General features: G+C 41.5%; 4 protein-coding genes and 1 long non-coding RNA gene across 5 annotated transcripts; 2 read left to right on the top strand and 3 right to left on the bottom strand.

Annotated features, from left to right (window-relative positions):
- Positions 1-36,250: 36,250 nt before the first annotated feature.
- On the top strand, positions 36,251-41,445 carry fgf16 (fibroblast growth factor 16). The gene is made up of 3 exons (XM_022208626.2): positions 36,251-37,393; positions 39,147-39,250; positions 41,200-41,445. The coding sequence occupies exons 1-3, from the start codon at positions 37,090-37,092 to the stop codon at positions 41,443-41,445; spliced, it is 654 nt and encodes a 217-aa protein (XP_022064318.1). The 5' UTR covers positions 36,251-37,089.
- Positions 41,446-44,273: 2,828 nt separating this feature from the next.
- atrx (ATRX chromatin remodeler) lies at positions 44,274-78,131 on the bottom strand. Its single transcript, XM_051954443.1, has 34 exons — positions 77,927-78,131; positions 76,234-76,295; positions 76,094-76,143; positions 75,860-75,981; positions 75,688-75,768; positions 75,494-75,603; positions 75,339-75,406; positions 72,766-74,990; positions 72,225-72,294; positions 71,510-71,652; positions 71,256-71,423; positions 71,033-71,147; positions 70,848-70,947; positions 70,391-70,567; positions 68,437-68,578; positions 68,210-68,319; positions 66,583-66,729; positions 66,317-66,494; positions 65,376-65,513; positions 65,044-65,219; positions 64,833-64,950; positions 63,490-63,620; positions 63,136-63,234; positions 62,876-63,011; positions 61,529-61,679; positions 61,303-61,403; positions 60,377-60,485; positions 59,598-59,775; positions 58,561-58,752; positions 50,703-50,852; positions 48,856-48,972; positions 46,893-46,988; positions 46,677-46,805; positions 44,274-45,882 (listed from the first exon to the last, which is right to left on the bottom strand). Exons 2-34 carry the CDS (start codon positions 76,288-76,290, stop codon positions 45,658-45,660), a joined length of 6,309 nt encoding a protein of 2,102 aa, XP_051810403.1. The 5' UTR covers positions 76,291-76,295; positions 77,927-78,131; the 3' UTR covers positions 44,274-45,657.
- Positions 78,132-85,239: 7,108 nt separating this feature from the next.
- LOC127535791 (uncharacterized) lies at positions 85,240-86,305 on the top strand. The gene is made up of 4 exons (XR_007944674.1): positions 85,240-85,429; positions 85,507-85,563; positions 85,721-85,849; positions 86,068-86,305. It is a non-coding gene; the product is annotated as an uncharacterized LOC127535791 (long non-coding RNA).
- A 299-nt stretch (positions 86,306-86,604) lies between these two features.
- kif3a (kinesin family member 3A) lies at positions 86,605-104,131 on the bottom strand. The gene is made up of 17 exons (XM_022216385.2): positions 103,958-104,131; positions 103,227-103,500; positions 102,863-103,007; positions 101,016-101,100; positions 100,727-100,832; positions 100,318-100,457; positions 100,013-100,210; positions 99,140-99,314; positions 98,934-99,032; positions 93,545-93,701; positions 93,266-93,446; positions 90,130-90,240; positions 89,764-89,889; positions 89,175-89,228; positions 88,990-89,058; positions 88,764-88,894; positions 86,605-87,619 (listed from the first exon to the last, which is right to left on the bottom strand). Exons 1-17 carry the CDS (start codon positions 103,961-103,963, stop codon positions 87,571-87,573), a joined length of 2,106 nt encoding a protein of 701 aa, XP_022072077.1. The 5' UTR covers positions 103,964-104,131; the 3' UTR covers positions 86,605-87,570.
- A 1,936-nt stretch (positions 104,132-106,067) lies between these two features.
- sh3rf2 (SH3 domain containing ring finger 2) lies at positions 106,068-120,791 on the bottom strand. The gene is given in 13 exon segments (XM_051954835.1): positions 106,068-106,654; positions 106,757-107,061; positions 107,191-107,498; positions 107,578-107,852; positions 108,113-108,283; positions 108,451-108,572; positions 117,318-117,588; positions 117,590-117,629; positions 117,632-117,685; positions 117,688-117,709; positions 118,738-118,833; positions 120,526-120,737; positions 120,740-120,791. Coding segments are annotated over 13 exon segments (2,094 nt in total). The 5' UTR covers positions 120,777-120,791; the 3' UTR covers positions 106,068-106,473.
- Positions 120,792-121,413: the final 622 nt, after the last annotated feature.

The raw sequence follows: 121,413 nt of genomic DNA, 5'->3' as shown, positions 1-121,413 counted from the left end.
AAGTAATTACTGTCGAAAGAGGGCAAACACAGATTCTCCTTAATGTGTGCGTGATTCATTGACGGAAACAGTAACTAAACGGATAGAAACATGTTTCCCTTGAATAGTCATGCTTGATATTATGAGCAACTGTTGTAGGTTGGCTTGGATTGTTTTCAGGCTACTAAGAATGGCACTGCTGCGGTTTTGCTTCAGTTAATCTTCTGTTGATTTTTGTCATTAGTTATTGCAGCAAAGATATGTTCCTGATGTGGAATACAAGCATATGTAGAGTCGAATGTAAACTCACGCTGCCGCTGGATGTTGCAGCCAGAGATATGCGTTGTATATACAGCAGTGTTTCCGTCTCCATGACAGCAAATTCAACTTGCCCACATGTCATCAGGTGGCTGATAATGGACACGTCTTGTAGTGATGATGTCACTGCCTCCATACAAAGGAGAGCTCCGGCATTAAATAGAGTGTGGAAGAGACGTCTCATTCGCAAAAGAGCTCTGTGTTGAGTTAGGGATTAGGGGGGAATTAGAGTGCCAGTGTCACCTCCAAACAGTTCCTCCATCTTTTAAAGTCACATAAAAGTTAAATCTATGCACTTGGGCAGCGACAAGAACTCTGTTACATTGTATTTTCCATTTGGACTCAATAGCCAAGAAAAATATGGCATAACCAGCAGTGCTACATCAAAGTCAGGGGTTGCAAAGGGAGAAGGGAAAGAGAAAGCGACTGAGAGGGAGGAGGGGTACAGTTCATGCTGCTCCTGTGTACCTCACTCCTTCTTCCCGCCCTCTGGCAAGTAACAGGCATGTACTGAATCAGTGCACCAACGCTGAAGCTATGAGCTGGGACGGCGGCCTAACTATGTCGCCTCTGCAGCCATACACCCTTCACTTGACACTTCTCCCTGCAGTCCTTCAATGCATTAGCATAACAAACTTTTTCACTTGAGATAGTTCGCTTGTAGTTCTCTTCGGTTATGTTCGGTTACTGGTGGATAGATGATGGGATAGTCCCTGTGGTCCGTGTGTGTCACAAGAGGCCAGGCACTATTTCTGGTCTCCAGGCCTATCATAAAGGCCCAACCACTTGTGAAAGCTCCTTTCATGCTACCTGGCGTAGAGCAGTGCTTAGCGGGTCTTTAATGTTTGTGACTTTTGCTTTTTTTTTTACACTCACTCTATTCCAAGACCTGATATTTATTAATTTTTAAATCTAATTACCTAATTCCAAAAACAGTACCTCGGTATTAAATCTGCTATAATTAATATTCTTACATTTACAGTGGATCACATGACCTGTTGTATGTGACTGGGGCTGCTCACAGTGATAATGCCACACCCAAACTCCTAAATTTAAGGCTCTATGGAGTTTTTTTTTTTTAAAGCATTTTAGAGTGTCATATGCAAATGCACCTAGAGATGTACAATACGGGGTTTTGCCAATATGTTCCAACTCATTTTGTCCAGCTCCTTTGACTTTCCTTCCCACTGTAGCGTTTGTGACAGAGTCTAATGAGTGTATCAAATGGGCCCTATTTAAACTGGCTCAGAAAAGTCAGCAGCTGTAGTCAAACATAATCACTCACAAGAAGGTAAGAGGTCATGCCACTAACAAATTTGATTCACACAACTTTCTGCATCCTTAAAACTGATCATTCTAGTTTCTGTATATATGTTTTTGACCCTGCAGATTTGGTCGTAATTCCAGAAGACGTAAAATAAATCTGTGAAAGAACCAAAATGCAGGATTGTTGCGTGTGTTTCAATCATTCCATCGTAGAAAGTTAAGATTTGCAGGAGTCCTTGGAACCTCAGGACTACCATGTTGTACATGATTTTTTACAAATGTATCTAAACTTCTGTTTACGGCTGTAGATCCACATGGTTTTTCTACCTAAATGCAGAGAACATTTGGTCTCTCCTGTAGTGGAATTTATATATTATCATGCTTACTGTTGATATTCCACTGGCAGGTGCAGACATAAAATACAATCCAAATGTATACATTCAGTGGACAAAGTGAGAAAACTACCTAAAAAAATTGTAAAGAATGTCATATTCAATTCTGTGTAACATTTTCAAGCAGAATTGTAAACTTTAAGTCGAACAGACATCATTGGTCATTTATTTATGTATGATATTTGATTTTAGAGCTGTTTTCCAGTGCAGACACTAAAACCAATATCATTGTGTATCTCTTGCTGAAACAGACAGTTTTATTCAATAAAAAACACACTGTTTGCTTCTTGCCCAGAAATGGAAAGCCAGACAGATAATGTTTGGAACATTCAGGAGGACATAGTTGAGCATTTCATAGATAAGACAGATATTCGCCTTTAGAAGTTAATAGAGACCAGAAAAACAGCTGGAAAGAGCATGACTTACATTCTAGAGGTAGTTAAAAGCACAACTTCAAATGAACGCCAGTGTTGCTTTGTTTGCTGCCATGTCACCATATCAAGTTAATAGGTGATAATGTGTCAGTGCGTGTTTCTGCTCAAAGTGGCCAAAAAAACTATCTGACAAAGAGTGAAAGAAAAAGACAGAAAGAAGTGCAACAGCTGTCCAGACAGCCTTGCTCAAAGGAAGGATGATTCCTCCTGTTTTGGATTTGATAGACACTCATATCATCGCAGCTCAAAGCCTTCACTTCTGCTGTGTCTAAAGCACACTGGAGGGCACATAGACCTCTTCCCGATGCATATTATACAGTGTAGACTCTGCATCTGCCTCTCACTGATGCCGTCAGCTTTGCAGTTGCACCTGCGGATGTGCCATCCACTACAACCTTGACAGATAGCGGTGAGGCTGTGTTATTTTGTTATTTTGGAAGGTGACGGGGGTTTCTGTGAACTCTGCTGCACACTCTACCTTGAACTTTACTGTTTGGTCACGCTGAGGACAGCTGGGGTCAGATAATCCCCATCCCTGACGTCTGCATTCAGCCCCTAATAGAAAACAGACACCATTAATAGCAGATTCCTGCCTGTGATTAATGATATTGATTCAGTTTTCCAAGTCTGTGTTTTTCTCCTCCTGAAATATTTCATCAGTGTTGCCATGGCCAATTAGTCTGATTGCTATGCACTGGCATCAAAGAGCAGGCCTGATGGGTCCTGGGCTGAGAGCTGGACATGCACAAGTACTGGAAAACAAGCATGATGTCTCTTATTAGAACCTTTCTCACATAATCAAACAAGACTTAGGGGAAATGTCAGCTATTTCAGCTATGCTTTTACGTCTGCTTTCATAACTGATTACGAGGACTCAAATCTACCCTAAATAGCCACCAGGGGGTTGCAAAAGGTGAGAGCTGCCTGATTTGGAGACACGGAGGTGCAGAGGGAGAGGGATGAGAGGACTGTAAATACACGTGCCATCATAAATCACATTTCATTACGCAGATTCAAATGTACTATGGTTGATTGGGAGACATTATCACATGGCTGCAGAGATTAAAGCGGAAAGTGGAAATCTTTTCATAATGAAATCACTCACAAGGAAATGTCATTCAAAAAGAAAATATCATTCAGCGGGGGATTTAAGGATGCAGCACCAAAAGGACAAGTGGAAACAATTAGAAGTGAACCGAGCAGGAAAAGACTGGTCAGCGAACCACAAACACCTACAGCATTCTTCTTCTTTCAGCCTCTACATTGTGCTGAGCAACTGAATCAGCTGCACCTCAGGACACCTGACACAGGTACACCCTCTGTTCCGTGAATCATTTTCCTATTCCATTTAATTTGAAATGCACCATGGAGACAAATGTTAGAAAAACAAGATGCCATGAGACAAAACATGATTTGACATTTGATTGTAACCCTCTTTTTGATCAGGACAAATGCTCTGATGGTCAGAAGGTTTTTGCACTTGTTTATGCAAAGTGGATCTCAAGTCACGTGCAGAGGTACAAATCTATTACTGGTGCTTTGTTTTTTGAGATTCCAGAGATTCCACATTTGACATCGGTTTGCCAGACACTGTATTGAAGCAAATGTCACAACAAAATAAAGCAAAATATAGGCAGGTAGAGGCTCATTATTTGCATTGTAGTTTGTTTGGCTTTTTCATTTAAACTTGCTGCTATTTGATTGAGTGTCACATTAATGGGGTCTGTCATGACTGTAAAAAAACATTCTGAATTTAAACGATAACCCCCTAACAATACTGAGGATCCAACACAAACCTGAACACAGGCTGCCTCTCTTGACTGTTACTGGAAACATATCATGCACTGAGTTTTTTAATTCTGTGGTATTCCTTTAAAACTGAAAAGAAAAGACAAAAAATCCTGAAAAAAAATTGATTTCATATCAATTGGATAGGTTTCATTTCAATTATTTGGTTTTTGCAACCCACATTTTTGCAGTTTTGTTCTACGCTGACCACTCTAATCAATCTCATTTCCAGTAGCAGCTGGCGGCTTTTTTATTTATTTTTTGTTAAAGAAGTTCCAATAATCATGCTGTTGGAGATCGAATCAACGGATTGACAAAGTTAGCATCTAGCTGGTAACCACAAAGCACCATGTGGCACTAAGGTTCCTAAATCTAAGTAAGTGACAAAATCAAACAAATGGGACAAAAAATATTGTTCCTACAAGGGACACAAAGCTCAGACTACAGAATGAAAGTCCTGTGACTTACACACCCTCCACGCCTCTGACCTCCTTATGGGGGTCTTTTAAAGGTGACAAACTTCTATACATTTGTCTACATCGAATAACGGTGAAGGTGGCACTGATGCAAGGGGACAACTTGTGTGTATTTCAAATAGCCCTATTCGATGGCCTGGACGTGAGAACAGGTTGGCCTGATGCATGAGTGCTGATGCTCTGAGCATCTGTTTCCTAATCGAATCCTGAATGTCAGACTGTTCACTACATGTCACTCCAATACTATCTCTTAACATACACTGCCTGGCAAAAGCAAAAATCGTCACCTGGATTTAGCTAAGTAAATAGGTGTTGACACACCTCCTATTTGTTGACACAGTACAAAAACAAGACATGTCTTGTTTGCCATTCTTTGATAAGACTTTACAGAAATTCTCATCACTGATTTGACTAATGTGCAACCAATTAAAGTGAATTACCTTAGCGCACGATCTGCAGCTCGTGGCAAATGATCTGTTTCTATTGGCTTTGTTGAATGAGAGCATGTTTGATGTGTGAACTGAAGGGAGGGACGACTTACTGTAAACATTCATGGACACTTCGAGCTTTGAGAGAAAACTACCTTTTACATCTTCATATACTGTACATGCATGTCCTGAAGATGTTGAATTAGTTTTGAAAGAAAGTGAAATCAGTTACAAATATGTAATGTGTTTTCCTTCTCGCTAATGCTGCAGACAGCCAAATGTGCTCCTTCCTCCCAGAATGATCTGTGCTTTACAGCCCAAATGGCAACAGAGAGCACTTTTAATGGTGCTGAAATTTGTGCAACATGTGGTTCACAAGTAACATACCAGAAACAGGAGCGGGGGCGAGGCGGAGGGGGGAGACGGGGCGCTTCGTAAAAGCAAAATGGTGCATCGTCATGTTACAGCGGCGGCTTCCTCTGAACACGTCTGACCAAGGGCTGAGTGTTTGTTGCACACCGTGAGCCTAAACATGCTAACGAGGCTTTATCGATTCAGTAATGACATTCTCGTCCACTCTATCTCCACAGGGTGCCCCACCCTAACTCGATCCAGATGAGCTCCATCATGTCATACTTGGAGGGGAACCAATCTTACATGACAGAAGTGGGTGGGTATTTCTGTACTTCTGATAAAAATGGGGAGAGTAGGAAAAACATTTCTAAAGGGACACTCTATTAAAGAAAAAAGCATGAGGCCTTTTCCACAGCTGTTTTGCACATTGGCCTGAGCGGAGCAGCGCGGCTGGTAATGGAGTGATAGGCAGTGTGAAGGCTCGCTCCACTGAGGGCCATTTTACGGTTTTCAGGGTGTTGAAGAAGTACGCAAGCAGGACCGCACACACTCGCAGCTTTTTCAGTTTGTTTCTCACACAGATGGAACACCAAGGTGCCTGGGATTAAAACAAACAAACAAACAAACAAAAAAACTGAAATTATTTTTAACTGCAAACCCCTTTTATTTATTTCCAGTAGATATTTTTACTCTTTCAATCACTGCAACTTAATTTGAAGTGTACCAGTTTGTGCAGTGAGGTCAAAGGTCAAAACATTTTGTGGAATGACAAACGAGATTGAGCTTCTTACAGCTAAGCGACTGGATTTAAAATTAGACGATGTGTCAACACTTCCTGCAATTGTGCAAAGGTAAAGTCACAATATTCAGGAGCTGCACAAGCTTGCTCAGCTCGACTGCCAAGAGCCAAGTGATCCCAGTAGCCACAGTGGAAAGGAGAACCAGCCACAACCAGCTGGTAACTAGCAGCTGGAGCCAACTTTAACATCACAGAAACAATATCTTAACTTGATGCAGGACGGAAGCAGAGCATCAATTTTCTGATTTCAAGATCATCCTCATACATATATATACATACACACGTGGACAAAATTGTTGGTACCCCTCAGTTAAAGAAGGAAAAACCCACAATTCTCACTGAAATCACTTGAAACTCACAAAAGTAACAATAAATAAAAATTTATTGAAAATTAAATACTCAAAAACAGCCATTATTTTTGAATTGTTGATTAACATAATTATTTTAAAAAACAAACTAATGAAACAGGCCTGGACAAAAATGATGGTACCTCTATAAAAGATTGAAAACTATTTGACCAGAGTGACATGATTAACTCAGGTGTGTCATTTAATTGACATCACAGGTGTTTCCAAACTCATAATCAGTCAGTCTGCCTATTTAAAGGGAGACAAGTAGTCACCCTGCTGTTTGGTGAAAAGGTGTGTACCACACTGAACATGGACAACAGAAAGCGAAGGAGAGAATTGTCCCAGGACATCCGAAAAAAATTATAGACAAACATCTTAAAGGTAAAGGCTATAAGACCATCTCTAAACAGCTTGAAGTTCCTGTGACAACAGTGGCTCATATTATTCAGAAGTTCAAGACCCACGGGACAGTAGCCAACCTCCCTGGACGTGGCCGCAAGAGGAAAATTGATGACAAATCGAAGAGACGGATCGTTCGAATTGTATCCAAAGAGCCCAGAGCAACCTCCAAAGAAATTAAAGGTGAACTCCAAGGCCAAGGTACATCAGTGTCAGATCGCACCATTCGTCGTTGTTTGAGCCAAAGTGGACTTCATGGGAGACGACCAAGGAGGACACCACTGCTGAAAAAAACTCATAAAAAAGCCAGACTGGAATTTGCAAAAATGCATGTTGACAAGCCACAAAGCTTCTGGGAGAATGTCCTTCGGACAGATGAGACCAAACTGGAGCTTTTTGGTAAGGCACATCAACTCTATGTTCGTAGACTCAAAAACCAAGCATACGAAGAAAAGAACACTGTCCCTACGGTGAAACATGGAGGAGGCTCAGTAATGTTTTGGGGCTGCTTTGCTGCATCTGGCACAGGGTGTCTTGAAAGTGTGCAAGGTACGATGAAATCTGAAGACTATCGAGGCATTCTGGAGAGAAATGTGCTGCCTAGTGTCAGAAAGCTTGGTCTCAGTCGCAGGTCATGGGTCTTCCAACAGGACAACGATCCAAAACACACAGCCAAAAACACCCAAGAATGGCTGAGAGAAAAGCGTTGGACTATTCTAAAGTGGCCTTCTATGAGCCCAGATCTGAATCCCATTGAACATATGTGGAAGGAGCTGAAACATGCCATTTGGAGAAGACACCCATCAAACCTGAGACAACTGGAGCTGTTTGCTCATGAGGAGTGGGCCAAAATACCTGTTGACAGCTGCAGAACGCTCATTGACAAATACAGAAATCGTTTAATTGCAGTGATTGTCTCAAAAGGTTGTGCAACAAAATATTAAGTTATGGGTACCATCATTTTTGTCCAGCCCTATTTCATTAGTTTGTTTTTTTAAATAATTATGTTAATCAACAATTCAAAAGTGATGGCTGATTTTGATTATTTAATTTTCAATAAATTTTTATTTATTGTTACTTTTGTGAGTTTCAAGTGATTTCAGTGAGAATTGTGGGTTTTTCCTTCTTTTACTGAGGGGTACCAACAATTTTGTCCACGTGTGTATACAATGGGTACGGAAAGTATTCAGACCCCTTGAAATTTTTCACTCTCCGTGTCATTGCAGCCATTTGCCAAAATTAAAGTTCATTTTATTTCTCATTAATGTACACTCAGCACCCCATCTTGACAGAAAAAAACAGAAATGCAGAATTTTTTTTGCAAATTTATTAAAAAAGAAAAACTGAAATATCACATGGTCATAAGTATTCAGATCCTGTGCTCAGTATTGAGTAGAAGCACCCTTTTCAGCTAGTACAGCCATGAGTCTTCTAGGGAATGACACAACAAGTTTTTCACTCCTGGATTTGGGGATCCTCTGCTATTCTTCCTTGCAGATCCTCTCCAGTTGTGTCAGGTAGGATGGTGAACGTTGGTGGACAGCCATTTTGAGGTCTCTCCAGAGATGCTCAATTGGGTTTAGGTCAGGGCTCTGGCTGGGCCAGTCAAGAACGGTCACAGAGTTGTTCTGAAACCACTCCTTTGTTATTTTAGCTGTGGGCTTAGGGTCATTGTCCTGTTGAAAGGTGAACCTTCGGCCCAGTCTGAGGTCCTGAGCACTCTGGAAGAGGTTTTCCTCCAGGATATCTCTGTACTTGGCCGCATTCATCCTTCCTTCAATTGCAACCAGTCGTCCTGTCCCTGCAGCTGAAAAACACCCCCACAACATGATGCCCCCACCACCATGTTTCACTGTAGGGATTGTATTGGGCAGGTGATGAGCAGTGCCTGCTTTTCTCCACACATACCGCTTAGAATTAACACCAAAAAGTTCAATCTTGGTCTCATCAGACCAGAGAATATTATTTCTCATAGTGTGGGAGTCCTTCATGTGTTTTTTGGCAAACTCTATGTGGGCTTTCATGTGTCTTGCACTGAAAAGAGGCTTCCGTCGGGCCACTCTACCATAAAGCCCCGACTGGTGGAGGGCTGCAGTGATAGTTGACTTTGTGGAACTTTCTCTTATCTCCCGACTGCATCTCTGGAGCTCAGCCACAGTGATCTTTGGGTTCTTCTTTACCTCTCTCACCAAGGCTCTTCTCCCACCATTGCTCAGTTTGGCTGGACGGCCAGGTCTAGGAAGAGTTGTGGTTGTCCCAAACTTCTTCCATTTGAGGATAATGGAGGCCACTGTGCTCTTAGGAACCTTGAGTGCTGCAGAAATTCTTTTGTAACCTTGACCAGATCTGTGCCTTGCCACAATTCTGTCTCTGAGCTCCTTGGTCAGTTCCTTCCACCTCATGATTCTCATTTGCTCTGACATGCACTTTGAGCTGTAAGGTCTTATATAGACAGGTGTGTGCCTTTCCTAATCAGGTCCAATCAGTTTAATTAAACACAGCTGGACTCCAATAAAGAAGCAGAACCATATCGAGGAGGATCAGAAGAAATGGACAGCAGTTAAATATGAATGTCGCTGCAAAGGGTCTGAATACTTATGACCATGTGATATTTCAGGTTTTCTATTTTAATAAATTTGCAAACATTTCTACATTTCTGTTTTTTTCTGTCAAGATGGGGTGCTGAGTGTACATTAATGAGAAATAAAATGAACGTTTTTGATTTTGGCAAATGGCTGCAATGACACAGAGAGTGAAAAATTTCAAGGGGTCTGAATACTTTCCGTGCCCACTATATATATATATATATATAACTAATAATAAGAATATTGGTCAGAATTATTGGTTTTACTGCAGAGCTGATTGTGACGTGAAACTTAGAAGTACCATTTAAGGTAAACGTGGCTGCAGAAAACCTAAAAATAGCTTCATTTTCTGATTCTGACAAACTCACAGTCTGTGTAAAGGAAATTCAGAGATTTGTTTCTCCGTGAGTAAATAATAGCTGAGAACATGTGACAAGACTGTGAACTTTGACGTTCTGAATTATAGCATTAGACCATTATCATTTTTGTGTTTGGGATGTTTTGACAGGCCAGAAATAATGGCTCAATGACTCATTGGAGATCAACTTAGTGTGACCTTTCCATTAACAGTATAATGCTAAAAACAAGACACTGGGGATGGGTCACAGGATGATTGCCATAAATCAAGAACAGTTTTAAAACTGTTGGAAAAAGCATATTTTAACTGTAATTTTTGTACAAAAGATATAAAATATCTGTGCGCCTGCTGCTCCTGCGTTCTATATGTTCACTCAGGACAGCAGTTTATACATGGAGAATATTTTTACCTGATCCTACTATTACGCTGCAGTGCTCTTTTGTGTTGTCCTTATGAACCAGTTTAGAAAACCTTTAGCGATTTGTCTATCCATCCATCTGCCCATCCATCCATCCATCCATCCATCTCACCAGTAGCACTAAAGTTTCAGACCTGGTGATTCCAGTTTTTTATCGATGTTTGTAAACTTTTGTTTTTAAATTATCTGATTTTTTTTTTTTTTTTTAGAATTCATGACATTACAGCTTTTTTATTTTGCATGAAAGACATTTGAGTTCTGTCTACATCTAGTCATGGTTTTCCTGTTACAACAGAGGTGCAGAACTTTATGTTGCAGTAAAATATGAGCCCACAGTGATTAACAATGCAACAGGAGCAACAATCGCCCAGACACGTCTCGAAGTTCACAGGGTTTATGTTACTTGCTAAATAAAATTATTGTAATTTGGAAGTGACATTTTGAGAAAAAAAAACAGTCACAAGAAGAAAAAAGTCAAAGCAGCAACAAATCACTCAAAAGGATCTGCAATGAACTCCATTAGTAGGAAAATAAGCAAAAATAAGAATATTTCATGATAATGAGCCACATTTTAAAAAGTTTAATTATTTCATATTAGATCATATGTTTGTATTCTTTTATAATGTCACATATTTCATTTATTTTGAGTACTTCAAAACTCAGTGCTCAGTTTTTATTTAGACTTTCAGCATTCGTTTGTAGACGTGCCAATGATAAAAGTCCAATATTCACACATCTTGTAGCTCCACTTTGTTCTGAACCATTTGCTAAATTCTGCATCCAATTAGTAACTGGCATGTTCACCAGATAGTTGCTCATTTTGTTTGTTTGACATTTAATACTATGCAGGCAGTCAACAACCTGAAAGAAGCTATAAAGCTCAGTCAGGTGAATATTCTTTAAGTTCTTTTCTCATCACACATTGTCAGAGGATCTATTCTATGTCCAGCCTTAAAAACACTTTTTGGTCTAAAGTCAGAGAGTTAATCTTAAGCGCGTCAAGAATGACACAGTTACAGCAAAGCACCTCACATTTACGGCTGACAGTAAAGAACAAGGCTGTTCAGGGAGCCGGCCGTTTGGACTGTCATCGCTGTTCAGAGGTCTGAGCAGCAGCAGGCCTCGTACAAACCGGCCTCCAAAAAGCTCAGACAGCCCATCGCGTAGACTCGCTCCGTCCACTAGTTCCCACAATTTAACAGCCTGGCATGCAAGAAAACTCGTTACACAACTGTGCACATCAAAGTTCATTTGAATTCGCGAGGTTCAAGCGCACTGATTGCCTCACTTGTACATTAGAGTCAAGAGCAATACTAAAACAGGCTGTAAAATTACAATGTGACCATAATGTTTAATGCAGTTTCTGATGTTTGCTGTGCAGCACAAGACTTAATGTTTCCTTTCCCCACAGCCAAGCCTTATTTCAGTGTGCGCTCCAATAATCACTTTGCATTTACACTCAGTGGTGCTTTGGTCCAAATACAGACACACACTGAGAGTCATCTGTGTCACATTTGATTATGTGAGCCAATGGAGACAAATAACCAAAAGGTAAAAGAGAGAAGAAAGCAGGGAAATTGTGAAATCCATCAACAACAACACTAAAGGGGCTCAGGTTAAAGCAGCAGAGAGATGCTGACTGGTCCCAAGGGTTCCTGTAAACCTCTGCTGGTAACTAATTTAGCAGCTGACTGAATTAAAAGCTCTGTGTGTCTCTTTCTTTTGCTCATAACGCACTCCCGCCTTCTTTGCTCTTGTGATCGTATTTTTTGGTCATTTTTAACTATAACTGTATCATGTTATGAGGACTACAAGCTCAAAATACATTCGATAAATTGGAAAATTGTTAACAATTCTTCCTACATTAAACTACTGATGTTTTGCCCATTTAGGGACCAAACAGTTTAGTGCTAAGTAGAATACTAGAACCTCAAAGCATAGCATAGCATAGCATAACATAACACAACATAACATAACATAGCAAAGCATAACACAGCACAACACAACATAGCATAGCATAAGACATCATAACATAACATAGCGTAGCGTAGCATAGTGTAGCATAGCATAGCATAGCACAACACAACAAACATAGCGTAGCGTAGCATAGCACAGCACAGCACAGCACAACACAGCACAACACAGCATAACATAGCATAGCATAGCATAGCATAGCAAAGCATAAAGGCACGAACTAACCGTGACATCACCCGTTGGTTTCAACGCTGAGAAAATGAAGCCCGGATTTTGCTACTTCCTGGTTGACATTTTGGATTTTTTTGGAGCCAGTGACGTAAAAAGCGTCAAACAGACTGGACTGGAGAGCAACTCGGGGCAGGACCAGTCAATGGGACTGTTAATCAAGTATAGCCATGCCCCCTGGCTCCGCCAACTTTAACGATTTATTTAAAATTCAGTATTGATTTATTTTAAGATCGGCCACCTGATCTTTCATTTTGACCATGAAAACTAACGGGGAAAAAATCCTGAGCTGTAGAAAATCAGTCTATCAAATTTTATTTTTTCCAAAAATGGATTGGGGTCTATGGAGCAAAAGCTTTTTGGAGCCAACCCGAGCAGACGGCGTGATATTGCAAGTTTTTGACACTTCCGGGTGGGCTTCAATTTTGGAGCCAGATGCTACGTCCATCTTTATATACAGTCTCTGAAAACACAACACAACACAACACAACACAACACAACATAACATAACATAACATAACATAACATAACATAACATAACATAACATAACATAACATAACATAACATAACATAACATAGCATAACATAGCATAAAATCACATAACGTAGCATAACATCATATAAAATAACATAAAATAGCATAGCATAGCATAACATAACATAACATAGCATAGCATAGAATAGCATATGGTAGCATAACATCACATACCACAGCATAACATAGCATAGAACTTTATTAATCCCAAAGAAATGTCTTGTGCCAAAAAGCAAAAGAATATAAGAAATGCAGTATCTAATCGATGTTAACTTCTAAGAACATACAAAAACAATATACAACTTTTAAAAGAGATGCCTTTTATAAAGGCTTTATAAGGCGCACATAGTGGCTTTTCTTAATAAATGAAAAGCGTATTAATCATCTTTAATGGATCAGTTTTACACTGATCATCCACAACATTCAAACCACTGGCAGGTGAAGTGAAGAACATTGACCATTTTGCCACAAGACAACGTTCTGTTGGGAAACTTTGGGCCCCAGCATTCATTTGGATTTAAAGTATCAACTCCATAAACATTGTTTCACACGCAGTAACACTCCTTGACAGGAGGCCCCCAGAGGACCCAAAGGACCCAACATCCTGGTACCAGACACCAGAGGACACCCTGTTTCCATACCGCAATGAGTCAGAGCTGTTTGAGGGGGACTTGCACAACATTAGTCAGGTGGTTTTAAGGTTTAAATGGGCTCTTCAATGAACTTGTTACATGAATGATTTAAGGCACTTTGGTGGCCAAACAGGCAGTTTGAAAGGGCTCTCTGGTGGATTTAAAAGTTAACTGAAGGGACAATCCAAGGGTCATGTAGAAGGAGGATGTTACTCAACCTGGCGGCCCTGTGTTTGTTTTTGAACATTGCTTATTATGGATCTTTGAAGAGTCAATGAAGGATTTTAACCATTATTAAAGTTATTTATTACAGCTTTAGAAAGGGCCCCTCATTAGAAAGTTGTACAGAAAGAAAATAAAAACAGTGTTCAGAGTATCCAAAGCATTTTAAATGGTTACAAACTGCTTTTGGCACATAGAGAACAATTGAAACCAAAGTTACGAAAATAACACCAACTGGACATATGAGAATAACACTAACTGTTTCTCTTAGCATCTCTCTTTCTATTTTCTGCTTCCTTGACACACATGAGCTCACACAACCCCAAAAAGAAAACAGCATATATCTGAGGTTTCCTTATTATCTGTGTATTTACCTTCTAGGGAAGATTTATACAACTGTGGCTATTTAATTTGACTTTATGGTGCCTGTGGGAGCACTTAAAGTCAATTAATAGACTGAACAATAAACAGCTTCACACATATATTTAAAAAGAAGACTCCGCCAATGCTTTAGTCAGTCCAGCACATAAAATACCTAAACAGTAGGTTGCTTGAACTAGAGTGACTTCTCCTGAGTAGGAACAAAATAACAGACAGTTATCTACTGAGGTTAGCTAAGGTCCAAGGATTCACTTCCAGGTCTCCCTGCTGCCAAACACTAAGACTCCATTAGTTCACACCTTGTAGTGCAATGAAACATGCTTGTGCTAGTTTTATGGGATTTGGCCAGTGGGGCTCTGTATCCACACTGACCAGTAAAAAGCTCAGAGAGCACAGTGGAAAGTCAAGGTAGTTGGCCCATGTGTGCAATCAGACAAAGACAGTCAGGATGGGAGAGATACAGGCCCTCGTGGCTCACACAATAATGTCACAGAGTGGAGAAATGAATCCATGGAAAAGACACATAATCCTCATTACAAAGGGTTTGGCGTCTCTTTTTATGACACATGTGACTGGCGAACAATTATGTATTCTCTAATCCCATCAACCAGTCTGCAGTCAGCCTTCTGGAGGTTTAACCTTTGCAGTTATATTGGAATCTCCCGATCAAAACAGGAACATGACAGGTTCCTCTCTCTCTCTCTCTCTCTCTCTCTCTCCCACTCAAACTCTCACACTCACTGTTCTCATTGTGTTACATGAAGCACCAGCCCGACAAATTAGCGCATGCATGGACCAGTACGAGGGGAACAACCCGTGTATCTGTGTGAATGCACTTGAACAGGATAATAGCTGGGGTTGTCTTGCAGCTGCTTTTATTATTTTCGCGGTTTCCATGGCCGCAGATTATTTGAGACGTTTCTGGTCAGAGTAATACGACCATCTTGCTTTGTTTCTTAAGGTGGAGGAGTGAACAAGACAGAGAGAAAAGCGTAGTGGAAAGTAAACAATAACACACTGATGAGCTTCCCTACTCTGCACATGATGTGGTACGAGAGCACCGTCCCACCGTGGGCTTCTCACATAGCCACCACCAGGATGCATGAGTGTGTGCACGTGCAAGAGGTGCATTGTCTTCCAGAGTCGTAGGGGGATGGGGTTCGCTCGGTGACCCCTGCGCAGGGCTCCTCCAGCAGCCTGTCAGGGCTGGCGGCTCCCTCCCTGGGACCACTGGCTCTCTTATCCAAATTGCAGTCAAGCTTCAAAAATAAAGAGCCCCTGAGACCCATTCGCCTGAGCAGGCAAACCCTGCACCGACAATGCGTCACAAACTCCACACTGACACTTTCATGGCCGATTCTTTTCCCTCTTTGTTCACATTTCTCTCTTTTCTCCCTCTCTCTCACAGACACACACATATATATAAACCAGTGCTTTGACCTTTGAAGATTTTTCACAATTGTTTCCTGTCTCACTCCCTGTTTTCTTCTTCGACATCCCCCCTCCATTATAGTCTTCATCCCCTCCTCCCTGTCTGTTGTGTTGTTTTTCTGTTTCCCCCTCTTGATTTCTATGGTGACAGTGCACTTCCCTGGAATAATGGAGGCTGGGGGATTAAGAGGCGTGAAGGCGGATGGATGGCTTTCTCATAAATAGGTAGGAAACTCCAGGAGCTGAGTGGATGGGATCAGCAGATGTGTGACATGAGCTCAGGCTCTAATTGGAGACGATTCTATCACTCAGGGGGAACCAGGAAACATTTGTACAGAAAAAAGACAGACACCCACTCGTGCAGACCTTCATATCATCTCATCTAAGCCGAGGGGCCACAGGAGGATCGCGCACAGACACACACACATTTGCACTAAAAAATACATCCTCTGTGCTCCTACTGGTGATGACATCATCAGATGCCACTTGCAGCCTTCATCACAGCGAGGCTCCATGCTGACAGGATCCCATCCAGCGCAGCTCCAAATGGTATGGGAACCACACACACCGCAAAAGCCTCAAGTCAAAACACATCAAAACAGTCACACACAAGAGCAGCGGAACGGGAGGTCGAACAGAAACAAGCTCACTGTGTTTACAGTCTGATTTGACTTGTTTGGAAGACGGGCTTGGGCCACCATGGGGGGGGGGTATGTTTCACTGCAGCGTGCTGTAATTCCAACACAGTGTAATGAGGGAGTTCAATTTCGGCAAGCGGTTATGTCAAAGGAAATGCCAGCCTCTGCGGTGCAGCATAACTGGCCTCCAGAAAGTGAGAGTGAGTGTAGTTGCTGTGCATGTGTGTGTGTTTCTTTACAGAGTGTGCTGGAGAGCCTGAAACATCCAGTGGCTGCTGCACTCCATATTTGCCTGACCGCGGTAACCACAGGCGAGCCACAGCTAAGCCTCCAAAGCCAATTAAAATGTTATGAAGTGGAGTTCGCTTTAGATATTTATTTATTTATTCCTGCTGGCGGGGAATAGTCAGACAGTTACTGTAGCTACGCAAAACTGGCTGCAGGCGTCAGGGCTCCTCCTCCTGCTGCTGCTGCCGCTGCTGCTTGTGGGAAACCTGTGAGTGGAGGTCCCTCTGAGGCCTGGCGGGACAGACCAAAAGCTCCACATTTTTGAGCAAGCCTTCTGACAGGCTGACAGCAGAGAGAGGAAAAGGCGTGCGAGCCAGGTTGCGTGAAGCAGACATCAGACAGAGGCTACAGGAAAGGCCTCGTCACTGCACCGAGAACAGCCTACTCTCTGCATACCGAACTTATTGCGCAGTGACGCGTGGTGCCCTGACCACATAACCCTTCACAGTCAGAGCTAAAGCCTGTAAGCACCTGTGTCCCTGTGAGTGTGTGTGTGTGTGTGTGTGAGTGGACTGTGCAGGAGGGGCTCACCTCCCTTATAAAAACATCCTGCAGGTCCAGCTGAACACACACCAGAGTCCCCTGCAGCCCTCAGCTCCACACGTTCTGCTGCATGGCAAACACCCCAGGAACACACACTTCTTCAGAGGGCCTCACCATACATCCACCCCCTTTGTCCCCAGCTTCTCCCAGGGGAACCACAACCCTTCTTTTCCCAGGCTGCTCTCATGCTGTGTGTGGCAGGTGTTTGAGCACAGGAACAGCGGCGCGCTTCGGAAATACTCGGCAGGCGTGAGAGAACATGCTTGATATTACCTTGGCAACGTTATTTCTTCGCTCTTTTGCCTTCACCCCGACAAAATGCCTCTCCCCTGGAGTGCAAGTCCATGTGCAATGCCAACACCCTGCAGATGACAAGGCATCACCTGGAGTAATACCCAACTCCTGATGTAATCCACCTGGCCTCGCTCTGCAGCACAAGTGAGCCTCTGCTGCTGCTTGTGTGTGTGGAGGAAGAGCTCTTTATTATTTCTTAGCCTCACTCTGTGTGTGTGTGTGATAGGCACTGCAATAGGAGGGATTACGGCTGATTGTGTCCACTGTCTTGTCTGGGAAAAACTGCTGTGGAATGACTCCTTTGTCCTCCCGTCCTGCCCGTCTCGCACACACACATATGGGTAATCCTTCAGGGCACCTCCACCTCCTGATTGAGGAATGTTTTTCTCACTCAGCCATCAACATCGGAGGAAACTGTTTGTGCATGGGCGCTCAGGCTGAAGGGAGACAGCTCGTAGAATACCTGTGAGTGGTAAGACAATATCTCATGTCTTAGCAGGTTGAGGAGACAAAGTAAACAGCGAGCAAGCACAGCACGAACATGACAATCTGTTCCTAGATCAGGCGGAAAGTTCCACTACGCACGCATTGTTTTTCATCAGTTAATCTTGATTTCGCTATCAGGACAGATCAAATTTTTCGTCGTTGCCGTTCCCCTTGATAAGGAAGATGCATAGTGTGGAAAAAGCAGCTGCAAACCAAGTTACAGCATGATGGAGAAACTATTTTTTTCCATGTAATTGCTGAAAATACATGTTTAATCTTTTCAATAACAAATCAAATTGTGTTTTCTGGTAACCGCGGTTTGCTGTGAAGAGCAATTTGTCAAAATAAATACCAAACTCCAATGAATGAGGTTATGAGAAGGATGCTCTGACAGGAATGAAGGAATTCAGATTGCATGTTCTGCAAGGGAGAGAAATCCAGCTTGAGCAAGATGCTCTGTCGGCTGGATGAAGAATGACGATGTTAATGGTGCTCTTGTGGGATGATGAATGTGTGAAGACTTGTGTTTCTCCTGGGCCCAAGAGGTGTGCTTCCTCACTCTGCAGATCCTCCCCGGCCCTTTGATATCTCCACTTCCCTGCAGCATGTTCGACCCTGGCAAGCACACCAACACTTATCCTCCCCTCTGGAAGGAGTGGGAATATTTGTATTTGTCAAAATGGCAGAAAAAAATGTGGACCAAAGAGAGACTTTTTTCACACACAGATGAAGAAGAAACAATAAAAAAAAATACAGCAGTGGAACAAAGAACATTATAGGCATATTTATCTTTGAGTGCCAGTAAAGATGCCGCAAATGAAACTCGGTTTGTGCCTGAGGAAAAGTCAGAACAAATCCCGCCATAAAAATGTCTGGGAAAGGAGGGAGTCCTTCAAGCTTTGGGAGAAATTATAAGAGACTCATGTCCTCCAAAAACAGCTAACAGTACGATCCAGGAAATACCGCAAAGACATTAAGTTGTGCGAGGAGTTGCGAGGCTTCATGTATAATTTGCTCTGCCTGTCAGTGTTCCACTTTTTATTTAAAGTTCTTGGACATGCCCCGAATTTCAAACATCTTTTTTTTTTACACGAATAAAGAGCTAAAGCTTTCATCTGAACTTTGGCTCAATTTGCATAAATGAAGACGGATTACAGAGAAAAACAGATATAACGGTTCATATTTTTTCACGATTACCAGAGGAGGTTGCAGACTGCACGGGGGTGTAATTCACTTTGAGGCGACGCATGCATACCATCTCATATCACATAACCTCTTTGATCTCTCCTGGTAAAAGAGGAGAGCTTTTCCTTTGCCTGAGAAAACAAATAGTGGCATTCTTTCCAATCGAGTCTACTGTATGTGCAGGCGCGTGTTTGTTTTCCCTTTCCCCCCCAATTCCAATCAATTCCTGATGGAATTACGGCATTATTCCATGGAAAGTGCCGAACACGAGCAGGTGTTTTAGACTCTCCAGCTGATTGCCAGACAGAGCAGGCCGGGTGCAGCTGACTGTTAGAGCTAATGTGAAGTGACAGGGCCTCCGAAGCCGGGAAAGAAAAGAGGATCATTCTGCTTTCCAGAGCCGTCGTGAGAGTTATCAGGTTAAACGCAGGTTAAACACAAATCAGAGAAAACACTAACATCCAGCATTAATTGTTTTTCCTACTTGACAAGTTCAACGGCAATCGCTTAAACAGCACATTGCTAAACACACTTTAACAGATTAAACATTTGGTGCTAAATCATGAGGAGATAAAAGTACAGCATTGTTGGATAAGACTACCATAATAAAGCAATCTAGCATATTAGTGAGCATCATTCATCTCTGAGGGTATTAAAGTGAATGATTCATCAAGATAATGTATTTATACATCATAAATTAATGATGGAGGCTCCTGCTTTGATTATAATATAGCACTTATGGCACACATTTATCTGTTTTATGAACTTTAAAATAACTATCCAGGAAATATGTTAACCAAAAGATATTTTTGACTTTCATACTTTACTTATTTCTCTCTGTCTTTTGTGTGGCAATGTGAGAAACATGAGAGTATCAGCTTTGGTTTGACTTCCACCCCAGCGCAGCAGGTGTTTTGAAAGCAGAGACGCACTCCATAAATTCAATGAAGAACATGTTCACAGGCAAACAAAATGTCATCAATCCGACCAACTACCAGGTTTTCGATCGAAAACAGAAACCAGCAGGAATCTTGCTCACATCTGTTTCTTGTGACGCCAACCGACCAAAGTCATGAAATCACTCTTTAGAGAGGCGGGGATGGATGGAGGCAGAGAGAGAGAAAAACAAGAGTCAAGGTGGTTCCAATAAGTGAGCTATAGATAACCCTTCATTTATCTGCAGCTTGGCCTTGAAGAACAAACATTAAATTCACACCATTGGTGAATTGGGTCTTCTTTAATGAAAGCAGACACCTCTATCAGTCCTGGACATCATCAGCTGCTGGCTGTTTTTAGCCAGCATCCAGCCATGCTGACAGCCTGAAGGGTAAACACTGAGGAGGGCGCACGCAAGGCCCAAACCTGTACTCCCTGTGCTGAACCTCTGACGGAGAATAACTGAACAACTGCCATGGCAGCCTGGACGAGGAACAGAGGGAAGACCACATCTGTTAGGCTCATGACTGGGCCGATCCACACCGAGTCTGTGCCCCTGTGCTGGAGCAAAGACTAAAAGCACAAGTCACTGCCACCTTCTTCCACACCTCGCCCCCATATCCCATCACATCCAGTTCAAATAAACCTGCATTCATTCCCCAAAACATGATATCCCCAATAAAGAACATGCTGTTTTTGCATCTCTCTGTCCACACAATAGCACTTAATACTGCACCACGGAGCGGTCTGCTAAAAGATGACAGCACCACTCAGTTTAACTTCTTGTCAGCGTTTTTAATATTGCAAGGCGGAGGACATATGAGTGAAACCTTATGGGCCAGGTGCATCCGCAGAACAGCGTCAGACTCCGATTGAGGCACAGAGAGAGGAGGCAGACAAAAGACGGGCTTTGTGAGGACAATGAAAAAGCCATGTGTCTGTGGGCAGTTCCAGATCCCAGGGTCAGAGATGTAAAGTTTCATAATGCAGTGATCACTCGGAAAAACCTAAACAAGCCTGTGATTTTAACATTGCTGCTCTCCACCTACTCTGGAAAATGGCTCATGTCTGGACTTCTGGAATGTGTTTATGGACGGCTGTCCACCTGACAAAACCATCGCCAGATATATGAACTACTGTCACAACTCACTTCAAAGGTTATGCTCATATCTTCCGAAGAAGCTGCCGCTGTGTGTGTTCTGTCTCCATCATCCTGATATTAAATCCAACAGAAGGAAATGTACTTATTGCCACAAATAGAAACCACAAGGCCTCTGTTTCCCACAACATGGTACAGTCACCCACTATCGGGACCTTTTGAAAACTGACTTTTGTTGAACCCCTCCCGAAGCAGCCGCTGCCACTTGGCACAGCAGCCTGTCAAGATCTGGATTTCTCCACATGTTGAACTGTTGTTCACAGCTCTGTAACCAGACACTCCAGAAGTAGGAAAACCTCCATCACAATGCCCTTTACATTTACAAAAAACACTATTAACTAAAAATCCATGCTTGGAACGAAGCATTCTTCAGCATTGTGCCATGTGTCTCGTTTCATTTGACCTGGGACTGTTTGTGATCCACATGGAGCTTGGTACGTGCAAAATGTGAGGAGTAGCTGTCTTAAGGGAGAACACTGTGTAACAATGTGCTATCAACAGGAAGAGCTGTGTCACACACATTTATGTCATCACTGGAGGATGCACTTTTATGAAATCTCCATCACTGAGAGGTGGGACAGAAGAAACAGCAGCTCCCACAATGGAAACCTCGAGTTTTGAAAACCAAACAAGGTGCATCATGTTGGAAGCCGGAGCGTGACAAATTTACACAACAGGACTTCCAGCAAAGATTGCAGATGCGCTTGGAGCGATACGTCACTGCAGAGCGAGACTGCTGTGATGCTGATGGTGGCTAAATTTCAATCCCATGATTTTTATAAACAGTTTCGTTTTAGTCACACCTCATCATTTTTTGAAGAACAGGACATATCAGTATTTCTGTTTTTATTTATGTTCAATCAAAAAATAGTACTAATGCAATATAGACTGACACAAAAACAACCAAAAAGAATCATACTACACAGAAACCAAACTGTTTTGTTAAGACCACTGGTAATGGCTATAATGGAAAAGTGTGATTAGAAGAAAAATATTGTGCTTATTGGATGTAGTGTTACATCTATCACATTTATCCTTTTGCTTTAGTGCTTTTAAGCTGCAGATCAAATACATTAAAACTTAAATGAACAAAACAAGTTCCAGTGACCCAATCCACATTGGAGGGTTTTTTGTGCCCAGAACGTTCATCCACCCATTATCTATGCACCACTTAATCCTCATTAGGCTCAGATGGGGGACACCCTAGATAGGTCAGCAGTCTATCACATATAGAGACAAACAATCACGCTCACATTCACATTTACAGACAATTTAGAATCACCATTTAACCTCAGCATGTTTTTGGACTGTGGGAGGAAGCTGGAGTACCCAGACTGCACTGGGAGAACATCCAAACTCCACACAGAAAGATCCCAGGCCGGGACGCGAACCGGAGATCTTCCAGCTGCGAGGCTACAGTGCTAGCCACCAAGCCGCTGTGCAGCCTGTACCCAGAAAGTAATCAATGAAATCAGAAAAGCTGCAGTTTGTTAAAGAAAGTGTCATAGTCGATGACAATTTCTCTAAAAATATGGAAAGCTACCCACAAGAGCAAGCCAAAGGAGCAGAGGCCTCCAGAATGATGTTCAGAGGATGGAGTCTGTTTGTTAGCATTGCCAAAACACATAAATGTAGAATTGCTTAAACATTATGCTTGTGTCTTCAACATATGCTGCAATTGTTAGCATATCCAGGTAGCTAGTAATGTCGCAGAGTTTTACTGCCAAGATTCAACAGCACATCATCACTTTATTTTGTGGATTATAGCTCACGTGAAAAAGTAAAAGTACGCATGACCAGCACATGCAGAGTGGAAAATGTCACTGCTGTGTGGAAGCTGCTCCCGGATGTTATTAGAATAGCAGCTCCGTGGTGATCTTTACTGAATTTGGGAACAGTTTACATTCCAGCAGCCCCAGCAAACATTAAGCGAGATAGTGTTATATTTGCCAAACAAAGTGGTTCTTTGAAAATAGGAACAAGTATGCAAGCTATGTCAAACAGGTTTGTAAACAAAACAAAACAAAAAAAAAGACTCTGCTAATCTGACTCTGGCTATTAACTTTTTCCTGATTACATTTTCAGTGCCAGGACTGACTGCCTCTACACCTGAGTACAAGGACTTACAAGGTTCGATTTAATTTGTCAAAAAAAACAAACTGATATGTCGGAATACAAAGTATGTAAATGCAGTTTACCAGAAGTTACCAGAATGTCCCGCTACATCTGGCTGGATTTTGCATTGTGCAACTCAGCCATGGATCTACTAAAGCTACCAAATTAAAAGCTAGAAGTCAACATTTGGGATTCAAACCCTGCTCTTCATTCTGACAGACTAACTAAGAAGAAGAAGGTCTTTATTGTCATTGTACAGAGTAAAACAAAATTGCTATCATAAAAATTGATGGGGGAAGCTGCCATGCAAGGCGCTAACCACGGCTCATCAGGAGCAGTTACAGGTTCGGTGTCTTGCTCAGGGACACCTCGACACGAGCTCTCCAGGCCAGGGATCAAACCGGCGACCCTCCGGTTGCAAGGCGTGTGAGGGTGCTCTGTTACCAGGCTGCGACTTTCACCAGCCCGCTCTGACTGCTACATCCGCTGTTAGCCTGAAGCTAACCGGCTAGCTACCAAATCTGACAGACTGCTTCTCGACACAAACTCTCGGGATTGAACCAGCGACCCTCCGGTTGCGAGACGGCCACTCTACCCGTTGAGCCAATACCAAAGACAAAACTTTTTAAGGGCTGCTATTGCAACAAGTGACTAGTGGAAAAAATGGCATTATCAAGCTCTCTGTGCTTTCAGCATGGCATTGTGTTTGTAGCTATTGAGCGCTGATCACATCACCTGGAAATATTTAAAGTCAACTGGTTACAAGCTCATTAGCTTAATTAGCTAGCTCACAAAATCTGATTAAATCCTTCAGTGAAATTTGTTATTTCAGTTCCAATTATTAGCAAGAATTTGAAGCTGTTCATGTGGCACCATCATCACTGTAACCCACATATTTGTGCGCTGAGATCTGTTATGGAAAATCTTAGAGATAAGAAACTCTTCAGTCACTTCAGCTCTCTGATGAAATGGCAGTTTGTGTGTAACACATCATGCTGAGGCACAAAGGTCTATTTCTGTCCCTCACTTTATATACAAAGCTGCCTGCAAGTCCTCTATGAAATGCAGCTGTTGCCTTTACTAGAGCTGAGAGACCATGATAATTAATAACCTTGCTTGTGCCTCACACGCAAAAGCTAATACGAGCAAGTCTGAAGTCAAAATACACACAATGCCATGACAAATAGCTCCATAGTTCATCCATGAAGTTGCCTTTTCAGTCTGCGATGGAGTCTCACATCCAGTCCAGTGCAGTTGGCAGCGAGCTGATGTTGTGTACTCTGTATTGATTTGCTCTAAGTTGTTGGAAACATAAAATGAAGTCGATGATATCAGAGGATGATTTAAGAGGGATGTTGTCAGACTTTCAGCGAAAGTGAAAAAGGGGAAAAAAGGGCGGAGAGAGAGCAAACCACTTGCGGACTTCAGTGTCCTTTTCAAGCTTGGAAAAAACAGACATGCACGCAAGCACACAAAAAGCAGAAAACACACTCATGTACCTCATCTCGATGCCTTAAATTAGAGTGTGACTGGCTGGCTGCTGCGTTTTCCCACTGACAGATTTGAACCCATGGCCCCTGAAACCACAGAGGGCAGCCGGAGTGAAGGTTTGATTCCAGCTCTGGACTGTAAAATAGAATAAGATGTGAACAGGACTCCTTTAACTACATGGAGGAGGTCAAGAGGGCAGCGCTGTTTAAAACAGGCAGTCAGTGCTCAGCAGTGTAAAATATTTGCCCAGAATCACGCGTCTAACAGGTCACAGCTTAATAGTTGGACAATCTGGGAAATACACTTACCAAAAGAGTCAAATTAGAAGATAATAGTCATCCTTGTGGAAATACACAATGAATGTTACAGTTGTTTAGCATAGCTTAGACAGGAGATAAATCAACCTCTGAAGCTCACTAATAAAAGCAATTTGTTTTGTTTGTTTAGAGAAATAATGAAACATTTTGGGAAATATGTTTGGTAGCTTTTTGCAAAGAAACGAGAAGACGGATACATTTTCACATCTGTATGGTAAATATGAACACAAAAACTCACCAATAAACAGACAAACCTGATTGTTTAAAATCGTAAAATGCGACACTTCATGCACAAAAGCCGGTTGGTAAACTCTTCTGGCTGTTTATATTTAACAGAAAAGTACTCAAGTCATACTGATCTTTCTCATCTCACACTTGCAGCCTATTTAGTTTTCCAAAATGACAAGCTATTCCTATAACGGCGTGAATGCACAAAAACAAGCTAAATGGTTAGCTCTGCTAATTGCTAAATGTACTTCTTTTCACTAATTACAAAACGTATGCAGAAACACTTACAAAATCTCATGTGATCAATGTGAGTCATCACTGAAACAGCAAGGACATAAGAAATATGAAATTTACTCTTGCAGTCATGTGATCAAAAACACTCTGCAGATCTCTTCACTAAAACTTGCTTAATTTCTCTAATACGCTTATTAGATCTTTGTTTATTATGCTCATAATCATCATTGAATGCACAAACTTCATGAAACCATTTAATGCATCACGTCCTTATTTGTTTTGTTAAATGTGCAAATAAACTGACTAAATTTTCCTTTCAGCTGGAAAAAAATGCGTCAAAAAGCTTTTTCACATTTCATATCTTGACCCTAAATTCTGTAAACCCTCTTGAACTGTGAACCAAACTGGATTTTCGCCATAGAGACGGTGTTCAGAGTGAAATGGAAAATCAGAACAAACCAAAGAGCCTTTGTTCCGCCACCGTGTGTCTGATAACTACTTTTATCTTTGCCCACATTTTTCCTTCTTCTAATCCCCTGCACGTCGACTCAAACAAGGAAATGAAAACTTCTATTTGATTCCATAAATCCATTTGGCACGTAAACAAAGCCTCCTCTCAGTGTGTGATCCCAAAGACAGGCAGCGCCTCATCAAATTACCACAGCTATTCATATCTGCCTCCACTCTACTGGAAAGATTTAGGTGGAAACCAATCCCATCTTTCCTCAACAACCTTCAGTCTCTCTTAATTGTCCGCTGTTTAATGACTGGATTAAAAAGCATCAGATACATTCGGCCAGCAGGAGCAACATGACTGTAAACTAACTAATAGAAATGATATTTTAAATGTTCTTTTTCCCTTTTTTCTCGCTGAACTTTTGTCTTTGTTTCTCTACGTTGCCACCTAATTCTCATTGCTGTTGTTTTTCATTTGTGCTGTATTAAATTTGTTTAGTCACAAGGCGGGAAAACATATTGTGATCTCATTGCACAAAGGTTAAATGTGGATTAGAGCTAAATGTCTCAAATGGAACCAGAAGAAATGATTCAAACTTATAACATTTTTCCAAATGCAATTTTCCAACAGCTTGAACAGAGTTAAACAAATTTAGACAAGATCCCTCAAGCTCCCAGTGACATTTACAGTACATATGTATTCAAACACTAAATCTAAAGGTGGAGTCCGTGACTCTGCAGAGAGATTGTTGATACTTAGATAGCTACCATATAAAAGATTTAGTGTTCCTTTTGTTCCACCACTTGTATGCATATTGGTGTGAAGTTTGGTCCAAGCCACTTTGTTTCTAATTTACAGAACCAGACATCTACAAGGATGCATTCAAGAATTGCATAGTCTACTTTTAAACACAAACATTGTCAAATTTTGGCTCAGTTTTGTTCAACTTAAACTATATTTAATTCATAAGCTGACAAAGTTTTCTTGCTGCTCACAGAGAAGAAGCACAATGCACCACTGCTGTCCAAAGATAATTAGTGACGTTAATAAGCAACAATTTTCATAGCTGTTACAAGAAAACACCATCTCAGAAATACACTTCTGACTTAGTTAAGGCACCGTTTTCAAAAAATCAGGAGGATTCTGTGGGAAAAATAATATGCAATACTTGCAGATTTAGTGGTTACTACTTTTAATTCTGAAACTTCCTCAGGTTATTTATTGTAAACTTAGCAGGTTAAAGGTTTGGAAAGTGTTGTTGAAGTTGCACAAAGTCATCTCAGTGTCCTGCAGGGCTGACGTTTGTTCTTTATTTATTACCTAACTGGAGGCAACCTGCTGCTCAGCACTGAGTTACTGTCTCATTTGTGTTGCAAACTGACAGCACATGGAAACTCATATCTGTTTCAAATAGCTTCACAAGACCACGAGGCCCGATGTTAAAAACTGTGTGTAATCAGTGCTTTGGCAAACAGTCGCCTCAGCCGGCCAAGTGCAAAACATGTACAGTTTTTTTTTAAATCACATTAAGTTTAACAAACTGAATACAAGATGGCATTTTTGTTTGTTTGGCTACAAACACCTAGATTGATTAAACCTTTGTATGAGAGGCGAACAACAGGTGTCTTTGTGCGTATGAGGCTGCAGCGAGCACAGAGCGGCCGGCGCGTAGGGTTTCATTCTTTGAAAGTGATATGGGTGAGCTGCTTTTCTCAGGCCTAACCCCAGATCTGCCGTTGATGGACAGACCACCCAACTCTCAGCTCTTATAGGCACACAGTGGGGCCGCTCGCAGCAAAGGTAGTCCCCTGTCATTGTCCTTTGGGAAGGAAATGGATCAGCCGACTGTTTGTCAAGCACACTGTCAGGGTCTCCTTCAGAATCAAGCGGCTGGAATACATTCAGCGCTTTACAAGCCCCTCACATTAGTCTCTGAAAATGGTTCAAAATGTGACAGCAGCAGCACCAACACAAAATGGCGAATTCCTGCTCTTTGTAAAAGTACAGAAAGATGTGTTGTTGGGAAAATAGGACGGTGTGATCAAATAGAATCCCCGAAGATAAATGACATTTTTATGGTGATCAGTCCACGGTTTCTCCGTTTCACTTTATTGTGAGACTTTATGGGAGCTTTCTGCCCCGTATTCTGATCAGAATAAAGATTCCCCCAGGACGTCACTGTGCCAGAGCAGAGGATGCCAGAGCCATTGGTCAGAGGCGGAGGACCGGGCCTCAGCCTCCCCAGGCTGCTCAACTGACAGCGAGTTGTGGCCAAGAGTGGACTCAGACTGAGACAAAAGATTCACACCCATCCTTCCCTCTCCAGCAAGAGTTCTTCCCCAGAGCCTTCCTGATCAGTCACAGTGCGAACAAAGCCACCACATGCTTCACTTTCTGTCTCTTAAAACTAGTCTCATATCAATACATTTTGTAGCAGCCTATACTTGATATACTGCAGCAGTGAAATATTAGGACGGAGATGGGAATTTAGTTCTGATTCCCCCAATAACAATGCGAAAGGCCTGAGAGCAGCCAAATGTTGTGTCAAAGCTCGAGCCAAAGCGAGCTGCTCTACCTCTCGTCCTGGCACATCTTGAACACAACCCCGCCATCTATCTTTCTCCCAGATCTTTTTTTTCTGTCACAGGACATGTTGATAAATATGTACTCACACTAAGCGCACAGTTAGCGAAAGGATACAAGTTGTGTTTGGCTGGTGTACGGGGCAACCCTGTAAGTCCAAATCCTAAACATATGTTCCCCCCTCCCTGGATGAGATCTGAGATACTGATAATTACTTTCATGGCTTTTCTAGGGTGAGCTCTTATGAGGGAACCCCTCCCCAATTAAACTGGGGCCCCATGTGTCTCTCCAATGAATAAAACACGAACTGGATTGAACAGTTCGGCCAACAAACAACACTATGTAAGCCACACAAATTAAAACCTACCCTCACAAGGAGAAAAAAAAACATACTTGGCCTCTGTTTAATGCGGTTTATGTCAACAGAAGTATATAATCCATATGCTTATTAAAGTGTGAAATGTTACAAATATTTTGAGAGCTGGAGTCGAGCTCAGAGCTGGTAACTTTTCTCGAGTACAATCCAGCATCCTGCCCTGAAATAAATCAATCTATTGCCACATAAATCATAACAGCGTATTAAACAATGGGACTGAGAAGAAATTAAGCCCATGATTAATTTTTCTCTGGACATTTTTGTCAAAACGCTTACTTCATCCTATACTTTATTCATTACTCAGACACATCTGGCTGACAGGTGCCCCATCTGTTAAATGTTGAGTAATTTCATTCCAGCAAAGAGGAGCAAATGCAGAGCAGTGGAGGATAAGGTACTCTATCTTCTATCTGTGATGACATCAGGGCTCTGAGAGCTTGTTAGAGATGGAGAGTTACAGCGGCGTTGCTCGGTTTCTACAGACAGTAATCCAGCCCACCGCTGTCAGTGCCCTTTCAAAGCACTGATTACTCCATTTCCAAGGGCCTAATCTCTGTAAACAATCTCTGTTTTCATTATCTTTTAAACTGATTAGCCCGATGAATATAACTTTCCAGCGCTGGGCTGAGACAGAAGAGAAAAAAAAAGCCTTGCCATATTGATGCCAGCTGTAGCTGCATGACCTTACAAGAGAAATAAAGCTGTGATACAAACACAGATAGAGGAGTGGACTGCAGAGGAACATATGTGACTAAGACATGCTTGAAAAGTATGACAGACATTGGATAAAAAAGATTTCCTGGGGGAAAATCCTTAACCTGCTTGTGGTTTTGCACAATTTGCAGCTGGATATTATAGTCAAAACCTGGGAATAAACAAAGTCTCAACCGCTTTCTCTCAGACCAGATTGACAGTTAAAATGCAAAGATATTTTTGTGCTTACTTTTACCATACATTATCTTCAGCTGGGCATGCAAACAGTAAAATTACATTTTGATTGATTTCTCTCTTATCTCCGTGTTTCTTTCTATCTCCACGTCCCTTCGTGCCATTGGAAATTAAACGCTGCTTTTCCACCCCATCCCTTTTTCTCTCCCCTCTCTCTGGACAAAGTGAGGTAACGTTTGCCAGCACATGTCTCCATCTGTTAACAAACACTTCCAATATGTTGAGAACAACATCTTGGCCCTCAGTCTCCTCCATCAGGATGTGATGAACGTAGTGCACCTGTCTCAGCCTCCAGCCTTGTTTCTGGCAGCGGAGAGATTGTCTCAACCCAACAACTATTCGCCCCCTAAACATCAAAGAGGGAGAAGTTGAAGACTTCGGAAGAAAGCAGTGAGTTTCTGTGCTTTCTTTTCCATTTAAACCTCCCAATTCAAATCATCAACAATGAACCCACTGCCCCCATTAGTTCCTTTAGTGTTTCCTCATTTGCCAAAAATCACTTGTAGTCAATTAAAACGTCTCTGGTGGAGAAACTGCTTCATGTCAATGAGCACGCAAAAGACATGCCTTCTGTTAATAGTATTTGGTAAACAAACTGTGCATTCTCAGGCACAGGCCCACACAATCACCCTGAACTGTAAATCACTCCAGACAGTAAATTACCTCCAATAATATACCAGATCTCAATGTTCACTTAAGTCAACAACCAGCCCAGCAGAAGGAGGTGAATATCAGCAAAACTACGTCAGAAGCCGAAGCGGCCTTGATTGCTGAGAAACTGAGAAAGAAACTGAACCAATCAAGCCAGGAGAGTCAGAGTTGGACTCAGATCTGCTTTTGCATCGTGACATGAAAGAATGTTTAAGAATGAAAGCAATAAGAAAAAAAAAATGACGACCTGCATCACCCCGGCCTGAACTCCCCACTTTAACTAATGTATCTCCATTTGTCATAGCGTGACATTGCATGATTCTGAGGCAATCTGAGATGTTGGCCGGGCTCTGAAAGGGGAAAACATCAGCACCCTCTACTGACGAGCCGGCCAGCTTCAGGGCCCCAGTGGACTTTGATTTCATTTCCTTTCATTTACATGAAGGTTGCTTGTCTAATTATCATCTTATGATAATGCTGCCACTGAGCTGCCTGCTAATGAGGTCCAGATCCCAGCGCGAGAGCTGGAAAACGCTGCTCTGCTTTGCATCATTTAAGTCGCTGTGACTGTTATTAAATCTTAAGGATTATGAAAATGACAATAATACAGTTAGATGTCAGAACCACACGAGGGAAACACACTTATGAGTCGGTCCTATCCACACTTATTTCGTTGTTTCTAGCAACCACGGTCTAATTTACTGGATAACAGGGGAGGGTCTTTTAACTTTTTCTCAGCACAGATTTATATTTTGCTTTATTCCTCCCTTGTGAGATTTCTTGAGGGATGAAAAAAAAGTCACATAAAATAGCTCGTTTTGAGCCACAGGCCTCAAAGGTGCATTTGGCAGTCCGACAACAGTCCTGTCAAAATGTTAGAATTACTGTTGCATTGACATATGAAAGGCTTCACCGGGTTTCACCATCCTAAATTCCTGATGTTATTAATGGTGAAAATATCTGCAGCATTTTGGTTGTTGTAGATATTGAGCTTCTTGCAATTTTTCTCTCACAAGGTGAAAGGTACAAAGAAAAACTGCCTTTTATATAAAGAGAAACACAAGTTTGAGCCCTCGACAGCTCCGAACTTTACAGATGAGTTTGTCAAAATTGAATAACTCACTTTACAAATAACTTTACTCTTGCTATGCACACTGCGGCGGCCCTGCTGGCTTAAACAGAAGTGGAAGGTATTTTACAGCACCTCACAAGATTAGTGAGAAGGCAAATATAAACTCTGATTTCAGGAATGATTATTATCCTCTCCCACATCTGCTCGAACCAGAGGGGACAATAAGTCAACGTCGCAGGTCGAAATTTTTGGGGATATATTTGGCTTTTCTGTGGAAGGGACTGACTAAATATAAAGTGTGGGGAAAAAAGGTTTGCGTCACCACCGAGATATTCTGAGATACGGGGGACGCCTGGCCTTCTTCATCCCTGTGTAACCCAACCTGCATCAGTATGTCACTGTCTCCTCAGCTAAACAAATTAGTGCGTTTGATTGATCAAAGTTTATACGAGAGCAGGTATTTGATTTCAAACAGCGAGGGGGGAGAAAAAAGGGGGAGGCAGGGCAAGAGAGGGAATGTAAATGTATGGACAGAGAGGGGGGAAGCAAAGAAGGGGTGGAAGAAAGAGAGAGGAGGGAAAAAAGCGAGACTGAGCAGCTGGATTGCCATGTAAATAGCTGTGCAGATAGGTAGGGTTGGGCTCCGTGCCAAAGGCTCTACAAAGGGCTCCTAACATCTGTTTGAGGGTAGATTCCTGCTCTGTGTTGTAGTAAGAATAATAGTCTCGCTCTGAGGGCCTGTTCCCTCATCAGACAGGATCATGATCACGCATATACACTCTGTAACGTCAGACCGCAGCTCTGCAGGGCCGAGAAACAGTCGAGCTGTTATTGCTGTTGCTACACCGCACCTCAGTCGCCAGCATGCACGGACAGGTGGAGCATCACTGGGATAGCGAGAGCATAAAGCAACATGAGGCTGTAATTAGTGAGAGTAATCATAATCCGGTGAATGCGTATTCATTTGCTCATTTTGTGGATTTCAGAGTGACCAGAGGGATTGAGTCGAAGAAACGCAAAGAAAAAAAGCTTAAAAACTCCTCTTATATCATGGATAAGTAGGAAGTTTTTATGGTGAAATGCAGCTTTCAGTGTGAAGTCAGCAGCCTCGTGAAAACAGCAAAACCACAAGAGTATGGATAATTAACTGCGAAACCAAAATGTTGGCGACAAACTTAAGATATTCTTACCAAGGTTTTCCCTTTGAAAAAAACATAGTGGGACATCTCTGTTGGTGTCATGACAAGGATCTTTTTTTTTTCCACTCACGAGAACATATGCAAGCAATTTGTACGACAAATGTTGGTTTTAGACTGTGTTCCTTGCATACTGGTGGCTTCTCTAAACCTAGAGGGCTCCATTCGTTAGTGCTTGAAAGCAAAGCAAACAAATTAATTAACACTATCTTTACGTGGGGTGGCCAAGGAAAGCAGGCGCTGAAATGTTACACCATTACCTAAATTCGCATGCATCTGTCTGTGTCCTCCCCCCCCCGGACCCTCCCACCCTGCCCCAGCGCACACGGCGCCCTTGAACAAGGCCGAAGGACCACCTGTGTGAAAGAGGAGACCCTCTCTGTTATGTCTCTGCTAGGGAATGAAATAACATGGAATCCAGCTCTGCAAATAACTCACAGTGAAGATCATTTTCCACATGCTGCTTGACAAAAGGTAAAATAAGAACAGATGATATCCTCTCTCTCTGGGAGTTTGTAGCTCTGCTCTGCAGCTAAACTCAACAGTCCTGAGAGGCATAGGGCTGCTAGCAGGCAGACATCGGGGGGTTTGACCCCTTTAGCGGCCTCGTTAACCGAGTGGTACGAGATACGAGCCCTCGTTCGTAGTAGCCGCTAACACTGAGTCAGCCTTTTTTTGTGCCCTCAATAGACGAGGTTAAGAAGGGCTTCAAGGAACCTGATCCCAGATCTGATGACTACGTGTGAGCCAGCAGGAGCAGCAGGAGGTCTTCTTCTAAACTGGGAGGCTGCAACACCCCACTATAACCAGTATAAGACTGGAGAGGAGGAGGGGGCACAGAGGCCTCCAGGAGGCTACTGGGCTCTGGCCAAGAAACAGTTCAGTATCCTCTGAAAACCTTGTGTTGGTTTTAAAGACGGTTTTTATAGAGATTAAACAAACAAAGCATGTTAATGATTGAGGCATTTGTTGGTAGACAGAGCCAGGCAAGATGTGTCTCCATGTTCCCGGTCTCTACACTAAGCTACAAAAGCTCTATCTTCATATTTACTGTGCGGCAGACATGAGAACTGTATCCCATCTAACTCTTGGCAAGAGGGTGTATTTCCCAAAATGTTAAGCTATTTCTTCAACAATGACTCTGTGAAACACAGACAGGCACCTCCAGCGGGCTTTATAATCAAATCAAACACATCTCGCTCTGTACAACATACCGGCTTTATTTGTCCAAGAGGACCTCTGCTCACCCCTGAGAGGAGGACACATATGAAGTTTGTCTAATCCAAATAAACAGGTGAGGCACTTATTAGCCCCCAGTTCCCATTGCAAGTGTAACTTCATTTTCAATTTCTACTCTCTCGCTGTGACTCATGGGAGAGCGACTTCAAAGCAGCAGCCATGCACTTGAGGTCATTATCTTCATTTCTATATCCTCTGCAGGTTCTCAGCATATGGGAACATTTTAACTCTGGATTTCTGTTCTTTTTTTTTGCATCTGCAGCCATAAATCTGCCTTGTCAACTATAAAATATGGCTGACCAGCAACAGATGTAGCTCTAATAGCTACCAAAAAAAAAAAAATGAAATCAAAATTTACCACCACGAGATTTTTATTCTAACATAAGATTGATTTCAGTTCTGTGTGGAGGCGATCGAGAGCGAGCAAGAAGTCACAACACGCTCACGAGGAAGGAGGGAAGAAAAGAGGATTGGGTGTTTCCTTTTCATTTTCTGTTCCTCTTTTTCACTCGCTCAGTCGCTTTCTTTCCCCTCTTCTCTCTTTTCTTTAATCCCTCTCCTTCCACCCTTTAGCTGAGACGAATCCTCCTTTCATCCTCCTCTGCAGCGAGGGCCCTGGTGTCTGTTCGCACAAAGCCTGACCATCAGTGACTCCTCGTCAACCCCTTTGCCCAATTCATCAAGCGGAGGCCCATGGGCATTCATCACCCCCACCACCTTTCATATCCCGCACCAGCTGAAAGCCACTGTCCCTCCTCTGACTTCAATGCAGCCGTGACACACCCGTAAGATTTATAGTGGCATAATTAGTAGCAGTGAAAAAAGGCCCTGCGTGCTTTGGGAGGTCAATCATACTGTATCCCACTCAGAGGAGCTCTCAAAGCCAGTAACATCTGCTTCAAAATAGATTGCACCACCACCGCAAGAGTTGATAAATTGGCCAAAAACAAGAAGCCGAGAAATCCATCTCGAGCCTGACAGTGACATCAAAACAATCATACACACTTTGGGTCATTTTTACACACTATTTGTCACCACTCATTGGAAGCGAGACACTGTCATAAATCCCATTTCTCTACAGGGAAGCTGCTGCTGCTGCGCGTGATGAGCAGCTCTGAGGTGAGAACTCCCCCTCAGGACGGGGGTTTCTGCAAGCAGCTTGAAGGAGGTCTAAAATAACATGCCTAATAGTTAAATGGTGTTATTGATGTAATCATGCCCTCCCCTCCCACCATCCCCGCTGTCACTGATATCTCAAGAACAGTGAACTAATTAAAACACTCCTGGAGTTTGTTTTCATTTCCATCTTCACACAGAAATAAAGTCGTCGCTAAACAGCTGTGTTTTTCCTTTTTTCCTCCTGCACAGCCACAAGTTGGGACCTGTGGTCCCATTGTGCTCAGAGGAGATGCAAAATCCCCCATTCAGTCATAAATTACACTTATTATTCATTAGTCCTGTTGTGGCTTTCTCTGTGTTCTCTTTCATGTGCAGGATGGCACACATCAAACATTGTACTTTTACTCCACCAGATGTGTTTGACAGCTGTAGTTACTAGCGTTCATTCACTTTTCATTTTGCATTTATACTGTGAAGGTGATTTTAAAAACGACATGCATTTATGGCATTTACAGGAATTTAGCACATTTACTTTAGTAACTTTGAATGCAAACATTTCCCTTTTCACAAGTTTTGCTTGAATAAAGAATCTTTTTCCACCACTGCTGCTAATTAAAAGAGAACATTTGCTGTGAAATATGAAGGTAAAGTAGTTAAATACATACATGTATTTCTTTAATTCTCAAGTTGTGGTGCACATTAATTCCCTGATAAAATGCACCACAAACAAGCAGCAGCTAATTTGAAACTTTGCATAAATACCAGTGGAAGAGGTTCAAAATCATCCAAGTGCCTCCAATGACTCCAAAAGTTCATATATCTCTGCACCAGTCACATTTAATACTACACGTCATCAGCTTTTGGATTTTCCTTTTTTTTTTCTTTCCCTGCCAGTAGTACAAGTGGTTAAGCTGGAGCACATTGCAAACGTTGTTGCAGAAGGGGCGAGGAAGCACCTGCTTCCAACAAGGAGGTGGAGAAAATGCTCTCATGAAAAGGTCCAACTGCAGTGGTTGGCACTGAAACTTTGTGCAGGAGGTTGGATTACTCTAAGATTACACACAGGTTATTTCAATAATCTTGTTGCTTTGCGGTTTTCCTCCTTTTTTTGTTTTGTTTCCAGGAATCTGTGGTGTGACCAAAACCATTCAGTGTACAATATGGATTGCCTTTGTGGTGAAGTGGTTGTTACAGTTTAGGATAAATGTAGTTTTTCGGCTTTATGTCAGCTTCCATTCGTGTTTTAACGATGATGGTCTTTGCTTCTGCATCTGTGCCGCATTTTAATGCACCACAAACTGTTGCCAGAGTTGGCTGCCTTGGGATAGGCGATGCGGTTTTATCAGACAGCCACGGACCGCAAACAGGAGCACAGGAGATACGTGGAGACACTTCTGGACTTGGATTTATTTGATCGGAAAGTAGAGGCAGCTTTCTGAGAGAGCAGTGGACACAAATGCATAGACAGCGGCACCGTCAGTTGTAAAAGTTGGACTGAAAGTGCACATTAAGTAAAGCAAACTGATGCGCTTAAGAAGGGATGCCAGCCAGGCGTGGCTTGTGTCTGAATATCCAATGTGAGAATGCGTGGGGAGTATGTATATAATAGAGTCTTTCCATTTGATAAACAGAGATATCAAACTCATGATTATAGCAAAGGACTATCAATAAACTGAGAGGACTCCGCTGATTTGGAGGAGCACGGCGCGCTGGGTACGCTTTTTTGGCGTGCATGGACCGGACTTGTGTAAACTTTTCTCCCTCCTAAACCCACCGTACATCCTAAATGCCTTCGCTAAATTTGACAGCTGTGCACACAATGGGAGAGGTCGGGAGTTTTCTGGGGACACTCGACTTGGATTTACAAAGCTTTCCTGCTCTGGGGAATATGCCCTTACCAGAGTCTCCAGTAGGCTTGAATGAGCGGCTGGGGCAGATTGAAGGCAGGCTGCAGCGGGGGTCGCCGACAGATTTCGGGCACCTCAAAGGGATCCTGAGGCGGCGGCAGCTCTACTGCAGGACCGGCTTTCAGCTGGAGATATTCCCCAATGGCACGGTGCATGGGACAAGACAGGACCACAGCAGATTTGGTGAGCCTATTTCCTAAGTATTTCACTTTTTTGTGGTGAGAAATCTCAAACATTACGATGTTGATTATTTGTATCAGCTGACAAAATATGCCAATAGTTTAATTTAGTTGCACTCACCTTTTTACGCACAACAAGCCTTTTTACGCACAATTAACTACAGGGAGAACTTTGATTAAATGAGAGAGGGGAACTATGACTAATCCTGAAACAAGAGCAGTAATCAGTGACCAAATGTTATTAGATGTAGTGATGTGCTTTTAGGATTGCATATTCTTCACTTTAAATTTCGATAATCTCTCTAAAACTGGGAAGTAAGTATAACTCGGACGTTTTTTCCTGCTTCATGTCCCCAGAGGACACTCGTTAGTGCGTCACTGTCACCTGGCGCGCACAGAAGCGAAGCCACACACCTTTTTTTCCCCCGGCAATCCCCGCTGCGCGTGGGGCGCAGGTGTCTCTCCTCAGTCGCAAACAAGCGTGCGGGTGCGCAGCAACAGCAAGCTCACACATGTGCGCGCGTCCGCCTCTAGATGTGGTGCTGTTAATATAGACTTATGACAGCAGATGCTTTTCTTTGCAGGAAAAGCACAAGGTGTTATAGTTATTATCTAAAATCAGTGCAGTTAGTTTATTGGCGCCACAGTGCCAGGATTTTGATTTTACGCACGACTCTCCTGTGCTTTTCCTGCAATTCAGAGCCTAACTGTCCCCTGTGAAAAAGCTCTGTGGAGCCCTACACGGAGCGATGCGCGGCTCGTGGGAGAACGACAGGCTAAACAAACGAGGTCAGAGGGCAGATACGCACATGTCTCTCGCCTCATATCCATGCAGTCATGTCACAGGTGCAGGCCGGCTCGCTCGCTGTGGAAAAAGCAGAATAACTCTAAATTAAAGCGTGACCACTGCGGAATTCAGAGAAGGTTTAATGTTCAGACTTGAGCCAAAACAAGCCGATTTACAGGGATGGGTGGTCCGCGTGTTTGTTTCTGGCTTCACTTAGCTTTAAAATGCGAGGCCTTTGTCAGAGCTGCGATGGCTTTGATTATAGGGATATGAAACACACTCTTCACCCCACAAAAAATTAGAGGGATCTTCTCTGTCATTCTCTGGCAGCACATGAGGTCTTGGAGATGGGGACCAGGTGGCTGTAAGCTGGCCTTTGCCAGTCAGCACAGCCAGCTGGATCCTCTCTGACTAACCTCTGCATCACAACAGCCAATGGCTTTTAATTTTACCACTTGTTCCCCTGCCTTTGAAGTTCCATGTTCACTTTGCTGTAACTTCCTGTAAGTCAGCAGATCACTGAACAAGTTACCCACATCTCAGCTTTAGTAGCCAGTGGGAAACTCCCAAAGACAGGATGAACACATTTATAGACGACCACAAGCCATTATGATAGACTAGAAAATGAGACCTAATTCAGTCTGCACACTTCTTGTGTTTTTCCTTTTGTAATTTATGACAAAGTAAGTTATTTAGTGGCCTCAAAGCGGCAGATTCTCAATGGAAATATGGCAAAGCAAGAGGATGCTGGGTTTTCTTTGCATATTTCTTTAATGTAAGATGACAATACACAGAGCAGAAACCATAAAGAGAAAAAAATCACTCCCCAAAACTGATAACTTGTGAACAGTGTGACTGGTCTGCAGTCTAATAAATGGAGGACACTTGTAGCTGCACTCAACTGTCTTCTCAGCGGTGTTTACTCTGTTATTTGTGAGCTTCTCTGACCAGCTTGTATGTTTGACCTCAGGTATCCTGGAGTTCATCAGTCTGGCAGTGGGTCTGGTCAGCATCAGAGGGGTGGACGCTGGTCTCTACCTCGGCATGAATGAGAAAGGAGAGCTCTATGGGTCGGTGAGTCAAAAACCCCTCCTTTCTTTTACAGCCCCGAGCAGCTCAGAGTCTCATTCACAATGAGTCTGGTGCTCAGTAATACACAGCTCCTTTTACAAGTATATGCTATCTTCTATAGCCATTCCCAGAAAATGAAAACTTCCTATCATACGTCAGTCCTGAGCTATCAAAGAGCTTGTTATCAAGGTTCCCATACAAGGCAGATGGGAAAACCACGGTGAGACAAAACAAGAATGTGTTTCTTATTCTTCATACTTGTTTTTCATGTGAAGGGGTTCAAGGAAAAGCAGCTTTGAGAGAGAGAAAACCAACCTCTTCGTTTAGTTTTGAGATATGCAGAAATATTTACATATTTCCCCAAAGTGGAGACAGGAAGGTTTTAGTCACTTTGGATGTGAGCTGTGGGTGAACCTATTTGAGATTACCTCTCTGTGCACTCAGCTTGAACTGCACTGTTTTGTATGTATAGAGAGAGTAGAAATGTGGCGTGCTTTTCCTCAGCAAATCTAGTTTTGGGGTTTTTTTTATTTATACTTCCTGGCTGGATTTTCTCTTACATGTGGTGGAGACAGACAGACAGAGAGAGGGAGAGGAAGGGGAAGAGATAAAGACAATGAAGGGGAAGTATGTGAGGGCTACCTGTATCAGGTGTCCCAGGGCATTACCTGAGGGCCTCTCAGGGCTCAGACTCCCCTCCGGCTCTGATCATTTCGAACAGAGGCTACTTTTAAGCACGGCCATTATGTTGAAAGTGCAGATATTGTTACTGCGCGCTATCAGAGTCTGGCATCCTGGAGCTTTGACCCCGGAGGAGGGGGAGGTGGTGATTTGGGGGTGTGGGGGGTAATTGCACACCTGACTGAGTCACCTGGCTGACAGAGGGAGCGATGTAGACATGTCTGTCTGAATCCGAGAGGCCAGGAGGTGCAGTGGAGGGGAAGGATAGCAGGTAGAAGGGCGCTTCCGTCCCACAGCCGCCAGACCTTGACGAGCTTTTGATCCGATGAGGGGTGTGGGTGTGTGTGTGTGCGGTTGTGTGTGTGGTTGTGTGTAGGATGGAGCTGGCCCAGTCATGTGCCCTCTGGGCTGTGTTTACAGACAACAGCTTCACCACACAGCCGCAGCCAAGCGCAGCCTGACAGCCAATCAACAAAATTGCTCCTGGAGTAAAACACAATACAGTCGCACAAACACTTGTGAGAACTGTGAAGCGCGTTAAAAGCAGAGATGGGACGCACCGAAAAGTTTATCGTGTTGTGAAGATACCAAAAAGAAAAAAAACAGAGAAAGAGAGTCCAGGAGGGGGATAGATGACAGGAGTCTGATCAGAGACTATCTGGGACAAAATGAAAAGTGTTTTTTGGCTCTTGGTCCTTGGTGATGGCGTTTTGTTTCCAGCAGCAGAGACTGACTGGTCTTGGCAGCAAAGTAGCTCCAACCCTGATGTCTCTTATTGTTCTCGCACGCTCACTCAGCCAGCACACTCTCACCTGTTGAACCCACAGCCATCGCTCATGCTGTTCTGTCAGTGAAGGCTGAGGCTTTGAGAGCTGCTCCATGCTTGTGTGTGTGTGAGAGAATAGGAAGACTGTACGCCTGCTTACTGTTCTCGTTGCATCACAGGGAGGGAAATAGTTCCCCATGCACAACGAGAGGTTAACAGGTCTGAGGAGGGAGTGTGGAGCGTAAAGTGAAAAGCCGCTCATAATGACTTCCCCTCTTTTGTCATAATGAGCACCTGCCTAAATGAGTTTCTACTGGTTCAGTTCAACGTTTAAGTGCATCTCAAAATGACAGATATCAGCTTCAGCAGAGGTGGAATCTGCATGCAGAGCAACATCATCCAGCTGCAGTTTAATGTCTCCTAACTCTTGTTGTTGCTGGTGCAGATTCTCTGCATTTGTTTTTTCATTTGGTCTCGGACTAATGTGTTGTTTTCTGTCCTGCAGAAGAAGCTGACAGCAGAATGCGTGTTCAGGGAGCAGTTTGAGGAGAACTGGTACAACACTTACGCTTCAACTCTGTACAAGCACACGGACACAGGACGCTTCTATTACGTGGCTTTAAACAAGGACGGCTCGCCAAGGGAGGGTGGCAGGACTAAGAAGCACCAGAAACTCACCCACTTCCTACCCAGACCGGTGGAGATTGAGAAGATCCCTCAGGCCTACAGGGACTTATTCCAGTACAGGTGACCAGTGCTTACACTGGGAGAACTGGTTACAGTTGGGGGCACAGAAATAAACAAAGAGGAGGAGGAGGAGGAGAAGGGGGTGGGTGTTGTGGAAATTTTAGACCTGATACAGAACTGTTTACCCTCAGCTCCCCCTGAGGTCACTGTGTTTGCACCTCGTCCCGCTGCCAAGCACACACGGCAGTGACATAAACATTGTGCTCGTCCCTGGATGTTGCTTCTTTGCAGTAGACTCTTGACCTCATAAAGAGGGGGAAGGCTTTCTAATAAAAACCACTGTGGACATGGACGAAGGAGGCCCCTCATGACTGCCCAGCTGTGGGTCGATCAGGAAAATGGAATCAGGTGCCATGGCTTCTCAAGGACCACTTTTTAGCGTGTAGATACTGAAGTGATGACGAACGGAGATTTTGAGCAGCACTAAGCTGGATTGAAGAGACTTTTAGGAGCTCTGAATGACAGAAAGCACTGCAGGTGTCACACTGTGCATTTGTCATGCACTAAACACACAGTTACGGTACGATATATAAGACAGAGCACATTCCACATATGCTAAGATAGACAAGGGTTTAGGCTCGTCAGGCACCAGAGTCTGTAAAAGGACAATCTGTGAGGCCACTGTTAGAAGGCAAACTGGAGTTTTACTGAGTTTTCTTCCAAATCAAAGGTAAAAGAGGGGAACAACGTCTCTACGATGGCTGTGGGATCCATGAAACAGCACTTACTGCACATCCCGAGTCCCAGCTGAGTCTAAACGTCACATTCATCCCATTTAAATAAAAACATACAAATAACATGCAAGAAACACGTGATTGTGCTCGGTACGAAAGCACTTCTCTGACTCTGGTTGTAAAGACTGAGATGGGTTTTCTTTAAAGGATGGTGACTTGTAATGTTCAGAGTGTCAGGAACATTATTAAAAATGCGAGCAGCTGAGGTGTACATATGGGTGATCCTATTTATGAGATGTACAATATATTTATTTTCTACATATAAAGTATAAATGTAAATCTATATATTTATTTATTGCAAAGACTTTATTTTGTAATGAACTTGAAGTTATCTGGACTGCAGATTCTACTGAAATGACACCAAAAAAAGCAAACAAAAAAAAGAACTGCAATGAACATGACAATAAAATTGTCCTGCTATCGAGAACTCATTGTGAGAGACTATTTTTGCTTGGATTAAAGTCTGATGTATCAATTAAAACCAGATATATAATATATGTGAATGTTGGATGTCTTTCCTTTTATTTTCAGTCAATGCTAGCAGGGTGTGGCTACAAGTGGTGGTCTCATGATTAGCGGATTATATTTTGTATGGTTGCTCTAATGACTGGTGATCCATTTTTGTTTAAACACGATTCTTTGCAACGTAAAAAGTGCTTTTCTTTTGGACCAAAGGGATTTAGCTTTTGATGACGAACGATAGCACTACTGTTTATGCTGCTCTGTCATTAACATTAAACCTCAAATCTCTGAAAGCACTGCCCACATGGCATTTGGTCATGCTGTCTAAAAGTGAAGGAAAATCAGGTAAAGACACAGCAGATTCTTTCCCAGAGGACACACCCACGCAACTCCATTCCAGTTTGCCCTCATAAACCCCTTACCAAGTCAGGCTTACATTATCAACCAATGTGCACAGGCTCCCTCTGTCTCCATAAGATCTGAGTCAGCCTACATCCACCGTACAAAATCAGATTCCTTATGCAACTGGATCCCGACTCCTAATTGGCTTTACACATCAGCGTGGCTTAAGAGCAGTGATTGGCTGCTCATTGCAGGGGCCTCACAGGCTCTGTAGCATAGTCAGTCTGCAGTGGGTCTTTTCTATGGACAGAAACAGCTGCCTGCTGCACAGAGAACCAGCGGGGATGTGCCGCAAACCTGGAGTGGTGGTAATCTGGGGCTAAGAGGCGATGGGATCAACATTTCAACATCTGCAATAGTTGTAGTGTTTCTCCACTGGCAGATATCTGTAAGCTGTGAGAGCAAGCTCCCCTGGGGGGAGGGAATGGAAAAGTCAAAGACATGCAGGGGAAAACCCTGGCAGACTGAGAAATGAAAACAATACCGGGAGAGGGAAAAATAGATGAAAGATTGAAGGGAGAAGAGAGTGGGACAAAAGGCACTTAGTGCTGTGGGTGTGAAACACAGGGACGCTGTATCAGGAGGCATCAGCTATCCGTTCTCCAACTGTTAAAGGAACCGTTTAAATTTTTTGATTTTCGGTTAAGAAATTGTAAGACGATAGACACCAATGTCATATCATACGGATGGATAACTTGGCATGAAGGAGTGAACCAGCTGGATGAAGGTAAAATAAATCTGCTTCCTGAGAAGCTCACCAACAAACACTCCATTTAACCTTTTACAGAGACCAAAATATAAAAATAAAACACCATGGTTTTCCTGGAGGTGGTGTAGCTCATAGGCACAGTGACTCCACTGGTTGCCTGGCAAACAAGACTATTTATACCATACAAGCAGCTTCCCTGTTTCTAGTCCTGTGCTAAGCTAAGCTAAGCTAACCAGCTGTTGGCTGCAGCTTCAAATCTGCTGTAAACTTGAACAGCGTTAAACTGAACTCTTGGCAAGAAAGTGCATAAGCGTGATGAACAAAATACAGCTATTTCTACAGTTGTACACAGTCACAATTTGTTATTTATCGATTATTGGGTGTTTGTTATATTTTCATCATTCCCCATCCACTCTACTCATGTTCTGTTACCAGAAATAAATATTCCCCTTTATAAACACAGTCACTGGAAAACCACTAGTACTTCAGTTGTTAAATACAAATAGCTCAAACACGAGTTCCTCATCCTTTTGGTCACTTTATTAAATGTTATATTAAATACTTATCAAGATAATAGCAGATCAGATTCATGGCAAATCATGTTGGTGCATTTGCTAACATAAGAACATTCTTAGAGGAGGGCAAAAAAACCTGTCTACATTTATGAAATACACCTTGTGCAAACACAGGAGTCAACCAGAGACAACAGGTGTCTCTTCATGAGAAATGATCATATTCCTCATGTTTTAACAACTACACCAGTTTAAGCATTTAGAAGCAAGAATGTGCCAAAGTAGAATACAAGTAGTCTGGGGGCCGCCTGGTGAGAATACAGCGTCCAGGAGAGCATTTCTCACAAAGCAGAGGACTCAAATCAGCCAGATATAAGAAGATTTCCAGTCTTTACTCTTTCTGTCAACTCCATCTCGAAACAGATACTTCAAACTTTGAAAGACAAGTAACGTGTAAAGTTTTGGGCCCTGTGACACCGGGCTGAAGTGGCTGTGCTTTGTGAGACCCAGTAACTCACCCGGGCTCGGGATCAACACAAGTGGAACATAAACATATGAACAGGACGCACAGTGCTATGCTAGACAACACGTGACAATGAGAATGATGTTACAAAAAGGTCATAGGAACTGGCAGGCAGTTTTGAACAACACAAGCATTCCATTATGTTCAGCGACAACTAATGTAAACACGTAAAAGCATAATAGAAAAGATTCTGAACAAATTTTTACAGAGATTCTTTTAGGAAACGAATATAAGGCCTTACTTTTTTGTTTGTTTTTTTGTTGATTTATCAGTTCCTTCCATCCCCAAAAAGAGCAGGACTTGGCAGTACCACCTGCTGTCTGCTTTGCTAGCTAGTGATGGAGGAATCTACGGAGGCTAATAAGCATGTAAGAGCTTTACATCATAGAGTCCTGTCACCCACGACTCTGGTCCCACTCAGGTGTAGTTAGGCTTTTAAAACTGTATAAAAAACTGACTTTAAATAAGGAAACCCTTCTTAAGGTGGAAACAATACAATGCTGAACAGCATTGGGGGTAGAACCTGTCTTTAAATACATGAAAAATGAAGATATAGAACTTGAATAACATTAAGGCGGTATATACATGTTTTTTTCTGTTGAAATCCCTAACAGACCTTTCACACAGATTTTTATACATTATATTTCACCTTCTCTCAGTGAATTACAGAATAAAAGACTGAGCGTCTATCCCACTTGAGGCCCCAGTGGACAGCAGTCTAGTCAAAGAACTACTCCACCCTCGGTTTGGTGCGCCAGTTTATTTTGAGCTCTGAGGGGTCTCACAGTGTGTTACAGACAACTGGGCTTCGCTTGGACTGGGCCACTGGGAGCCAGCTAGACGAGTGGGGGGGGCGAGAAAGAGTCCTTCTGACCTACAAGCCCTTGGAGGGCCCAGGATTCTTGCCCATGCCTTGATGGGCGCTCATGCCGTGAAGCTGCTGGTAAATCCCAAGCAGGTCCATCTGGCTGAGCCCACTGCCTCCCATCATGCCGTTCTGCAGAGCCAGCTGGTTCAGGTAGCTGGCCTGGTTAGCCATGGCCAGCTGCTGCTCCTGCACCTTCCTGTTGGTAATCAGCTTCTGCACGAACATCATCAGCTGGACAAACACAGACAGAGGATTTTAAGCAACCACAAATACCTACACAGTTAAAGCACGACTAAGTAAAAAGAGTTCACAGATCAAAGCCACATGTGACGATAACAGACAAGACAAACAAAAGGTCAACTAGGGAAGAATTCATGAAAATAAACAACTGGAAGAAATCAGACAACATGGGAAATTAAAGAAAACACATGAATAGCCTGGATATTGAAAAACCTGTCATTATTCATGAACCATTTGTAACTAGTCGCTTACAATACTTGTAAAATAAGCCACGCCTTTCATTTCCTCAGATCTGGACTGACAGGACGACTCCGTGAGTTTCTGTTGTGAATCTATTATCCTGGATACATGTACCTGCATCCTCATCACTGCGTTCCCTGTCCTGTTTAGAAATCCAACACTACTGCTCACATCAGAGGTGCAGTCAAGGTTAAAGACTTCAAATGAAGCCTCATAGTTTTGTAGCTACAGACAGGCGAGACAGAATCAGCTCCATCAAAATAAAGGGTTAAATAATAGGAATAGAATTGTTGTCCTTTCTTGGTCTGACATCACTGAACTTGAATTCTACAACTTCCTGACTGTTATGAAGAGGGACTCAACAAATGCTTCCTCCTGCCTTCCATTGCTAACGGTGATTTATTTTCCAATATGTACACCATGTCCTTTAAGCACTTGGTGTGGCCCAGTTCTGCTATAATTTATATGTTAGAATTAAAAAGCCTTGCTGACTGCACAAACTGCCTTCATCAGTCACAGTGTCTTGCACACCATGCAGTTCTTACCGTCTGCTGCCTGGCGAGAACGTCCCTGTAAACGGCTTCCCTGCGCTTCAGCTCCAGCTCCACGGTGGCCTGTCGCCCCAGAGCCATCGCTTGGACCTGGCTCTCTGTGAGCGCCGGGTTCTCCTTCCACTGATGGGACAGGTGACGGTTCACACAGTCAATGAGTTTATGTTCAACGACAGAACACTGACTTACACGCTGATGTTTCACACTCACCACTGTGGCGATTGTATCTTCCAGTGATTCCCGTGCTAAAGTTTTCAGAGCATTTGTGGCTTCAATGACTTTCTGTCTTCCCTGGTTTATGAGGTCCTGAACCAAAAAAAGGGAAGAAAACAGAAAATATGAAAGAAGAGACAGGTGAGCGTCGCTTATTTACCTACTCTGACACCCCAGATGTAGACTGCAGGTATAAGCCTAACGTTTCCTCTGCATGTTTCATGAGGCATTCTCCAAAAGCTATCTGCAAACTGCCGTTTTCAAAATCCCTTTGGTGCAGAAAACTACAACATTCAAACTAGCAACCGAGATAGATGGCAAGCTTTGAATAGTGTAAAAAAAGTTTCTCCTTGTTTTTTTAGGGAATTACGGCCATTTGAATCCTCAGAACTTCAACTATCACCAATGAGTCTGAGAGGCATGTTATAAAAAAAAAAAAAAAAAAAAGATTACACCAGCCATCATTACTAAAATAAAAGTTATGAAATAAGATAAACAAACTTACAAACATTGCTGGATTTTCAACTTTCTGACAGTTGAACTAATCATGCATGACTAAGTTTCATTAGAAATAACAATAACCGAAGCTAAAAAGTAAAAGTAAATGGTCTGTATTTATATAGCGCTTTACATTATAGGTCACATTCACCCATTCACACACTGATGGCAGAAGCTGCCATGCAAGGCGCTAACCACAACCCACCAGGAGCAATTAGGGGTTTGGTGTCTTGTTCAGGGACACCTCGAGCACGACGGGGCGAGGATCGAACCGGCAACCCTTCGGTTGCAAGACAGCCACTCTACCCACTGAGCCATGCCGCCCCATGTAAGAGGTATATTGCCTCAAAATCACTTTATGTTAGAAGTTTTAGATAAAAATTTACCTAAAACTGTCTACTCCCAGCACAAACAAGAAGTCATGACTGATTCGGCGGCTTTAATGTTTGTTTTTTCTTATTTTTTTCTTAACGATCCATTGCATAATTTTGCTATGCTGGTGAAACACATTTTTCAGTTCTCTAGACTTCTAGTTATGGTCTGTTCTGTTTCCACAGAGGAAGACTTTACATTGCCCTGAAACTTTAGTCCACTGTCAGTAAAATTGCGACAGAAGAGTAAAAACAAAAAACCCAAAAACTACTTTGCTACACTACTGCCGTCATGTAACACATAGATTATCTTCAACCTGTATTCATCAATATTTATAAGATTAGCACTAAATAAAATGAGTGATGTCGAAAGGCCTCACTCATAGTGAAACCCGCACTGAATTATATCCACCTGTGCAGCTTCACAGAAATTCTTTTAAGCTCATTATTTTGTTTTTACAGCCTGCATATTTACTGTATTGTTCAGTCTCACCACTTCCAGCAACTACTAACAAAAAAAGCTGTAACTGATTAACTCTTCCCAGCACCGAATAGCAGACAGATAAAGTTAGCGGCTAGCTGATGAACGCCAAACAAATGCTAGACTTACATTCATCAAGTGACCAGAAACAGGATTCAAAATAAACACTAAATCCTAGCTCTGTTTGTGCTGAATGTGAAGGAAACAAAAAAAAAAACTACTTTGATTTTGACCTCTAAAATCTGTCGTCTGCCAGGTTCTGCAGAGTGTTTGCGTACAAGGACACTGCTGGAACAACTTCACATGCGATACTTACAAGAATTTATGAAAGCGTGCAACATTTTTACACTCATTAGACTTTCTCACTGAAAAACTGCCTCTTGGATCTTTTGCCCTCTCCCTCAGCCGCTGTGTAATAATAGCCGCTGCCCCAGACGTGGCGCATTATGAACTGCTAGATGGAGGGGCAGGCCAGAGCGGGGCTTGTCCACTACTAGACTGTTGTCACAATTAGCAGTGGGGTCTGAGGAATGTGGGGCGCTGTGCCGTGGGGGGAAGGAGGTGGGAGGAGTGTGAGGCTGCAGAGGGGCATGTGGAGCTCATTACGTACCTCCAGCTGCTGGTTGCTCATGGAGGCCAAAGCCGCCATGTTGTAGGAGAAGTAGCTGGAGGTGCCCATGTCCGCATGAGCGTACGCTGACTGGTAGTTGGACCTCATGGACAAACCCTGAGAGATAAAAGGCAGAGAAAGAGACAGAGGAGGAAGAGGCCAATTAGACTGGTGTTAAGAGCCACCAGGGGCATGATGGGAGCGTCTGTAAACAATCAGAGGCTGGACCGGCTCTTTGCTTCATGTTCAGTCGTCTTGACACCGAGCTTTTTATGTCTTCACATATTTAACTTGTTTCATGAGCAAAAAGTTGTCCTTTTTCAGCGAGCTCCTGTTGTACTAACTGCACGTCTAAGAGTAGTGACCTGAGGTAAACAGTCTTGTCCCAGTAAAGGCCAGCAGGATGCCGATGTTTGTATGTAATTGAGTCTCTGCTGCAGATGGTTTTCCCGTGCCCTGTAATCTGGCCATCCGGTATGTAGGAGTGGGTGGGTGGGTGTGTGTGTGTGTGTGTGTGTGTGTGTGTGTGTGTGTGTGTGTGTGTGTGTGTGTGTGTGTGTGTGTGTGTGTGTGTGTGTGTGTGTGTGTGTGTGTGTGTGTTGAGGGCCAGTGGGGGTCTTTGGACGTGGTCACAGACAGGTGTGCAAACCTAAACAGTACAAAACCTCACAACAACCACAAAACCACAACACACATGAACCTACACAAACACGCGCTTCACTTTTGCTGTTACACAAGCAGCCACGTTTGAACTTCAGCTGCATCCTGAGTCGCCCTGCAGCTTTCACACACCTTTCAGACAGACAGAGACACAAAATCTAGACTTGACTTCATTTCCAAAATTCTGCGCCTGAAATCTGAATTTATGACATGAGGCTCTCTGCACAAAGCTGAAGTCATCCCAGTGAGACCAAAAGGCTCTTGAGTTCAACTTCATTTTGGGCACCTGATCACGTTCTCGGTTTTTCCCATTTCCTGACTTGCAAATCTGATATTCATGCACATAGCTTTTCCTGGCCACCACCGGCCAACTCTTAAGTTGTGAAGACATTAGCAGAGGTTCGGTTACGTTCCAGTTGTTTCTCCAACAAAGCACAGAGTACACAACATGACACTGAACAGCCTCTTGGGGATGAAAGCGGCTATTTCTGCATCTTTACTGAAAGGCTGATTGCTGTGATGTGAATGCAATTGAAATCCTCACACTTGACCTCAGCGCCACTGTTTTTCCTGCGACGGGGAACCCTCTGTTCTCTAGAAAAGCAGAAGAGCTCTGAGGGGAAAAGCCGCTTAAGACACAGAGGGCAGAGGAGGGAGAGTGTGTTGGAAAAATAATCATTAGAGTGAATTAGAATCTAGGATTACACGGAGGGGGAGAAGAGACCTGCTCCTGCTCTCTTACAACATCACCCCCCCCCCCATACACTTCTCCAAATAAACCCTGCTAATTGCCCCACAAGTAAGGAGTGGGAAGAGCAGACAACTGTGTATGTGCGTGCAGAGGAGGAGTCCCTAATGCTCTGTGGACCCACATACTTGCAGCAAGTAGCAATGACACTGCTTAGACAGCCTCAGTGATTTGTAAAGCAGATCGCTAGCCTGATGGTGGGCCAAAATGACCATCACCGGAGGAAGGGGAGGCCCTGTCATCTGCTTAGTCTAGGTGATGAAAGGATTATACAGATCCAACACCAACTCACACATCTTGACAAACCAAAGTGGGGCCTCGCTTAGCTCACCTTGCACTTTGATGTCAGTGCTTAGGAGAATGATGGACACGAGGGCCGAGTACTGCATGTGTGCGCTTTTGACTTTGGATCTGGATGCGTGCGTTGCTCGTTGCCTACCTTTTTCTCTGCTTCGTATTCGGCCCATGCAGCCTTGCGATCCTCCTCACTCAGGGCTTCTTCCTCCTTGTGGTCCAGCAGGGAGTCGTGTTCATGGTAACACACGATATGGTCCTTACTGTTCTGCAGAATCTCAGCCAGGATTAGATCCTGCAGAAGAAAACCAAAATAGATTGGGTAACAGTGATCATTAGAGGGGAGAAGAGCTGACTCTGGAGGTTCTGGAGGAGAACCCACTGGCCTCCTGAGTATTAAAGGTGGCTCCATATTCAGACCGAGAGCACAGTTTTGTTCTTTACCATATCTAGACTGGAATCTGATTGCACTTATTACAAAAGATTTAACCTAATGAACACATGTAGATATTTGCAGATAAAACAGATGCATCTCAAACATTCTGTGAGCTGTATGTCTTTTTTTTTTAAAATAAGATCTCTTACTCTAACTGCTATTTCAATTTATCCAACCCCCCCCCCAAGACTGTCACGAATTTATTACATTGAAAACTAATTTTGCCAAATACCTGGGTGGACAGAAATCCTTTCATAAAATCATCTTTTTTATAGCTTTTTGGGCTCTTTTGTCTTTACTCAGCAGGCACCAGCAGAGAGATGACAGAACCACTAAGCCACCAAGATGCCCCTAAGTTATCTCTTATGTCCCTGACAACACAGTTTATTTACTTGCATTAAAGCGACAAGATCGTTCTTTGGTCTGTTGCTTGCCATTTGGAAAATATATTGGGAAACCACAGAGCCGCTTAGCATGTGTTTCAAACATGAAACAATACAAATAGGTCAGCAAGGTCTGCACACACACAATCCCAGCCACATCTCTCACAAAAACAATGTAGACAGTCAGTTCCAACAACAAAATAAATACATAAATAATTTGAGCCTTTTTTTTGGGACTTTCATTTCCATGGCTACATTGTTATTGAAAACACTACCTGAGAAAAATTAGGAGAGTTGGACGAGGCTGCGCTCACACAAACATGGTTTGAATTACTCTCTGCAGCACGTTTGCTTTTCTTTGTCTCGACTTAGCTTTACATTAAACTGGAACTTTGCAATCTGGGAACAACGTCATACAGAAGTTGCATCATTAACCTCCACGTGGGCCAATTCACAGAGGGGCTCTGCTCTCCTCTGCAATTCTCTGTCTCCCTTTGAACACTGACAACGGGTGTGAAGGTGCAAACAAAATTAATCATAGATGTCGCTGGCATTAGGGAGCGGGAAGAAAAAGCAAAACTGGAACATCAAACTATGAAATTAAGCAGTGATTGCAAACCTGTACTGGATAAACTGAAAATAAACATCAGACCAGACTGAGTGAAACTAGATCCATCAAAGGGGGAGAAATGACCTGCAAAAAAAACTATACTAGACGTCTGTTTTAGGCCTCCACAACTGCAGAGAGTGACAGAAAAGGTGGCGGAAAAGACGTACAATCGGACTGCGAGCTTCTCACCCGCACACAACACAGCCTCCAACACTTAGACACTGGACCCAATTGTGCTCTTCATTGACATGTGTTTATGTTTCCCAGCCATCACACTCAATCAGGACAAACCAGGCCACCCCTGAACTACCAGACATTTCGGAGCAGCGGCACAGCCAGCGATTCAACCGCTGCTTTACTCTCTAATTAGGACAGGAAAGAACACAAGAGCCTGTGGGCCTGACGTGGATAAAAGAAACCCATCGTGGTTCGTTCTGCTCAAATAGGTGAGCACAGGGTCAAACAAAGGTCACAGTCAAAGCCACCACAGACACTCACATTGGTGTTAATGTAGATGCAACATGTGTGTGTTAAGGCTGCGACATTTGACGGGTTTGGAAACAAAATGTGACTCGGCGGTAACAGTAAAGCTGGTTCCAGTGGACACTCAGGGGTTATTCTGGGCCTGTTGTCACAGTCCTCATAAAAAAAAATCTCTAAGTTTAAACAGATCGAACAGGATTGTTGTCAAGACACTGACAACTAGAGGCAACAAGCACAAAGCCCACAACAGCAGCAGGTACAAACAGACACTGTCCCACACTGAAATCACTTTGCTAAAGAAAGATAAGAATTATTTTCTTTATTCTGCTACTAAAGTTTAAACCATTTCGGGAACACCGCTGCAATCTGTTGAGCATGTAGACAGCGAGTGGTGTTTTTATTCAAATGCATGAAAGAGGAGCATTTCTGACTGTCGACCGGGTAACGGGTCAGTGGAGCTGCAGGTCAAATGACAGCACAGACATTCCCAATGGAACACAGTGCATTCTGGGATACCCAAGTAATCCCCACCAGCAATGGCTCAGGGGTGGTCCGGTCCATCTCCCGTTCCTGGTGCGCTCTGTGTGTCCTGAGGCAGCACTAATGATTGTAGGTAACCTGACCTACGCTATTGTCATCCTTATGGAGCTGCATGGGGAAGCCTATCACTTTACTGCAGGCGGAAAGAGAAAACGAAAAAAAAAAAATGCTGGGTGGGCAGGTGCTCAGATCGGATAAATCATTAAACAAAACCTGGATGTTTGTTCCCTATGAGGAAAAATACGTGGAGCACAGTGAACATTTGTAAAAAGTGACATTTGGCATCAGTGTGTGTTCAGATGCAATAATGGAGGCAGTAAGCCTTAAATCCAGACAATCTCAGGATTTTTTTTTTTCAGTTTAGACAGAACAATTTTGGTCGTTTTGGTTCTAAACAACACTTTTGTGCAGAAAATGCCTTTTCTTAACATGGGGTCTTTAAATGCGACATCAATATAAAGCAAGTTCTGAACTGGAAGTGTTTACTTCAGCTGACTGTTAAAGAAAGCAAAGAAAGTCTGCAAGTTTGTGTGTAGGAATTGATATGCTTATCAAGCAGGGCATCCAGCATCCATTGCATTTACCACTGTATGAAAACCTTCCCGTTCTTTCCACTGAGAGAACGATTTATGCCCCCTTTAAGCAAAGTTCTAGTACATGTGTATATTATGGAAACTGCTATCTTACCAGCAGTCCACCAATGATGTAAAGCAGTTTTCAAACACGGCAGCTCTCACATCACAGAGATGAAAACTTGGGAGTCCACATAAGTGGGCCTCATGGAGGTTTTACTACTTGGCACAAGCGCCTATATGTACTTTACCAATAGATTTTAGGTGGCGCTTAACTGTAAAAGGTATGATGCAGTTAAACTCTCGCCGGCATTAATACGCAGGATTTTTGCTCACGTTATCAGATACTTTCACAAACCGAGAACATTCTCAACCATGTTAACCCAATTTCCTGCAGCCTAAACGGCCAATAATGTGTTGACAATGTGTTAACCATGCTTCTACAGTCTCAGCAATATTTTATTTCTGTCAGTAAACCTCCACTTAACTGAGAAAAACATCACGCAAGAGGCATGAACTGTGCAGGAGAGATGACAGTTGGGGAGAAGGACAGGAAAGGAAAACAGACAGTTGATTTTAGTCCAGCGCACACACAAAAAAAGAGAACGGAATGAACTAAAACAAAAAGAGAGAGAAAGTTAAGAGTAAAGCAATCACTGAAAATGGCTGAAATGGTAAAGTGACAGAAATTCTTTTGAGCATTTGAATGTCTTCAAATGGCTGTGTCTGCCAGAAACTGCTTTTGACGCACAGGTGCATTAACCATAGCAACCAAGGGGGCCAAGACAGGATCCCGACAGCAGGAATGCAAGCGTCTGAGATATTTGTAATACCTAAACATAGCCAGTCAAAACTCTCTCTGGCCCCGCTGCACACCAATGATACACATAACTCTACCGGCCTGCTCTAAACAGTTTCTCTGCAGAAATGCACTTAACTATGGGCGCTGTGCCTGCCGACATCAGGAGGCCACCCCTGCCCTCAGAACCACGTTGTCTTTACACCCTCCGGGGCCAGCATACAAGTCAAAGGGTTTATCTAGCTGTCAGTCAATTAACAAAGAAACAAAATCATGCATGTCACAAAGGGCTAAAAAAAGACAATAAACATACCGCATTCCTATAAAAACAAGCCTCAGCTAGCAGCAGTAGGGGGGTCTATTTCTACAAGAGTGAGCCGGAGATGGGGGAGGTCAGGAGGGATCCAAAAGGAGTCAATGAGAGAGTGATGGCACAAGTGTACTGGGAGGAAAAAACAAAGTCACACAATTTGAGCTCCCTTGCCAATATTGGCTTATCACAGACACGTCGATCAGTACGGGGGTGCATACTGTCATGGGTATGTATTTTTGTACGGTTTGTCTGCAGCAACATGTAGCAGAGCGCACATCACAGCTGAGCCGACATTCGTGCAGAGTCAAGCAGTGTCGTCATGGTAAATTACAACTAGTTTGTGAAATTTATTGCTGGAAAATTAAACAACCTAATTATCCAACTATCTAGTTAGAATATTATTATAAAAATCCAGAAAAAGATGGGAATCAGATTCTTGAACCAGAGGCGACAGGCAGACTTTGCACCATGTTTGTTTAGGCTGCAAAGTGCACAAGTGAAGACAGTGTTGCTCATTTAAAATTCATTAATTAGCTTAACTGTCCAGCTGTTTTGCTACATCAGTGGAATAGTCAGACTAGAGTTGAAGAGTTGAGAATGGAGGGTGTCCATGTGAGACTCTCCTGCAGGTTTTGAACTTGTCTCTTTTTACACATCTATCTGTGAGTTTATCTGTACAACCAAGTGTAATGCTATGAAGGACTATGAGACCAGGCTGACTAAAAATGTGCACCTTTGTCATCACATTTCCTACTACTAACTATCAACAATTCTTCCTTCCATTGTGGTCAAATAAAAGGGGAAAACCAGCTCTTTTCAAGCGCACTGAGAATACACACATGTCCATTTTGCGATGCGGCCCTGGATGTTCGAAGCCAATGTAACATCAAACGAAAAACATGCCTGTCACTAAGCAACAAACAGTAAAGGCCTCTCTCTAAAATCATCAACTACAGAGAAAGATTCATCAGACAAGAGGCAGATACATGTGCATTCATAGATAGCCTCAAACCAGAACCTGCCACCAGTGAGGGTCAAGGATGCCTCTTTGCTTTTTCCTCACTTGGAATAACTCGTTTCTTGGCGTTACTATCATTAGTGCTCCCTTCACCTGCAAAACAACAAGCTCAGGCATGTTTTCTGAAAGCTGGCAAAAAGCATTTTGGGAACCATAAGAAACCATTTATCTCAGTAGAAACAGACAGAATTATCTGAAGGTGGTTTCACACACATGAAAATATATTTAAAACACTTCCAGCATAAAATAACTCCTGTATTCCACTGAGTATTTTCAAGTAAGGATTTTCCTTTAAGGTCAGAGTGACTTCCTACACATAATGAGACAAGCATGGCGTGGTTTATTGCTCCAGTCTGCTTCTATCTATACAGCAGTTGAAGCGCCGTCAGCCTAACGACCACTGCAGCCATCACCTGCTGAGAGCCGGTACATTGAGGCACGCCTCCAGCATGCCAGCTTGACCGACGGTACCCAGTGCCGCTACATTTGCAGACAACGCTGTAGAGTTGTATAAAAATTGTCCAAAGACTACCACAGTAACTTCTAACTCCACAAGTTGTAGCATGTTGGATGGGAGAGTGTGATGAACAGGAAGCTGGTAAGAGCGTCTCAGGGTGGGTGGGTGCGGAGTCAAACGCTCCTGTCTGGGCTGCAAGGGCCTTCTTTGTCATTAGCGGGAAGTGCGCCTGCTTCCTTTGTCTCCAATTAGTTTTTCTGAAGAGCAGAGAGACATCCTTAAGAGAGGGGTTTAAATAATGACCCTTCATCATGCAGGGGAGGCCAGAGGGAAAAAAGAAAAACAACTTTACTGAGTTCGCTTTGAACATTTGGAGGCAGAGTGGCGAGTCATGGCAACAGATGGTCGCGTTGATCATGGGGCAAAGACGACGTGGTGTAACGTCGGATGGGGGAGAGAGTGGGAACATGAGTAAAGATAAGGAGGAGATGAGGGCAGTACTGAAATAACCATTGTGTGATATAAACAGGGAGAGAACATAAAGGGGGGCTAAAAAGGAGTTAGGTCAGCATGACAGCAAAGAAAGGGAAAATCTGTTGTTCCCTATAATAAGGCTTTCCACAAGCTACAGATGAGACAAAAATCAGGCTTCTTGAGCACAATTTTCAGTCTGAGTTTTAAAGTAATGTGCCCTCTCTGGCTACGATAACAGCTCTGCCCAGAAGGAAGAAAGCACTGATGCACATTAGTATTGTAATATCAGGTTTTGTGATAGTGTATGATTTTCCACAACATTACTGATTGCAGAAAATTGCGCAACAAACAAAAGTAGTTCTATGCTGGAGGCTACTGGAACTGTGATAAATGTAAATGCAGATCCCACTGTTCATATTTCCATGCATCCAATCGGTTTACTTCGATTTAATGTAAATGGTTCTGTTTCATTCATGCTGCCAATCGTCCTAAAAAATATTGCTGTGCTTACTGTATCGCAATACAACAATTGCAGCACACAGCTCTGCTTTCGTGTATAAAGACTTGAAAAGAAAAGTACAAAAGTCTGTCTTTTGTGGCTCGAACCTTCTACCTTCTGTGCAAAGCGTTGGCTGAAAGTGACGGAGGGTGTCTGACTCATCTTCACATCATTCCAGACGGCAAATTCCTTCCATAATACTGCAGTCCTGCTGCCACATCATAGTTAACCCCCTGGCCAAAACAGGTCGGCTTGTTAAAGAGCTTGTCAGCCTCTCCGTCTTTAATACTGTGTCACATAAATGTCACTGCGCTCATTAAAGATCATACACATCCAACACGCCGCAGCTCAATGAACACATCTTTCCCCTTCAAATCTCCAACTGTGCTCCACTATGGTCCAAGTAGGCTACTCCTGATTTAGAGGAATATGGAAGGTGAGAGCAATGATAGCAGCTGTCCACTGACACTCACACGGTGCTCTACCTGTTGATGCTCATTAAGACAATACCAATAACTGTTTTGAGATTGCTTTAATTAAAAAAAAGGCAACTTATTTTCCATAAAGGTGCACTGACAGGGCTCTTGACTGTCCAATGAAAGAGTAAGTGGGCTGGATATACAGTGTTTCTTTTACCCATTCTGTTTACGGATCTCTGCAGAGTAACCCAGGTCAACCAAAACAAAGAGGTAAAACCACTTGAGAAAAGGACCTGAATAAACCCAGAAACTGCAAAAAGCAACGGAGTGGGGGAGGAAGGGAGTAATTCAAAGATCAACAGAGAAGTAAAAGAAATCAAGGGATGAATGAAAAAAGAAAAGTGGAGCGCAGGTTTATAGGAGGGCAGCAGCAGTGTTGCAATGAGAAGACTATTTAGTAAATAGCAGTAAACAGACAGATCTGTGCAGCTGTGCTGGGTTGGATGGCCTATGTAAGGGCTGTGTGTTCTTATTAAACCCCAGGGTTCCCAAATAGTGACACAGCACCTGCATTAAAAAGAGAAGAGGGCGAGTGCAGGATTATGAAAGGAAACAAGAAGAAATAGAAAGATCCCACAAAGGGCAAACACGATACAAGCTGGCACTGTGTCTAAATAACAGTTTATCACTGAAGTGCTAAACTTCAAAACGAAAAACATACTACTGGCTACAAGTTTGGAAAAACAAGCTTGGCATTTAAAATGGCACTCTGTGCCATGTTTGTTGAAAGAAAAAAAGACCATTTTACTACTGTTAATAGGTTTCAGCCTGCTTTTCTGCATTTCCTTCAGGGATCAGTCTAAAGAAAACCATGAAAGCTCAGTCAAAGCCCAATTACATGTCTGATTTATCCAAAATATAATTTCTAAAAAGATGCGTGGCTCAGCATGGAAGCATACTTTGCATTCTGAATAGATACAGACAGTATAAACATGTTTACCTTTGGGAGCATGGGTGTGGCTTTCTTGCTCTTCTTCCCTGAAGGATCATCCAGCAAGTCCGGCTCAAATGTGTAGAGTTCAGCCAGCTCATTCATAGTAAAATGCCTCTCAATCTGCTGCTGGTCCACGACTCGGAATGAAAGAGATTGTTTGGTAACCTGCCGCTCATAAATCTTCTCCTCCATTGTACCCTGAAAGAGGAGTATGAAATAAGATGACAGAAAGAACATGCAGAGGTTTACTTAAACATCATGTGTCCCAGGAGTGAACAGTGCCGGTCATGCATTAGTAATGCAGGAAACGCTCACTGAGGCAGATCAGATTCAGGGCAGATGTGACAGTAGACGATTCAGCTCGAGTACAACATAGAAATTTTGCTACATTTGACAAAAAAGAAACACAAAATGATCCCACTAAAACACTGCTGTTTGTCAAACCATCCATTGAGTTGTACGGAAATACTGACAAGGTACCAATTTTTAAAACTCTGTCTGTCAAAACACTTACTCACTTTAGTGAGGGTTTTCAGTAGGTATGCCACGATTTATGTCACCTGTTTTGCCCTGCACTGCTTTTAGATTGCAATGGTTCGAATTTTACATCTTTAGAACATACAGCGCCCTCCATAAATATTGGCAGCCTGGTTAAGATGTGTTGAAAGCCCTAAAATAATTTCAATTTTTATTGCAGAAGCATGCTCTCACACTGAAAATTGTTGAAAAATGTATTATAGCAGAAGATTAGGTGCTGTTTTGTTGGCGAAAGGGGGTTGTACAAAGTTAGTCAGTGGTGCTAATTGTGGCACACATGAGTTGATGTAAAAGAATTATTTCTTAATGTGTGATTTTTTTCCCCACTGAATAAATGCACTTGAATTAAAGGTTAGATTTTCCTCTTTTTTCCTCCCTTTGTGGTCGTATATTATTTAGAAACAAAAACTGAATTTATTAGAAGCTAAAGAACACATCTTAACCAGGGGTGCCAATAATTATGGAGGGCACTTTATATGTGAATATTTAAAAAAAAAGAAGCTCACCTGGGCAAGGAACCTGTAGACATAGACGGTCTTAACCTGGCCAAAGCGATAGACCCTGAAGATACTCTGGATGTCGTAGGAGGGGTTCCAGGAGGCATCGAAGATGATGACCCTGTTGGCTGCCACCAAGTTGATGCCAAGTGAACCAGCTCGTGTCGAAATCAGAAACAAACGACCTCTGTGTAAGAAAATGACATCATTAAGTACTATGCATTTCAGATTATTTATGTCCAGCAATACTTTTGTTGTGTTTGGTGTAGTATTAGAGGAATTAGATTTCAAGATATTTAGAAAATTTGATCTCGGCTTGTTTTCCACTACAGGAACTCCCAGGATGTTTTAGGTCAGCTTGCATGTTTGTGTTCTGTAGAATTTCTTCTAGGATGATTTTGAGGTGATAAAATAGTACCCGTTCCTGGCTACTGTGGAATGGGGCTCAATATTGATTGGTTATACGTGGAACAAGCACTAGTATACAAAAAAAAACTTGTTAGTGGACACAAGTTGAATTCTATAGGTACAATGTGTAGGCCTCGAACAAGCTCCACTACTGAGTTCAATCCACTGTCATTGCTGTTTTGGTGAGCTGTGAATTGACATCATGGTCAAAACTGTAAAAAAATAAAATAAAATAAAAATAAATCACCTTCCTGGAATCAGACAGGCCAAGTAGGGGGTGGTTTTGGTAAATGTTTGCCCCACCTTGCACATGCCCGGAGCTCCTGCAGTGGAAAAGCACCTGCAGTTTTGTACTTCTTGAGACAGCGTAGGTACATCACCTTGTGTTACTGGTATCATTAAACTCCTCAGCCCACTTCTTCCTGGTGGTGGCATTGGTGGAGCCGTCCAGGCGATAGTAGTCAATGTTCCTGAACCACTTGCCCTCACCTTCACAAACACATCACAGTTTAAATATCTGCTTCGCTATTCTTTTTCAACATCTACACTCCACAAAGATCTTCAAAAGCACACATGTCACCATCAACTAGGCTTTTTCCTTGTCAGGAGGACTTAGTTTGGGTATTAGCAGACAGCAGATAGATGGCTGTGTTGGTTAGGGGCCAGCCGTGTTTAGCCTTCAAGATGGCCAGCCCCCCCTCACCAGCCTTCATAACCAACATTTCAGTATGTTTCCAATTACGGCACTGTGATCTTTTCATTACAAATTACAAACCCTTGAGCAAACATTTTTTGCGGAATAAAAAGTCAAGGTCTAATCATTTTCAAAATGAAAGCAAAAACAGCTGCTGAAGTTTAATTAGGAACATGACCTTACACCAGCGGCAATGTGCATGTGTGTCTGTGTGTGTTTAAGGGTAATAGGCACACCAGCTTGTACAAAAATACATGTTGCATGTGGGCCGAGACTAACCTCTGCATCTGCATGAAAACACTCCAAACATTTCCAAAGTCAACTTTTTTTTTTAAACATCTCACACCAAGTTTGGTCAGGTTGAAAAGTACATAGCAAAAACAACAAAAATGAACCTTTTTATGTACAACAATGAGATTCCTCAATCTCTGTAGCTGGCCTATATTAATAAACATCCCTTGGTAACTCCAGCACACCATGAAATAAAGGCAAGAGTTTGAAATCATAACATTAAGAAGGAAGCTGGTTATGACCAAGCATAGGGTCAGTAACTGAAGGTTAACTGGCACATAAGTGCAGCGTAGTGAGCATGTCTGTGTACCAAAAAGATACCTTTGTATGGAGACACTTTGTCTTCATCTTTGGCTCTGCAGGAAAGCTCGAGGAAATCCTCAATCAGGTCCAGGGAGATGAGAGACTGACTGAACACCAACCTGAGGACAAAGCAAACAATACACTAATCTCACATCTGAGATTAACCAAAACAATTCCCAACAACACTCCAAATCAACAGATAACCATCAATGGTTTTACTTGCACATATTGCAGATGTACTTACACTTTGTCATCCACTTCCTCTGCCATACGCAGGATCTCAAAGAGAAGTGAAATTTTCCCAGAGTGCTCCACAATCTCAGCATCGGCTTCAGTAACAAACTCCTTGTGCCAGTCTGGAGTGGGACTCCCTGGTGCAGAGCCAGAGGGTCGAGCTGCTGTTGATGCACAAAGTTACAGATTAGTCTCCATGAAGTCAAAACAGTCTCACAACAACAAGTCTGTAACAAACACACTGAGCCTCCAAAGCTGAGCTTCACCATTACGTCTGTCTGCTATGACAGCTACAGTGTGTGAGAGAATGATCCAAGATGTTTCTGTTTTATTTTGTTTCTCATCTGCTCAATATTGGAAGCTCATAATGCTTCCTAACCTTTATACATTTTGTTATTCAAACAGCTTTTTTTTTTTACTGAACATTACAGACGTTAAGATACAACATCTATAAAACAGAGCATAAAGGAAGGCAAAGGCAGCTCAACTTTTCACTCCGCCAAGGAAGGCGGTGGAGTTATGTGGCAATCTGTGTACGTTTGTCCTTCTGTGAATCTGTCTGTACAACATCACTCAGAAACAAATTCGGATGAAATTTTCAGGGAAGGTCAGAAATGACAAGGACCACCTCACTAGATTTTGGCAGTGATGCGATGAAGGAATTGTGGAAGATTTATGTATCATTGAGAGATAGCGGCATGATGTCACTGTAACTGTGACAACAAGTGAACGCTACATCAGCTGCCTGCTGATGATCACATGATTGCGATTCTACTACAAATCAGTCGAGACTTATCCGTCGGAAATGATACAAATAACAATTGATTAAACTGTGGAGGTGTTTCCGAGTCCCATCAACTCCCACCGCCTGCTACATATTTAGGTCACACAATACAGTATCTGTACATAGCGTACACATGCACAACACATGCCTGTGCTAAGGGCAAAATAAGTTTTTATCAAAGACTTCAACTGTTGAAAATGATACAAACACTGAGCAGTTTTTGCATAGTACTGCACTCTCTAAGGGCTTTTCTTGTTTTCGTTTTTTTATTTGGCCAGCAAAAGGGATTTGCTTGTGTCAGGGGTGTGGTGAATGCATCCAGCTGAAAACCAGCTTTACCACTGATGAAATTATCTTCAACCAATCGGAATGACAAAAACTAAACACAAAGTCAGTCCAAAATTTCAACAATTCTGCATGGCTTCTTACTATTACCATCTAAAACTAATCCTTTAATGTGCAACTTTTGCCCAACTTCTGCCACAGTCAGTTTTGTGATCCAGTAACAAAAACTTGAATGAAAGTTTCTAAAAGAGCACACATTCAGAATCAATGCACGCATAACAAACTTACGTTCTTCAACAACAACCTCTGGTCTGTTTCGACCCTCTCCATTCCTGCCGCGAGAGCTGCTGTTCCACTCTTTGATGACTTCCAAATCATCACTGTCAGAGTCATCAGATCCCTTCTTTTTTCCTTTTCCTTGTTTCTTTTTCCTATTGGAGGGAAGAACGGCAGAATAGACGGGGTCAGCGAGTGTAACAGATGAAAGAGAGGACAGTTAAATGAGGTCATATCTATATAAACGTGGACATAAAAGAGGTGAATCTGACTTTACTTTTTGCCTTCTCGTCCTCAGAGGTCAAACTCATGGAAGATTCGTCCGTTTCTGAAGCGATGAATTCGTCCATACTGTCCTCGTCGAAGAAACCCTGCAACAGTGCGCTTGTGTGAGGATCAGTGATATAGGCCAACCAAACACAGAGCTGGATCACAGGCAGCAGAAATGATGCATAAGGGGAAAAATTCTGCTGCAGTGGCAATATGTGTGTTGTTCTCCCCCGGTGCATGACCTGTTAGCAGCAGGTTTCTTTTGTTTTCCCACAGTGAGTGTGATTTGTGCTAATGTATTCCCAGTTTTTGAGGTAGTGTTTAGTGTGGTTTAGTCTCGTCTTCCCCAGCCCTACCCTGTTTTCTTTACTGATGTAGTCCAGCTGAAGGCACCAGGGATGGGTCCAGATTCTGCTGAGCATCTGGAAATCCTGGAAGAGTTTGGTCCCCGCTCTGCCCCGGCCCCCCTCCAAAGCATTCCCCACACCTGCACGCAAGGGAAAGAGTATGAGGTGGAAGATGGATGTGTGTTTGCTTTGCGTACCTGACAGCATGCTCTCAATCTCTTCGTACATACAGATGATTAGACACACAGTAACAAAACTTTGCCCTTGATGTCTGCCTACAGGCACCTGACAATGGTCAATTTAAAATAAAGACATGTTATTTACACAAAACAATTTAACCAAGAAGCAACTCCCAGACATTCTTCTGAAAGCAATGTGGAAACAAAGAAATGCTACCATGCCTTCTAATTAAAGCCTGATCTTGGCATCCTAATCTGTTCAATCAGCTGCTTCCCAAAGTGAGCCGCAGTCGCTAAAATGCCAATGCACTCATTCTGCATGTTAGCCTGCACTGACCCCAGGAGGTCACAAGTTTTACATGAGCAGCAGCAAACAGAGTGAACCTGCATGGCCGTTCCCACCCTGCAGACACCGCTGTGGAGGTCCAGAGCCACAGTCACAACATCAGCACTGTGGACAACCCAGGCTAATGAGCCACAGCACATACCACCAATCCCCCCCCACCACTGCTGTTCTTACATACCAGCTCTCCTGTTCTTTGTTTTTGGTTTTGGTGTAAAACCTCTGGCCCCTACTCCCTCTAAATTTCTTTCCCTTTCCTTTATGCCCCCACATACTCCTCCCCCCTTTTACCCCACACCCTCTGTTCCCTCTCTCCCAGAGCTCTTCATTAGGGAGACGTGGGAAACTGGGCTTAAACCCTGCCTGCGGCACAGTGCCAGCTGCCACTCTCACATACACACACACGTCCTAGGCCACATTCTGAGAGGAAAGTCCACTAAACGACTTAACAATGCACCACCAAAAAGTAAGAGACCAGAGACGCCTTGCATTTATCTAAAAACCTTGTCTGAGAAAATGACATCCAGTAAAGAGAGCACTTTTAAGAGAAACAGGACTCCTGCAGTAGGATTTAGCCTAGTTCTAGACTACACATGTCTTCCAGTGGAATTCTCAATTAAATTTTGTTTTAGTCTAAACCCTAGGCTAAATCTGTGTCTGAGCAACCAGACTTGACACTAGAAATGCCCTGCTAGCAGCCTCTACATGCCCTGCTGCTCCCAACACCCAAAAGATCAGAATAGTTTCAACCAAGCAAGCAAACAGCCGTGCTGTTCTCATGACCCTGCACTCCAATGCAATTAAAAGCTTCATCAGGCCACAGCTCTCACCTGTGAAGTGCTCCAGGTAGTATCTATAAAGTTTACACTGGAGTGGAGTCACTCTGACTGACAAAACATACTCGTGTTTGGGAGGCAGGAACTTGGTGAGTGCTGTGTAGTCTTTTCTCTGTGGGAAGCAGAAATAAAGAATTATTTAAAGAGGGCAAAACGTAGTTCAAAGACAAGCTGTGCAATGGTTTTAGACATATACTGTATTTACCTGCACACAGCCAGCCAGCATCTCATAGAGAATGTGAGCCCTCTTCTTCATGATCCGGACATCGTGCAGTGTGGAGTCGGCACACTGACCGTTCTGGATGGGATTGATAAAGCGGTTCCTGAACTCCTTAACTGACCCAAGCAGGTTTTCCTTGATGAAGTTCACCATGCAGTGGTCTGGTAAGAAGGAAGCAAGGAGCAGTAGTTTTAATTTTGAGCGCCACATGAACTCTTAATCCTACATCATCTATGTGACACCTGGCTATCTTTAACAGAAGACAATTAGCGATCCTTTTCACATCAAGACTACACAGAGGAACTAGGAAGTCTTACATTCAATAAGGTTATTTTGCAGCGGTGTTCCAGTCAGCACAACTCTCCTCCTAGTCCTGATAGAATTCATTGCTTTGGACACAGCCGAAGCCTCATTCTTCAGGATATGACCTTCATCACAGATCACCAAATCTGGACCTAGTGGAAATGAACACGAGGAAAATTTCAGTTTGGCCAAATTTCAGTTCGGAAACGGAATGCACACTAAAGATGGTAATGACAGCAAGCCTGAGCAGATGTGAGTCTTTTTTAAAAAAAACTAACTGTCAAGAGTAAATCTATGTTAAACTAGACGTGTACTATCATGAATCCTCAAGATGGATCATTTAGACCGTGATTTTATATCTGTAATGAAAACAGATCAAGTCTGAATGGTCATAAAAGTCTGCAGGTTAAGAGACTCTGTTCACATTCAGGGGTTTTGTAGTCTGGCTGGGATTTTCTGGCCTCGTGAGGTGACATAACAATATGTGATTCACTAATTAATGAATACATGTACTGCAATTTATGCAAACTCTTAGTATGTAGATTCTTTGCAATTAGAATTGTCTAACTATACCAAACATGTAACTTTACACAAGGGAGAAATCACGTTTAATTTAATTTCCTACATTTTGTCATTTTTTCTAATCAAAACAAACCAACACCACTGATACTGCCTGGAGTGCACAGTAAACAATTAAAATATCTCAAATGTAGCATGAATCACGAATTTGCAATATTAAAAAAAAATATACACTTGCCATATTGCACCCTTTGATTTCGTACATAATTATTTAAAATTTAGCACTTCTATCTCAATCATCCTTTCTCCAGGCACAATCAGTGCTTTATTTGCTTGACCAGGAAAAAGAAAACTGTATAAATCTGAACTTGGAGAGTCTAAAGGCAACATTCAACAAAGATATGACTGTCCAGGCCAAAGCCACTAAACATTGTACCTGGATCTACCAGGGTCTTCTGAAAGGTCTCTTTGAGCTTCTTGCTCTTGATGTTCCTGCCCTGCGTCAAGTTTCGGTACATCTCGTAGCCGATGATCATAACGCCACCCATCTCCTGCCATCGCTGGAGGGCATACGCTCGCTCTTGGGGCCTCTTTACTGTGGCAAGCTCAACGACCTAATAAGCACATGAATGGTCAATATACTGAGCACCACACTGCTGTCAAACAGCAACAGCTTGATAAGTTACAAGAGCAACTAATTACCTCCAAACTCTCATCATCCTTCATTCCTTCTTGCCACTTCTCAAACTCGTTGAGCCAGTTAAGGACAGTGTTCAGAGGACAAACAACCAGCGCTGTGGTGAAGTCGAGTTTCTCACAGAGCAGCAATGTATGAAGGAATGTCACCACCTACAGGGAAATGTGAAAACTACAGTTAAACACTGACACCGCACAGCTTTGCAGACACTGATCCACTCATACAAACTGATAACGTCCACCTGGAAGGACATCACAGTTCTACATGAGGGCCTAACTAAAGATTTAGGAAAAATTCTACATCAGCATTTCTGCAGAAATCAGCCAGTCAAATTTGATGCTATTTAATGCTATACTGTAAAACTTTTTATGCCATGACCGTGAACTCAACAAATTACATGTTGGTTTGTATTTTTTGTAAAACATGATTTTTATATGAAAACTGTCCCTACATTTCACTATTTCAGAAACCGGTATCTACCCCTGACCACCCAAGGGCTGTAGTCATTCTCTGAATTCCACGTTTTGTAGCCATTTTTGCTGGAATGAGTGTTTCCCCATTTCCCAGCTCTCCTCCACCTGGTCCAGCCTGCCATACACTTTCCAAATATGCAGTTTTTGGCAATTGTATCAGACCGGTCGGAACAATTATCACAATGCCTCGGCATGTTTACGCAGATGCAAATATCTGACGAAGTGCAGTCTATAATTATTTATTATTATTGTCAAATATTTTTCTAGAAAACTGCAGAAAGAATTTTCAATGCCACTGAGAATCAAATTTAATGATCTTAACCCTTTAAGCTGCAGTCAATTCCAGCCATTTTCAGTACAAAAAAAAATCGCTAATATTCTATTTTTAAATAAAAAAATTACGAAAAATACGGGGAATATTGGACGCACATCGCGAGGTGCATTTCCTTGAAAACGACCGATTCGTGGATTTTATACCGACTTCAGGACATGTTTTGGACAAAATAGTTTACTGGCTTGTGTCGTCTGGATGTCCAAGGTTGGATTATGGCCGTTTTTTGTGGAATCTTTTTTTCTGTGTGTAATAATGAACCCGGAAATGTGAGTCGCGCTGTGTGCGTTGAAGCCGTGTATAGAGAACGGATGGATGAATATTCGTTTTTGTCGAACAAATGTGTCTTTCTCACCCGCTGTGTGGGATTCATGAGAATCTAAGCTTTCCATCGGCGTATAGTGTTTGTATAATCGCGTTTGCAGCCGTCGGACATTCTTGAAATTCCTTTGCAAATTAGTAAGTGTACCGCCGGCGGTACACCTACTACGCACTGAAGCGCAAAGGGTTAAGGCCTTAATTTTTCCAAAATCAACTTACTGCTTTCTAATGTCCTGCAGAAACCCTGTACATTAGCTAACTAGCGCAGTTTGCACAACACTGACAGAAAGTGAAAGCGGTCCATGTGTGGGTAGTAACTCTAATGTAAACAGTTCAGCAACACTTCTAGTACTGGCCTCTTAAAAACAGTAGCTGTTTTTCATTAATGTCAAAATAAAATTAGAACCAAATTGTTTTTGAACATAAATAGCTTAGGTTTTTTTCTCTTCATATTACACAGCTTCAGTGTAATTTCAACCCAACAACATGTTGCTCTGTCTTCCTTACCTGCAGAGTTTTTCCGAGGCCCATACAGTGGGCGAGGATGCAGCCTGAGCCAGCAGACTTCTCGATCTTTTTCACAGATTCACAGCAGCAGTCCCATATAAACTGCACCCCTGAAGAAAAACACCAAGACAAAGGATGATGTTGCAGTCCAGAGAATCTCGGGCTAATTTGGCTAATATTACTGTCAGGGCCACATGTTTACCAAACTAAATTCACTTGGTCCTTACCATCGACTTGGTGAGGTTTGAGCTTTGTGACGAGGTTCCTGTGCACCTGCACAATCGGCTCCTTGGTCTCTTCGTCTTCATCCAGCACCAGCTTGGTGGTGATGGGACACGTCACCTGGGAGGACTCCTTCACCTCAATCACCTGAAGACAGAACAGAGACAAGGAAAGGGGAGTCGCACAACAAGATGAAAGAAAAATATAAATTCATACATTGGGGAAACAATTTTTTTTTCATATCACTAATCCTACAAATGTCATAATGGCTGGATTTTATCTTTCTAACACACAACTAAATATCTGCCCTCTTATCTCTGACCAGGTAGATTTACATTTGTACACCTATAAACATAATTAAAGCTTTACTAGACTAATAGCTGGTCTGCTATTTTATAAGAAAAATTAAAATCCTTTACGCACTCTATCGTCCCTCTCTAGCCTACACATGACGGCGCATTGTGAAGTTAGTAATGACATGCTCTAACTCTGTATATAAAAAACTGAAACATTTCAGTAAAATCTAGCTGCTAATTATGTTGTCATTTTACATTCTTACCGAGCTTAGCCAGAGCTGTCATGTACAGCAGTGTTTCTCCTGTATGCATTCAGCAGTGGTGCACTGCTGGCCATGAATTCTAAACACACTGCTGAATTTTCCCATAGAGCATTAATATTCACTACGAAATGTATCAACAGAAACTTGCACTTTTTACACTGCACACAGCTTATAGGGGCTGGTATGAAGCCAAACTGACAGCAACACACACATGCACAAACAAACAGACAATGGTGGCGTGACAATCAGGTAACACAAACTGAGCTGGTGACTCAACGAAAAAAATGAAAACATCAAAGAGGGGAACCGAATAAGGGTGGGAGTGAGACAGAGATAGCTGGGTAGTAATCATCCCTGTCAAGCAGTTGTGCAGCCCACTGTGGTGCTGGGTAGTCAACTTCTCTCATGTCTGTTTCCCTGCAGCTAACAATGTTCAGTTTGTTCCTGTAACTCCGCCCACCCTCATACTGTTTCTGTGCTGGGATCGTTGTCATGGTCTAATACAAAAAGGCAACCACCAGTGGAGTGGCGTTTGAGTGCACTTAAAGCTCAAACGATTTTAAAATCATTTAAAAAAAAATTTTTTTTTTAAATCTGTGCAACTGTGCAGAGAAGACGGTGGATGACAGCTTCCATTAAGTCCAGTTCAGACACCATTAATGTCTTACAGCACAAATAAAACAAGTCAGCTACTCTGTTTATTGCTGCACTGCCAAATAAGAAACAGCAATATAGTTCAACATGAACAATGCTCAGTTTTGGTTGAAAGCTGTTAATATCTCAAATCAGATATACAGTCATTTTTGAGACTATAGCTACTTTGCCGTTACAGTCGTATTAACAAAAAAAAGTGTTTCTGATCATTTTTCTTCCCAAACAAAAACATAGTCATCATATGTAAAATCTGTAAATTAATTTAGTAAATGACAATTAGACTATAACATGAAACCATATGATTACAATTCATGGGCCCCTGTTTCACGTACTGTTTAGAAACACTATAAAAATTTCTCACAGAGTGACACTGACCATATGTGATGAATGGTGTGTTGGATGATCAGATAGCTTCAGAAATCTCCTGCTAAATCCAACCAACAGCAGGCTGAAGAGTTAGCAGTCTAACTCTCAGTGGTTACGCCTCATATACTTAGGTACTCCATTTGTTTAAGTATATTGTGAAAAAGACACAAAGCTACACAACTACTCATTAGATTCTCTACCAGCTAATTTCTTGGAAAAAAAAATACTACAGTTATGGCAGTATTGAATGATGTGCTGAACATTCTACGTGACATGCAGTAGTATTATTGGACACTCAACCCCGGTGCCAACAATGAACAGCTCAAGGATTTGACCGTTCACTTTGCAATTCCAATAACAAGAAGACATTTCATTTTTACCTCTCGAAGTTTCTCCCTGAGTGCCTCTCTCTCAGCTATACGTTTCCTCCTGTCCTCCTCTTCTTTCAAAGCATCTCTCGTCTCTGTCCGGAGCTTGTCATCCTTCAGAATTTTGCGGATCTTTTTTCGGCCTTTTTTGCCTTCTCCATCTTGGTCCTCACCATCTTCCTCCCCACTCTGTGGAAATGAACATTAAGTTCAGCCCTCTGATCTTCAGCCCTTAGGAAAAAAATTCACTGCCTATGATCAGTAGCTGGGCAACCCTATGATTCGTTTGTGCCCTCAATAACCCTCACAACACACTCCAGGGCTAAGTTCAAATAACATTTTATGCGTCATGCATGACTTGACTAGTAAACTTGATGTGGGTCCATCTTCTCTACCAGGTACCGCCATGGGTAGAAAGAAACTTTGGGACAGTTCTAGACGAACACCAAGTGCACTGCATTTAAAACACCTTCTCATTGCTAGAAGAGGATTCCTGAACTTTGATCCGACGTCGCTTCTTTTTCTGATTGTAACTTCTCTGTTTCTCGTCATCTTTCTTCTTTGAGGATCTAAAGATACAAGCAGAATATATCAAAGCAAGAGCACCACAGGATTATTATATCCATTGACAGTGAAATAAATCTCGCTTCCTACCTGGTCTTTCGACGCTTCCCATCATTTTCTGATTCACTAACCTCCTCACTCATCTCTGACTCTGCACTGGACTCTGACTTTTCGAAATCTGAGTCTGCAGAGTCATCACTGTCCACTGATGCAAATAAAGAAAGAAAAAAAGTCATTTAACAGCTTCAGAATTGAGACTATTTTAGACTGCTTGACATGACACACAGATCAAATAAATAATTCTAAAACTTACTTTTCCGTCCTGACTTCTTGCCCCCTTTCTTATTCTTGTCTTTACCGGCAGGTTTCTCCTCTCCTGATTCACCCTCACTCAGTGAGAGTTTGTGACGAAGCAACGCGTGGCGTCTGCCACTCTTCTTTACTTCAACATCAGAAGCAGAGTCATCTGTATCCTCATCATCTTTAGGAGAACAAACAAACAGCTTTAGACAATGCTGAGTCTTACTTGAAAACTATTGCTTATGTTTTTTTAAAAAAAAATATTACCTTGCTGTTCCTCTTCTTCATTTTCTTTTTTAACTGTCTTTGAAGACTTCTCTTCCTTATCTGCTCCATCATTGTCAGAGGAGCTCTCTGCCCCCGAAGAATAGTTGGATTTTATTTGGGCTAGAAGCATTTTCTTAGCAATCCTTCAGGAAAAACAAAAAACGAACAGACACAGACAAAATGGAAAAGTTTCACGTTAGTATCAAACTGAAAAAGCAATCTTAAAAAATTATTCTTTAAATCACTTCAAATGTGATTTTGAACAAATGATCAAAAATATATTGATAAATCTTGAATTCACATACAAACATAAATTAAAAAAAAAAAAAAGAAGGATCTTTTCTGTCCGTTTCTGCAGCTAATTCTCTACATCGACATTTAGCACTCGAATATTACAAAAATGCAGCAGTGGTTGCTCTTTTCAGTCTGTGAATGAACAACTCGTATAATCCAAGGCAGATTACTGAAATATAATTTGACATTACGATGAGTGTTACGGGGGAAAAAAATCCTGCTTTACGGAATAAACCAGTGAATGAAGCATCTGAACTGAAGACATAACAGTCTTCAGTAAGAACAAGACTGCAAGCGGCCGACTGTGCTTGATTCAAGCATGGTAACAGATTATAATGCTGACTTTGGAGGATGTAGATAAAACTACAGAATCTTTATCTCCATTCAGGAGTATCATTACAATTTGTCATTTTCTAAATACCTGTTTTCAGGATCATCATCGTCATCATCACAAACCCCACTGGCTTCCATTTTAGTGTCCACTTCATCTCCTGTGCAACAATGGCAACACACGCCAGTCATTTAAAAATAACAACACCTGCCTACCAACATCTGTAAACACATTGCATCTCATTGGTTTCATAAATACAAATGCAACTATTCTTGTTTTTTAAAGAAATAAACAAACATGTAAATAATTGAAGAACAAATATAACACTGCATTATTTTCTTTTTATGAAATTTCCTATTTTTATTCTTTACCTTTAAAAAAATGAGGCCTTTTTCTTTAAGAGTACAAAAAGTAGAATAAAGTTTTGAGCACTCTACCACTGCCAACACCAACATTGTATTATCCTGTATTTATGTTCACATCAATAACTAAACGATCAGCTGGCTTAGATACTTTTAATCATTTAATTTAAGGACTTAATTAAGTCATTCAATGTCTGTCAAGTAGTTGTAGTTTACAAAAAGTACAGGTGTTTCTTTAGTGCCTGGATTTACAAGTTAGAGCACATTACCTGAGGACTGATGGAAACGTCCACTGCCTCCCACCATGTTATCCTCCACAAGAGGTTTGATCTTTTGCTCGTCGCTGTCCTCCCCAGAGTCACCCTCAGCCTGCTGCTCCTCCTCTTCATCCTCACTGGAGGACGACTGCAGCTTGGAGGCTGCTTTGGCGCTCCGTCCCTTGCGCTTCTTTTCATAGGACCTCCTCCGATCGGCTGCCTTTCTCTCCGGTGATTTTTTGTCTTCCTCCTTTGCATCATCTTGTTTCTTCACACGACTAGACCTCCTCTTCGCTGTGATCACTTTACTCTTTGTCTCCTTCTCGTTGTCAGAATCCGAGTCTGAGGAGTCTGAGCCGTTTTGTTTCTTCTTCTTTTTCTTGGACGTCTTCTTGCTTTTTTTCTCTGGGTCTGAGTCTGAGCTTTCAGATTTCCTTTTGCGTTTGGACGGTTTCTCTGCATCCTGTGTAGACGTTTCCTGTTTTAATGAACGCTTTTTAGCAGACGTGCTCTCCTGTTCCTCATCTGTGCTCTGGCCTGCTGCAGCTTTCTCTAGCAGTATGTGAGGAACTTCATCCGAGTCAGAGTCTGCTGTCTGTTTCTCTGAGGCCTTGGCCTTTTTCCTGCCCTCTTGTTTGCCGCTACTGGATTTCTTAGAGGATTTGGCCTTGGTCTTGTCCTCTTCCTCTGACTCCGACTCAGAGGACTCATTCTTGCCCTTATTCTCAGCCTGTTTCCTCAAAGGAGTGGTTTTCACTCTACTAGAGCGACGGCTGGGGGGTGGGCTTTCTGTCCCATCTACTGCATCAGAAGCAGAATTGTCCTCTTGGTTGCATTCTTCTTTAACCTTTATTGGCGTCTCTCCAGCTTTTTCTTTGTTTTTAGACCTGGATGACCTTGACCCACAAGTTGTCACAACTGGCACAGGAGTCAGTTTGACTATGAGATTCTTAACCTTGGGTTGGGGGCGTTGAGAGTCTGTTGGGTTTCCATTTGACTTGGTGTCACTGTCTGTGACCAAACTGGTTTCAGTCTGTGAAAGCATAGTGGAGTCTGCAAGACTCTCCACCATCTGAAAAAGCTCTTCAGGAACCGAAGGAGGCACAGACATAATGTCATGGTCTAAAGACATTTCACCTGCTGACAAGAGAGCATCATCACAGACTTCAGTTTTAATTATCTTTTTGGTTACATCAGTTTCTGTCTGGTGGTCTTTCATTTCTATCTCAGTTTCAGTTTGGAGGTCCTTTACTTCTGTCTCAGTGTCTGTTGAGTGGTCTTTTTTTTCTGTCTCAGTGTCTGTCTGTTCGTTTTTCATTTCTGTTGGGTGGTCTGTAATGTCGGTCTCAATTTCTGTCGGGTTGTCTTTAACATCAGTTTCTGTTGGGTGGTCTTTAACATCAGTCTCAGTTTCTGTTGGGTGGTCTTTAATGTCAGTCTCACTTTCTGTTTTGTAATCTTTCAATTCATCCTCATTTGACACTTGATCATTATCCATGTCCTCGTCACTATGCTGCTCGTTCTCCACCTCTTGACTTGCATCAGCCTCATCAATGTAATCTGTCACATTATCCATGTGATCGTTTTCTTCAGGTGCCACAACATTAGTACTCTTTTTTACAGCATGTTGCCCTTCGTTACCATTCTGCAAGTCCATGGTTCTGAACTCTGGCTCCAAAGCTGCCTCCAAAGCATTGTGGGCTTTCTTCAAATCAGAAAGCACAGCCTTGAAGGCTTTCAAATGCCGATACCTGATAGATTTATCTCCCTGGTCCTCGGCTGCTTGTTGTATGAACTGGATAAACGTATTGTTTAAACCGGTTGTAGTTTCAACGAGCTTTTTTGCTTTCTTAATAAGTTCTTTGGGTACCTGCAGTTTTTTGTAGGAGAAAGTCATGGTCCCAGAGCCTTCAGTGTGTTCTTTTCCATTGACTACGGCTTTGTGCTCTTTGGCTGCTTTGTTCTTGTGCTTCTTGCTATCACGTTCCTCTGTTTTATCTGTTTTATCTGTTTTCCGTTGCTTCAGTTGCTCACGTTCTTGTTTCTCCATGATGCGGTTGCATTTGGAGACCAGATCCTGGAGGGGTTCTGATCTGCAGACATAGCAGTGCCACTTCGAGTTTTCATCGGTAATGACTGACAGTTCCTTCCTGCCGAGGTTGCGCAGAATGCACTTCTTGCAGAAGGCATTGTTGCAGTAGTCACAGCAGATGAGCTTTCCACCTTCAGCGCACCACCTGGGGAGAAGAAGTTCAACAGTATTTCAGAAATAGTCTTTTAATCTTGGACTAAGTTTCCCAAAAGTATTGGCACAAAAACAAAAAATCCACAAACGTTTTGTTTGAAGAACAATGAATTAAAGGGTCAAACATACATCCAATACTACATTAAATGGGGCATTCAATTACTTAAAACCATATTCTACATTTTCATGTAAATTTCATATTATACAAAGTGACAAATATTATTTGTAAGATGCCCAGTGAGACCTACAATGCCAGTACCCATATTCTGTTGTGTATCTGTTTCAATTCAGTTTAACAAATAAATCACAGTGTTTTGTGGGTCTGGTGCAAAATGTTTACCTGCACTGCTCATCCATCCCATCAGAGTCTCTGCTGATATCATCACTTGTGTAGTACTTGTAGCATGACTAGAGGAAGAGAAAATAATGTCATCTCTAATACCATCAAGGTTGCAAATAAACACCTTCACCTCCATAAAATCTGGCCTTTCCTACCTTGCAAATAAGCACTTTGAGCGCAGGATGTTCGTACACAGAATTGCGCTGAAACTGGTTTACTTGTTTTCCACAAGCAGTGCAGTTCACCTTCTTCTGCAGGGTATCATCTGCAACAAAAGAAGTAAATAGTTCACCTTACACATTCTGTGCATTCTCACTTGTGAATATTAACACATGAGAAATACAATCACCTGGCTTTTTCTGTTTGAAATCCACTCTGAGCTTCATAGCACCTTTATTTTCATTCCCAGCTGGCCTCATCACTAAAGTGCCTGAAGAACATAACAGCAATGTTTCCAAATTGAGCATCTACAATGTCAAGGTCTTGATAATAACCAACATGTACCTTCATATAGTTCATACCTTTTGAGGCGCTCCCTGTGTTACAGTCAGAAGGATTGTCAGAAGTGGCTCCTTCATTTTCACTTTCTGCGGAGGCATCAGATTCATTCTGTCCAGTGTGCTTAGCCACAGCAGCAGGCTTCCTAAAATGAGTCAGTAAATAACTTTTAACATTTTAAACTGTGTCTGTGTGATCTCCTTTGAAAACAGCAACAGAAACAATAACTGACACATTTAGGAAAATCTGCTCCTCACCTCCTGCTGCGAGAAGAGGAGGGCTTCATAGTTTCTGCTGAGCTACCAGGCTGGCGAGGACACAACATTTGTAAGCTTGACAATTAAAAACAAGTTTTAAAAATTACAAGTCAAAACACACTGACTGGTGGTGAACTTACCTCCTCTTCTTTATCTGCCATTTGATTGAGGTGTGATTCAGAAGAAGCCAGATTCATTTTACCTGGAAAGACAGTTAAAAAAAAATTCAGGATGCACATACTGGTAAAGTAAACTATCGTTTTAAACCAAAGGAACTCTTTGCACATCCAGCTTCAGACCCCTGCACACCATCTAACTTGTAAAGACACATTTACTGATGCACCTTTTGGAAAACAAACGTATGTTTGCAAATCAGACAGCGTGCAAGAGTCTGTCTGAAAGTACAGTCTTGTCCTGTGTTACTTTTTAGGGTGATGCTTTCATAAAGTTTGTGTTTGGGAAAACATTGCAAAAACATGTGTATATTCTTACCTTAAAGGGGAAAAAACATGCTGAGTTTTCAGCAGAACAGTGGATTATATTACAGTTCCACTATTAATTTTGTCATTTGTGCCTAAGTCCCCGTGGTATGTGTATATAAATGATTTAGAAACAGTTCAGAACGTCTACAACATTTTTATACAAGACGGCACAGCACTAATATACATATACCAGGAAATAAACAGCTATAATTGAGAAATTTGCAATCAAAAAGCACAAATTTCAACGGTTCTTCAACGGATGTTTTTAAACTTTCTCTCTGGAGGCCAACCTCCTAAAACATAGCTATGTAAACATCGGTTATATATGCAAGAATTCAAGGGTGATAATTAGTGACTACAGCCATGCAAGTTTATGCTCCTGTAGTTAAGTGACCATGCTGTTTTCGGTGAGCGGCTGGGAATATCAGATGTCACAGACAGCCTTTATGTTTTGGTTACTAACGGTTAAAACTTTCTGAGATGTTGCAAACAAACCATTAATAAAGAGCACCGTTACAGTGACAGCACGACAGCAGCATTGATGAGAGCAAAATCCATCAAATCTGAGTTACTTACAAGCTTCCGCACGCATTTCTGTGCAGCACATCGCTCCTGATACGGAGGCACCGCTGTTTATTTTGCCGTTTTGCGTCATCATAATGTGCTGATTAGATGGCTGTGAGCGGCGTTCAACCACCGCTCGGTCCTAGCAGCAGCGACTAGCCGTAAAATTGACACAAGATCCCGTGTCAGTCCAACAGGAAGAGCCCACTCTTCTGCTTTAGCTGCTCTGTGTCGCTTCTTTATCCGTGACGGAGCCTTTTCCGTGTTTTGCCAACACGAGAAATCCCGACCCGCCAAGTTCAGACGTGCTAACGTTAGCGGCTTTAATGGTCACCGTTAATAAGAGACTACTTCTTTTCAATGCCCTGTGTTGCCCTGGAAACATCGCAACCTCGGCAGTGCATAAAAGCTCCAATGCATGGGCATGCACCGATGCATGCACAGGCCTTTCCTGTGACGATGCCAAGGCACCGAGCAGCCCCGCAGCCTGGCACTGCCTCCTAGCATCCGAAGTAGCGCGGCAACATTCAGCTAGCTACAGGACAAACCAAATAAATGCTTTTTCACAATCGATGCCATGTTGTGAAGTGCGATTACTCCGACAAACACCCCGGAATAAGCATTTGTGCATGTGAATCTGCGTGTGTGTGAACTTGAACATTGCCGGCTGCGCAGCTAGTAGCTCGGCTAGCTATGTAGCATGGCCCGGCTCGCCGCTAGCAAAGGTAGCACGGCAATCAATGCAAAACTGACTTGTCTAAACAAACAGACCAAACAGTGTTCTTACCTGCTTTCCGCCGTCGTCATTTCTTGACTGACAGAGATGCGTTTTGTTCAGGGTGCGAGTATCTCGGTTCGATCCAAAGAGCGGGTTTTCGAGGGTTTGAAAGCAAGAATAAGCGCTGAATACCGAAACAACTCCGGTCAGGGGAGACAAAGCAAAGGGACCATCTTGCCGGATGGCTGTGGACGCAGTAAAATGGCGCATGTAGCCTGAATCCTATGAGCGACCCTATTGGCTGAGCGGCTCCGAGGCTCTGACTGGTCCATTATCAAAGCACTCGGTTCCGACATGGCTGAGGAACCGCGGGCCAGCTGCAGAGGAGACAGGCTCAACATCATGCAACTTTCACTTCAATAAGTGCAAGTAGTATGTGCTTAAACTATAAAAAGATAAACTGGCATGAAGTGACCATCAGCCAAAAAGTGATTTCTGTCCAATTTTACTCCTAGATCATTCCATCTCAATACACCAATTAAAAAAAAGTTCACTCATGACTATCTCACATTGATTTTTTTCTTCTGTGCAAAGACATGTTACTAAGTAAATCATGTAAAATCAGGGGTCATAGATAACATTTGCATTAAATATTCTTAAACAGCAGTGGGATCGATTTTATGGTTTATTTACATTTGCCACTGAATCACTTTTATTTTATTTTTTATTTATCAGACATGGCAATTGTATGCCACTTTGTATTGGTCTTTCACATAAAATTCCAATAAATATATTTGTTTGTAGTCATAACATGACAAAATGTGGAAAAGTTCAAGGAGTATGAATACTTTTGCAAGCCACTGTAACCAGTATAGTTGTTTTTACCAGTTGAAATAGGATCAATTCAAGTTATATAATTTTCTATTTGCCAGATGAGATTGCAGCCTCCGGACTCTGAAATATTATTCGTGCATCAGAATGATTTGATTTCATTTATGAGGGTTATATTTTAAATATTATATTCCACAAAATATTTGCATATATATATATATATATATATATATATATAAAATATAAAACCCATTTGTAAATCATGTTAGTCACAGTATCCAAATATAAACAAGGACATTAGACACTACAGCACTCCCTTAAATCAAATGTCATGTCTAATTGCACTATTAGGTCCAATCATTTGATCACAATTATTTGGTTACTAGAATGGCGTACCTTTGCTATCACCACAGACATAAAGTAATGTGTATTTGAATGTCATTACTCAGATGAAAGCAGCTGCAGACAGATATAGTAAAAAAGAATCAGCTTTTAGCACATGATCACTGCGACCACCTTTTCCTTCCTAAACATTAGATATAGTGTCTTGCCATAGATCAAATTGTTCGATGCGTCAAAAGTTCATAAAATGGTAGTGGAAAGCTGTAAATAGGACACATCAATGTGCACTTTTTAAATGTTCAAGGGCAGATAATTAAAACGATTGAGAAACTGATCCCAGGCAAGGTGTGTTTTTATGAAGATGAAAATCTAAAAATTCCCAGGACTGAAAACATATGAAAGAATAAAATTCCACCTATGGGTGTGAATTAGATGACATGTTGTAGCAACATATATCCTGAATTTTGCCTGAACTGATACAGACAGACCCACAAACACAACAATTAGGTCCCTCAAAAAGTCCATTCTGCTGGTTCAGAGACTTAGTGATCAGATTAGTGATCAGCCTCAGACCAGCACTACTCTCCAACCACTAATCAGTCAACCAAATTATTACATTAACATAAAATTGGTAAAATCTCAAACTGTAAAAGAATCAAACCAAATAAAGGTCACTGTTATCTGACTGCGAAACCACATGTAAATTGTCAGAATGTCTCTTTGTTGACTTGATGACCACAGTCCAGCCACACAGCTGAAGGATAACACAAGAAATTGTGGCCGCCAACAAAAGCGAGAGTCTGTGGTTTCTGCATCACAGGCGAGGTAAACGGAGATGAACATCTCATTTAAAATGAAATAATACAGAAATACTCTAAACAGTTTAACCTGTTAATCCCAAACCCAACAGAACTGGTCGACAATGAAGAGCTACAGATTCTGTTAGTAAAGGGACACACAGCAGAAGAGGGACAGATAATTAAAGAATTGCTCTATATGACAGTTATCTTGACACAGAATATTTTATATATGGCACACACACAGGAAATGTATCTACCGCTTTACTTTTATTTTGGCATCGCCTCTTTTTTAATCAACCTAATCAGATTCTTTATACCTTTTTATCTTTTTTGGAATAACACCTGTGACACTTTATATCATGTAAAGCGCTTTGGATAAAAGCGCTATATAAATACAACCATTTTACCATTTACCATTTTGTCAGTACTGGTAATCTGACATTGGTGTCAGTAAAGCATACTGAATTGAAATGTATTTGCATTGATCTGACTTGAACTGAATTTTTGAATTGAAGTTTAAGTGGAGGTAGATTTAAAACAAAAAAAACCAACAGTAAGGAACCACCACTTAATTTTTAGCGATGGCAGTACCAAATTTTATTTTATATTTATGAAAAAAGTCATGTATTTTATTTGAATTTTAAAATTTCATCAGGGTCTCTTATTCATTTCAGTAAACTACACCGGTGTTGAATATTACAAATATTACCTGAAGATGGGGCTAATATTCAAAGGTTGTCAGTCGGTGGTGCAGTAGCGCATATACTCTATAGTATTACAGCATACACATGTGGACAAAATTGTTGGTACCCCTCAGTTAAAGAAGGAAAAACCCACAATTCTCACTGAAATCACTTGAAACTCACAAAAGTAACAATAAATAAAAATTTATTGAAAATTAAATAATCAAAATCAGCCATCACTTTTGAATTGTTGATTAACATAATTATTTAAAAAAACAAACTAATGAAATAGGGCTGGACAAAAATGATGGTACCCATAACTTAATATTTTGTTGCACAACCTTTTGAGGCAATCACTGCAATTAAACGATTTCTGTATTTGTCAATGAGCGTTCTGCAGCTGTCAACAGGTATTTTGGCCCACTCCTCATGAGCAAACAGCTCCAGTTGTCTCAGGTTTGATGGGTGTCTTCTCCAAATGGCATGTTTCAGCTCCTTCCACATATGTTCAATGGGATTCAGATCTGGGCTCATAGAAGGCCACTTTAGAATAGTCCAACGCTTTTCTCTCAGCCATTCTTGGGTGTTTTTGGCTGTGTGTTTTGGATCGTTGTCCTGTTGGAAGACCCATGACCTGCGACTGAGACCAAGCTTTCTGGCACTAGGCAGCACATTTCTCTCCAGAATGCCTTGATAGTCTTCAGATTTCATCGTACCTTGCACACTTTCAAGACACCCTGTGCCAGATGCAGCAAAGCAGCCCCAAAACATTACTGAGCCTCCTCCATGTTTCACTGTAGGGACAGTGTTCTTTTCTTCGTATGCTTGGTTTTTGAGTCTATGAACATAGAGTTGATGTGCCTTACCAAAAAGCTCCAGTTTGGTCTCATCTGTCCAAAGGACATTCTCCCAGAAGCTTTGTGGCTTGTCAACATGCATTTTTGCAAATTCCAGTCTGGCTTTTTTATGAGTTTTTTTCAGCAGTGGTGTCCTCCTTGGTCGTCTCCCATGAAGTCCACTTTGGCTCAAACAACGACGAATGGTGCGATCTGACACTGATGTACCTTGGCCTTGGAGTTCACCTTTAATTTCTTTGGAGGTTGCTCTGGGCTCTTTGGATACAATTCGAACGATCCGTCTCTTCAATTTGTCATCAATTTTCCTCTTGCGGCCACGTCCAGGGAGGTTGGCTACTGTCCCGTGGGTCTTGAACTTCTGAATAATATGAGCCACTGTTGTCACAGGAACTTCAAGCTGTTTAGAGATGGTCTTATAGCCTTTACCTTTAAGATGTTTGTCTATAATTTTTTTCGGATGTCCTGGGACAATTCTCTCCTTCGCTTTCTGTTGTCCATGTTCAGTGTGGTACACACCTTTTCACCAAACAGCAGGGTGACTACTTGTCTCCCTTTAAATAGGCAGACTGACTGATTATGAGTTTGGAAACACCTGTGATGTCAATTAAATGACACACTTGAGTTAATCATGTCACTCTGGTCAAATAGTTTTCAATCTTTTATAGAGGTACCATCATTTTTGTCCAGGCCTGTTTCATTAGTTTGTTTTTTTAAATAATTATGTTAATCAACAATTCAAAAGTAATGGCTGTTTTTGATTATTTAATTTTCAATCATTTTTTATTTATTGTTACTTTTGTGAGTTTCAAGTGATTTCAGTGAGAATTGTGGGTTTTTCCTTCTTGAACTGAGGGGTACCAACAATTTTGTCCACGTGTGTAAGTGACAAAAGCAAAATGTGTCAGATGATGCAAGGATTCATCATATAATAGAAATTTTATATGATGCAAGGATTCATCATATCATCATATAATGGAAACTTTATATGATGAAAGAAGGCAGTAAAGTCATTAATTTCTCCAGTAAACATTATGTCAGGTAATAAAACAAAATGTTCTGTTACTTCTCAGTATTTGCAGTTCCAACAAGTATAATTGATTGTGGTTTTCACTAACTATCTTTTTTATTTTTAAACTTCTGCTTCGGGAACAACAGGGACCGTTCAAACTTAATATTTCATTTCTTTAATTTGAATAATAATTCTTTTGCATTCTCCTGGAATGACAAGTGGGCAAGCAAACCATCAGTTTCGGGTCATTAATACCCAAAATAAATTTGAAACTCAAGCTGGCGGGACTTTTCTTTTTTTTTTATTGCCAGTCACAATTTCCTCTTTCTAATGTGTAGGATCAAAGGTTGACTCAAAATATTTCCCATGAGCCTACACAACTCGACCAGTTTGACATGTCACTGGAAAGTCAAGGTGATTCAACCAAAAATATAGCATACATACAGAGGACATTTTTAACGCCGCTTGCTGACACACGTAAACAAGTCAACAGCATTGTGAGAGTGTCTTTACCCGTAAACTAACCGTGACGTCACCCGTTGGTTTCAACGCCGAGAAAATGAAGCCCGGATTTTGCTACTTCCTGGTAGCCGTTTTGGATTTTTTTGGAGCCAGTGACGTAAAAAGCGTCATCAAACAGACTGGACCGGAGAGCAACTCGGGGCAGGATTGGCTGAGGACTCTCTTATCCCGCCCACGTTTTGCCGCAGAGGCTTCTGTTGCTGTCTATCAAGTATAGCCACGCCCCCTGGCTCCGCCAACTTTAACCATTTATTTAAAATTCAGTATTGATTTATTTTAAGATCGGCCACCTGATCTCTCACTTTGACCATGAAAACTAACGGGAAAAAAATCCTGAGCTGTAGAAAATCAGTCTATCAAATTTTATTTTCTCCAAAAATGAATTGGGGTCTATGGAGAAAAAGCTTTTTGGAGCCAACCCTTGTGGACGGCGTGATATTGCAAGTTTTTGACACTTCCGGGTGGGCTTCAATTCTGGAGCCAGATGCTACGTCCACTATATATACAGTCTATGGTCTTTAGTGCAGAAACATTGCAAAACTGAAACCAATGTATCCCACAGGAACCTGGAAACAGCTATCCATGCTTTTGGACTACTTTAGGCTCAATACAATACATGTCTATGGGATATATCTTGTATAGATTTTTATTAAAAGTAAAAAAAATTACTATTTTTTGTTTTAAGTTCACGTCTTTACAAATTCCATAATTATTTATTATGGAAACAATCACTTATTAATAAAAAATGACTGGATATCACTAAAATGTCAACTAAATAACCGTCCAAATTTAATAACAACCACTTTCTAATTAGCTAAACAATAATAAAATGAGTTTATTCAAAAACTGTTTCTTTTTATTAAGTTGAGATAATCATGACGAATATTTCTTTTCTGGCAATATGTCAAATTTCATATGGAAAGAAACAAATGATATCTGTGTCCAGCAAATCACTTTCAACTAAGTTACAAAAATGACCTGCTCCACATGATTTCATTTCCTCCTGAAGAAAACACTGGCGAGACTCCAAGGCTTTCTGAGTTATTTCATATAAAGTAGTGTGTGAGTCAAGTGTGGATTTATGGCATGTCAACAGATTTACTACATTACCTTTTATATATACAATTTCACTCAATTGTGTATGTATATAATATTTTAGAAGAATCTTTCTCTAAAAATGCCATGTGTGTTTGGTCATAGACGGCCATGTTGATTTTAGGCCTGAAAACAGCAGAAATGTCAGCTATGTTACAGAAAGTCCTGCAATTGTATATTGACTGTATAACTCTCTGTAGATGGGGTTAATCTAGCTCTCACTCATCACACTGTCTTCCAGTGAAATATGAGTTTAAAATATACATTTTGTTTTCAAAACCTTTAATAGATAAGCTCCACATTACAGTCTGGATCCATTTTGTGACCTGAGGCAGCTTGGGTCGTCATGGCAATTACTCCTCTTAGTCCGCCATTTAAATCAAAATTAGAGTCTCATATTCTTCCCTTCTGCTTTCAATATCTTCCTTCCTAAGGCTTTACTAGTCATTTGTCTTTTCTTCTGTTGTGAATGATCTGTTTCCTGGTTCCACTCATGCTTCTATTTATGATCATATACCTTTGTTTCGACTTTGATTTCATAGTTTTGCTCTTTAATATGTTGCCCATATTCTCTACCACACGTGTATTTGCTGTTGCCAACGTCATGAACCGGCTCAGTGTTTATGGTTCTTTTGTGACCGTTTGTCCACTACGCTCTCACCCCAACCAGTCGAGGCAGACAACCACCCTACCTGAGCCTGGTTCGGCCAGAGGTCTCCTCCTATGAAAAGAGGGTTCTTCCTCTTCATTGTCACCAACTATTTACTCATAGGGAATTGTTGGATTTGTTAAGTTTCTCTGTTACTGCGTAGTTAACATTGTGTATTCCCTATATATGCTATGCAAATAATGTGACAAATAAGGTGGCATGGTACACTTTAATTTCCCCAGTTCTACTTGTGCTTTTCGTCTGTAATAAATCAAAAAGATTAGCGTGAAAAAAGTCCCCAAGTAGTCCTAAGACCCAATTATTTTTAGAATACACTTAAGGTATTAATACAAAGTGATGACTAGCAGTTCTTGGTGAGGACTTTTCTGATAAGGAATCATCAGGCAATTCTTAGTAACAGATAAATATGCCCCTAGTGGAAAATTAGATAGTAAAGCAGATACACATCATTGTCTTGTCCCTATTTGGTGTCTTTCCTCTCTGACGTGCAATATTGTGGTCACGGTGTCAGCGTGTAGGCAATAAAAGTAGACGAGAGTGTGAAGTGAATTCAAACTTTTTTGCTCAACCTGACAGTGCAGGCTAAAGGTCTCTTTTCACAGACATGAAGAACTTCAACATTCAAAGTATTGGACTGGTGATGATGATGATGCTGATTGCAATGATCAGCACAAAACCAACACCAACACTAGCACGGCTTGACAAAACAGTCATGCTGAGGGAGATTCAAAGACTGGCCAGTAACGCTGCAGCTGCACATAAGGTGAGAAAACTACAACTTCACTACTGTTTCTTTGTTGGTGTGATAATATACTGACTTTCGTATTTTGTTCATTTCAGGATTTGGATGTATGGGTGACAAAGGCATCAGGACCCGAGGGAAAACAGAAATGTGTGGTATGTTGGAAGCTTGAATTATTTTTTTTTTGAGTTTACTGTGTACAGTCTTTTAATATTTGTCAACCGTAACGGATATTATTCCCAGTAAAGTTTCTCTAGAATATGTCAGTCATGATGTTGAGTATCATAACTAATTGTGAGTTTCACTTAACAGAAAGAAAACAACCATACAGTGTTCTTCTGCTTGGCTGAGAAGTCTCTGAACCAAACAGCACATAAAAACACCCAAGTTAACGAGACAACACACGCACTCAGGCGCCAATTACATGTGTACAACAAGCTGGTAAGGAGGAATTAATATGCTTTTGCAGTGATTCTTGGTAGTCCTAACCCAAACCAATCTGCATTTACAAAATTTCAAATAACTTGCACTGGCGCTAAAAGACATTTGTTAATAGCTAATAAGATCTTCAAGGTTACGTATGAATGTTGTTATGTGTTCACCTGGACTTGTTTTTCATTTTGCACTTGCATAAACTGACAATTTTTTTTTTTGGACAGACTGGGATTGTCCATTGTCAACTGAAGGAGGGAGAACAAAAGCTGTATAATTTTCTGCAAGATATTGTGGACTGTGTCACCTACGAACCGAAGAACGAGACAAGCACATGAACTGACACCTACTACTTATTACATGTAATATACAGAAGCTATTTATTGTAATATTTATTTTCTTGCACATTATTTTTGTATTATTTATTCAGCAATAAATGTGAAAATAATGACAACGGTTTGTAAATGAAGTCTCTTTAGTTTCATTACGGCATGCCTGCTCTTAACCTATTGACTGTCAACAACGCACCCTGATCATCAAATGTTCATTAAACCAGTGACAGCTGCTGAACACTTTTGAATACAAGTTTTCTTTTGTGAGACATCAATTAATCCCTGCGTTTAAAAGTGAAGTCAAAGTCTGCGGAAAAAGAAGCTGCTTTGGCTGCCATATGCCATCACAATCAACTATACTGGTTTCCAACAGCTATCAACAACCAGGAATATCACTGATTCAGGAGTGAAACAGGAAGAGTGACAATGAGATAAAACATGAAATAATTTATTAAATAAAATCCAGGAGTTTGATGGACGTAAACATTTGACATACATTATAATACATGATGAAAGTTAGTTTGCCTCCACTACAAAACATCGTAAAATTAAATTATCTCCACAAACATAATGGTGTATCTCAATACAACAGAAAGTGTCCCGACATTTAAAAATAAAAAGATGATTTTTTTTTTGTAGCAAATGGCACTAACATAAGAGCCGGTCAGCATGCATGCCCTTACGCTTCTCACCTAAAGGAAAGAGTATAAAGCACACTTGTCATTTACATATTTTAATTTTTTTTCTTGTATTCACTTGAAGGAAACTCCAAGGCTTTTGCTTGTGTTGCGAGTTGAATAATCTGGTTTAAGTGAAAATACACCTTCAGCGGCAATTTAATCACAATGTATTTATATGATTATAGGCCAATACACATACAATTTGGTCTGTCAAATCACGAGAGGTCAAGGCTTAATCCGTGTGGTGTTCACCACAAAGCACTTGTATTACTTCCACGCAGCAAAGTTTAGAAGATATGAAAGTCTTCTAGTTTGTAGGTCATGACCACAACTCGATTTTCCACATCCTGATGAGTCTTTTTTCTCATTGCTTGTCATTGCCAAAATGTTGCAATGCTGTGCATGAAGTGAACCGTTTTCATGGTAGATATTCTCTTTTGTACCAGTGGTGCTTTATGCAAACTGGAAAGCGTTCCAAAGCAACAGTAAAACATCAGATAACCTCAGAGAAGTTTTACATTACAATACATTTAATAGGTCCTCTTGGCAAAGAGGGCTTAATGCTATCACAGGTGCAGCTCCTTCGGTTTTAAAACCTTACCAGCTATACAGTGTATGACGATATCTTTTAAATAGTGTTTAACCATAAACTGGACTGACGACTTCTTTTAGGTAACATGAAAGTTGCAGTGAAATGTAGCTCTCCTTCACGCTGTCATCACTGCAGAAGGGATTCGATGGCAGCCTCTGGTTTTGCAGATCTTTTCCTGTGTGAGGATGGGTAGATAATAAGTGTTATCAAATTCGAAGAGCTTTCGGTCTTCTCATTTCTCAGAATAACAGCATATCATGATAACAGCAAATGCAGTTATGCTAATGACTCAAATCAACAAGAGGCAAACTGTGTTAGAGTCTAAAATCATACCATTTTATGCAGCTTAACAGAAGTACAGTTTAAAAAAAAACATTTAAATCATAAGTGTAAAAGGGTGATGGGCTCAAAGTTTACTATCACGTTGCAGATAACCAGTTAAGAGATCAATTGGTTACCTCAGAATCACGGTTTCCCTTCTCAGAAATATATTTACACTTCATGGCAGTTAGTGTCTCAGGCTGCAATAATCAGATAATGACTGAACATAAAAAAGCTAGAGGCATTAGAAATAGATTGGAATCTCAATGCTTAAATCCAGACAGATGCTGAAAAGGTGCCAATGCATTTGTTTTTTCAGACCCAAACTGAATCATTACTCTCTTCAAGTGCCAGTAAACCAGTAAATGATATGTGGAAGTGGGCAATTACGAGATCTTTTCCAGCGATCATGGCAGTGGAAATGTCACAGGAGTCAGCCATCTTTCTGACTGTCACGAGATTAGCAACAGCAAGGTAATCGTTTCCAATTTCAACGTGTGCAGTCGACTAGAAAATGGTAACATATTGTGTACCGCTGTATTATTGATCTAATTTCTGATCAGCATTACCAGTGAAAGACTGTATGGACAATGGTTGGCATTATGAGACCCTGTGAAGAGATGCAAGCTGTTCATGTTTTTGCTTTAGTTGATGGGTGGTTTTAGCTTGTCTGCTAAACTGTTACTTTGCAAGTCATTTGTCATCCATCCTGTGGGCAAGAGGACGGCTGACCGTTATTTGGATGTAGCTAATGGAAACCAAAATGGGCTCAAAAAGATTCAAATACTGAGCAGTGGAGATGCATATATGAGTTCAGAGACACGTATTTGGAAAATAAAGTAAATGAAAATGTGCTGCGTCACATCTAGATATGAAATTCTTCCGATTGTAAAAATGTAAATGGAAAGAAAAAATGACTCAAATTTCATAGAAGCCACATGGTGGGCTGTAATACAGAAATCAACTGAAATACTTGACAGGATGCGGAAGTACTTTACCTTCGCCCAGTCTTGGGTCGACCGCTCTTGCTATTTTTCGAGGTTCTGGGCCTCTCTAGTTTCATCAGTGACTGCCTCATGCTCTCCTCAGTGTAGGCTAAATACACATGGGACAGGTCCACCTCGAATGGCTTCATGTTAAGAGACAAAAGAAGAGAGAGGTTAGCATTACATTGACAATGAAGGGGAATCTTTCACGACGCAAAAACAGTCTTTTACTCCTCACATCTTTTTCTTTTTTGTCAGGGGCAGGGGTCTGTTTCCTCATGTTGTTGCCAGTGTAAGCTACACATTTCTGAAAGACATGAGGATAAAGAAAAATGACACCAATGACCAAAAACAAGTCCTTCATTCTGAGTCTGCATCTTCAAACAGGATGCAGTGAAGACCAGCAATGCCCAGTGAACTCACCAGCTGCCATTCTCCAATGTCTTCATTCCAGTGCACATAGTTTTCTATCATCTCCTGCAAGTAAAGCACAAGACAATACAAAAACTAGAAACAAGGACAGACATTCTCACTGATAAAAATCCCCACCAAACCATCAAATATCCTGCAACTGCAGAGCTGCCACGCCAACAGGTTATTCGACTGGAATTGATTTATGTTGCCTCAGTGCCATCTATTGTTGTACTATTACTAATGTTATCATTGTTCGGACTTAGTGAGCTGTACATCTGATCTGATTTGAAAATGTTATTTATTATATTCCACAGAAGAGCTACAGACAGAGAGTAGATATGTTTCACATGCTGTCACTTCACAACACTGTTTCAGCTCTTCATTTTAATACTTTATGTAACATGTTGTCCTTATCATCTGGACTGGAAAACAAGGGGTGCAACATTCTGAAGGTTACAGCTGGTTGAACATCCTGTATGAGTAAATATGATTATCTGATCCAACTTTGAGTCAAAGGTGTTTGACATTCAAGGAATCAGATTGTGAAAAATAACCAAAAAATTGAATCAGTAAGTTTCTAAAGCAAACACACGCAGACCTGGTATTCCTGGGGAATAAAGTTGTCTATGATGAGCATCTGGAGCCGGAGCTCTCGGCTCAGCTGGCGGATGTTCTCCAGGAGGCCCTCAAGCTCTCTGTGGTGCTCTTGCTGTAGATCTGCCATCTAACAGACAAAACAAAACAACCACAGAGCATCAATTTATGTCTTTCCCAGATTACTAAAAAAAACAACAACAAATGTGGCTCATTAGAGAGAACCATCAGGTCAAATTCTGATAAAAGAAATATTACATTAAAGTCTTCATCGTACATGTTCATAGTATCTATACTTACATTATATATACTGAGCAGAATTACTCGATTAAATGCATCATCTCTCCTAATTTAACTCTTTCATACTTACTTCAGATTTGGCAGCCATCAGCATAGTCCATACTTTCTTCAGCTTCTTGGTCTTTCCCTGAGCCTCCTCCTGCAGGCTGGTGTATTTCTCTTCTATGTCCAGACGCTCTTGCTGTTGTAAGAGGGAGAAGGGTCAATGATTATGAAGAAGCAAGATTTTTTAGGAAACAAGCAACTAGGGTCCCACATAGATAAAAGGCAGATGTCAAAATGCCTTGTAACTGTGTTTATTTCAGAAATTGTTTTCAAAACTCATTAAATTATAAGTCGCTTTGAACTGAAAGGTCAAAGGCTTACTTGGATTTAATTTGAACCCAGTTCATTCTTAAACTGGTGTCCGCCATCCTATAAACTGGACTACCTGCAGATCCCAGAGGCATACTTTATGACCTTTCACACTCGTGCTTTCTTCTGTTATTCCCATTTTTAATGATTCAGTTCATCATTTTGTTCTTAATGACATTACATTATTGCTTTCTACACACGTGGACAAAATTGTTGGTACCCCTCAGTTAAAGAAGGAAAAACCCACAATTCTCACTGAAATCACTTGAAACTCACAAAAGTAACAATAAATAAAAATTTATTGAAAATTAAATAATCAAAATCAGCCATCACTTTTGAATTGTTGATTAACATAATTATTTAAAAAAACAAACTAATGAAATAGGGCTGGACAAAAATGATGGTACCCATAACTTAATATTTTGTTGCACAACCTTTTGAGGCAATCACTGCAATTAAACGATTTCTGTATTTGTCAATGAGCGTTCTGCAGCTGTCAACAGGTATTTGGCCCACTCCTCATGAGCAAACAGCTCCAGTTGTCTCAGGTTTGATGGGTGTCTTCTCCAAATGGCATGTTTCTGCTCCTTCCACATATGTTCAATGGGATTCAGATCTGGGCTCATAGAAGGCCACTTTAGAATAGTCCAACGCTTTTCTCTCAGCCATTCTTGGGTGTTTTTGGCTGTGTGTTTTGGATCGTTGTCCTGTTGGAAGACCCATGACCTGCGACTGAGACCAAGCTTTCTGACACTAGGCAGCACATTTCTCTCCAGAATGCCTTGATAGTCTTCAGATTTCATCGTACCTTGCACACTTTCAAGACACCCTGTGCCAGATGCAGCAAAGCAGCCCCAAAACATTACTGAGCCTCCTCCATGTTTCACCGTAGGGACAGTGTTCTTTTCTTCGTATGCTTGGTTTTTGAGTCTATGAACATAGAGTTGATGTGCCTTACCAAAAAGCTCCAGTTTGGTCTCATCTGTCCAAAGGACATTCTCCCAGAAGCTTTGTGGCTTGTCAACATGCATTTTTGCAAATTCCAGTCTGGCTTTTTTATCAGTTTTTTTCAGCAGTGGTGTCCTCCTTGGTCGTCTCCCATGAAGTCCACTTTGGCTCAAACAACGACGAATGGTGCGATCTGACACTGATGTACCTTGGCCTTGGAGTTCACCTTTAATTTCTTTGGAGGTTGCTCTGGGCTCTTTGGATACAATTCGAACGATCCATCTCTTCAATTTGTCATCAATTTTCCTCTTGCGGCCACGTCCAGGGAGGTTGGCTACTGTCCCGTGGGTCTTGAACTTCTGAATAATATGAGCCACTGTTGTCACAGGAACTTCAAGCTGTTTAGAGATGGTCTTATAGCCTTTACCTTTAAGATGTTTGTCTATCATTTTTTTTCGGATGTTCTGGGACAATTCTCTCCTTCGCTTTCTGTTGTCCATGTTCAGTGTGGTACACACCTTTTCACCAAACAGCAGGGTGACTACTTGTCTCCCTTTAAATAGGCAGACTGACTGATTATGAGTTTGGAAACACCTGTGATGTCAATTAAATGACACACCTGAGTTAATCATGTCACTCTGGTCAAACAGTTTTCAATCTTTTATAGAGGTACCATCATTTTTGTCCAGGCCTGTTTCATTAGTTTGTTTTTTTAAATAATTATGTTAATCAACAATTCAAAAGTAATGGCTGTTTTTGATTATTTAATTTTCAATAAATTTTTATTTATTGTTACTTTTGTGAGTTTCAAGTGATTTCAGTGAGAATTGTGGGTTTTTCCTTCTTTAACTGAGGGGTACCAACAATTTTGTCCACGTGTGTATTTCAACTTGAGATTTTTAAAAATATCAATGCATTGGTCCGCTAAGGGATCAAAAGTACCTCATTTTGCAAATGCAGTGTTAATAGATGAAACTAGAGGTTTGCTCTGTTTGGCTGTGATCAATTTGGAATCTATCAGGAAAGCATAGTGATGGTGTCGGTTTTAAAGGTAATAATGCCAAGCAAATCAAGACCAGCCAGATTTGGCATTGCTAAAAGATTGAGACATACAAATATAACACAAATAAAGTTCACGTGAAACTGAAGTGATAGCTGTATCAAAAGATGGTAAATGAGGTTTTAAGTAGGTTTATGGATTGTACCTCTTATAAAAGCTGCAATTTGTATAAAAGAAAATAATCCATTTTTGTTCTTTAAATTAACTAACTTTCTTCAACTGATGACATGAAGATATTAATTACATAACTAATAGTACAGAAGCTATTACTTAAGAGAAAACTCCTTATTATTTTGCTATGATGTTGGTTTATTGTTGTAGTTCATTCTTGAGGACCCCAGAGTTAGGAGTCTGTAGTCTGCTTGTTAAATATGCTAGTAGAGCAGGGGTTAAACTGTACACAGAAATTGAGATAGGGAAAATCAGCTTCTAACCATATTTCCAACCACAATGATGCAGCTGTTTCAGATGAAATCAAGCACTCTGGTTTCTGATATCATATCCTGCCATCTTGTTTCAAATGGCATGGTGGTAAACAGTTGGTGTGTGGCTAAAGACAGTAGTGTTTTCACTTTGGCTGTGAAATGTCTATAAAAACATTTGATCCTTTTTATTATGTTTACTTGTTCATTTAATTGTTTACCACAGACTTACTACAGCTTGATAATAGCTGGAATCTTTCAGCATGGTGTCACAGATCCATTAATATGAATATTTCATGCCATACTGTACTGACAACAGCATGAATGACTAATATAGAACTAACCAGCTTAGTGAAGCACTAGGTCACTGTGCCGCTGGTACTGTGTGGATTCAATCACTGTATGCTGTTTTGTATCTTTACCTCCTTCTCCTCCAGCTCCTTGCGCAGCTGCTCTGCTCTCCTGCGACGTTCTTCAAGTTCATTGTTGGACTCCTGCAAGAGTTTCTCCTGCTCCTCGGCCTTGGCCAAGAGGTCCACTCCACCCACAATCACTTTCTTCTCTAAAGCTGACAATTTCTCCAGCAGGAGGTGATGTTCCTGCCTGAGGAGTCAGAGGCACATCAGTTACCAAATACGTTGTTCACGTATTTAACTTGAATTATTAGGGATACCACATACTGTGGTCTTAAGTGTACTCACTGGGCTTTGAGAAGATCCTTCTCCCTCTTCTCCAGCTCTGCTCTTGCCTTGTTCCTCTCCTCCTCCTCCATGTCCAGTTTGGCCTCCAAAGCCTTCCTTTCCTCTTCAATCTTTGCCTGCATCTCCACCATCTTGTCTGGGGAGACCTTCTTCCTTGCTGAACAGAGACACGCAGGATACCAATGTTTCACAGGTTTGCTCAAGCTATATCCTCTCATACTGAGTACTTGACTCTGTATAGGTAATAATGACTGAAATGAAGATTAATCAATTATTAACCAATAGTTTTAATTAGCATTAGTTTTATTTAATCTGTGCAGTTTTAGTTCACACATTTGCAGAACAGCAAAATGGTTTGAGGGTATTTTAAATAAACCACAGTCAAGGGAGTAAGTGCCAGTGAGACCCAGCTGCACAAAATTCTGAATTGCTAATGCACAGTATTAAATAATCACTGTTAGTGGAAGCAAAATATGAAAATAAGGGAACCCTATACTAAATGCTAGATAGCAACATAACGGATGATAACACTGTGATTATGAGGATGTAGAACATGAAAACCATGGGTGGCAGTCAGACATGGACAGTCAGAAAAATGCAAACAGAGATTATACAATCATCTGTTATCCAATTAGTCAGTTAGTCAAATAGCTACTGAAGCACACGGTGGTCTTTTTGATCATTTTTGTGAGTAGAAGCGCCGCCGCTACAGGACGGTAAGGACCATGTAGATTCTTACACCAACCTCTTTCTTCTTGAATTAAGAGGTGTATAGCAAGTCAGACAGGCGTCATTTGCACCAGGAGGAGGAGAGAGAGAGAAAGAGCAACACATTACAGAGTGATCTTGAAAGTCTTATGACTCTACAGAGTGGAACACCGATTATGGGACAAGGAGTGGGAGACAGACAGAACAGCCAAGAGACAGACTTCAAATAAAAAAAAAAACTATTGCCAGTCAACAGAAGATGAAAAGAATCACTTCACATAATGAAACATGATGTGGGTGAACTGCATCTTCAAGGAACAGAGCTCACAAGTCACACAAGGAAGTCTGTTAGTGGTACAAGCTGAAACAGAGGATATCAAAATTGTCATGCAGAAACAGTTTACAAGGTCAAAACTGTAATCATTTAGGCAACGCATGAAAAAAAACTGTAGAAAATATACTTCAAGTACTTGAAACCATGTTGTGAAATCTTGCACAGCAGGAACCTTGCAATCATTTTCATGTAAGTCCTAACAACATTTGCACATGAAAATACAGGAGTGTGATCGGTAGCTGTGGGGGAAGGGGGTGGGGGTCTGAGCTGTGAGCCTACAGGAGTGGAAGAGACACAAGGAAAGTATGAAGCCCCTTTCACACATGTACTGAGATCCATAAATGTGCTGGGAAAATTCACTTTGTCAAAACTGTTCACAATTTATTATTCAGGAAACCGCACGTCTCCTTTAATTCCTACTGCACAACGCTATGAAGTTGCTAATCCTACCGCTTTCATTATTCGAACAAGAAAAAGAAAAGTATCAACTTTGAGAATAGGATTCATCTAATAACAAACAAACAAAATATGCTGATGGAATCCATTAAAGGCAGATCTGGGGCTGAGTGGTTCAGTGGCTGGTTAAGCTATGACCCACTAGATTTCTGTTTCACATCCAGCCAGAGACCTGTGCTGCATGCCATTCCTCCTCTCTCTCATTACGTTATTTCATGATTTTTGCCATTTGATTAAGGCATAAAATTCCCACAGATCTGAGCCAGCACCGTCTCCCTTGGCCAACATATCCAAAACAATTTTTCGCCAAATATAACTGAAATTAGGCTTTTTGATACCGTCATGCACAATGCACATGTTGTCCACCCTTCTCCAGTAAATCTCATAAGCTACAACCAACGGTTAGACTGTGAGAAGGTGACTTTGGAAAGGAAATACTATGAATGACTCGTATTGCAGACGAGACATCAAGGCAGCAGGAAATCCCCAAAGAAAAGCACCTACATGCACAGTACTTAAAAGTAGACTGCTGCCCTCACCAACATGTCATCAGTAAAGACACAACTGTCAGGGTTCATTCATGCCGACCGTTTACATCATACAAACACAAAAACTACAAACACGAAAGCAAATGGGTCATTTCATGTGGTTTCAATAATGGGTGTTGCTGCACCATTGAGAAATTGGCTACATTTTCTTATGATGGAAGATAGACACAAAACAACTTTCCATGCAAAAAAATTAGAGCTCAAGCTCTATTAGTTCCACACTTATGGGATCTTGAATTTTTTAGAATTTGGGCTTAAACCCACCCCCTAAATCCTCGCCTAGGATTTTGCACTATTTAACTGCTTATTTCTCAGCTTGTAGACATAATTGATGGCTGAAATTTGGCAGACAAGCTCACAGAAACCATCCGACATCACAGGTAGCCTCACAGCCTCCTCGCTACTCTCTACAGACCACAGGAGCCTTCTAAAAATGCTAATAATTAAGAAAAACACACTCGCGAGTAGGTTTTAGGGGTCTAAAATTACTAGAAATGTTATAAATGTTGACCCAAGGACCACTCTGTCCTATTCTAAACAAAATTGTATGATACCTTGCAAAGTTGGAGACTCCTGAGGGTATCATATAGAAAGATATGAGCTGCTAAAGTATGGATCCCACAAAAAGTGACCAATTTTGGTGAGGCCAAAAGGCAATGTGGCACAGGTGGTAGAGATCTATAAATTTGTATAAAATATCTTCCATTATGGTACTACAAGCCTACAAAATCCCGGTTTGGCTTATTTCCTCCTTCATGGTCAACCATACACTTGAAGTGAACCCCTGTAACCTGCTTGCGAACCTATGTTTTCCCTTATATGAACTGAATGATGCAGGCATGTCATTGGGAAATTACCAAATAAGTGAATCCTTGGAAGTGAGGGAACGGAGCGACCGAGCCGGGGGGAGGGTTTGTGAGGGGGGCCGGGCCTCCCTCTCATGCAAGAAACTTTTGAAATTTAAAGGCTGAAATGGTGCATTCTGGTGAACTCTGACACCTAGAATTCTTTAAACATGAAGGCTTAAAAAATGTCTGTATGGGACCTTCTAGGCACCCCCCAAAAACAGTACAAAGTCATGTTAATGTGATGAAACCAAATATTTATACTGGATTCAAATTTGAATGAGCCACATGAAGTCATCACTATGTGTGCTTTCCGATCGACCATGGGAGTGAGCCTCTTCTGTTGAGGAACTTGTGGGGCAATGCCACTGGGTTGTTGCAAGTACACACTACTGATCCCGTATGTTTGGTCCTGTTGTCGCGTCTCTTGCCTCCGCCGGGTGAAAAAATTGCTGGGCATTTGGTGGTTAGAGCGCTTTTCGTACAATTTCCTGGCATGATTTTTCGTTTTCATGTGGTCTATCAGCGTTTGGCATCCTCTGTCGCTGTATTTTGTCTCATTGTCGCACACCATGCACCTCGCTTTCCCAGCTACATCTAACTTTCGATAATGCTCTGCAATCGTTTCCAACTCGTACTTTTGCCAGCGTACTGTTGACAACTACGTGCGATCCAACCCAGATTTTTTTTCTCATCGAATTTGGGCGATTCACGTTGGGTCTCAAAATTGATACCTCGATACGCGAATTTTCGCGTATCCACGACCAAATAACATGCCTCATGATGGTGGAATGGTGTGGCACAGGTGGTAGAGATCTGTAACCCTGAATAAATTATCTTCTATCATGCTGCTAGAAGCCCGCAAAATTCCAGTTTGGTTTCTCTCCTCCTTCATGGTTAACCATACAATTAAGTGGACCCATATAAACAGCTTGCGAATCTATGTTTTGCATTATATGAATTGAATTTTGTTGACATGTCCTTTTTTCTTTTGCAGAAAACTGAGCTGAAGATAGAGTAAAAGTCCTGTCTATATGATGGTGTTGGTGCCTGACATGTTTTAGTATAACTGTAGTGTACTGCTACACTACAGATAAGACCTTATCTTATCTCACCATGTCCCAAACCCCACTCGCAAGTAGGTTTTTCTTAATTTTTAGCATTTTTAGCAAGCCCCCATGGCCTGCAGAGTGTAGGGAAACACCTGGGGATGTTTGTGGGGCACTAGCTACATGCAGAGGCCTTGTTCACCAACTCACAGCTCTCTGGTATGTCTAGAGGCTGAGAATTAACCACTTAAAGATGCAAAAAACCATGGCAAGGCTTTTCTTGGCTATTTATAGCCCAAATTCTAAAAATTTCAGACCCCCACAACTCAGAAACTATTTGAGCTACAGGCCTACAATTTTGCATAGAAAGTACTTTTGTAACTATCTAGTGACATACAAATTTAGGACTAATTTGAAAATGGTGTGGCAACCACCATCTGGTGAAACCACACGGAATGACCCTGCTATTTGATCTGAGAAAAGCTTGGAAAAGAAATGGTTTTTATCTAGCTTTAAAAACAGCAAATTTATGGATTCCATGTGTGAAAAGGGCATATATTTGTGGGCAGGTGGGTTGGTGAGCAGAGTGCTGCTCCAACTCACTATTCTGTGGTTTCTCCTCAGTGGGCGGTGGCACTGAGGAGGTACAGGCAAATTCTGAACTATTACTGCTGCTGTCACTGCTACTATCTGGAAAAGAAGCAGAGGAATCACCATACCTAACAAAGCCCACATGAGAAATTAGACATGAAAAGTGGGCGATGGCTCTGTAAGCCTTTGATTTGCAGTTTTATGCAAAATGTACGTGCTTCATGTGGGCAGCTGAGAGTTCTGCCATCAGTGTGTGAATGTGGGAATGTGATGTATAATGTAAAGCGCTTTGGGTACCTTTCAGGTATAGTAAAGCACTATATAAATACAGACCATTTACCATTTAGACAAATTGCAGATCACTATACTCACAGAAGCTGGGTGATTTAGTCCTGAATTCAGAGCAGCTACTGTATAAACAATAATAAAAACTACACCATTTTAAAACCTCCTGGAATATGCTCTCTTGGGAATTTTACAGGTCAGTCGTGCAACAAAATGTGATGATTGAATCAGGCTGTCCATCTGTATTTAACACTTTCCAGTTAACAGGTGAGAATACCTGGGAAATTCCTAAATGAACAGTGTTATGTCAACTGAAGGCTGGTAAACGAGGGAAAAAGGAAGCCAATAACCACAAAGTAGGTTCAGCTTGCCAAACATCTGAAGAGCTGAATGCTGACTCATAATACAATTCACACACTGATAAGAGCATACACTTGATGGATCCATGTGACACAGATACAGATCAGGCATTTCCAAAGCTGAATATTAAACTGCATCGACACTTTGAAATAGAGTTGCGGCTACAATGCAAACTTCACACAATCTGTAGGTTTGTTTGTCACAACGTCTTACCTCTTCTTCTCCTGCGGCCTTCTCCTGCCTCCCCTCTGTCATCATCCCCTTCGTCCATTTCATCTGATCCACTGCCCTCTGAGCCAGAGATCTCTTCACCTACAGTTGCACAAAAAGAACAATTTTACAAAGACAAATGGCAGTCTTCTACAAAAATAGATGCAATCCAAGAAGCGTGATTATTACTTTAATGTTTGGCTTCCTACCTTCTTCCAGTTTCTTCTTCAGCTCCTCGATCTCTTTCTGAAACTGTCGCAGTAGAGCATCCTTAGGATCCTCATTGATCCTGGCTTTGTTTTTGATGTTTTTAGCCCTGTTTGCGTAGCGCAGGGTACTGATGGTCTCATCATAGTTGTAGTCTGCAGGGCCTATATTTGCACACTGGTGGAGAAAAGTATGTCAGAAACCGTAATGTTACCACAGAGTACGTGGAAAAGCTTAGAAAACAACAATTTAGGTTGTTTGGTTCACTTAAAAAAAAAATCTAGTTCATTTTCCCATTTAGTGGGATTCATCTGGTAAACATTTGAGCCGTAGCATTTTGTGATAGCAGATCTTTGATTTCAGTAGGTATTCAAGAACTAAAAGTCGGAGTCCGTTGGCATGCTTTCTATATGTACAAGTACTCAAGGGTCTGTGCGAGGCAAATTTTGTCACCTGTGGAACCCTGGATCTCTGTGCTGAAGTCTAAGTGCAGCCAAATATTTGTGGCCACTACACTATAAGTGGAGCAGTGTGCATGTATGTGAATGCATCCTCTAAACAGACTAGAGAGAAGTATAAAACAGCTACACGTCCCTGGTAACTGTTTTTTTTTTTAAATCAACAAAGTATTTGTGATTTTTGCCGTGTTCAGGCAGCAAAAATCAGTCTGTATGAGCAATGATGATATAAATTAGTTTTAACTATGCTAGCACGTTTCTCTAGATTAAGTGAACCAAACTACAGGTGAAAAATGCCTTTAAACATGTATTATATTTCAACTTTTCTGCTTAGAAAAACACTTGAGTAAACAGAGACATCTGTTGTGCAGCATTACTACATAGGGCTTTAATACTGCTCTCAAACTTTAGCTGTACCATCATGGTCTTGGAGTTTCCTCCGAGCGAATCCTGCAGCAACCGGGTAAGTTTTGAGTTCCTGTAGGGAACATGTGTGCTCTTGCCGTCCACCAGAGCAGAGATGACATTGCCCAGTGTGGAGAGAGAGAGATTGATCTTTGTTGCTTCCTTTAAACGCTGACCTGTGGCTCCTGTCTTGCCCTGTCGTTCTGAACCCTGTGGGGTGTGAGAACGGTAGGATGATTAAGGGTGAAAAGATATTTTACTACCTATATCAGTATCAGCTCATTTTCAAGTCAGTAGTTTTTTACTCAGATATGTACCGCTAGATCAACCAGATGCAGTTTCCCCATGCGCACATGCTGGTTTCCATCCACACCCTTCTCACTGCACTCGATAGTGATGGTGAAGATAGCGTGAGAACGGGAGCTGTGTTCGTTCATGTTTGTAGCGCCGACGGAGCCTAACAAAACAAAATAACGTGTAAAGGCCACCAAACTGTGACAATGTCCTTTAAAATGTGAGCTAAAATTAGACTTTCAAATTCTGATCTTTGGATTAAAAATGTAAATTATTTGAGGCTTTTAAATGCTCATCCATATTTCTATTTCTTGCAATTGGGCAGACTTTATTGGCTTAACACACGCGACACAGACAACTACCATATAAATATCAGTGTCCGGTATAGTGGATATGCATTTCCAGCTCAGTACCATCAGTTGCGCAACTTACGGTTTTTGTGGCCAAGTGTCATAATCCGGTCCATATCGTCAGCATTGTTCACAACATAACCAGAGAGGTCTTTGATGTAGACACCTACATCAGGTCTTTCTTTCACCTGTCACAGGAAACAAGTCTTTATCATGGAAAGCTGTTGTCAGCGACAATCAGTGATCACAAGCAAATCAATTTTGCCATCTTCTGGACCATTTCCGACTTGAAATAATGACGGCAGTGCCCTTTATGCCAACTCCTACAAGATGATTTGGTTATTAGTCGCTGTATGTAAACGTCCCGTTACCTCTAGCCTTTGCATCTGGTCCTTGCCCAACAAGTCCCGCACTTCTTCGTTGTAAATCTCCAAGTATGAAACACGAACTAAAAATCTGTGGAAGGTAAATGTGTACACAAAGTCGGATAAAATGTAAATTCTTCATTTTTATCACGTTTCCTTTGCATTAGCTCTGTTTAAAAAGAGACACATATTCTGCTAATAAGATGTTCATCAGCAAGAAATAAAACTGCCTGACATAAGTAATCTTATCAGTCATTATCTGTAACGAAAGAAAATTAATTTCCAACATTTTTATAATCCATTTGGCTGATGAAAAATTGTTCTACAAGTGCCTTTTCCAATTTTTTGGAATTTCCAAGATCACAACAAGCAATAAAAACTGAATTGTGCAATCTCTCAATGATGACCAAATCTCTAAGCTCAAAGACTTTGAGGCACGCTCCCAATAAGTAGGTGAAGGTTTAGGCCTGTCCAGCTGAAAAAAAATCATAAAGTGCATGTCGGTTTCGATGCAGACTTTCACCATTACAATGCGTTCTTTCTGTGAGTCCACATATCTGAAGACTTCCATTAGGGACTTGCTCATATTTAACAACAAAATTTGTTACGTATAGTTGAGGATGTCACGCCCCTATATGAATGGTGCAGGGTAACAAATCTGTTAGGAAGTCTAACTCTGCAGATGTATTTTAAGTCAAACATCTGCACAGGATTGGCTGATGTTCATGGATTTCCTGACTTTTGAGAGTTTGCTAAAATGAACAAACCATGAATTGTCACAAGCTACTGACCCACTGAGCAGCTAGTCAAAGCACTAGTCAACAACAAGGCATAATTTACTTTTTTTAATGTTATAATACGTCACATTCCTCCTTTTTTTAAACTATTTTGCATGCGCCACGTGTGACGTCAGTTAAGTCTGTGAGGTTTTAGTGTTTAGGGCTGACGGTGGAAACCGAGACAATGACGTAATTTACAACTGTTTCATGATTAGTGTGTGTTTCTGATGAAACCATTACCAAAAAGGTGTTTTTTGCCAAGCGATAAATAGAACGTGCACCTCTAGCGCATCACTGATAAAACCACAGCAGTACACCAACAGCTGTGCTCATGCCAGTGCTTTAGTTCTCTGCAGGCGTCATTTTCTGACCAAAGTTATTCTAGGGAAGTCTTTTCATTTCATCTAGTTCATATTTTCTATCTTGCCTTTAATGTTTGATTTCAATTCAGTTTAGTTGCAGTTATTGTTCAGAGTTTACTTGTAATTAGTTTCATTGGGTTTTTTTTATCATAAAATAGAGCTGGGGAGTCCTTGTCAGGGGTAAGATTTAAGATGTACAGATAGATATTACAGTGCAAACACAGAACTTTATGAAGCCAGTTGGCATCCTCGTCTCAATAAATATTATGCACCTATAACTCATCTGGCTTGTTGTGTTGACAAATTTGACCACATTGACAAAGACTAATACTCAAGTTAATTCCTTTAAACCATTTTTTTAGAAGAGTTAACATTACTGCTGCACTTTTCTCCTTCACATATGCATACCAAATATGTGCAATAACTGTTTCAATCTCATGTAAGTAGTCTTCTTAAAGACATCTGTGTACATAATGTTCTCTACATTTTTGCACTGTGTGTTTCTAATTTATTCTGTACTGCCTTTATATTTTTTTCTCCTTGGAGCTGCTGTAACAGTGAACTTTCCCCACTGTGGGATCAATAAAGTTTATCTTATTGTTTCAAACAGTTTTCTGTTTTGTCTCAAATCTAGTACGTACTTTTTATTTAGATAATGAAAGTGCTGTTTCCATATCTAGATTAAGTTCAGTTTTAGTGATTGCTCCCTTACCTGGTGTCACCCTCTGCCTTGGCAATGTGACCAAAAATATGAGCAAAGGAATTTGGGATTATCCCTCTGAGTTCTGGCACTGCTCTCATACCTTCCATGGTGAATGTTTTCCCTGTGCCAGTTTGCCCATATGCAAAAATTGTGCCTGAAATGAACAGCAGAGAATAAAATCAAATCACCACTGCAAATATGGAACATAAATACAAAGACGTCCAGCTAGGACATAAAAGATGATAAATACAAAAAACCTACAAAGTTAAGTGTTTTAAAACAAGCAGTGAAGCAAATGTTTAAATGCATTAAAATAGTATCCAGCTGTTGATACAGTCATTATACATGATTGGTGTAGTTGCATTGAATGTACCATTGTATCCCTCTAATACTGAGTCAATGATGGGGCGAGCTGTGAGGTTGTAGACATCCAGCTGTTTGCTGTCTGGTCCAAACACGGTGTCAAAGGTGAAGGTCTTAGGAGGCTCATGGGGAGTCTCCAGCTTGTTAACTGTTATGGTCCCACGGATCTCATCCACCATGACGGCCTGCTTGTGGCCCATCATCTTCTCTTTCTGGTTCAGGGGGCGGCATCTCACCACAACCTTAACATTATCGCTGACCTCCTGTTTCTCAGCCTTATTGCTCTGAAACAATGGACCACAATGAGAGATAGTTACGTCGTGTAGCTAAAATGGACATACGTGAGCAGCTGGCAAACTGTTAACAATTAGCTAGCAGTGCAGCTAGCTTGTTGAGTTAAGCTAAGTGTATGTGTTTAACGGTATTCAAAAGCTAGCTAACGTTCCGGTTAGCGGCGGTGGCTTGAACGGTATCTTTGCCTTTTGCTGGGTTGCTGGGCAGGCAAACATTGAGACTGCTAACACTGTCGACAACGTTAACGGACAGATACAATATACCGATATCTTATCTATGCTGACAAGCCAAAGTAAATGCTTTGTGAACGGTAACGTTTCCCTTGCATCCTGCACAAATAACAAATGGTAAGCTAACGATGCTAACCGGTTAGCATCACATCAGTAGAGGAAGGGAGGAACCCAACTGGCAAACAAAACACAAACGCAATCAGGTGTGGCGACTTACCGGCATGGTGAGAACGCAGAAAGGTATTTATAGTGTATGTGTAATGGCAAGGGACTGTTTTTGAGGCTTTGTTCATTTGAATATAGTTTATCTGTGGAATTAGAATACGAGCGCTGTGCCCTAATAATCAAAGGCTCACATCCGATAGCGAGTTGCCAGGTTTGTGTCGCTATGCGCATGCGCCGCAAGGGAGCAGTATCTGCTTCAATGTATTTAAAGGCCTTATTTTGTTCAGGTATTTAATGTGATGGGGCAGGAGTGGACAGTGTCAGCATATATTTTCTGCAGGTTGTAGTGCAATGGAATCAGACTATAGAATGTCCTAGTATGCATTAAATGTACAGTACACAACAGAAGGCAGTACACTATTGTACAGACCCCTAAGCAGAAACTCTGATAAGCTGACAAAGATGTTAGAAAATGTATCATCACTGAAATAACACTGACTGCCCTTGTGATTTCCAATTGTATTAACAATGTAAAAAATGAGCTGTGGACACCAAAACTTACTCGGTTTTGAACCTGTGGTGTGTGTCTATCTGCAAATCTGCAACTGCATACAAAAACAACTTCCGGAAGAACTGCAAAATCAGATTGTGAGACTTCACAAAGACAGAAATGAATATAGGAAGATTAGTGACCAACTAAAAACACAAACACAGTTGTGGCAGTAAACAGGGTGTATGAATGAGCCATTATACCTCAAGTCAGAGCTGCAGCAGCTGTCCTTCTAACCCAAAGCAACATAAGGTTTACTGTGTACACGCTAGCTCTGAAAAACAAATGAGCATCTGAGTTTCTGTGGGAGCCCTGTCAGTGTGAAGTACACTGCATGAGATTCGTATCTATGAATGTTCTTTAGCACAAAACTGCAAGAATAAGCTTTGCAAAAGAAAATGAACAGAGGTCTGATGAATACTGTGTGTATATTAGTTTTTCAGATGACACCAACACAACTTTGTTCTGGTCAGATGGGGTTCAGCATGTTTGTTGGGAACCTGGCAAGGACTCCTACAGTGAATGCATCATCTTGAGAATGAAGCACAGAAGAGGGAGCTAACAGAGTTTTACATTGCTGCATGAATGCAAAAGGTGATGTGCAGATAACATTTATAGATGGCACCGTGGATACCTGTGGATATACCAAAATGCTGGAAATAAGAGGATATTCCAGCATGATAACAATCCAAAGCTGCTGCCAAAATTAAAAATGTTTAAAAAAGAAGAGAAAGGCGACATTTCTAAGTAGGTCACCTGGACCAGAACATCTTCGGGATATTTTAAAGAGGAAAGAAGAGCAACATAATCCCTAATACAAAAAAAGGCAGAAAAAAATGATAGGTATGGACTGACTGTTCCTATACTGAGCTTGTATTTTTAACATATTTAACTATGGTTGCACAGTGACTTGGTGGTTAGCACTGTTGTCTTGCAGCTAGAAGATCCCCAGTTTGTGTTCCAGCTTTCCTGGGATCTTTCTGCTTTGAGCTTGCATGTTCTCCCTGTGCATGAGTGGGTTTTCTCTGGGTACTCCGGCTTCCTCCCACAGTCCAGAAACATGCTGAGGTTAATTGGTGACTCTAAATTGTTCGTAGGTGTGAATGCGAGTGTGATTGTTTGTCTCTTTATGTAGTATTGTGATAGACTGGTGACTTGTCCAGTCGCTCTAAGTCAGCTGAGATAGACTCCAGCCCTCCGCAACCCTAATGAGGATTAATCGGGGTATAGATAATGGATGGATGAATGGATGGATGTAACTCGAGTTTTCAGTCCAATCTGATGTACGCTGATCTGATTGTGCACACTTATACACATAAATGTGACTCATAAACTCTGTGTGCAAAACTTAAATACAAAACTAGACTTTAAAAATTATACTAGGATGATAAATAAGCTGATGTTCATATATGCAAAGCCAAAATCAGTTGGGACAGTGAATTAATGGCACCCAAGATGTTTGTACATAAAATCCAGGCAGCCTTGCTGTCAGTTGTAGCCACAGGTTACAGAGCAAAGTTTACATGTAAAACATTGGGTCACTCACTTCCAAAGTATTTTAACATGCAGAAAAATAAGCCTTTGTTGTTAGAAAGACACCAAACCACTAAAGTTCTGGAAGTATACTTTTTATATCACATAAGCAGTACAGATATTTCACCTTATAATTTCTCTAAATATACTCAAATATAGTTTGTTTCCTTCGTGGGTTTTGACAAAGGCACTCACCAATGCGTGTAACATAGGTATGAAACAAGGAACAGTCATTAAGTGGGTTTTTGTGCAAAATCTTATAGTAGTACATGTGTCACAACCATGAACAGGACGCAAAATATATCTCCAGAGATTTTAACCACACTGTCATATGCACTCAGGACAAAAATAAACACCTTTCATTAGATTGTCATTTGGCAGTATTGACCTTTGGACTTCAACACGCATTTTGTTCAGCAGGTTGATCGAGTCAGCTTGAACACATGGAATATAGAAATTTACACAACTACAGCAGAAGTACACAGTCAGCTGAGCCTCTCAAGGGCTTGAAGAACATTGCTGTGGAATAAACCTGTCTTCCCACTGCTCTCCTGAGTAACCAGAACCCGTCCATCAGGCCGAGGTCTGTGGACCAGGACGAGCTCTCCTTGAAGCAGACTAAGCTCCGAGTCTGTCTGGGCTAAGTGCGTTGTGGAAACTCTGTGTCTGGAGAAAAGAGAAGCAAACCATGAGATCTTTGTCCAGTCTGTCAAATCACTCAGTCACTGCTCTTTATTTTTAAGGAAAAAACACACAAATCCAACATACCTGCTGGGGCTGAACTGAGCTGACACGGCTGATAGTGACGGCTGCAAGGACATTAGTTTCTGTGGGTTAGAATTTATATCTGAGATGGCTGTTTCGAGGCCTTTCCTGAGGACAGGACCTTTTCCTTCTTTGAGAATGATCCCTGGTCCGTCTCTTCCCAGGGTGAGTGAAGGGGCCCACACTTCTAAAGGCGGAGGGCCAAGGTGGGAGTTGGAGGGAACTTGATTTCCTGATGACCAAGAGGAGGTGCGATGTCTTGGAGGAGGGGAGTCTTCATCTGTGAGGAACCGCACTGACTTTGCAGGCTATGGAAGTAAAACATTGATTGTGAATCTCATGCAGAAAAAAGACCACAGGACATTCAAAGAACACTGCCCAGTTTACACAAGCGCAGACATGCAATTTCTCACAGGAAACCAGATGTATGACATCACCTTGTCTGTGGTGCTCTTGTGAGCATCTGGTCTGACGAGAATTGACTGGGGCCCACTGGTGATTTGTCTGTCCTGCTGAAATGTAGCTTCATGTAAAGCAGTGAAGCCCTTGTCCTTCTTGACTGCAGCAGCAGAGGGTGCTGCTGGCTCAGTCATCCAGCTCAGCAGTCTGGGAGCAGAGCTGGACAAGATGCTGCTGTTCTTCTTCCTCTGCATGGCAGGGGAGTAGCCGGATGCCTGAACTTGTGCGAAGTGTTGCGAGTTGGACGGGACATTGAAATTAGTCATATGAGAGAAACGGTTTGATCCTGAAGAGAGAAAGGGTAAACATTAGATGAAGATGTTCTTTAAGCACCTGAAGAAGTCGCTAATGTAATCAACACTCACCTCTGTGTGGGTTAAAAATACGCCTCACAGTGTCCCAACCTTGTGAACCTGCATAGAAGGATTGTTTTCCAGCGCCAGTGGATGACATTGCGTGCTGTGCTCCATTTGGCACAGAAGGGACTTGTCCTGCTGAGTGTATCGTTCCATCAGCGTTCACCCTGTCAAGAGCAAGGACTACAGCAGGATTCTTGGCAGCTGTGGGTTTCTTTCCAGCTACCGTGTTGTACTGCGAGGACGCACTAGCTGTTTTGGTCTCCAGAAGTCTGGCTGAGGTTCTGTATTTGGACAATGACACACATCAGCATGAAGTCTATCTACAGCACATGTAAAGAAGACACTGTAAACTTTCTTTACAGACACTGTAAAGAAAGTTTGAGCCGATCACCAACCCCTGCTATGCAGAGTGATATTTCTGATTAATGAATCCCTGCATTGTGTCCATGACAGCATGTCTTCCCACCCACATGAAATTACTTTCTGCATCCAAATGTCACTTAACTCCCACTTTCTGCAGTCAGAGATCACAGCCTCTCACCTGAGCACAGGCGTGATGTAGTTGCTGGGCAGAATGCCTACTTTGCCGGTTCGAAGCGATAACCCACGCAGCCAGCCTTCTTTGAACTTTCCATACACTCCCACCATCTCTCCTTTCCTCAGCTCCAGCTCCTCCGGTCTCCGTGGCTTGTAGGAGTACAGGACAGCACACCTGAGGAGCCACATGTAGGGTTTAGCCATGTTAGTATCACAGTTTGTCACTATGTATATCCAGATTATGCTGCCATTTTAATTAAATGTTTCTTTTCCTATTCGTATTTTGCACGTGTGATGCTACATTATCATACCATTAATATAATGTTTAAAACTGTGACTCACACACTGATAGAGAGCTGCTGTGTGGAGGAGTTTTTGCCGTCTGCAGAGGCAGAGGGCATCTGGGGGTTCACCAGAGCCATAGAGATGGTGGGTGGAGTCTCACTGGTCATCTTCTTCTCGCTCTGAAGTGGATTAGATTCACAATTATCATAAATAATACAAAGTGTGATGCATGGAACATTATTTAAACACAATATGAAAAAAGAGTCTACAGCTGGGACTGCAGTTCAGTGGGAAAGCCATTTGTTTTTTTAGGTCATAAACCAACATGAGATTCTGATCTGATGGGGGTTTGATATAAAACGTCATTCATTACCATTTATCCTTTGGGCACATTTATACAAAACTTAAACTCCATTAAGCTCAGTGTGGAGCAAATTAGTGGGCTGACCAGAGAATTCTACATTGAAAAGACTAAAGTTAGCTGAAATTCACTTGATTTGTCTTACTGTAATTTAAGATAAACTTCCAAATATATTTTTTCATGGCACACAGACTGTGGATTTTAAGAAGTTTTTTACCTTGTTAGCATGTGCATGCTATTTTTTTTAGATGTATGAAGGCATATTATGTGCAAAATAGGCAGTTAATACAATGGCTAAGGATTTACACTTTGAATAATTAGATTTGTGGTGTTTTGTGCATAACAAACTAAAGCTGCCAATCTTGTCAACTTGCAGAGTGGAGCTTTCTGTATCTTTATTCTCCTTCAGACTCAGTTTTGAGTATCAGTAGCTGAATTACTGAAATACTACAACTTGAAATTATGTAGCACAGAGTAGTTTTGCAGAGTTTAAGCAGATCTGTAAGTTAGCTGGTGTGCTCATGCTGCAGTGAGCGGTGAGGGGACAAAAAGGTGGCAGCTTCATAGAGCTGCACAATCTAGAAGAAGCAATGACACAGAGTTTCATCTAAGCTTTTTCTTTTAAAACAAACTTGTAAATAAGTAACTTTGACAAACATAGATGAGTTTTGAGGAGTTAATCAACAACCAGAGAGGGACTTTACGATAGTCATGAGAATGCAGATTTCAGTCTGTAACAAGTCTCATAATCATGTCGTGATCTGTGGTTGTAAATTTCATCACATATATGAATGCATCATATTCCTCACTGTCATAACGCCACTCATTAAACCCTTCTATGTGGCCTTGTATGAAACAGGCACTACATTTAATCACTGGAGGGCTGGAGTTTATCCCAGCTGACTTAGGGTGAAGGCAGGGGACACCCTGGACAGGTCACCAGTCTGTAGCAGGGCTACATGTAGAGACAAATAATCACTCTCACATTCACACCTACAGACAATTTAAAATCACCAATTAATCTGAACAGATTTTTGGACCGTCGGAAAAAACCGGAGTACCCAGAGAAAACCCATGCATGCACAGGGAGAACATGCAAACTCCAAGCATAAAGATCGTGGGAAGGCCAGAACACAAACTGGGGATCTTCTAGCTGCAAAGCCACAGTGCTAACCACTGCTCCACTATGCAGCCCTGATTCAGTCAGTTTTTTTCTTTAATTTGTCACCTGTCTGTATAGTAGATCTTTAAAAAATGCTTTCAATTTGCAGCTACATGAAATACAGCAATAACAAAAATACAAAGAAATGAAAAATAAACTTCTTTTGTAAATTCAGAAACTTGTCGGTCTTCATGTCTGCAGGTTGTGAGTCATTTGGTGAGTAATAGGGAGTGGCACTGAGGTGTGTGTCTCAGCCGTTAAAGTTTGCCTAATTATGTAATTACACCACCAAAGAGGGATTTACTTTGTATCCCCCCCCCCCCCCACACACACACACACACACACAGAATCTTTTCTGAATGTCACCATCACAGAGTGGTGAATATGCCCTTCCTGGTGCCTGTTATTCCCATGACGTTTATACACGTTTGCTGCTATTTACAGCACCACCACTCAGCTATTGCTTCTACGCATTGACGCTAGCCTGTGGGCTCGGGGTTCCCTCTGTACAGTATGTGCCGGGATCCTGCAGCTTTCCCGCTGTTACACTGCGCTGCATTCACACTCCAACTCAAAAGCACAAAGGCAGTCATAATTAAGATGCATCCACTGCTGTAACCACAGTGTCACTTGTCAAAGGCAGTGCTGTGAGGCACAGATAAAGAAAACTGAAGTTAGGATGCATGTAGTATGTCCTGCAGACATATCAGCCTTCCATCATATAGGAGAGTGGATGGAAGAGCATCACTGCCATGTTTCCTTTTTTGTTCACATGTCCTCTATGGCATTCATGTGACATTCATACAAAAAGCAGCCACAACCAGAACTCCTTCATAATGTCACGATGTCACTTTTACTGAGGGAAAGGAAGCAAGTAGGAAATGTCTTTTGGCATCCAATCAATCGCGATCTTTCAACAGCAAATCGCTGCCATCGTTGTAAAAAAATGTTGCATAATGCATCAAGAAAATAACTACTTCTTTTCATGTATTAAATAATTTAGTTTTTTCATTACTCTGTGTCCTTTTTCTATTCTTGGTTTGTGTTTTTTTTTAGATTCAAAGAGCCTGCTTCAGTTGTGCTGCAGTCACGCAATGGCCAGGTGCACTGACCCAGTAGTGACAGCAGCTATATTTACTTAAAGAAAGGAACTTTGCTATTAGTCAGGCAGCAAGTAAAGTATTATTTACTGTAAAAGACTGGCAGTCAGAATCCCTGCTGGTAGAAGTAAACCGGTTATTAACAGTTAACCAGCATCTATTTGCCTCACAAAAAAACCAAGTAAGACTGTTTTGTTTGGGGCTCTTCAAAGTTTATTTAGAAACATAATCAGTATGAAAACTGAATATATATGAAAACATAAAACTAAATATATACTAAATAAATTCTAATCATAAAAATGTGAAATACTGAGTTTTGAGAATGGCTCATTGTAGCATTTTGTTTTTATTTTTGTTCCACTTCACCTGTTTTTGCTTGAAAATATCCCTTCCCAAAGCCCTTTTGACTTCACATCAGCTTTATATTCAGTTATTTCATTTTATAACTGCAGTATTCTGTCAGTAAGGAAAAACAGCCAGTTATGTATGCTGGCCTCTAATTCCCAATAAGAAAACGACTACAATTAGAAAATCTATGACTACTATTGCAAGTCATTTTATATAGAATAGAATAGAATAGAATAGAATAGAATAGAATAGAATAGAATAGAATAGAATAGAATAGAATAGAAATACTTTATTAATCCCGAGGTGAAATTTGTTTTGTTTTGTCACAAAGCCAGCAAAATCTCTCATTGGCTTACAGTGTGTGTCTGTAAAACTGTGACACATTAAGTTAAAAAACGTGGCAGAATGAATCACTGATGAAAAGGCTCCGCACACCCTCAGTTTAATTATACTTACTTAATCTTAATCAGAGTGGTTAATCCTGGGTGGTGCTATAATGGAAAGCACACATAATAATTCACATCTCTATTAATAAAGTAAAATTTTCTTTATTTACTGTAGCACCTTTTGAAACAAGCCATGTGTTATGCAGGAAACGGATACAGAAAGATAAACAGCTCGCATATCCAGCAAATGACAGCTCTGTTTCAGGGAAAGTAAGACAGCAAAAATGGATTTTGAGAAGGTTTCACTCAGCTGCATTAACAGAGAGATGAGGGAAACTGCTCCAATGGGAACTATTAACTATTAACAAACATTAGGCTTGTTTGAGAGGAGACAGCCCTGCACAGAATTAGTGCATGACAGACTTGTGTCCAGCTTGATCTCCACTCAGTGTGGCATCACGCTGACATCATCAGCAATAATCTCACAGGATCACAGCGGCTGCAGTTGTTTTACACTGACTGCAAGACCTCAGGGTACGTTGGGAAAAGCCTGGAAGTCCCCTAAGCTAAGTGCTCCAGTGGGTCCGCAGGCATTACGTTGTGTAGAAGGTCTTCATTTTCGGTTTTACTGTATTTCGATTTTATTGGTTGCATTTGTACTGTAAACGTTAAATATTGTGAGAAAATAAATGCTAATTTATTATGCTTGAGAGCATGGTAAATCAGAAGGTTTTAAGAATCAGAAGGTTTTACTGTCAAGTAGGTTTTCACAAACAAAGTATCTGACTTGTTGTTTTAGTGCAGTGAAACAGTGACATATAGTTTATAGGTAAAGTTAAATTAAATAAGTCTTAAATGATAAATAAGAAGCAGCGACAAAAAGTAACAGAATTATTTCTAAGTCTCTGGCCTTGTTGAGGATGACAATGTTTGGTAAAGATGATAATATTGTATGTTCAAATGCAACAAAAAGAAGCTTTGTGACTGTAACGGTCTGACGTTTCAATTCTTGCTATGATCCTGCTTTTCATCTGTCTGTGCATGTATGTAAAGATATTTGACCTAAAATAGAGTTCTGAATGTGTGCTTGACATACAAAGAGTCGTAGACACTGGCAGGTTGAAGGAAGTTGCCACCTTGGTTGCAGCTTTCTTGCACTTCCTGCCTGCTCTCCTCTGCGTTTTAGGTGAGGTAAAAATTCCTCCCAGATGATTTTAAATAAAGCTGCAATTTGTTCACCTTCACAGGTCCAGCAAAGCAAACAGGAGTCTGCACACACCCACACAGGCTTAAAGACGCCTAATCCATGGATGCAGTTGAGGAAAACTCTAATCAAACACACACAAGAAAACTCCTGTGTGGACAGACACTGGGGCTGAAGTTTAAACAGCTTGTAATAAAGTAAAGATTATTTTATTATTGATCAATGTGCCATTTATAACAAAAACAATCATTTGGTCAGTAACATATCTGAATGAATAATGCCTTGACATGTTCTCAAAGCCTGAGTCAAAATCTTCACTTTGCTTGTTTTGTGTGACTAACAGTCTACAACACAAAGGTTTTAATGTTTGTAGTCATTAAAGGGTGAAAGAAAAGCTGCAAATCAGCATAGTTAAGTTCCTCACTGGTCTCTCATTAAATCCCTAAAAACTAACCTCAGTGTATCAAAGTTACATCTTTAGAAGGCTTTTCCAAAGTCACTGAATTTCCAAAATAATCCCTTCCTGGCTATAAAACGGCTTTGATGTAACTCTACATTGCTTTAGATTTACGAAGTCCCTGCCTGTTTCTTCTTCAATCCCTCCACAGTCACTGCAGCTTGAGCACACCAGCCCACCTACTGTTCTGCTCAAACACTGTTCAAGTATTCAAGTTTGAATATTGGAGTCATTCAGTCAAACATTTTTAACCATAAACTGATTCTGAAGAAGAACAAACCACACCCTGTATGTTGATGGATTGATTCATTTGCTTTGCTACATATAAACCTCAGAAGTCAAACAGATCGCTGCAGTTTAAAGGTGGAAGCGCTAGGCCATGGTGCTGACGGCTTAATTTGCATGTAAAACCACTATGTAGACATGACACTAAGGTAAACAACATTATTTTAATGGACTGGATCTTCAAAAAGCTGAAACAAGAGATACTTTAATTGAACAATGTCTAAAATTGACAACTTTGTGTTTTTAATTGATTCCATCACGTCTTCTGTGCCTCAGCTAAACAGCCCTGGACCTCCTACATACGATCTGAAATGCTGCTGCACAGCTTTTGACCTAAATGCCTCTAAGGCTGTCTCCCCATTAAAGTCTGAAGTCAGCTCATAGCTCTTCACAAACTGAACTACATTACGCTGCAGTATTATGTCGACATTTGGCCTCTAAGGTTTCCTGATTAACGAAGGAAACTTTTGCTTTGAAGGTTTTCATTGCTAAAATAAGCAGGATTGACTTTCTCTGTGTAGTTTTAATGTATTAATATTTGTGTTGTTTTTATTCATCTTAAAGCTGCTGTCTGGAGTTTCCGTTTGTTTTCAATTTATGTATCATTTTTTAACAAAGCTTAAACGTGTTAGTCTAGTTCGATACTATAATATAATGTTAGTATGACGCGATATGAAAATTTATTCCTGAGCTCCGCCTTCCTCTCATAGACCCCCATGTTATTCCAAAAAGCGCCGGTCGCTGCCGGCCAATCAAGTTCGAGCTTCAGCTTTGTCATGCTGTCAATCAACGGTTACATGCAGAGGTGGGCGAGCTACGCACTACGCAACCGCGCGCACATTTGTTTTGTTTGTGGAGGAGAGAGCATCAGGGATCAGCAACTTCCAGAAAAGTTACCAATCCCACGGCTTGTCAGGCCAAGAGACTGCAGGACGTTTTTTGGCTCGGGGTGCTCGCGTCGCTCCCGACCACGGCCTCCATAAGCCCGCCTGACGGCTTCGTTTAGATGCCCGACCTCTGGAGGAAGATGTTGGGGCGTCTGGGACATACTCTTCGTCAGAGGAGTCATGCAATTCTGAACTCTAGACAGAAATAAATAAACAATGTAACACATATACACGCATAAATGCACTAAGTTTGATAAACAACGTCATCGAGAGGGATACACGAGTGTAATCACATATTGAAACTTTACTCGTTCGTCCTAGCAGATTCATGTTATTTTGGTATTAGGACAAGTTAGACTCAATACAGCATTCTAACGTAATTCTTTATCATTTACTAAATGTACTAAATGTAGAAGAGTGAAAACAGCAAAACAGGCAAGATGCTGCAGCACTCCGGGCACTCCTCTCATGTACTGGGCGTGCAAAAAATAACGGGCGAAATCACAGGGAGGGAGGTGGGACCACCAGTGTTTTGGGAGACGCTGCGATTCAAACTCCGGACAGCAGCTTTAAGTCCTATTTATGTCAGCAAGGCACTTTGTGAAATTCTGCACTTGAAAGGTGCTATATAAATAAACTCCATCTAATGGTTTTGGCTCCTTTGTGCAGTCAGTTCACAGGCTTCAAAACGTCTCTGATAACAATGATGTCAGATATTCTGGTGTAACAGTGGAGCATGATATGGGACTGAACTTGTTTTTGCTTTGGCTCATTTCTATAATAAATTCTTTTGCTCTTACATAACCATGCCGATATTCACACTAATACGCATTATTTCATCCACAGTGGGAGGGAAGCTGCAGCTCGCTGTCAAACAGCGGAGCCAGAGGTGAGAGCCGATGGGAGGCAGCACTAAGAATAGCCCACATGCCGGCTTGGTCACCGGGGAGCTCGGCCTTCGGGACGCAGCCTCAGAAAAAGGGGTTCTGTGGTCTGTCTGCCATCACTGGCCCACTGATGTGAGAGTGAGTGTTACCTGCTTAGTGAGAGGAAGGAGTCTGAAGGCAGGGAGAGAGGGGTCTGTTATGTAACCAAACTTCACCAGTGACTCATCATCATCAGCATGAGGGAGATAAAGCAGACACAGAGGGACTCTCCAAGCCTCCCACTCCCTACATCTATCTCTCATTTTTCCTCCTCCTTTTTCCTGCTTCATGTGTTTTGCCTTTTTGCAGCTCGCACATTTTCTCAACTTCATGCCATCTTTTGTTTCAGGGTTTCTTCTCACCTGTTCCTCTTCGTGCTCCTGTTTCTCGCTTGTTTTTAATGTTGCTCTCAAGTCTCACGTCTCCAGTGCCTCCCCTCTCTCTTGTAATTCTCTCGGCTTGTGTGGAGGTTATAGCATTTCTACACTCTGACACGTATAATTGCGGGGTAGAGCTGTGAACTTTGAGCTGAATCAATGAAAGGGTTAGAGTTGGGGAGGCAGGAACTTTTGCAGCTGATTGTATTATTAAACCTTTTATGTTGGCGCTGCACTCAAACACTAGTCGGCAATAACTTAGTGCCACTAATAGTATTTAGTCACATTGTTTAAATAATAAATGAATAATATGTCCAGCTACTTAAATAAAACTATTCAGAAGATATGCATCCATCAAATTGTTTAAGGTAAATTCGTAAGACTGAAAAAAAGAGATTTAGTTTTGTCTTTGGCATTTTCAAAGCATATTCTATCAATCATGTGTTTGTCACGTTCACCTGTCATTGGAAGTTGTGCTTAAGCTTTTATTTTGAACTGCCACATCAAATTCTTAGGAGTGAAGTTTACATGCCATATGCTTTAAGAAAATAAAAAAGCCCTCCAAAGTGTCAGATATTCCAGCCACACATTCTATTGGTCACATTAAAGGAATGATTATCAATTCACCAGATAGCTTGACACACTGAAGTTCCCCACATTGTTTTCTTTTCTAATTCAGAGAAACTGCATATGACTTGAAAACAATCTCGAGAAAAGAGCAAAAGTAGTCATTTTGAGAATGTTTATCTTATCATTAATTAAGATGGCAAGCAGCAGCAACGGTGAGCCCAGTTTTTCCATGGCAATGTGCCGTCTACGCGATAGTAAAAGTACATTAAGGGTCTGACACTTTAACAGCTCTTTTAAATGTGTGCATTAAAGGAGAGTTCCTCTTTCTGCTCAGCTACACTGCTTTCTGTTTCAAGAAAAAGACACACAGCCTCATGAACTATATCTGCCTGAGCTGAATAAAGAAATGGACTCGCACCCTGTTGGACTGTAATTCATGTCTGACCTGGCTTCTGTCCCAGGACTCATGATTAAAGACCTTTCAAAGTCACGCTTCGCTCACTCCAGTCCGCACTCGCTTGTATCTCAATCTTTCCACATCTGTGTTCTTAATGAGAGCCACTTAATCATGCAGCAGAGTCAACATGAGGGCGATCTCTTTCGTTCATTCCTCAGCTTAGTGTCATGGTTCCCCTCCCGCACCCTGAGGCAAACTTGATCCCTCAGTGACTCACCAAACACCTCTATTATCTCGCAGAAAACATTGTGCCTTTTTCCCACACATGTTTTCTGTTAAAATAAATCACTGCAAACGAAACTGAGCAGTCTAATTTCACATTAAAGAAATCTGCCAGAGGGAAAACAAAACAAAACAAAAACAAAATAAAATAGCATGCAAAAAGAGAGAGGCATGTGACTCACCTGTAACAGGTGTCTGTGTGAGTCAGAGTGGCGTCTAATTCGGTGAGAATTAACTCTGGAGCGCTGATGGGGCCCCGGGCGCAGAGGGCACAGAGAGTGCTGTGGCTGACCCTTATGGCTGAAGCTGTTGACGGTGTTGATGTTGTCTCCTGTCGTCGGCTGATAAAAGTTGCCGCGCGCCGCCGCCGCTGCAGGATGTTTCCGCTGGCTGGAGAGGGGCAAAGCACTGAGGATGGGTGTCTTTGCTGGGACTTGAGGGGCTCCGTAATGGTGTCCTACTGGATGCGTCAGTGGCCTTGTCTTTGCCCCCGCTCCAGTCTGATGGTGCAGCTCTGCTGAGTCACCCCCCCTCCGACTCTTTCCTTTAGCAGTTTGGCAGCCACTGAGTTTGGCTGAAGAGATGAATACATAAAGAGAGACTACAGTTAAAAAAAAAAAAATCGGATAAATCCTGAGACAGAAATCCTCTCCAACTCGCTGCAACCTGCTACTCTGTCAACCTCTGCTCCTGCTGATCAGCAAAACGGCTGTCTAAATACACTTATCACTACTCACTCACCCTACAACTTGTTGGACAGGCAGGCAGGGAGGCAGGCAGACAGGATGATAAGTACCAGCCAATAAGCCAGGAAGAGTTGACTGGTGCTGAGAAAAGCGCTGCACAGACAGGCAGGCAGACAGACAGGCATGGCAGGTTAATGCTTTCACTCCCCACAGTGATGTGCTGTTATGCCACCCAAGCAGAGAAAGCATTACTGTGTCTTCACGCCTGGCTGCACGACACGGGGAGAGGCAGGCTCAGAAAGGAGAGGAGGAGGGTGAAGAAGACAGAACAGACTAGAGAGGTAGAAAAAGATACAGAGCATCACTGAGGCAGGGCTTCAGGAGGAAACATGGGTGGACAGGAGACAGAGGACAAATCAAGGAAGGAGAAATATGAGGATAAAACAATAGATGATGAGGTGGGGAAGGAAACAAGAACGGAAGAGGCATCGCGTTGACCCCACTGTATAAGCAAATACAATATTCCCCATGGATGAAGTTAATTCCTGGAGGCAGAAAGTACAGAGGAAAACAAATGACAGTCAGCTAGCTAAGCAAGCTCTGCAAACCTGAGTAAGCCACACAGTCACACACTAATGAGCAGCTGCAGACACAGCAGGGCTGCACAGATTAGCTTTCTGCCTCAGCACTTTGCAGCGCGGGAGTGACATTAACTGATGAATCAAAGATTTGAATGAAAATCAAGGTAGCGTCCTGGCAGTGACCTGGAATTAATGACATCCAGCGACGATGTCTATAGTTAAACTGACTACAAAGGCTGTACTATTAGAGCAAAGTGCCAAACGGCAGGTGATTGCGCTGAAAAGGCCACATTCAAACTGTGTGGGATGGAAAGAAGATGGGCAAAAAAACTCACCTCTGTGAACTGCTGAGGACAAATTCCAACTTTTTCCCCTAGCTTGGCTTCAATCCAGTGTTCATCCACCCGCCTGATAACAGTGAGAATGTCTCCCTGTGAAGCACAAATAAGTAACAGATACACATAAAAACAACAAACAAAAAAAAAACAGGATGCCAGATGGTTTTTACAGAGTGTGCTCGCCCTAGAGACTGAGCACTTAACGCAGAAACTCTCCGAGCCCTGTGCTTCTTATGTAGCATGTGACTTCAGCTGCCTTTATGTCTGCAGGCCCAGTCCTTTCTGCGACCAGCCTCTAAAAAGCATTTGACCACCTGCATTAAAAAAAAAAGAAAAAAGGCCGAGCTCAAGTGTGCTTTAATGGAGCGCTGAGGCCCTTATATAACTGCCCGAGAAATCCTTCAGGGTAAGTAAAACCACTGCAGCAGAGGTCTGAGCCTCCAACCCACAAGTCTCAGTTTTCAGCCTCTGAAAACAGTGAAAAGAAAAAAAAACAACGACCTCTATATGTTAGCACCGTTGGGAACCTCCTGTGCTGTGCATAATCACTGACTACTACAAGTTAAGCATTTATTTGAATGTCTGATGAGCCATCAGATATTCAAAATATCACAAACAGCAGATATAAAGTTTAAATATATACTGTATACTACCATTCAAAAGTTTGGGGTCACTTAGAAATGTCCTTATTTTTCAAAGAAAAGCTTTTTTTCAAAGAAGATAACACTAAATGAATCCGAAATACAGTCTAGACATTGTTAATGTGGTAAATGACTATTGTAGCTGGAAATAGCTGATTTTTAATGGAATATCTCCATAGGGGTACAGAGGAACATTTCCAGCAACCATCACTCCTGTGTTCTAATTCTACACTGTGTTAGCTAATGGTGTTGAAAGGCTAACTGATGATTAGAAAACCCTTGTGCAATTATGTTAGTACATGAATAAAAGTGTGAGTTTTCATGGAAAATTGTCTGGGTGACCCCAAACCTTTGAACGATCGTGCATATGTATATCTATGTACAAAGTGTAAAAAAAAAATCAAAGTATATATGTAGAGTAGGTAATGTATGAAGTCACATAATACAATGAAATAGCACCTTTTGCTTAATGTTTTCTTAAACAAAATGAAGAATGTGTATTTTGTCAATAAATACATTTATAAAAAAAAAATGCATATATAATTATACATGCATAAAGACCTTTCAAAGTCTTTATGCATGTATTATATATAATATATATAATATAATTTAATTACATAAAACACCTAAAAAGACAACAAAGCAAAGCAAAAGGTGCTATTTCACTATTTTATGGGACTTTATAATTTCATACATGTATATTACATCCAGTCAACATTTTCAGGCTGCTTGTAATAACTTCTTATCAGAGAATTAGAACACAAAATACAATAAATTCAAATTAGAGCTGCAGAAATTCAACTATTTTAACATTTTTCGTGACTCGGATTTCTACAATTTACACACAGTCTGAAAAAGTTGAAATAGCAGCATTTGCTCCATGTTTTATTTAATACTGATTGTTTAAATACTCACACATGCGAGTATTGAGTCAATACTATTAATATCATTAGACTGCATTAATAATTCTTATTAAATAGTATATATTCCGGATGAGTTTAGTGGTTAGTGGTCACCCTGTGCTATTAAACACTGCAGTCACCCTCGCTAGTATTTTAAAGGTCAAGTGCACACATTGAAGTGAGTGAACCCACTGAAAGCAAACCTCTCCCACTGTGTTAAGTCAGTAGTTTGAGGGCCAGACCTTGAGGAAGCTGAGACAATATTTACTGTCTTCCAGTTTCATCTCGTCTGGGTTGAAGTCAAACAGCGCCCTGCAGAGAGCCGGCGGCTGGGGCTGCTGGAGGGGCTGCAGCTGAGGCGTCTGGCTGCTCGCCTGCAGCACAGCCACAGATGCACCGCTACTGTCAAAGCCGTCTTCGTAGCGCGAGTCGTCCAACACTTTGTATTTTGGGTGATGCTATTACCGGGCGTGAGGACCACCTCGCCCGACATGTCACCTTGTTGTTTATACACTCTGAGTGCAGCCTGAGGAGCAGAAAGTCAGATATCAGCTGCTGTGTGGTTAAAGATTATGAAACTCTTGGCATTCTACACAGGATTGTTTTATCCTTTAGTCTTATTGTGACAAACTAACCACATCGGATAACATCAGACAACAAGTGAGCATCTGTAAAAAGCCACATGTGATGGATCAGTGTCTTATTTGCTTCAAAATGCTCCTGGTTTAGTTTTTGCTGTATCCAACAGTGTGGGACGATAAAGCTCTGCATGTTCCTAACACATTTACTTGCTGACACACACCGATGCGCTATATTTTAATCTAGATATGCAGATGAGTTCGACATGACACATCCCTTTTCCCTTCAAAGATGGTATCAAGTGTTGACTCAAACTTGCAGTCGCTTTTTTAAAATAACAGCAGAAGAATACGCAGAGACACTAAGAGGGCAGAATAAATAAATGGATACGTACTTCATCTGACACTGAAGGATACAAACAATTTCACAGATGCAAAGTGTCACTCAGAGTGAGAAGCAAAGAAATTCAGTGATTAATACAAGCAGGAACGTTTATGTAATCAATTTAAATAGTGGATTTTAAGGTATTTAAATCAATCTGCAAATAATAA

The sequence above is a fragment of the Acanthochromis polyacanthus genome, chromosome 10 (assembly GCF_021347895.1).
Source record: "Acanthochromis polyacanthus isolate Apoly-LR-REF ecotype Palm Island chromosome 10, KAUST_Apoly_ChrSc, whole genome shotgun sequence".
NCBI classification, from domain to species: Eukaryota; Metazoa; Chordata; class Actinopteri; family Pomacentridae; genus Acanthochromis; species Acanthochromis polyacanthus.
Note: the sequence above shows the minus strand (reverse complement) of the source record. Positions and strands in the feature narration are given on the sequence as shown.

Bases quoted from the DNA above. Each gene is read 5' to 3' on its own strand.
- fgf16 (XM_022208626.2), top strand. From the start codon at position 37,090: ATGCCTTCGCTAAATTTGACAGCTGTGCACACAATGGGAGAGGTCGGG. The intron at 37,394-39,146 runs GTGAGCCTATTT...GTTTGACCTCAG, and splicing joins ACAGGACCACAGCAGATTTG to GTATCCTGGAGTTCATCAGT. The intron at 39,251-41,199 runs GTGAGTCAAAAA...TCTGTCCTGCAG, and splicing joins AAGGAGAGCTCTATGGGTCG to AAGAAGCTGACAGCAGAATG.
- atrx (XM_051954443.1), bottom strand. From the start codon at position 76,290: ATGAATCTGGCTTCTTCTGAATCACACCTCAATCAAATGGCAGATAAA. The intron at 71,653-72,224 runs GTATTTAGAAAA...TTTTTCCTGAAG, and splicing joins GATGATGATCCTGAAAACAG to GATTGCTAAGAAAATGCTTC. The intron at 63,621-64,832 runs GTGAGAGCTGTG...CCTTGCGTGCAG, and splicing joins CTACCTGGAGCACTTCACAG to GTGTGGGGAATGCTTTGGAG.
- kif3a (XM_022216385.2), bottom strand. The intron at 101,101-102,862 runs GTAAGGGAGCAA...TACCTTCCACAG, and splicing joins AAGGCAGAGGGTGACACCAG to ATTTTTAGTTCGTGTTTCAT. The intron at 93,702-98,933 runs GTAAGACGTTGT...GTCTCTGTTCAG, and splicing joins AGGCCGCAGGAGAAGAAGAG to CAAGGAAGAAGGTCTCCCCA.